The following is a 103,979-nucleotide window of genomic DNA, read 5'->3' as shown; positions in this document are numbered from 1 at the left end:
AACTTCAAGGATGCTGCTTTAGTTTATTATACTATCTCCAAATTTGGAAAAAAAAGATCTTGAGCTTATGGGATGTCAATAGTTTAGGCTGCTCTGGATCCTGCAGGCAGCTAATCAGAGAAGCCAGAGCAGATACTGGGATATTCACCAGGCTGCAGGCTGCTCTCCATGCAGGATGCAGCTCTGGGTGTCTCTTACAGCAGTTATCTAGTTATCTTGAGTTATAAATCAAATGTTACCCCAGCTTGACTCCCTCCCACCCACCCACAAAATTCTCTAACTCAAGGTTAGGGGTGCTTGGAGCTCAAGCAGGCTGGCCCATCCAGGCGTGTGGGTTAAAGCCCCAGTTATGCTGATGCTGGAGCTAGTAATGTCGTGGGGATGCAACAGCTCCAGTTACAACTGCTCAGCAGCAGCCAACCCCGTTGCTCTGGGCTACTCCTAACACCAGGGTAGGTCTACACAGTGAAAAAACTCCACAGCAGCAAACCCCAGAGCCTGGACCCCCAGCCGGAGCCCTCATCGCCCTGCCCCGACCCCCACCCCCTTCCCCGTCCTGGTGAAAATGAGCGAGTGAGGAAGTGGGCTGGGGTTTTCGGTTTTGTGCGATCAGAAAGTTGGCAACCCTGGGGGAACGGGGGACGCCACCAAGCCGGACAGCCCAGGGGACGGGGAGTGAGCCCGCGGGGGCCCCGGATAGCCCGGGGGTCGGGGCGGGCGGGGAGTGAGGCGGGGGGGTGGACAGCCGGGGGGGGGGCGGGGGCGGGGAGTGAGGCCGGGGGGGGGCCCGGACAGCTCGCAGGAGCGGGGAGTGAGGCGGGGGGCGCCGGACAGCCCCGGCGGGGGCGGGGAGTGAGGCGGGGGGGGCCGGACAGCCCCGGGGGGGGGTGGGGAGTGAGGCGGGGGGGGGCGGACAGCCCCGGGGGGGGTGGGGAGTGAGGCGGGGGGCGCCGGACAGCCCCGGGGGGGGTGGGGAGTGAGGCGGGGGGGCCGGGGAGCCCCGGTGGGGGCGGGGAGCCCCGGGGGGGCGGGGAGTGAGGCGGGGGGGGCGGACAGCCCCGGGGGGGCGGGGAGTGAGGCGGGGGGGGCGGGGGCGGGGAGTGAGGCCGGGGGGGGGCGGACAGCCCCGGGGGGGCGGGGAGTGAGGCCGGGGGGGGCGGACAGCCCCGGGGGGGCGGGGAGTGAGGCCGGGGGGGGGGCGGACAGCCCCGGGGGGGCGGGGGCGGGGAGTGAGGCCGGGGGGGGCGGACAGCCCCGGGGGGGCGGGGGCGGGGAGTGAGGCCGGGAGCCCGCCCAGCCGAACAGCCCGCCGGGCGCAGCGGTCCCAGGCCGGCCCTGCCCACACCCGGGGCGCGGCCGGCGAGCGGCTGGATCACGTGGTTCAGGCTCGCCCCAGCCCTGGGGGGCGGAGCCGGGAGCCGTCCTCAGGCACCGCCCCCCGGCCGCCGCCACGAGCGGACCCCACCTCGCCACCACCACGTCCGAATCCGGTCACGTGACACCCCGCCCACCGGCCCCTTCCGGGCGTCTCTCGCCTGGACCGACACGTCACTGCTCGCGCCTCAACCAAACTCCCCCGCTCTCCAGACCCCGCCCCTCCTCTCACTTTTCCACCAGCCACAATTCAGTCCTGAAGCGCCAGTCCTGCCCACCCCCGCGCTGAGTGACAGGCTTGGCATCCAGTCAGCTCAGGCGCCGCCCGCGGCGCGATGAGGGACAGCGGTCTGTGCCAATGGGGTGTGCCCAGGAGCGAGGGGCGGGGAGGAGGCGCGAGCCGGGGTGGGTGCGCCGAGCAGATGGCTGGCTGAGGGAGCGGGGCGGAGAGCGGCGCCCAGGTGAGGGGGTGAGGGCCCGGGCCGGCCTGCGGGGCCTCCGCGCGTGCAGCGTCGGGTCGCCGGGGGCAGCGTCCGCCTTGGCGGGCGGGCTCGTTCTCACTGCCCCGGCCCCTCCCCCCCGCCCCCCGGCCCCTGCGGCTGGGGGAGCTCCCCGCCCTCCTTGGCCCCCAGGCCGCTCGGCTCCGGGGCCCCTGCCCGCCGGGCTCTCGCTCTGGGCGTCAGGCCAGGGGCTCCTGGGGGCAGGGCCTGTCTCTTGTGTCGGTGTGTACAGCGCCTAGCACGGGGGGGGGCGGTCCCAGTCTAGGACTGGGGCTCCCGGGCGTTACGGCGACGCTGTCACGCACGACGGCGGGGTGCGGGTGCCCGCGGCAGCGGGGGCGCCGGACCTGCTGAGGGACCGGCCCCGGGGGGCAGCCGGGTGTGGGTCTAGCGCTGAACACGCCGAGGCCTGTGGCCACGTCGCTTTTGTGGCAGCGGGTCCCGTAGTCCCGGCCAGTGGGCCTCCAACTTTTTTCTTTTTTTCTGCAGACGCCTGGGAAATGGCCGAGGGTCTTAGCGGACCACTTAATAATCTTTCCGAACTCTGTTCGGAGCCTTCGCTAACCGTTGTAAAAGCCCTTTGGATAAAAGCGCTATATAAAAAAAATTAATAATAATTAACGGTTTTTTGCTCTACAAATAAAAGCACACAACTCATATTTTAATATCCGTAGTCTTACCTTTCAAATGTGATGGATGTGCCCCCTCTTCTCCTGCCACGGCAGCCCCCGAGCTGGGGCTGGGAAGGAGCGGGAGTCTCTCCCCAGCAGCTGCAGCCCTGGAGCTGGGGAAAGTCGCCTGTTTCTCTGGCCGCTGCAGCCTTGCACATCCCAAATTCCCCCCACCCCCTCTTCTCACCCCACTGCCCTCTCCCGCCTACCCCCTATTCCCCCCCAAGCCGCCACCTCACCTTACATGTGCGACTTCTCCAGGGTCCAGGCACCTAATCAGTGGCTCCACTAATTAGGTGGGTGGCCCTTCATTCTCTTGTGTGCGACCGCCCAGGCGTGCACCTTAGAGAGAACTATCCGCGGACCACCTGAATGGAGCTTGTGGACCACTGGCGGTCCACGGACTACGGTTTTAGACTCTCTGGTCTAAAGTCAGCTCTCATGAAATTTCTGTCTTCTGCACTAAGGAGCCTTTCCCTGCAGATTGACAGTTGCATAGCCTCGGTGGAAGGTAGCAATTGTGAGAGGCCATGCTCGAGGTGGGGGTACCGAGGGTCAGTCCCAGGGCGGGCTATTGGGCTAGAGACTTTGAACTGGACTGTTCATTGGTGAGAAGTGCAGAGGGTGGAGACCTGTGATGAGTGACTTATGGTGCTAAGCTGATGGGCTGCTGTGTTTTGTACCAGCTGAAGCTTTTTCGGGGCATGTGGCCTCTTTCCTCAATATGAGTTGCAATAATCAAACCCCAGAGGCCATGAATGACATTTATTATATTGATCACCACGAGGAGCTCTGTATCTGATAAGAGATGTGCAATCACCTGGCCAGTCATAGATGGCAGTGGGCACTTTTTTTACATCATGATCATTTGGGTACCCAGTGCCATGGAGGAAGTTAAAACGGACCCCAAGGTTACTGACTGCCCTGCCCTCACTAGTAGGGAGTGCTGTAGAGGAGCCAAATTCCTTGAAGGACTTTCCCTCATCCTACAAGCATCACCTTCATCTTGCCTGAGTTCAGCTTTAGGGAGCTGGTCTTCATCCAGGTGCTGATTTTGGCTGGACATTGAGAAAGCTAGGAGATAATGCTGGCACTTTCACCTGTGTTAACTCTGTAGCTCTCCCAAAGGTATCAGAGAGCTGTTGAATGATATGGGGCAGAAGATTGAGTCTTCGGGGACTGCAGAAGAGGGAACAGTTGACTGTAATGACTCTCTGTTCAGTCTGAGAGGAAGGAGGGGATATGATGTCTCGGTGGTATCCGTTCCACAGTTGTTCCATGGCCCTGAGCTCTACCCTTTTGCTTATTCCTCTTACTGAGGGCAGTTACTGTACAGGAATTGCAGGTTGCCCCATCTGGATGACAAAGCCATGGCTGGACAATGTTCCTTAGAGCCAGCTTTGCCAGTTAGTAGAGTGACCTGTGAGGCAGACTGACTTACTGTGTGTGTCACCTTCTGGAATCCAGACAATCTATAGGCAGCAACTCCAGCACCATATCCTTTGTTGCCCTGAAGTTCCTGGGGCTGCTGCCAAGCTCAGAGCTAGATTATCCGTTATCTAGAAAATCTCCAGAGCCAGTGCCAGATTCTCTTGCCCTAATGCTCCATGGGCATTTGCATTCCGTTACCTTTGAGTAGAATAATAATGATCTTTCTGTGTCCCCCGAAATTGGGAAACTATTAAAAATGTAGCATCAGTGATTCGGTCTTGACTATTATTTTTGCCAAGTTTGTAACTTTTCTGATAGGTAAAGCAGATCTGGAAGTGTTTCTGCACGTATCTTTATTTTATTTACAAATCCCAGGATTGTCAAGTCTGGTCTCCCCTGGCTTAATTGAAAGGCTCATTGGGTGTCTCAGACATATGGATATGGAGCTTTCTTTGTCCTTGAAGGGTTAGGGAGTCTAAATCAATAACAAAGAGAACTTATTTCCCAAATGTATTTGTTAAAGAAGTGAGGTGTCAACAAAATCAAAGAGACTGATGTATTCTGAATTAAAATCCCTTCTCTTTTTAATCAGGTTTCACTTCCCTCTTGTCTGATATCATAATCCTATTGGTTTTGTATTTATAGTGTCTTTGGGCTTGTCACGATTAGAAAAGTTTCACCGGTTGATTTTAAATTGATTGATTTAAACTGGTGCAATTTTACTACCCTATCCTGGTCCACAGTAGAAAAGTCCTGAATTTCTAGTGTAAACAAATCGGGAGGTGGGGGGAGATCCTTTCAGGCCCTCTTCATGTATCAAATGGGAGTAAAAAAGGGCACAAACTCTATGTGTACTGTTTTGTTTGGGATTTTTTTGGCCTTTGCAGGTCACTTTAAAAGTTGAAGGGAGGGTTTTAGGCCAGGGAATGCTTTTGAAGTATTACTTTTTGAAGTATTACTTATTGTTAATTGCTTATAAAACTTACATTTACATGGCACTTTACACACACAGAAACAGACACATCCTCTGCCCCAAAGAACTTGCAGTCTAAGGCAAGACAAACACAGACAAGACTGAGGACAGCTGATCAGGTGAGGGGGTTACTGGTGAAGAGGGATTGCTTGAAGAGGTGTGTTTCAAAGATGAATTTGAAGGGGAAAAGGACATCTGGCAGATGAGGGCAGGGAGAGTGTCCCAGTCTTAGGGGGAGTATAGTAGAAGATGCTGAGAGCGAAAGGAAGTGAGGAATGGCAAAGTAAGGGGAGGAGGGACTGAGATCAGAGATCTAAGTAGGGCTGGGATTAGTGAGAAGTTTGAATCAGATTCCATAAGAGACAGAAAGCCAGTGAAAGTATCCAGAGCGGGTGACACAGTCAGAATGACAGGAGGGGAGACTGCCTTTTGGGGCAGAAATGGAGTGTGTTGAGGCATGGGGACGGTCCCATTCAAGGGAATATGGATCTGTTAATTCCTTATTTAGAGAGCTTCTGAATAAACGTCCTAACAGGAATCCAAAATGCTGCTCTTGGGCTGCGGGCTGCCTTGCTCTTGGCTCATCCCTTCTGTCCTGTTCCCTTTCAGGTGTTCAGGCATCATCCATCGCAGCCTTTGATGTGAAAATGACCAAGTTAGGGTTTCTCCGCCTGTCCTATGAAAAACAGGACACGCTGCTCAAGCTTCTCATCCTGTCGATGGCAGCTGTGCTATGTAAGTCTGAGCCTTGGTAATTTAACTATGAACATCCTCAAAAGGCAACTTCCAGAATTTTGCTAGCTCAGCTCCATGTTCTGCATTTCTTAGGGTAACGGAACTCAGCTATTTTTAGCATTGCTTTTAAAAAAAACCCTTTCCATTATTTTTAATATATTGAAAATAACATCTCTCCACCCCAACTCCCTCAAGGGGTCAGTTCGAGCCAGTCCTGGATATCAGGCCAAACGCACCTTCTCCGATGACCCCACCACTTTTCACAGGTTTTAAGCTTTCATCGAACAGAGACATTGAGCTAAATCAAGTTTCCCTTGCTGTGTGAATGCTGTGCGTTGATTCTCCCTTCTGCCTATGTTTTGCAGCTTTCTCCACTAGACTCTTCTCTGTGTTAAGATTTGAAAGTGTCATCCATGAATTTGACCCGTAAGTATCATTCTTGTGGGCTCTGGTTAGTCTTTTTCCTTGTGAGAATGCAGAAATGGTGCTGTGTTTGTCAGGGTCACATTACCCTTCTGCAATGTCATGCGCGAGGGTGCTGAGCAAATTGCTCTCCGTTAAAGATGGGGGATTGAAAACGTACCCTTCATCACAGACCTTTAGGTTGCCCTCCCCCAAAAGCTGGCACTCCCCTGTTGCCAGTGATTCTTGCTGGAGTGTGGAGCTGGCTTAGATGGAGTTAACTTGAACAGGTTCCCTGGTAGCTTTGGTATAAGTATGTTGCTGCCAGGGCGTGCCCTCTGGACCTGGTGGGGATGAATGCAGGACCCCCAAAAAGTAAGAGTACAATAAAGTACGCTTAGGTAGCAAAGCTCTGAGTGCCCCTTGCAGGTTTGAGCTCATATTGGGTTAATCTACTAGAATTTGGACCTTTGTGGTCACCTTTGAAACCAGTAGGAAGTAGCGCAGAGGTGGAGACGGACAGGGCACCTTCACTACAGAGGTTCAGGATGGTTTAGCGAAGCTGGAGTGAAGTAGTGAACAGTTTTGTGACATGCTTGCTGGGAGGATGGGGGATCGAATTGGCTCTGCAAGTGATCTCTTCTGGCCCTGCTTTTACTGAGGCTGTCCCAGTAAAAACACAATGCAACTATCTTGCAAAATGTTAGGCAGCCTAGATATGCAGAGGTCTGAGCTGCATTCTTTCTCTCTTCAGAAAATATACTGCCAACTGGGGTAGCTTTGTATTCTGTATCGTTAGTCATAAACGTCTACAGCTGGAGAGAGGTCCAGCTGATCACATTGCTACCTGCTAAAACTCAGAATGCATAGTGAAGAAATGGCCAGAGCTCCTTGTATCTAATACTTGGTGTGTTTGCACATGGATCTCCTAAGGATTTTATTTCAAGACTGTGTACTGCTCAGCACTTGGGCTGGCACTCACGTGTCATAAATAGTGGCACTTCCTCGTGCATTGATTAGTTAAAGGCTGAGATTGGAACCTGAGGAGCGGTAAACAGCGTTTCCCGTGTCCACGCTGCAGACACACTCAACATCTCATGCTATTGCAGGTATTTTAACTACCGCACGACCCGCTTCCTGGCAGAGGAGGGCTTCTATAAATTCCACAACTGGTTTGACGACAGAGCCTGGTACCCCCTGGGGAGGATCATTGGTGGAACCATTTATCCAGGTAAAGCCAGGGTGTTTCTTTTGCACTAAACCTCACTTTAAAGTACAAGAAGTTCAGATGGTGCAGATTCCAAGCCCTTATCTTGGTTCAAGAGACTTATCCCTTCATCTTGTCTCTCCTGTTCCCTAGCTCCGATATTTTTGTGGCCGGGCAATCAAACTTGATTTTCCTCTCTCACTTTACATCAGCGTCATGAAACATTAGAATTGTTCTTATCAGTTGCGTAGCTGAAATGGTACCTAAGAAATAATTTTGGATAAACAAATTGACTAGTAATGTGGCAGCCCACTGGGCTAGCATCTGACAGTGGTAGTTCAGATAGTCCTTGCTAGGATTTAAGGATTATTCATCTAAGACAGTGTGAGCGGCACATGGGTGTGTCTTTCCTCCTCCTTCCCCCTCCCCCCCCCGGTTTGAGTTTTGGACAGTAGCTGGCTGGCGTGAACTATACTGTTGATTCTGCTTGCACCATGGTACCTGATTGACAGAGAGGTGGAATTCTCGGAGTTCACACATGTTGCGTCCCATGAAGTGAGCCGTAGCTCACGAAAGCTTATGCTCAAATAAATGGGTTAGTTTCTAAGGTGCCACCAGTCCCCCTGTTCTTTTTACACATGATCTGGGCATTCATAATTCTAATACAGCCCTCAAGATAACAGACTTCACTTAAATGTAGTCCAGTTTTGTCCTGCAGGGTTGCACTTTGTTGCAGATTCTCCAAAGGTAGAACATAGTTCAAAGCTGCTGTCTGGTTTACTCAAGGCCAACTGTGGGAGGAAGTCTGCACTTTATCCCATGTTCAGAGCCCAGTTAAGACAGATGCCAGATGTCTTTAAAAGGGTCTGGAGTATTTTGATGGCTGTCCCTTTAAATCTGACCAGCATTCTCTTGGATCAGAGGCACTGGCCAGACATCCCTGTTTCATATCCTCTCCCCACCAAGCCTCTAATTTAGGAAGGTTTGGGGGTCCCTGAGACCTTCAGATAATAGTGTTAAGGGCAATATAAGTACCTAGATGGTCATAATTTACATAAAGAATTAGTGTAAATGCTTTAATCTGACTGTGTCCTTTAAATTCTCTTTACAGCAGCTAAATTATCCCTTTCTTAACTTAAAACAGCATCTCAGTTGCCTTCTGTGCTAAATGAAGTATAGCTCATGTATTGCTGGTGAATCAATGACCCCTTGCTAACAAGATTCTCTGTCACTCAGGTTTGATGATCACATCAGCAGCGATTTACCATGTTCTGCACTTCTTCCACATTACCATTGACATCCGAAATGTTTGTGTATTCCTGGCTCCCCTCTTCTCTTCCTTCACCACCATAGTAACTTATCACCTCACCAAAGAACTCAAGGTAAAGAGTGATAAAGAGTAGATCTGTGCATAGCTTCTGAGTTTTGTAGCTTTCTGTAGAGGGCATGAGATTTGCTGTCTGGTGTACCTATATGACAGAGCAGAAGCACTGAGAATTGTGGGGGGCGTGAGATTATGGTCCTTAATACTTCTGTTACACTGTTGTCTATTGATTATTTGCTGTTTGAGAGCCAGATTCATCAGGTAGTTCAGTTTATTCATCTGGTCTTGAAAAATCCCCCAAACTATTTGGGAGGCCTGTATATTCTTGACTGGGTTTTTTATTGACTCCTACCCAATGGGATCTTTTCCGTGCTCTATTTCATTTTGCACTGACCTCTGAGTGCTTGGCGCTGACTGGCTTTGATGGGAGGCCAGCAGGTTAGCAACCATGCTGGGGTCTTACAGACTAGGAAAAAATAGCAGCTCTCCCCTTCAGTCATGTTTAGGTCCTGTGTCTCACACATGGCTCTGTGAGTGCTACAAATCCCACAATGCCTGGGGGTTTGTAAATGGCAATAGTTGGCCTAGGATTCCAGCTTGAGTCCTGTTTCCTTGCTCCTTGTCATGTTAAATGTGGTAGGGAGAATGGGAGTAGGAGGGGCTGGGGCTTAAATGTATTGCCTCAGCTTGACCCAAAGGCAGCTCTGAGAGTTGCTTCAGGATCTCTACTTGTTTGAGGCATCTGGGCCACAGTTTATTTTGTGCCCTTTAAAATTCTCTGCTGCCTGGAGATGCCTTTTGAATGACCTGCAAGGCTTGTAATTGCACAGGAATGTGTGTCCAGAGCCTCCGCCGTGTCACGTTCATCTGCACGAGCAACGCAATTTGGTCCCAAGTGCCTGGGCTTTATTTTCCCACCAGAGCTGCTTTGCACAGCGATAGTGCAAAGTCATTCATGTTTGCTTAGTTCTGCCCACTGGCTTTTAAAAAGATGTTTGAGCTGGAGAGGGTGACCTTGGGCTACTGCCCAAAGATCCTTCCGCATTCAGTCTCATATGTTCGTGTTCCCCATGAAACTGGGAGTTTCAGCCTTACTGTCAGCATTTTGTAGCCATAATGAAGGTAGTTTCAGGATTCTGTTTAGATACAGCTCTGTGAGTTCCTTCCTTCTGCCAGCTTTCTGTCAGGGTGGTACATGCAGTAATCAGGTTTGACTCTCTGGTCTGTGTTTCAGTCTCTGTATTGATCCCCCTCTAGCAGACAAGAGCCCCTCTTATGGGCCCCAAAGGGGATCCTCCTCCAGCTCTCCTCAGCTGAAGGCAGGCTCTGATACAGGTCTCAGAGGGAGTGGGGTATGGCAAATCTTCTCTAGGGCCCCTTGGGCTGGGAGAATTGATTATTTTACCAAGTCACTAAGCAGGAACTGTGCCTTGGGTTAGTTTGCTTTTGCCAGCCATGCTTGTTTGTAAATCTCTCTTTAAAGACTGAAGTTGAATCTCTTTCCCTCTGACCATATGTGGTTCCCAGGATGCAGGGGCAGGTCTCCTAGCTGCTGCCATGATTGCCGTGGTGCCTGGTTACATCTCTCGTTCTGTGGCTGGCTCCTATGACAATGAAGGTGAGATCGGTGGGACTCCAAAATGGGGTTATGTAGAGACAGAAGGTAACCCCTAAAGAACCACTACGTGCTGAAAACTGACTGTAAAAATAGCATTGTGTGATTCCTCCTGTATTTGCTCCCAGAGACACACAGCCGGGTCATTCCTAAGCAATAATGATCCACCAGACAAAATCTTCACTGCATTGAGATGTGGCTTTTCTCCTGCCCATCCAGCATGTTTTGCCTGTCCAGTTGAGGCAGCTGACCTCTCAGGACAGAAAGCATCTTTTCTCTTTTGTACAGAAATGAGCATGCTAATCATACTCTAATAGGAATATCGTCAGTTTCATGTCACCAAGCAATTCTACCAGCTCCATAAACTCTACTACGCTTGCCATGTTTCTTCTTCCCCTTACCTCGCTGCCAGTAACAACAATTCTGCAGCTGAAATGGAGACAAGTTCGCTCTTGGTACCTAAAACAGAACAGAATCCAGCTTGCTCTTCTGTAGCTGTGTTGGTACTGCTGGGGCTACCAAGAAGCAACTTGTCAGCAAAGTTAGCAGATGTGACTTGGAGGGGCACCAGAAGCAAATTTGTAGAGTCAGAAGGAACCATGTTTACCTTTTTTAAACCTTGAATTGTGCTTTAAATTGTAATTTAATTTACATATACATTCACATACGGGGTAGATGTTTCTTCCAGGGGCCCAAGGCAACATAGACAGTGACGTGTTAAGTTGTCCGTGTAACAGACAGTAATTTTGTAGGCCTCTGCTCCTTGCGATAAGGATTTCTGGCGTTCGCTCTGTGAAGGGTGCACACAGCGTGTAATATATTGAAATCTAGGTAGGCACTGCCACTGCACGTGTGGTTCCCAAACCAGTGGGGGGTTTTTCAGGAGCTGGACAGTGTGTGCTGTGCCCTAGTCCCATGGCTGAACTTTGAGGGAAGGACATTTTGACATAGGGCAGTAACTTTCATAGGAGATCACATTGCCAGTGATGCAATGGCTATTACTACTGTGAGGAAATTTTGTCTCCTTGGACAACATGGTGGACCTAGGGTCAGGTTTACCAAGGTTTTTAGGTGCCTAAAGATGCAGATGTTGTCTAGTGAGATTTACAAAAGCGCCTAAGTAAGTTAGGCACCTAATCCCCATTGAATTAAAGGGCTTGTCCTTTTTGCCACGGTGAGGTTGTCCTGGGCCCTTCAGGGCAGATATTTGTTTTTGTGTCCATAGTTTTTCCAGGCTGATTTCTGTACATTATTTTGCTCAGGTATTGCAATATTCTGTATGTTGCTAACTTACTACATGTGGATCAAAGCAGTGAAGACTGGCTCCATCTACTGGGCAGCCATGTGTGCCCTTGCCTACTTCTACATGGTAAGTGTCTGTTTCTGTTCATAATGTTTAGGAATCTCCAACAAGCCAGTGACCACTTCAGCTGTGGGAGTTGACCAGAAGTAACCAAAATACAGCCTGGGTGTCAAATGTGTCCTGCAGCTGTCTGTCTCTGTTTCAGCATTCAATCTTCCATCCTGTGTTCCTTGATGATTCCTATATGTAGGGTGTATCCTCCCTGCGGCACACCTGGGTATTGAAGTTGCGGGTGACTATATTTTGTATCATTTTATGCCAGTTACATGTATCTGCCTAGTTCCTACCAGGTTGCTGATGGGGCCAGTGGTTGGGAGCCCTTGGATTGACTCCCTGCTGATTGAGCTTTATTATCCATTGACCCTTTTTATTATAGGGGGTGATGTTGCAGAGTCCAGGTATCAAAGGCCTTGTCCTCATTAGGAGAAAAGGTGGTTTTTTTTAACACATTAGCTGATCAAAGTAAAGCCTAGGGTTTCCATATACAGACTGACATGTTAAAACTACAACTTGCCTTGCCTACATTAGGATTTTAACATGTTTTGGCCTTCACCTCTTTTCCTAGTGTAGACATGGTCAAAGCAAATAGTAAGCAGAGCTGCCTAGCATGCTGTCTGGTGTTCGAGGACTCCAGAGCAGCCCAGCAGAGATGCTCTGTTAGCAACTCCAGTGTAAAGAAAATTTATCTGAGGCGTAAAAAAACTAGAATTTGATTTCAAAGCCAGAAGGACATGTTTCCCCCCTCCTGTGGAACATTCATCCTGATATGTTGAAATGAAGTGAGGGGCAAAGCTTTCACTCCTCCTGTTTCCTGTGTAGTGGGTTTCATTTTGTCCAGTGATCTAAGCTGCCTAGATGCTGTCATTAAGACCCAGTGGTCTCTGTATATTCTCAGATGCTATTTTCTGTTGCTTTTTCTTTATTTGGCTTTTTTGAGTGGAGCAAGTAGGGTCAATGCTCCGTTCAGCTTTTATGAATACTGTATCAGATTAACTGCTAATGATTCCCAGTGTTACATGCCATATTGTTTGTGCATAGTAGTAGCATTGGCGAGTCTGGGTAAGCGTCACATAAGACTATATTCATAATACAGCAGATAATGCAAGATCTGAGATGAGCCATTCTGAAATTCTTCCATGTGGCTACAAAGATAATTCTCTTTCTTTGGGTGCATTTTCCTGTCAGGTCAGTGCTGGAGAGCTCATCTAAACTAGCAGAGAAAAGGCAGATTTTTAAAGAAGAGTCACTTACTTAAAAGGAAAGATGTTTGGAATTGGGGCAGCACCATGACTTTTACATGTTCTCTTCCCTCTAGTGGGATGTACTAAATGTACAAACAACAGTAACATTTGCCCAAGTCTGCTGAGAGAAACAGTGAACTAAGTGTTAGAAAAGCCAAAGAGGGACGTTAACTCTGCATTGTTTGAAGCCATCACAAGAAGGCTGCTATATACGGACAGTGTTAATTCTGAAGAACGTTTTGAATTGGTAACTGTTTAAAAACGACTGGAGTGTGATCAAGAGTCCCACGTATGTGGCATTGGCTACTGTGAGAAATTCCAGTTTTCACATGGGTGTTGATGGGAATTTGTTTCCTTTTAAAGGGAATTTTGAAAGTATTAGTTTGCTTAAGAATCAGACTATTCCTGAGTGAAAATGGTCCTGTTTTTGAGCAAAAGCCCATGATACTTTGTGGGTATCTTGTAAAATTGGACCAGTTGTCCTATGTGGCCTACATGGCAGATGAGGGTAGCTGTAGTCTGTCTTACACAACCTATGAGCATACCATGCATTTCTGTGAAGTTGGCAAGCATGGGCCTGTATTGGATAGAGTTTGGATGCCCTGTAGTGAAAGATGCACAGCTCAGCTTAGCTTGTCTTCCTTAATATATTTTACTTAAATATTGATGGTATTTGATCTGCTGCATGTTTGTTGCTTCCCTGGCATATTCACTGAGTGCGCAGTCTTTCGTCCACTCTGCAGTTACTCTCCCAGTCACGTTAGCCATGATTTGTATAAAAGGAAGAATGGCTTTTCAGCATTGTAGGATTCTGGGCCCAGTTGTCTCCCTGTCAAAAGGAGTAAGGGAATGGGAGATGGCCTGTAGCATATTAACCTCTTTTCCATCCCCACAGTGCAACTGACTCTGAGCATAGAATTGTTTTTTTTTCTTTTCTTACCCAGGTCTCCTCGTGGGGTGGCTACGTATTTCTGATTAACCTGATCCCCCTGCATGTCCTTGTGCTGATGCTGACAGGACGCTTCTCCCACAGGATCTATGTAGCCTACTGCACCGTGTACTGCTTAGGAACCATCTTGTCTATGCAGATTTCCTTTGTTGGCTTCCAGGTAAGGGAATTAAATGAAGCAGTGAGATGGAGTATGGTCTAGCGGTTAGAGAAGGGGAACTGTAGGTTGATGTTTGAGTTCTGTTCCTGGCTCTGCCACTAACTTATTGAGTGACCTTAGGGGAGATGCTTCACCTCTCTGTCCCTCAGTTCATATGTAAGAGAGGGATGATATGACTGAATTTCCTCCCAGAAGTGTGCAGGGCTTCATGAACTTCGGTAATGCTCTTTGCACTGTTCGTCAGAGGGCTGCAGACTGTTATCAGTGCTAGCAAATATCCTGACCTGCTGTGTTCTGGATATTTTAAGTTATTATAAAACCCATTATTATAAAATAGCTGTAAGTTCCAAATCACTTGGGTTTGCCTGTTCTTAAAACCACTTGGTCTTCACGGACTTACTCAATGCCATTGTGATTAAGGTCATTGTTTCTTATTATGGCTTTTCTAGTCCCAGTGCTAATTATGGAAGGCCGGGTTGTCCAGTGGGGGATGGGTTCTACTTCCAGCTTTGCCATACTGACTTTTCTGGGGCCTTGGGCAAGTCACTTAACCTCGCTGTGCCTCTGTTTCCAGCTCCGTGAAATGGGGAGAAAGCTGCTTTACAGCCTTTGTCAAATGTTACATGTTTACAACTTAGCCTGGGTGTGGTTGTAAGGCTGGGTAACTTCTACAGCAGTAGGCTGGTACTAGATTATTCACTGTGTCTTTGTTGTTACCTTTTTATTAAAATACCCCTATTTTCTCATAAACGAATGAGCCAGCTGAAACCATCTTGAGCTGCAGTTATGTGGTCTTTCTGAGCTCCTGCTTAGATACTCAGGAGACTTAATCTGAGCTACTACCATATGCTAAATGTTATGGTATCAGTTCAGGTCAGCATCTTTGTTTTAACAAGTTCTCAGGGAGAGAGTATGTGGAAAAAGGGATTGGTATGATCAGGGCTCTCATTGTGGCTCCTGGATTTAATTTTCTTTCTGGCTTCCTAAGAGCTTTAATTTGTGTGAGAAAATGACTCTTCCTGGCCGAGTGGTGCACCCTCTGCCCAGAGGGGAAGGCTTCATGTGACTCAGTGAGAATGCTGCTGGAAAGCAGATTGAAATATCTGCTGTCGTTCTCCTTCGCATCTGATCCTGCTCTTTCTCCTCACAGCCTGTCCTGTCATCTGAGCACATGGCTGCCTTGGGGGTCTTTGGCCTGTGTCAGATCCATGCCTTTGTGGATTACCTGCGCAGCAAGCTGAACCCCCAGCAATTTGAAATTCTCTTCAGAAGTGTGATCTCCCTGGTTGGATTTGTTCTTCTCACTATAGGAGCTGTGCTGATGCTGACAGGTAGATTGAGATATGTGACAAAAGCTGTGATCGTGTTGGTGATGGAACACATGAATTTTCTGCTTCACTTTCCTGCTATTGCTTTGAAAAGTGGCATAATGGTTAATTTTAATTCATTCCTTCAATGAAATAGGAAAGAGCCCTTATCTTGGCTGAGAAGTTGTACTAGCTCTTGTACCAAAATCTGCATGCAAAGTGTAGCTCTACGCTGATAAGTAGAAATAGCTCCTTCTTCCTCAAACCTGATCCCCTGTGTGTGTCCAGAGTCATAATCTTCTTATTTCAGCGTAGCAGCCGTGTTAGTCTGTATTCGCAAAAAGAAAAGGAGGACTTGTGGCACCTTAGAGACTAACCCATTTATTTGAGCATAAGCTTTCGTGAGCCACAGCTCACTTCATCGGATGCATTTAGTGGAAAAAAAATGCATCCGATGAAGTGAGCTGTAGCTCACGAAAGCTTATGCTCAAATAAATGGGTTAGTCTAAGGTGCCACAAGTACTCATAATCTTCTTATGTTATTCACTAAAAGCATGTTTTTAGTATTTTTGTTAGCCCAACAGAGCCAGCACAACTCTGGGAGCTGGAGCTGGGGTATATTCTGGTTCATGCTTCATCTTCAGAACAGTTAACTAATCTCCAGCAGCAGAATCTGTATAGAAGTGTCAGAAAGGACTCTTGGATCCCATACTGAGTTTGCTGAGCTAGAGGTTACACAACTGCTGCTTGACTTGGAATCTGAACAGATTTGACCTGGAGTCAAGGAGAGACTATTACAAATGGCACTGTGGAGCTCCATGCTGAGAGTGCCTTTCAGAGGAGAGCTGCACTTTACAGCTATTTTAAAACCTAGTAATTCTGAGGAGTAATAAATTCAGTATATTAATAGTGTTGCATGTGATCAATATTTGTGAGATACAATTACAGCTCTACATATTCGTCCTCTGTAAAAGAACTTTCTGGTGTAAACTGACCTGTGACTCCAGTACATAAATGTGGATTTCTCTCCTCACTGCCAGGGAAAATCTCTCCTTGGACTGGCCGTTTCTACTCTCTGCTGGATCCTTCCTATGCAAAGAATAACATTCCCATCATTGCTTCAGTCTCTGAGCACCAGCCCACCACTTGGTCCTCCTATTACTTTGACCTGCAGCTTCTTGTTTTCATGTTCCCAGGTGAGTTCAGTGCACTTGTTTATGGAATGTGCTCACACCAATCCGATTCCGATGAAGAAAAAAATTGCTGCAGAAATTCTAATGACAGGCCCCTGCCCACAGCAAGTGGCCAAAGCCCTAGAGTGGAGGAGCTTTATACCAAAAGCCAAAACCCTTGTCCAACAGAAGATCAGTGGGAAATTGCATTGCAATGTACAGCTGGTTAGGCCTACATTTTAGGGCCACTTAAAAGCTTCAGCTAGTGCACCATGGAGCTGCCCCCGGCTTAGCATTGTCAGCCATGCGTTTCATACTACATCCACTCTGAAACCTGCACTTTTACTTCTGGATGCAGTCCAGAGTGTTGACCTTATGGCATGGCCTGTGTGGCTTGGGTCCCAACTGCCATGAAAGAGCATTATATAGCAGAGAGAACATTGGAATGGGAGTTAGGACTTCTGGGTTCTGTTGCTTTCTTTGCTACAGTGTGATCCTGAGCAAGTCATTCCATTCTCTGTAAAATGGGATGATAATGCTTAAACTGCCTTGTAAAATACTTTCAGATCTATGGATGGAAAGCTATAAACACAATAGGTGCTGGATATTATTACCACTGGAGAGACAGCCTATCCCTGCCATGAACTGTTGTCACTGCTGAGATTACCCCATGGCCTTCTGCCCTCAGTCTTTAGATCTGAGCATTTGGGGTTAATTGGTGCTAATATTTTGAATTACACCCAGATATGAATAAGAAGCAAGTGCAGTCTGCAGAGCATTGGTTGGTTAGTGAGGGTACTACAGCCTTGTATGCTTTGTACACAAAAACCCACTAAATCAGCTGAATCATTCGTTGCTGTGCCAATAAAATGTCCTGCTCATTGTCTTAATGCTGTAGCACACCACATACTTATGGGTCCCTTGTTATGCACAGTAAGCCCAGCATTTGCTCTGTCTTCTAACCCTCAACCCCATGTTGACAAGCTAATTCATCACAAGACAGCCTTACAATACCTGACCAGCACTGCCCCATCCCTGGTGTTAATGCATTGTAACCTTGCATTCTCCTTGGACAGCCTAATGCTGCATGTAACTGATTTCATTGTTGGCAACAGGTGATGCATTCTAAAATCAGGTGATTCATAACATTCTGTTTTGGTCCTGCATTGTTTAATACAATGCGTTTTAACTCTTGGCCTGGAAGGAAATTGCCAAGCTGGCTGCTGACCTGTCTCTCCTTCTCTTACAGTTGGTCTGTATTACTGTTTCAGTAATCTGTCGGACGCCCGCATTTTTATCATCATGTACGGCGTAACCAGCATGTATTTCTCTGCAGTCATGGTGAGAGCTGCCACGTGCTGAGGATTGAATGTGCGAAGTCACGGGATTGACCATCCTGGGGATGGAAAAATGGGTAGAAAGAGGAAATGAGTAAAGTGGAGAACTAGGATGGCTCCTAGTCCGTCTGTTACTGACTCACTAGTGGCCTTAGAGTAATTTCTCCTCCCTATGTCTGAACTTTTTCAATTGTCAAACAGAGCTAATGTTACCCACAGAGTTAGTTAAAACAGTCATGACATTTTTCTGTTTTTCAATCACACATGGTTGTGAGGTTTTGTTAGGGAATGCGCCCTTGCGAGATTTTTGAAGCGGCAATGAAATATCATTAGTCTCTCTCTTGCCATCGCCGTGGGTGAGTAGATTTTTGGGAGGGATTAGTGAATGTTCTTTCTAGTTTTTCACAGCTGAGTTGTAAAGCCCATCAAGCTTCTAGGTGGTAGGCTCTGGATTTCATTATTAAAGCTGAGTGGCTGATGGTGAGCTAGTAGTTCAGGATTTTGGTTTAGCACATTGTGCCCCAGGTGAGAGTTGACCTCTGTGCATGGAAGCATCCGTTAATTCTTGGTTACGGTACAACAGTATTAGAGGTTGTAGAAGTGATGTTAAATTAAGATCCCTCCTGCACATGGCTGGTGGCCATCCCTGAGAAATTCAAAGACCCCATGGCACTAGGCATGTTGCCTTGCATTCCCCTTGGACAGCCTAATGCTGCATGTAACTGATTTCATTGTTGGCATTAGGTGATGCATTCTAAAATCAGGTGATGCATAACATTCTGTTTTGGTCCTGAATGCCAGTGTGTTCAACATAATGATGGTCCACTGGAAAACAGTCTTATGTCCCAGGCTGGGATGGTTATTGCGAAGTACAGTATGGCTGTTTGCCTGTACAGTCACTGCATCCGTGGGGAGGAGCTATATACACCCACTGTCTGTATTTCATTTCTGTGCTCATTGTGCATTTTGCTAGGAGCTCATCATTCTGTGGCCAGGTACTAAATGTCCTGTTGTCTTCAACAGGTGCGTCTCATGCTGGTTCTGGCCCCAGTTATGTGCATTCTATCTGGCATTGGGGTTTCTCAGGTGCTCTCCACTTACATGAAGAACCTGGATATCAGCCGACCAGACAAGAAAACCAAAAAGCAACAGGACTCTACCTACCCTATTAAAAACGAAGTGGGTTTTCATGCATGATTATAATCCAGGTTTCAAGGGGAAGCCATGTGGGCACTGATCTGGGGGAAGTGCTCCAAATCTCTATGGGGGAATGTAATTAAAGGAGGTGGGGGAAGGAGATTGCGGGGTGCGGGGAAGTGACATGGGGATGTTCTCTAGCCCTCCTTTTGAGTAGCTCAGAGAGGATCAGTGGTAGAGTCTCTTTTCTAAGCATAGAGTAGACCAATTGTCGCTTGTGATCCCTGCACTTTGGTTGAGCACAGCTCTGTGATATGAGGTTGAGCTCTCTTTCAAAATGAGTGAACCTTCTGACATGCTTTTGATACTGTCTGTTGCTTCCCTAGGTTGCCAGTGGCATGATCCTGGTCATGGCTTTCTTCTTGATCACCTACACTTTTCATTCGACTTGGGTAACCAGTGAGGCCTACTCCTCCCCCTCCATAGTGCTATCTGCTCGTGGGGGGGATGGCAGTAGGATCATCTTCGATGACTTCAGAGAGGCGTATTACTGGCTGCGTCACAATACGCCAGAGGTAAACTGCCACAGGGTCTCTGCACAAACAAAGTGATCCTAGGGCTTGGTTTCAGGTGGAGCAGGGAGACTTGAATCCTGACAGCTTACAGGGCTGTTGCACCTTCTGTCGCTGGGGAGACAATGGCAACAATTTGGACTTAAATGCCAGAATATTTGGCTAAATTAGATTTATTCCGAGTAAGAGGAGGAGGCACGGATCAGGTTTTTATTTAAATGTGCTAAATCAAAACTAAAACAGAATTAAATCTGTTTCTGACGAGCAGGGTTTTATGTTTATTTTCTCTGCTGCTGTACCTATCCACGGTGCACAACTGGGAGTCTGGACTCCTGGGTTCTAATTCCCCATGGTGTGTGATGGTGGGAGGTCACTTATCCGATATGTGCCTCAACTATTCCATCTGTAAAATGGAGATAATAGTTGCATAGCTCCCTTCTAGGAGAGTGAAGAGGCCTAACTAATTAATTACTGTTTGTAAAGGGCTCTGATAGCCTGGTATGAAAGGTACTACTTGAGTGAATATTATTACACTGAGTAAGCATGGGGTTACATTTGTAACCCATCCCTAGGTCCCAAGCTTCCTGGCAGGGGCCACAAGGCCCTATTTGCAAGATACTAATATTCAGCATGATGGCATCACACGGTAATGGAAAACTGGAAAAGTAAGTTAGCTGCTTTTAGTGTGTCTGTACAGGAAGGGCCCTGATAAATTGCCCTTCATCACTTGCAGAATGACTTGCTTTTACACTGTTAATTCCTTGGGGAAGTGAAGGTTCTTTGCCATACTGTCTGTTGCACGTCCGCTGGTTTGTTTTCTGTAGAGCTGCATGAGGCACATGGATCTACTGTTCACAGTGCTGGGCCGCTGGCCTAGACTTGTGGGAAGCAAACAGTTTTGACACATTTGTTTCATTTGTGGGAGGTTATGAAAGTGTAGGTTAGGTGTTGCTCTAACTTTACCATTATGTCCCTTTGGACTGGCACTGGGGAGTACAGCTCACCTCTGCAGAGGGGTTGCCTATGAGGATGAACCTCAGACTTCCGAACACATTGGGAATGGAGGTTTTTCGTAACTCTGAAATGTTTGTAACTCAGAACAAAACATTACGGTTGTTCTTTCAAAAGTTTACAACAGAGCATTGACTTAATGCAGCTTTGAAACTTTACTGTGCAGAAGAAAAATGCTGCATTTAACCATCTTAATGTAAATGAAACAAGCACAGAAACCGTTTCCTTACCTTGTCAACTCTTCTTTTTGTTTAAACTTTCCCTTTATATTTTTAGTAGTTTAACACAGTACTGTACTATATTTGCTTTCCCCTCTCCCCCCTCCCCGCTGCTGCCTGATTGCATATTTTTGCTTCCACCTGTGGTGTGTGGTTGACCGGTCAGTTCATAATTCTGGTGTTGTTAACTCCAAGATGGTACTGTGTGTCTCTGACTTGGCCTCCAAGACCCAGTGTGTCACTTTAAATTTAAAACTGTCCGGTGCAGTGAGTAGTTCTGTCACACACAACGTAGGTTTGGAAATTATCTCAGTCCCTGGGTCTCTGGAGCAATTGGTTGTATTGCAAGACTATCAGTCTCCAGAAGCTAACATATTAGTGACTCGCTATACAACTAACGCATGGAGCAGTTCCTGTGTTGGGCCCATCTAGCCATGAAAATCAACCGTTTTAGAAGGTTGCAGTGTAAGACAGTTTGATCCTACCTATGTAGACTAGAACAAACTGCATCACAACTCCACATTCTAGCATTATAGTCTGGGTCATTGCACAACTGTAACACAATCTAAAGGGGTTGTAATACACCTTAATTCAGTCTGTGAGCAAGAATGCTGTCCACTGATATGGTCAGTTTGGCTGTGTAAATAGGTCTTTGGCCTCAGATTTCAGACTCAAAGAAAGGGATAAAATGGCGAGGTGAGGGTTCCTCTGGATACAGCCTGAGCTAGAGGCGACCTGTATGTTGAAATGGTTGCGGGGAATATTGGCAGGCACAGCATCTTTGAGCCCCTTCTCCATTTTAACAAAGCCTTTCTTGGCAGCTTTCAAGGAATTCCCTGTTGCAGTCTTGCTCTCTGTGTATTTTGTAGCTGGGAAATGAGATCGCAGATAGTTCTTTTCCAGATGTCTTTATTTGCAGAGATGGCCCAGTTTGCTGCAGAGCTCAGCTGTTTGAGCAAGCTTTTAATGCTCTTGCGCGCCCCGCCCCGCCTGCTTTGTCTCTGAACCTTTGGCATACATGGCTCTATGGCTGCCCAACTTTTTTCCATCACAGACTAGTTCAACTTCAATGAACACTGTAGTGTCCTATAATAATGTTTATTCCTAAGCAACCCTAGAGCCAAAGGACTTTGGGAACCTCATGCAAATGTTTAAGCTTCTCAGAGCAAATCACTCAGGCCTGCGACTTAAGTGTGGTGTAGTGGGAATAGGACAGCGCCCTTTCTGAATTTTGGTTGAAAGCAGGTGACTAATTGGTTCTTTCGTATTTGAATGCAGGATGCAAAGGTCATGTCCTGGTGGGACTATGGGTATCAGATAACAGCCATGGCGAATCGGACGATTCTTGTAGACAACAACACCTGGAATAACACACACATCTCCCGAGTTGGTCAGGTAGGTGCAGTGACTCCTTGAACGCAGGACCTCTCTTCTTAGTGTACCAGGAAAAACCTCCCATGGATGAAGATGAATTCTTCTTGGGTGCTGCACTGAATGGAGGTTCTAGCTCTCATTTGAGTGACCCGTGCTCTTATTTATTGATGGAGACGATTCCATGATGCAGCTTGTACTCCCGTGTGATGGGGTTACTGTGGATTTCATGGCTATGGCTTGACTCTGGCTTTGTTTTTCTCCAAGGCAATGGCATCCACCGAAGAGAAGGCCTATGAGATTATGAGGGAGCTGGATGTCAGTTATGTGCTGGTAATATTTGGAGGCCTCACTGGATATTCCTCAGATGGTAACATATGTCACTCTAAAACCCTTTTCTTACAGCTCTGCAGTGCAAACTCCTGCATGCTAACTCATCCCTCTAGCCCAGTTGCCCACACTCCCTTCTTGCATGAATAACCCTGATTTCTGTGCTGTGATGCTCTCATCTCCTGCCTGCACAATGCACAGTAGCAGGTTGTGCATTCAGCTGCTGCACCATGTGACCACTGAAGAGCTGGCTGGAGCTACACTGCACAAGCAGCAGGGGAAGGAAAGACCTAGCCCATGGTTACTCTTAAATTGGGAGGGTTTGTTATTGGTGTGTGTTTTTTTTTAATCTAATGTAAATTAATCCCAACACACAGACTAGAATAGACAGGTAGGCTGGAGGTTCTGTTAGACTTCGGGGATGGATAATCAGTGTAGGGATGAGCAGGTGCGTGGCAAGGCCAGAATGATTCATGTCGCTGCTCCATCTTGCTGGTGAATGCCTGGATTTGTTTGTACGATACTGTTTGATCAAAGGGTGTCTAGGGGGCTTGCTAATCGAATTGGATGGCATCTTCTGAGCCTTCAGGCTGGGTATTAGAGAAACACAAAACCAATTCTCTGCCAGGAACAAGAACAATCCTGCAATTCAATTGCAGGTACCCTCTGGAACGTACAATAGCTTGTTATGCAGTAATTTTGCAAAGTATGTAAGCTCCTGTGAGCCTCCTTACCGAGGCAGTGGCTAAGTGCCTTATGATTACTGATGTTTGAGGGAAGGTTGCAGTTTGGGTAGCAGGTGGAGTATATGTTCTGTGTTCCTGGGCAAAGTCACTTACATTCTCTGCCTTCCTTTCCCTGTCAGTAAACTGGAGACAATTCCCTACCTCCTGGTGGGTATTGAGGGTTCATGAATTCATGTTTCCACTTGAGAAGAATGTAGATGGGGCACCTTTTACCTATTTGCTCACTGAGCTCCTAGCTTGTGCGATTCGGGGAGACTACAGAGTTCAAAGCAGCTTCATCTACCTTGTTTCTTCACTCAGAGCCACATATACAGTTTCAGCCTGAAGTGAGGCTCTCCAGGAGGTCCAGCTGCTACTGACGTTTCTGAATATAGGGACTGAGGGCACCTGCCTTTCAGCCTTGTGCCTCCAGATGGGCAGTTGTCTCAATAACCACATGCCCTGTGTGTGCTCCTTCACATGGGTCACCTAACTGGTGGAGGCCTGAAGTCTGAAAGTTGACCCCGCTGAGTGCCATTCTTAGCTGCTTAGACTGTTTGCTTGAAGTACGTGTGATGTGTAAAAACACTTTGACCTCTCTTTCCTACCTCTGTTAGATATAAACAAGTTTCTGTGGATGGTGCGAATTGGTGGAAGCACAGACACCGGGAAGCACATAAAGGAGCACGATTACTACACGCCAACAGGAGAGTTCCGTGTGGATAGGGAAGGTTCCCCTGTGTTGCTCAACTGCCTTATGTATAAGATGTGCTACTACCGCTTCGGGCAGGTCTACACAGAAGCCAGTATGTAGTAATGGTCCTTGTGTTGGTATTGCAGAAGAGTATCAGGAATACTGTCTAGGCATTAGAGCAGGGAACATGGGTACCCAGATCCTGAGGTTCTGTTCCCAACTCTGATGCTAACTTGCTGTGTGAACTTGAGCAAGTCCCTTCCTTTTTCTGTCTCTACTCTGTAAATGGAGAGGATGTTGCCCTACCTCCTGGGGGTGGGGAAGGAGGGCTTCTATTGGCAGGACTGTCATTCCAGCACCACACACCAGTGCAAAGTTTTGTTCTGGAATATAAAGTGCATTGCCAGGCTCTGGGCTTTCTTTGAAGGCATTGGCAGCTCTGAGCCTGCTGTGCTGATGTTGGCGCATGACTGCCTTTCATGAGAACATCTTGATACCTGACACCCAAAAGTTAAGGATGCATTTGGAAAGGAATACAGCTGAAAGGAATACAAAAAATAACACCTCCCACTTACCTTGTTTCCCTGCTCTGGCTTGCCCCGAGGAGGCTTGTACTGCAGCCCTTCAGAACATAAAGAGATGAAAATCTGACTTTATATAGGGGGCACAGACTGTGTTAGAACTCACAGGAGGCTGTACGTTCAGAATTGAGTCATCTGGGGAAAGAGAAGAGCCTGGCCAGCTCCATGTTTTGAATGCATTGTCTGCCCACCGGGTTTTGAGAGGCCTTGGGAAAGGGTTTTCATTTGGGTTGGAAGGACCTGTATTATTTTTGGCAGAAATGTGGACTCTGAAGCTGTTGGTCATTTTCCCCACTCCCATTCTTTCTAGAGCGTCCCCCAGGTTATGACAGAGTGAGAAACGCTGAGATTGGAAACAAAGACTTTGAACTCGATGTGCTGGAGGAGGCATATACCACAGAGCACTGGCTAGTTCGAATATACAAAGTAAGCAGGCAGTGGGTGCTATCGTCTCTCTACAGAGGAGCGGGGGGAAATTGTGAACAGTCTGGGTATCTGGGGTTTGCCTGTGCTGGGATATGACAGCCTTTTTGGAAGTGAGACTTTGGGAATTTTTTTCTTTTAAACAAAGGATGGAGTCCAGCTTTCTAGGCAAGTTTAGGCTACTGATATGGGCTACAAGTCCTGGGAAGCTGCCAGGAATGCCGTAATAACTGGACTGCTAAATTTACAAAGGAGTCAAGCTTTAAACCAGGTCTGATGCTGCCTTTCCTTCAGGGCTCTTTGTTTCTTTAGTTGGCATTTTCTATATTGTTGTACCGGAAATGCCCCATTTTGATTAGGATTCTTGAACATTCCTTGCATGCCCAAACAAGTGTCAGAGGATGTATTTTGTTAGCTATGCTGCAGGGGAATTGGGAAGCGTAGGCCACCAGATGGCTGTGAAGGTGATCCTCCATAGATTAGATCACAGATCTTATTTCTGCTATACTAAAGTAAACAAATAATGAATGCAGACTGTGCCACAGGTCTTCAGTTCCCCTGTACTGATGCCATTTGTTTGGTCTTTATATGCGATCACATCATACCTTCTCTGAAACAGCTAATACCGTTTTTGCCTTTCCATTAAATACTCAAAGGCAGCATGGGTCCAGTGAGCAGGGCACAAGACTAGGAGTAAGTAGAAATAGGTTTTAGTCCCACTTCTGCCACAGATTTGCTCTGTGACCTTGAACAAGTCTGTTCACCTCTCTGCATCTATTTCTCCATCTGTAAAATGGGGTTGATGATGATAGTTAGTCCATCAATAGCTATTAGCCAAGATGGTCAGGGATGCAACCCCATGCTCTGGGTGTCCCTAAACTTCCAGCTACCAGGAAATGGGACTGGACAACAGGGGATGGGATCACTCTGAAGCATTTGACATCGGCCACTGGCAGAAGACTGGATACTGGGCTAGATGGACCTTTGGTCTGATCTAGAGTGGTCTTTCTTAGGATCTTATCTTAGTTACCAAGTGCTGTCAAAATCCACATATGGCTCCCATCACCATGGTACCTAAGCACTATAGAAGTACAAAGTGGTATTCTGTTACTGTGTTTGAAAGTGGATTATATCTGGATAGTAATGTGCAGCCAGCAGTCTAAAGAATTTGGGCTGAACATTTTGTTAAACTTTAAACACTGAAATTTAAAATTATCCTGTGGCTACTACAGCTAAGAATTGGAACCGATGGAGCATGTGTGTGGAATATAACGTTACAGACAAGTGAAATGATCCTAGATGTTTCTCCCCTCACTTAGTTGGATAGCTTGTGAAAAGGTAGAGAAACTGTATAAGTGAAATGACTTGCCCTTTTGGTGTTTAGAAGTGCATGAGCTACAGACAGCAAAGTACTTGTGAACAGGAGTAAAAAGAATGTAACTTTGAATGTTGAGTTGCCAATACAAAGTGGACAAGTCAGTACGAATAATTTATGATTTCTCCTAAACATGTGCTGGAGTCAGTACGCAGTAGAGTAGTTCCCTGTGTTAATGGAACTATGGAAAGCTGCAAAGATTATTTGTGTCTTGCAGGTAAAGGACTTGGATAATCGTGGATTGTCAAGAACATAAATTTGCCTTCAGCTTTAACGCAAACTGCACTGACCGAGCCTTTGCCTGTGAAGCAGAATTTTTTTATACAGTTTGTAAGTGCAGAAAGGAGTTGGATTTAACTGCCCGTGAAGTCCCATCCTCATGCGTTCAGTCTGTATTTGATGGAATGATTTTTTATAAATATGAACCGGTTACCAAATCAGAAATAATGGCTTTACGGTGGGTTGATTAAAGGGGGAACGAAAAAGAGTATGTTTCTTCTTTCCCTTCCACTGATGATGCCAGATGCAGCAATCCAGATGTCTGCACTTCCCCTGATAAACAGGAAACGCATTTTGGCCGCTGTCGATCAACACTCAGCAGTCTATAAAACAGCAGTCCTTGTCCATTTAGAATTTCAGATCAAGTCTATGAAACCTCTCCTCCTATCTAAACAAGCAGTAAACTTCCTTGTGGTTTCCTATACTGGAGGGCACTGAACATATTGCCTACTATGAAGTGGCAGCTCCTGCTCCCCTGACATATAAAACCAAGCCTCTCCCTTCCAGCCTGTATCTCCTCCAGCCTGTGTCATTGTAGGCAGCCTCTACCTGACTGAGCCACCTTGTTCCAGACTTCCCTCTGTCATGCATCAGTGGTATGGTTCAGTGTTAACAGCCTCTTCTTGAACCCTCCAGTTTGCTTTCTCCTGGCAAGGTCAGTCCATACACCTGATTAGCATCACCCAAAAGGTGATTGACTTAGTACCATGTGACATTTTGATTAAAAGGCTAGAATGATATAAAATTAATGTGGCACACATTACATGGGTTAAAACCTGGGTCACTGCTTGGTCTCAAAATGTAACTGTAAATGGGGAATAGTTAGCAGGTAGGTGTATTTCCAGTAGGGTCCCCTAGGTATCTGTTCTTGACCCTATGCCATTTAGTATTTGTATCAATGACAGACAAAAACAATCACTGATAAAGTTTGCAGATGATGCAAATTGGTGGTAAACACTGCAGAAGACAGGTGATTGTTTGAGAGTGATCTGGTTCCCTTGGTAAAGTGGGCACAAGTAAGTAATATATGCCTAAATGGTGTGCAGCTAGGAATAAAGGATATAGGGCTTGCTTATAGCATGGGGGACTCTATGCTAGGAGGCAGTGACTTTGAAAAAGATTTGGGGGTCATGGTGGCTAAGCTCCTACTGTGATGCTATAGCCAAAAGTGCTAATATGATCCTGGGATCCATAAACAGGAATCTCAAGTAAGGAGGGTATTTTCTCTATATATTTGGCACTGGTGGGACTGCTGCTGCTGTCCATAGCTGGTGACCAGTTCTGTTGTCCATAGTTTAGGAAGGCTGTTGATAAATTGGAGATGGTTCAGAGAAGAGCCATAAGAATGACTACAGGATTAGAAAGCATGCATTCTGGTAACTCAGCTCTTTCTCTTTGTTAAGCTAAAAAGAGAGGCAAAGTTAAGAGGTGACTTGAATACAGTTTAATAGGGGTGGCCAAACTTGCTGGCCTTCCGAGCTGCGTACAACACTCTTCAGAAGTTTGACAGCCAGGGCATACCTGCCGGGAGCCAGGGTTCAGGGCTTCAGCTCCACTCCTGTTGAAGCGCCAAGCCCCAGCAGCCGGAAGCACCAAGATCCCCCTCCCTGCTGGACAGAAGCCCTTCCACCACCGCACTGCAAGGCAGAGGTCCTGAGCTCTCTCCCCCCAGTAGGTGGAGAATGGGGGCATGTGGGCGGCTTGCAAGCTGCACTTTTAACGGTAAAAGAGCTGCATGTGGCTTGCATGCCACAGTTGGCTACCCCGGTCTATTAAGTTTCTAGATGGGGAACACATTTAAGAATAGGCTCTTCAGTTTAGCAGAGAAAGATATAATATGATCCAATGGCTGAAAGTTGAAGCTAGACCAATTCAGACTAGAAATAAGGTGTAAATTTTTAATGGTGAGAGTAATTAACCATTAGAACAATTTACCAAGGGTGGTGGTGGATTCTCCATCGTTGACCATTTTTAAATCAAAATTGGATGGTTTTCTGAAAGATCTTGAGCAATTATTTTGGGTGATTTCTATGACCTGTTCTACAGGAGGTGAGGCTAGATGATCACAGTGGTCCCTTCTAGCCTTGGAGTCTCTGAAAATGAGACTGAACTAATGTTACTGCACCAATCTAGAGCATTTCTCAATGACCAGTCTGTGGGCCAGTGGTGGTCCCTGAGATCTCCCTGACATAGTTTAGGAAGGCAGCAAGCTGATCCCTGGTATCAAGAAGGTTGAAAAAAACTGCTTTAGAGCATACAGCAGCCAAATGGGTGTACAACAACTGATGGCCACCTTGGATCCTCAGGCCAACTGAGAAAATCGAGTTAATATCTAAATCTGACCGCAGCTAAAAACCAGGAAATAACATGGGATATCTTTATCCTGGTGGGAAGTGGCTTTATTTGTAGTGAATGGTGAAACATCTAATAATTTTTTACTGTATTGAAATTTATCTAATTTTTTCTAAACATGAGTAATGCTCTGTAGAAGTCTTGTTGATGTTAGGGGAAGCTGTGGTAAAGTCACATCTGCTTTTTAGGTAGCTGAGATACTCTAAATCAGAAGATCTAGGGTGGTTGTGACACAAGATTCATCAATGAAACCTATTTTGCAAAACAAAAATAATGAGAAACTAACCGCCCACTATGGATACTGAGCTGGATCTTTAGCCTAATTTTCACTGATAAGCTGGACAGGTGTTGTGTAACTAGTAGGGAAGGATGGCACCTGCATGTTGTTGAAGGCACAGCAGGTAATGGTGTGATCAGGAAATTCCTGATCTCTTCAATGTTCTACGTATAGGATGCAATTCGTGCTCCTTTACCCACTGGTTGCTAAAATGGGTTTCTAATCTTAATATATATTAACTGAAAAAAACCCCAAACCTTCTCCAGTAATGATCCCAACCCCTCCCATAACACCAATCTGTTGTGTTTAGGGCCTCTAGTATATTTATAAGGGGACAACAGATAAAACAACGTACATAAGGCACTAATTTCGGAGTACTCTTTAAAAACCACATGCTGAAAGAATGTAAGACTGATTTGCATTTTATCTGTCCAATGCCTTTAAGAGGAAAAGTTGTAATAGGGAGGCTAATGAAGACAAATGTGAGTCAAGGAAAATTCTTTCACCACAGGCCCAAGATAAAATTGGGCAGTAGAATGAACCTCTCAATAACTGGGGAGATCCTGTATCTGCCAAATTAATGTAACGAAATAAACGGGACAGGAGGCAAGGGAGTAAACACAGCCGGGCGGTTTCTAATTGACACCACTATAAATCCAAAATAAATGAGGTGGTGGGGCTGAAGCCTGGGATTGTGCAATGTAAGGAGCTTTCTCAAAATTATTTCACTTCTTTCAGTGAAAATCACAGCTTCCATTCAAATAGAAATGTTATTTCCAGCCACTCCTGTTGCAGAGATTCCTTCAGCCCTGTCCCTTGCCTTAGAAAGTTATCACTAAACAAAGGACAGCAGTAAGACTTTCCTTTGTTAACACTGCTTAAACTCTCTTCCTCCCTCCCCAGCCATCCCTTAGTTAGGGGTCAGGTTGTTGCATGATGAAGTATGGGCTTGTCTACACTTGAAATGCTACATGGGCACAGCTGCAATCTGCACCACTGTAGTGCTTCAGTGTGGCCTATACGTATGCCAACAGCAGGAGTTCGCCAGTTGGGGTAGGCGATCCACTCCTCGAGAGTGATGGAAGAACTCTATTGCCTAAACTCTGTCTACACTGGGGTTTAGGTTGGCTTTACTTCGCTCAGGTGTGTGGATTTTTCATACCCCCTGAATGACATAGCAGGGTTGACCTAACTTTTTAGTGTAGACCAGGCCACGGTGTTTGTGACGTTCTGCTAGAGACACGGCACTTTCTCTCTGCCTTTTGCATTTAACCTTTCTCTGCCTCTGTGCATCAAGGACTTTTTTCTCCACAGCAAGACCTCTGGCTTTCAGAGATCTTACCTGCCCGCCTATCCTTGATGTTTCTTTCTAGTTCCTGTACTCTTTTCTGTAGCGGTATCAATGTGGGGCCTCAACTGCTGTCTAGGACATGGGTATAGCAGAGTTAGCTATCTGTTAGCATGGGGTGCCGTGGGAGGACAATAGGAAGTTTTCAGAGCTCATTACTATACACAGTCTCTTAGCCAATGTAACTAGACTTTCAAGTTCACTCTCTTCCAGCCTGTTTTTTCCCTGTCTTCTTACCTTTACTCACTTCTGACCTGTCTTCTTGGATATGTGTGACAGTGATGCCCAAAACCCATCTGTCTTATCCAGAGTCCAGCAAGGAGATGGGGGACCTGCTACCCCCATGATGCAGCTGCCTTAAAGGAAGGCGGGTAGAGTATGGCAGAGAGGGAAGCAGGACTGGGTTGGGGAGGAGGGAGTATGCCTGTTGCCATCTGACAGATGGAGCAGGCTTGTGCACACCCTGGGCTGGGAGTTACCTCAAAGCCAGTAGATGGAGTTGGACACTAGTGTTCCAGGGACCGAGGGAGGTGGTCTGAGGAGGGCATAGCCAAGAGAAGTGAAGCAGGTTAGGGTAGCATATATCCCACCAGTGAAGTTTATGGTTTCCCACAAGGTCCATCTATGAGGTAGTACAAGGCGGGAGTGTCCAGAGGCCTAAGCAGCTAGTGAGGAGTCTCAAGGGGAAAGGTCTTGCCTCCTGCCTGATCAGAGTCAGACCGTGAGATGGTAGTTTTCTTGAAATATGAACTGATAGTTGGTGTGCACGGGTGGGTGGGTGGAATCTCCTACAGCAGGGGTTCTCAACCTTTTCCTTTCTGAACCCCCCCCCCCCACTACAAAAACGCCATGCTCCAAAACTGCTCCTTTTCTGCATGTAAAGCCCAGGGCTGGTGTTAGGGGGTAGCAAGCAGGGCAATTACCTCTGCAATTGCCCCACTGTCCCAGGGGGTTCCACAAAGCGAAGTTGCTCAGGCTTTGGCTTCAGCCGTGGGTGGCAGGGCTCGGGGCTTCAGCTTTCTGCCCTAGGCCCCAGGGAGTCTAACACTGGCTCGGCTTGATGAACCCCCTGAAACCTGCTCGTGGCCCTCCAGGGGACCCTGAACACCTGATTGAGAACTGCTGTCCTAGGGCTGTTGCAGAACACCTTCCCAGAGGATTACTGTGCCCTGTGTTCCCTTAACAGGGAACCTTGATGAAAGGAAGAACAGGAAGTTCCACGAGCAAGGGGATCCTTTAGTCCCATTGCTCCCCCATCCTGCCCCTCCCCTCAAGTGCACCATCAGACAGGAAGCCTGTGCAATGCTGCGCCCTGTGCCAGGCATGGGAATGAGCACTGCGGCCTGGTCTCTGCATATTTATGTAGCAGAATGGCATAAGTTCGGTTGACAGGATGCTTCTGTTTGGAGGTCACCAGATTTACGCTCAGGAGAGCTGGCTTCTACCTAGAGTGGCATCCAGACAAGTACCTGGTACATTTTTCCCTTCCACAAATTAACTTGTGTCCACTGAAGCATGTGCTGGGTTAGAGCTTCTGTGCTTTGCCTCCCAATGGCCGGACAGGCTGAAGGAAGCTGCTTCCATCTCGCTCACCAGAGGCATCTCCTGCTTCCCACCTAAGCACTTTCTGTCCCAGCCTCTGCCAAGATCCAGTGCCTCTCTGCCAGCAGCTCCAAGCTCCAGCCTCCTCCTCCAAGGTGCTTCACAGACACGGATGAGTTCAGCCCCTGGCCATGGGCGTCAGCATCACTTTGTAAACAGGGACCCGGGGATGGGGGCAGAGAGGTGAGTTAGAGGCAGAGTGAGGAAAGAACCCAGGAGTCCTGCCCCCCACCCCCAGGCCTCGCTCCCCTGGCGGGGAAAGAACCCAGGAGTCCTGCCCCCCCACCCCCAGGCCTCGCTCCCCTGGGGGGGAAGAACCCAGGAGCCCTGCCCCCCACCCCCAGGCCTCGCTCCCCTGGGGGGGAAAGAACCCAGGAGTCCTGCCCCCCACCCCCAGGCCTCGCTCCCCTGCGGGAGAAAGAACCCAGGAGTCCTGCCCCCCACCCCCAGGCCTCGCTCCCCTGGGGGGGAAAGAACCCAGGAGTCCTGCCCCCCACCCCCAGGCCTCGCTCCCCTGGGGGGCAAAGAACCCAGGAGTCCTGGCCCCCACCCCCAGGGCTTGCTCCCCTGCGGGGCAAAGAACCCAGGAGTCCTGCCCCCCACCCCCAGGCCTCGCTCCCCTGGGGGGGAAAGAACCCAGGAGTCCTGGCCCCCACCCCCAGGCCTCGCTCCCCTGGGGGGGAAAGAACCCAGGAGTCCTGGCCCCCACCCCCAGGCCTCGCTCCCCTGGGGGGGAAAGAACCCAGGAGTCCTGGCCCCCCCACCCCCAGGCCTCGCTCCCCTGGCGGGGAAAGAACCCAGGAGTCCTGCCCCCCACCCCCAGGCCTCGCTCCCCTGGCGGGGAAAGAACCCAGGAGTCCTGCCCCCCACCCCCAGGCCTCGCTCCCCTGGGGGGGAAAGAACCCAGGAGTCCTGCCCCCCACCTCCGCTCTCGGCCCAGGGTCACTCACAGGCCGACGGGGAGACCCCGGCGGTGACGGGCAGGGGCGGGGCCGATCCCCGGGGCGGGGCGGGGCGGGGCGAGCGGCTCCTAGGCCCCGCCCCTGCCCTGCGCCCGGCCCGTGCCGCGCGCGGGGGCGGCGCGCGGCGCTGGGCGGGAAAGTCGCGGCGGCTGAGGCGCGGGGCCGGCAGCAGGTGAGCGGCTCGGGCCGGGTCGCCTCACGCCCCCCCCCCCCCGCCCGGCTCCGCCGCGCCCAGCCCCGCCGCTGACCCCGCTCTCTCCCGGCTGCAGGGCCCGCGGACCGCCATGGCCGTGCCCTTCGTGGAGGACTGGGACCTGGTGCAGACCCTGGGCGAGGGCGCCTACGGAGAGTGAGTACGGCGGGGCTCGGGCGCCCTGCCGCGAGCCTGGGCTCGCCCCCGGCGGGCGGAGGCCGAGGGGCCCCGCGGGGGCGTGGCCGGCCCTGCTCCGCCGCCGCTCGGCAGCCTGCCTGGCCGGAAAAGCTGCCCCAGAGCGGGGCGCGCCCCGGCAGCAGTGGGTCCAATAAAAGACATCGCGTCGCCCCCTGGCCCCCATTGCCTGACCCCCCCCCCTCACCTCACCCCATCGCCCCGCCCCCATCGCCTCGCCCCATTGCCCTCATTGCCCCGCCCCCCTCGCCTGACCCCCATCGCCTCGCCCGACCCCCATCACCCTCATCACCCTCACCCCCATCGCCCGACCCCCTCGCCTCGCCTCATTGCCCCGCCCCCCTCGCCCGACCCCCCCATCGCCTGGCCCAATGGCCCCCCTCGCCCGACCCCCATCATCTCCCTCGCCCGACTCCCCCCATCGCCTGACCCCCTCACCCCCATCGCCTGACCCCCTCACCCCCATCGCCTCGCCCCCCTCGCCCAATCCCCATCACCCTCGCCCCCCTCACCCCCATCGCCCGACCCTCCCCCTCGCCCGACCCCCATCACCTCCCTCGCCCGACTCCCCCCATCGCCTGGCCCTCGTCGCCCCCACCCCATCGTCTCACCCCATCACCCACATCGCCTCACCCTTGTCACTCCCATATGTACATCTGAAGGGGGGGGGTATAGTTGCCCCCTCCACCCCTGTGTTCGCCCCAGGGCCACTTCTGACCAATAAGGGCCTGCAAGGCTGCGGAAGGCAGACGCTTGCTGAAGCCGGTGTTGCTGGCACAGCGGTGCCAGGTTTCAGCCTAAGTGAGAGTTGACATTTTTATCTGACGTTAACTTGATGTCCAGATGTAACATATAACTGTCAGAAGGGAAAAAATGACTGAGCTGCAAGGGTTGTGCAGACCTTTATAGGTAGCATCTGCCAGAAATTACAACCAGTCTTCAGGACTCTTCCGAGTAATGTCCAGGGTCCTGCCCCTGATAGGAGTCTTGGAGGTAGAACTGACTTTCCAAACTATTTTGCTGTCAACAGTGGTAACCCACAGTTGTCTTTCACGTCAGGTCCATCACATCATGTCAACTTGTGCTTCCCTGTACAGAGAGGTGCTTTAACCAAAGGACTGGGAGCCCCTTTCTAGCTCTGGGCAAGTCACTTAATCTGCCTTTTTTTTGGTTGTGAAGTGCTTTGACTGTTTAATATTGTAGCAGTTTGGTGGTGGTGTTACTCTGTTAGGACATGTACTGATGGTAAGGATACATTCTCCTTCAACTTAACTCCCAAGACATCTTGAGACACACTGTATTATATTCTGATATTACCATTATATTCTGTGTATGTACGGTATGTTGTATCCACCATGTACTGTGGCATACAATACGTTTATGATGCAACCTGAGTTAATTAATGTCACTACTAATCTTGTTTTCTCTTGCTTTTATATAAGTCATAATTAGGGATATGCTGCAACTTCTTAAACAAATGTCAGAATTAATGTAAATATTATGACTTTTGTGATCATTGACAATTTCAAAACTAGCTTTATGTGGATATTTTTAAAGCTCAGGCATGACACTTGGGTGAAACTCATAGATGTAAGCGCATGCAACTCTATTGAACTCCATATAGCTGCATCCATTTACACCAGAGCTGGAATTTCCTCCATATAATTTATGGAGACCACAAATTTCAAATGCTTATCAGAATTTTTACAACTTGAACAGCTGTAAGCCTTCTATGTGTCCAGGCATGTAATTAGTTGTTTTGGAACATGGACATGTGGGTCTGTTGAGCCTGGTTTTTGGCACTTTTCATCTGTCAGGCTATTTTTAAACAACATATCGAGATAGGGGTATGTAAATTCAGACTGGGGGTAGACCTCACACTAACACCTGATCGATAGAGCTGCCCACACTCGCTATGCTTTGACAGGGAGTAGGGTGAAACTCTTATGTAAATAAAGGATGGGGCATCCTAAGCTTCAGGCTAGACCACTACATATCTATATTGGAGATTTCTCTCTAGCACCCATCACCATAGTGTCTCAAGCCCTGGTCCTTAAAGATGTTAGGTGCCTAACTCCCATTGATTTAAGTGGGAATTGGGTGCCTAACTTCCATTGAGTATATGGATCATAGTGTTAAACATGCGAACTAGCTGTGCATTCCAAGGTTCATAGTGCACTACCTGCTTCATCCCTTGTTACCTTGCTTTTCCCCTTCTTCTCTTCAGAGTTCAGCTTGCTGTGAACAGACGCACAGAAGAAGCTGTTGCAGTAAAAATAGTTGACATGAAACGTGCTGTGGACTGTCCAGAGAACATAAAAAAAGAGATCTGCATTAATAAGATGTTAAATCATGAGAACATTGTGAAGTTCTATGGACATCGTAGAGAAGGCAGTATTCAGTACCTCTTCCTCGAGTACTGCAGCGGGGGAGAGCTCTTTGACCGAATAGGTACAGAATTCTTGGGGCAGGGGAGGGTCTGAGGGCAACTCCAGTGGTGGTTGCACAGACTCATTAGAACACCATAGTTGTCTTATAAGACCGGAGGGATTCCTTACTCTACTCTTCCAGTGCCACTGATCTTAGAGGGAAAGTGTCTAGGAGAGGCTGGCTTTGCGGGTGGCTGTCCTTCTGCACACTGTGAGTCAGTGATTAAGCCATGGCTAGAAGTAGAGTTCCCACGTTTCAAACCTATGCTTAGCTCACTATACCACCTTGCTTCACTTTGCATGGTCCTAACAATTCAGAAATTCTACATATTTAATGCTATAGGTTAAATAAAAGTTAGGGGGAAAAACTGATTGGAGAGCAAACATGATAAATGGGCTGGAAAATTTAATGCGTACAGACTTGCATTCCAGTGGTTACCAGACTGAAAATAAATATGTAATATATTCCCCTTCCAGTGTACAGTTCTATTTAGTGCTAATGGGAGATGCATGCACCCTGAGAAGGTAGCCATTGAAATCTGCAGGAGTTTCTGCTCATGACTGTCTTTATGCTCACTATTGATAGCGTAATCCTGGTAGAACTTCTGTTACAAGACTATTGACAGCCATCGTTTTTCACAAGTAAGGATAATTTAATTTAAACAAATAAAATAACTTGCTGTGAGGAGCTTGAGAAATCCAAGGAAGGAAGTTTTCCCAGGCCAATGCTTTCAATTTCTGCGGACTCTAAGCTTTCATTAAAAAAAATAAATAAATAAAAATCTCACTCTCATGGCTACAAAACTCATTTTCTGAACATGAGCCTTGGGGACTGAGGCAGTGGTATTTTTCAAAGTCTGTAGCCAGAGCTCTGCTGCTGTTTGCAGGTTTATCAAGCTGAAGCAGAGTAAAAACTGACTAGTTTTGTCAGTTTTAACTGCTGCTATTCAGACCTTAGGGTGCAGCTGTGAAGCTGAAAAGAAAGGTCAGTTTCACTCTGCTGCTGGTTGGGAAAACTCTGAGCAGTATGTAGGTAACAAATATTGGTATTGCTAAGGAGAACACAAAAGCATCATAAACATGAGAAGTGTTGGCGGCCACTCCTCATGTCAGCAAGGAAGTTGGGGAAGTGGAAGTGTGCCAATGGGGGCTGGTTTCTCACTTGTGTGCCCTTGCACACTGGGATCCTCCAGCTTTCTTATACGGCTGTGGCTAGAAGACTTGATTCTGTGGCACTTAGATGAAACTTACCCTGAGGACAATGTAAGAAGAGATGTCTTATAGGAAAAGAGAGAAAATGGAATGAAGTCAGGAATTAAAGAAGGTATAATAAATGCAAAAGATCTAGGGAGTTACTTTATTTTAAAAAGCTATTAAATATCATAGTACACAACTGTTTTATTCCTTAAAATGGCCGGGGAAGTGGCAGCACAGCTATTGTTCACCGTGGCTGGTAGGCTTAGACCTTGGGCTAGCGTGTGTTGGGCAAACTTTACAAGCCCTGGTCTGGTGTTCAGGCTCTTTCATCTTGCCAAAGTCCTCCAGAAAAATGAGGATAGTCAGACCAGGATATTTCTAATATAGATAACACTTTTTAAAAGAGAGTATTTTGATGTAATCTTTATAATCATAATGGAGCAGTGAAAAGCACAAAATCCTTAAAATTTTTTCTTTGCATTTGATTTTGTAAAAATCGCTTGCCTACAAGTCATGTGACACAGTTTTTATTGCAAAAGATAATAAATCTTTTAACCAATGTCTTCTGGATTTAATGTAATTGGGAAGATGTTTTATATTTCAGAATCATTTAACTTCAGAGATTATGTGCTGTTTTAAGTGTGATTTAGAGAATGTTTATCTTGTAAATCACTAACCAAGTAGAGAAGAAAAGCTGGAGTATTGGAGACTCAAATTGCACAGATCAAATAGATTAATCTGTGCAACAAAAAATCCTTTTGAAGCTTTTTTTAAAACAAAATGTTTGGGCCATAAGTAGATATCTGTCTCTTGGAAGTTTTAATCAGTATTTCCAACCACAAAAGCAATTTGGTATGTAAGATATATCTTCCATTTTTCTTTAATCTGTTTTTTTTTCTACCATTGGAATGTGAAACTGCTTCTGAAGTAGAGCTGTGCAAGGAACGTTCTGATACAAGTTTTAACAGTACATATTGTGCAGTAGTAACGATCTGCAATAATATACAGGAATTTTCAGTTTTTATGTAGAGAAGCCTTTCTTCTAACATCATAAACTCCTGGTTCTTTTTTCAGTGTGCATCTTAATATTAAACTAGCCTCATTTTATTAGCTTTTTAAGTGGAGAAGCGGTTGGCATTACTGAAGAGGACTGGAGTAGAGCCCTGTTGGAACTATTCTTAACTTCGCTCCCAACCACTCTTGCTATTATGGCAGCGGGTCTTGTGGGACCTGCGGGATCCTGGTCCCGCTGCAGGGCTTTACACTAGTCCCACCCAGGGCTCTAGACTGGAGTTTTGAGGCAATGAATTTGCCCCTAGAAAGTGGAAAATAGACTACAGTGGGACTATATATGGGCACAAGGGGTCTGTTGGTGTAGAGCAGCTTGCAGGATCTGGGCCCTAGTGTTTTGATGGTATAAGATTTAAAGAGAACCTTTAGCATTTTCCCCCATGGTGCTTTGGGAAGATACAAAAAAAGTAGCATCTCAGTTTAGATTAAATAGATGCAGACTCTGCAGTGTAACTCAATAACCTTTCATGACACTTTTGCATTGCCTGTAGTTACTGTTTCAAGGCAGGTGAAAAATAAGTGTTGTGCAGAGTATCCAGGAAACTTTGTAAAATAGTTACAAAAACATAGTGTAGAGTCTCCGTTCCATAGTTTGTTTATGATGGAAGAAAAGTATTTTGGTATGTAGATTCTGAATTACTTTTTACAGAGCCTGATATAGGAATGCCTGAACCAGATGCACAGAAGTTTTTCCATCAGCTTATGGCTGGCGTGGTACGTGTTGGGCTTTATGCATTTATTTCAAGCTCCTTTTTTCCAGTTAAATTAAACAGAACATGGTATTAAAGCCTTTTATTTATTTGTTCAGGTATATCTTCACAGTATAGGAATAACTCACAGGGATATTAAGCCTGAGAATCTACTACTAGATGAAAGAGGTAAGTATAAAAACTTTTGACTTCATATTCTCTTAAATTCTTGGTCATCAAGAATATAGGGGAGAAAAGAAACACCATCACTCAATGAGTCTGAAAATACTCCTAGAGCTTCTGTGGCATCCTGCTACATTAAGAATAACCAAATGCAGTAAGCAGATTTGTGCTGTCAGGGCTTGTATTCATTCCCTTATCCTGTGTAAATAGACTAATCAGTGTATTCTAAAGCAAGTTATTCTGGGTCTCTGCACAGTGGCCTTTAAAGGAACACACTTGAATAAAGCTTAAGTTTTGTTAAACCTTGTTCTTACAAAATTTAAAGACCAATACAAATGTTTCTATGTCTGCTGAACAAGCTTTTTATTTGAACTTTTGTAAAACGGTGTTCAGAACCAAAATATTACAGCATGGTACTAGTGCATGAGAATCCGAAACAGACTAGTGAAATGGATTGATTTTGTTAAAGCTGAGAGGAAAACCAAAACACTAAATAATCGGGGTATGGTGAAAAGTAATCTAGATTTTTAAAACTTTCAGTTTAATAATCAAAGGCAGTGTTAGTAATAAAAACGTATTTTTTAAATGGTTTCTAACGTGACTATTCTTTAAGGAGAGAATAACTCTTCACAAACTGTCTTAGAGGTTTTTCTGTACCCTGAATCTCTCTTTGAATCAAACTCATGTGCTCCTTGAATCAAAGTCAGGTTCAAACTTCAGATCAATTGTATAAATGCCTATGATCAGAAACGAGAGAAAAGTCATAAGGGCCTGATTTTCACTTTTATTAAGGCCCCTTTATGCTGCACTGGCAATGTAAAGGGGACCTTAGAGTGAGTGTAAATGTGCTTATCTCTGGTTTTATCTAGCTTTAACGTAATATAATAGTCTTCTAGCCGAGAAGATGAACATACCTTGTTACACAATATACTTAATGACTTTTTTCTTTTGTTTGCTTAGATAATCTCAAAATCTCTGACTTTGGTTTAGCGACTGTATTTAAACACAATGGTCGTGAGCGTCTGTTAAACAAGATGTGTGGCACTCTCCCATATGTTGCCCCAGAACTGTTAAAGAGAAAAGAATTCCATGCAGAGCCAGTTGACGTTTGGTCATGTGGGATAGTACTTACTGCTATGTTGGCAGGAGGTAGGAGTTGGTCAATTTCTTCTCACTATTTTATAACATGCATATTTACTGCAGCTTCAGTGATTTAGATTTGCAGTACAAATGCTCATAACCTACCTAGATTTAAAGAGTTGATCCCAAATCATGGAGGTGGTCTTGGTGGGGAAAGTAAATGTTGTATTTTAAATATTTTCTCAAACTTCCATATTGTGGTCAGCTTTTTTATAGATTCTCATAGGGGTCATCTGCCATGGACCATCTTGTTCTGTAGCAGCTCTAGTATATGGCATTTAGTATTTACCATTGTGGGCTGCATATGTAGCTCTCTTTTATTATATATGTTTTATATGAGCTGCATCCACACAATATATGTAGTACCTGTATGGCCCTGAGGATGTCACCTGGGCTGCAGCTGTGTGCTGATTGGGCTGCAAGCAGGCTACAGATTGAGAACCGCTAGTATATGTAAGGGAGGGAATGGTCCCTCTATTGTGGAGAACTTTTCTGGCTTATAAATTACCCTGGTGAAATGGGCTAGCAAAAGGATCTGAGTCCTCATTCCCGCTTCCTTTACCCAGAGGCCTGCCTGACCTCAAGGGCTCTCCTTCTATTTTCCTGTGTGGCAGAGTCCTTGTAATCCCGATAAGGCTGGGTCCAGGATTTCTGGGTGGCTTGACTCCCAACCTTGTCGTGGTCAGTTAGGGCAGGGGCTAGGGTGCCTCAACGCTGGGGTGCTCTCCCCACACTGGATGCTTCCCTGACCCACTGATCATTACATATAGTTCAAAGCAAATACAGTTTATTAAACCGCTTTTTTGACAAGGGATATAGAAATATCCAGTCATGTTGTTGAGCAGGGAGCGCCTCTCACCACTGCAAGGAGGCAGTGAGTGTTGTAGTGATCCTTCTGAAGGCGTTAGCCAGAACCTTGCCATGCTTTGCTAATGCACATTGTACAGGATTAGTGCTGTTAGCCAAGTGTGCCTCCTCACTAACCTTGCTGTTAGAGAAGAATTTACCAAGGTTTGGTGTTGCTCAGAGGTTCTCTGTTCACTGTAGAGCCACTGACTCACCAGTTTGAGGTCAGGATATTTTCTAAACAGATGATGTCATTACATATGTAACTAGTTTGGAGCAATGCAATGACTTTTAGCTTTAACCTGGCACTTCTATAACTTGTAACCACAATCAGGATGGACCATTTTTTTCCCTTTTCCACACATTGAAATCCATTTAGTTTCATGGCAGTGCTCTTTACATGTCTTTCACTCTTTCCCTAGCCATCCTAAATTTTTAATCCTTAAACTTGTGTTCAGAGGCATAAAAATGATTTGGTACCTGGCTTTTTTACTTGCAGAATTGCCATGGGACCAGCCTAGCGACAGTTGTCAAGAATACTGTGACTGGAAGGAAAAGAAAACATACCTTCCACCTTGGAAGAAGATTGATTCTGCACCATTAGGTAAGTTGTCAGTGGAATGGCTGGCTGATTTTTATGTATTTGAGTAGGACAGTGATGTGTCTAGGGGAATAAAGTGCTGGAGTTATGCATGTCTGTGTTCAAAAATCATTCTGTCTAAAGGCTGGATTCTACTATGGACTCACGATGTCACATGAACTGTCACTTGTAAAACACCTTTAGGGAGCTACCTGAAAATTGGGTTGGGGGGAGGGTGGGTGTTCTTAAGCAAGACTGGTGGGAGACATCTGGTTGACATAGCAGCGATGGCAACAGGAAGAGACTATTCAGACAGACTTCTAAAGATATGGGGCCTGCCTCCTCCTTGCTTGTGCAGTCACTTAGCTGTGCAAAGCACATGCAAAGATCTGTCATTCTGATCTGGTACTATTTCACACCTACTTTGCACAGCTATAATGACTTCACAAGCTAGTAAAGAATTGGGGCCCGAGATCTGTTGGACAGGAAATTATTTCCCAAGGGAATGGGCAGAAGTCCTGTTGATGAAGATGTGTACAACTAGGCTATGTTTTATTATTTTTGAGTAATGAGCTTAAGGACACTTGGTAGGTCTGAGCCGATTAAATTTAACCCCCACGCCGGGCTCTTTGGTCACTACATTTCTTCCTGACCCTGGAAAGTCTGAGGGTTGAAGTGTTGCTAATATTTCTTTCTTTGCTGAGTGACCTAAAACCCAGGGTACTAGATTTGTTTGGTGTACTCTCCTACGCTGTTCTTGCCCAAGATGATTCTTGTAAGTAAACAGGCCTATAGAAATCTGCTAGAAAGCCTTCATGAAGGTGGAAGGTGGAACACGGTGGACTTTGGTACACAGTCACAAATCTATACAAAACTTGGGTTTTATTTTAGGCCTCCCAGATATGAGTTTACCTTAACTTGGTGTTAATTTATGAGTGATCAAAATGTGGATTTGATCTGGTTAGGATTGATAAACTCTAGGATTTGGGGATGGAATTGAAGTATCATTTTGAAATGTAATGACCTGTGGAAAACATGATATATAGAGATCTAGGAATCAGGATATATGGCAGTTAATTCATTGTTGTTTCTTCCTATGAATGTAATGTTTCTCTCTAGCTTTGCTCCACAAAATACTAACTGAGAGCCCCACGGCAAGGGTTACCATTGCAGACATTAAAAAGGACAGATGGTACAACAAACCTATGAAAAAAGGTAAATGCCTTTAAGTGCTTTGTCAGCATAGACAAATAGCTTAAGTAAAGGTTGAGAGCATATGTTGGGGTAAAATCCTTGGAACGCTATAGTTAGCAGAAACTACTCTAAAGGCAAGAAATTCAGAGTTAAGGTTAAACTTACAAGAAATTCAAACAACTTAAATCCTGGAAATTCACAGTTGAAGTGTGCAGACTACCTTAATTCATCCTCTGGATATATGTCTCCTTCCCAACTTCTCTGCTCTGTGAGTGAAGTTTCAAAAATGTACACTGCAGAGTATTGGTTTTAAGACTTTCATAAGTATGTTTGATATCAAGTGTGATATTTTTGTTACCTCATTAACCTTGGGTCTTCTCATATAAGTGTTAAAATGTCATCATCTGGCCTGGGAGACTTACATATGTGGGCATGTTAGCTCTGTCTCATGATGCTCTTATAACTGGTTGTCACACAATATCATAGGAGACGGTGCTGAGTGCTATCAGCACCCCATGGAAGGGGTCTGCTCTTAACGAAGAGTGGGGGAACAGTTGTCTTCAGGATGAGATCTTGGGAATTTGCAAAGCATTTTTTTCCCTGTGGACACAACCATAAAGAAAGAAGGATCAGCGCAACCAGCATAGGCTTAAGGCATTATAGTTCCTGTCTTTTCTAGTGAGATGTTACTCTTTTGGATGAAAAAAATAGTTATTTCTCATTTTTTCTCACGGTATTCCTATAAGGGCAGGATTTTTCTGCCCCTTAAGTGACGTTTTTGAAAACGATAATGTATTAAGGATTTTTACCCTTGTGGCTATGCTAGTTGTTCAGCTATTGAGATTGCTGTTCAGTGATGTTTGGCATCATAGTTTCAAACATTGCAGCTCCTGGAACACAAATGGAAAAAATAAACAAAGACAGTGATCTGTGTGACAATTCAAAGACCAACCTATGCGAGAGCTATGTATTTTTAATGGGGGAGCTCCGCCTAATTCCAAATGCTTTAAACCCCTGGTGACCCTTAGGATGATTTTTCTGACCCCTGATTGTGTGATCTATCTTCTTCTGTTAGGTGTAAAGCGGGCTCGTGTCTCCTCAGGGGGCCTTTCAGACTCACCAGGTGGCTTTTCTAAGCACATTCGGTCTGATATGGACTTTTCGCCGATGAAAAGTGCACACAGGTCAGAATGCTATATGCTTGTGTTTTTTGTTGTTTTCAGTGACTAATACACAATGGACTCCAGCCTGATATCACCTTTTGTTTCTAGATGCCTGTTTTTTACACCACAGTGCTATTCAGATGGGGATATGTATAATTACATTCTTCTCCGCTACCTGTGATTCAGGGTTCCCTTCCCCGCGATACCTTAAAAGATGATTATAGCCTCACTTTCTAACCCCACACACTTCTTTACCTGAAAGCCTTTACTTGAAAACCTATAACTTAGTTAAGCTGGCTTCAGAATTATACCCTTCCTGTTGTATTTTATCCAAATTTCCCTCTTATGTGAAAACAGGTTGTAATCTGACAGCTCTTCTCCCCATACTCTGTATTCATAGATTCAAAGGCCAGAAGGGCTTTTGTCTAATCTCCCGTATACCACAGCACATAGAACTTCCCCCAAATTCCTAGAGTATATTAAAACATCATGGGGAGGGGGATCCTTAATAGTTTCCACCCGATGAATGTTCCATGAATTAGCGCAAACATACTCAGTATTCAGATCTGTCCGCACCCATTAAGACTGTGGAGGTGGCTAAACCTTGTAAAGTGGGTCTTTTAATATAAGTTCTGTAATGCAAATTACTGTTGTTTTTAAATATATGTGTATGTAGTCCAGCAGTTCCCGAACTGTGGGCCATCAGCAGATGGGGTAGAGCCTGTGAGGTTATGCCATCTGACCACAGATGTATCCAGACTGTGCCAGTATGGTGTGTACAAGGTCATGTTGTGTGGAGGCCACCATTTTGTACATCAAAACGGCATTTGTGGAGCAGGCCCGGACACATTGGCCATGCGGATGGCAGTTTGGCCATTTGCACCGTCCAGCTGTGCAAGCATCCAGCTGAGGGACTTGAATTTAGAAGATCCTTATCTGTGGGCAGCAGCGTTATCAACAAAACATCCTCTCTGCATGAGCTAGAAGGATCCTGTGCTAGCCTCTTCTGAGATGAGAATTTGCAGTGGCTTATAAGCGCCTTAAGGGCCCATATCTTTTTTGAGTACCCTGTTGGCACTCAGTAAAGATTCATTGTAAGTCCCTGTCTCTGTGCTGCCCTACTATCACCACACAGGGATTTCTTCCATCCTGGGCTCATTTGCTTAACAGTGACTTCCTCTTTCTGATTTGTGATAAAAGGCACAGTGGACTCTGTGCTTCAACCTCCAGCAGTGAGTCAAGTGATGCAGTAATGAACGAAAAACAAGAGTTCAAGAAATGTACTTGCAAATATGATGAGGTTTGCTTTGATTATGGCTTCACCAGTGTTTTGGTCAAGAACGAAGAAAGGCTAAATGTCTGCTATGTCACACAGTGTTGTTAAGTGGAAGCATGATCCCTAATAAACCTAAACAATGCTTGGAAACATTTTGCAAAGAACACAGGGAAAACCAAGGTCATTTTTCCAGTGTTGGAAAAAAGAACTTTTGCATCAATCATTGCTATTGAGGGGAGTCAAGTCCATATCTGACCAAGCTCAAAAGTCGTCATTTTGAAGTTAGTGACCGCACTGCACAGGCCAAGAAACCTCACAATTGGAGAGACTTTGATTTTGCCAGCTGCAGTCAATACGGTGAATATAATGTGTGGGGAAACTGAGGCCATGTCTTCACTAGCACTTATGTCGGCAAAATTTTGGTGTTGAGGGGTGTGAAAAAAACACAGCCCTGAATGACATAAGTTTTGCTGGCGTAAGCGCTCGTGTGCACAACGCTGTGTGGGCAGGAGACACTCTCCCTCCAACATAGCTACTGCCGCTCATAGATCGAGTTTTATTATGTTGACAGTAGAGTTCCCTCCTGTCGGCATAACATGGCTACGGGAGCGATCTTACAGCAACGCAGCTGTAGTACAACTGTGCTGCTGTAAGCTTGTAAGTGTAGACATGGCCTGAGGCAAACTCAAAGCCATCTCACTCTCCAACAACATGGTGAAGCAAAGGATTGAAGCATTAGGATCAGATAAGGAAAACATGTTAGTGGAGCAGCTGAAAAACACAGCTGCTTTTGCTCTGCAAGTTGATGAGAGAACTGAGGGTTGTGATGCACATGTCTTGACTTTTGTGAAATACACATGGGAGGCTGTGGTTCTCGAAGACATTCTGTTCTTTCTCTCGGACACGACGCAGCCACGTAGCACATTGAACATTCCTTGTGCTACATGCAAGACAAAATGTACTGTGATATCACAATGGTGAGGTTTTGCACAGATGGAGCGTTGTCTGACAGGCCACAAAGCAAGTCTGTGTACCAATGTAAAGGAAGTTGCTCAGTCTCCTGTGTGGACTCACTGCATGGTTCACAGAGAGCAGCTGGCATCTAAAGGTCTGTGTCCAGAGCTAGGTGACATTTTGCAGCAGGTCTCATCTATTGTGATCTACATCAAGACCCAGCCTCTCTGTGCACATCTATTTGCAAAACTGCGAAGAAATCTGATCATGTGTTGGTCCACACTGAAGCTTGTTGGCATTTGAGAACAAAAGTACTAGAACAATTCTGTTAACTGAGATGAGTTGAATGATTTGCACGCCCATGTAATGGTCTGCGAAAAGTGAATTTATTGTTTTTTTTTCCTTTGTGGCTAAAGGAAGATGTGCCTTCTTGCCTATGTCACAGACATATTTGGGAATCTGAATGAATTGAATACAGATCTGCAAGGAAAGAACTCCCACGTCCTTCAGCTGAGTGATTGAATCACAGGATTCATTCATGAAGAAAATTGTTTTCTGGAAGAATAATCTATAAAAGATGAACTAAGAATCCTTTCTGAAGCTTTGCAAATTCCTGGCTGACCAGCTATTCAGCCTCCAGTGCAGGTGATGGCTGAGCATCTTAGTTGGCTGGAGGAATAGTTTCCATCCTTTTTCCCTGACTTGGACATGACAAAGTATGATTGGGTGCAAAACCCCTTTCAGTGCAAGCCTGATGCCATGGATTTGCCAGCAACTGAAATCGAACAGGTCATCAAAATTTCCTGCAGTCGATTCTTGCAAGGAACCTTCTTGCTCAGATAAATTTGTTAGTCTCTAAGGTGCCACAAGTACTTCTTTTTTTTTTTTTGCGAATACAGACTAACACGGCTGCTACTCTGAAACCTGCCAGAGTTGTGGTTCATTGTCCAGAATGAATATCCTGCACTCTCAACACTTGCCTTGAAGTTGATGGTGCCATTCACAAGCACATACTTGTGCGAAGTTGTATTCAGCACACTTGTGTCCATCAAGTCTCTGCAATATTGAGCTACTGTTGGTGTCATTAGATGTGCAATTTCTACCATGCCACCAGACTTTGAGGAGCTGTCACAACATGCAAGCCCATGTATCACACGAGAGCACTAAAGGATACTTAATGTGTAAATTCTTTGGATTCCTTGGTTGCTATATTGTTGTCTGGGGTCACAGAAAACAGTCTCAAAATTGTGGTCACTCAGCCAAAAAGTTTGGGAACCCCTGGTTTAGTCTGTAAAAGTCAGCAGAGAAATGTAACATTACTATGATGCACTTTATTATTAACATAACTAATTGTGTTTTCATGTTTCAGTGAGGAAAAAGTGAGCTACTCCACTTCTCAGCCAGAACCTCGCACTGGCATTTCCTTGTGGGACAGCAGTCCAACCAATATCAACAAACTAGTGCAAGGGATCAGCTTCTCCCAGCCAGCATGCCCTGAGCACATGCTAGTTAACAGTCAGTTACTTGGCACCCCAGGCTCATCACAGGTAATATCTGGAAATGCTATGTTCGTTCATCTTTGTTCACAGCAGCTTGGCAATTTGTTCTTTGGCTGCTAGACTGTAAAGATGCAGTTTGCACCAATTCAGATACATTATCCTAATTTTAAAGCCAAGTAAATTGGGTGGGGGGAGGTGGTATCCAAACGTTCAGCCCCGAAAAGTAGTTGGTTATCTGTGGAATCCACATCTCTAATCTGCAGAACCCATGGCAACGCTTAGTGAAGAGGATGACCCGTTTCTTTACAAAGCTGGATGCTGACCGCTCCTATAATAGTTTGAAGGAGGTTTGTGAGAAGATGGGCTATGTCTGGAAGAAAAGCTGCACAAACCAGGTACAGTCCATGGAAATAAACAAATTAAAGCTTCTGATTCCATTTGGCAAATCTATAAAAATATCTTTTAGTCAGATGTAGCATTTTCTGAACCAACACAAGACCTGTAAATGAGATCTCTAGTCAGTCAGACTCCCTTAGTGTAGTTTCTAGTATACTGTGAATATAGTGCTAGGAGCATGTGAAATCTGCCCTTCTCATAAAAATGTTCTCCCATTTGCCTTCAAGGTCACTATATCAACTACTGACAGAAGGAATAATAAACTGATTTTCAAGGTGAACCTGGTAGAAATGGAGGACAAGATTTTGGTGGATTTCCGCCTGTCTAAGGTATGCAAAATAAGCCAACAGACTTTAGCGTTAGAGAGAGGGGTGGGTGTTAGAAGCAAACTGGACCAGCTTTCATATGATAAAGCTACATGTGCAAGTGGGATAAGATGACAAGCCTGGGGAGAAGGGGTTTTTGCATGGGCATGTTGTGTCTAACTGAAGAGAGAACCTACAAAATGGGAGCTGGAAACATTACTTTTTCACTGGTGCCTGAAACAAGGGCTGTGGTACTGAATGCCCCATGCAGTGCAAAAGCTATTAACTCTCACTGTCTGGAAATCCCTCCTTCCAGTTAATAAGTGTGGCGAGCTAGTGAGAGAGCAAGCTCCTGGAGTGCCCAAATACTATGGGAGAAGAAATTGTAATTATCTAAAGCATAATGACTTCTAGGCACTGGGGCAGCATGCTGGGCTAGCCTGATCCTGCTTTCGTGGAAATCAGTGGGGAAATAGAGTTATGAACTCCAGTGGAAGCAGGATCAAGCCCTTAAAGGTGTAGTTAGCCTTATTCTATCTCCCCATTCAGCTCTGCTGATACCTACTGTAGTGGGGAAGAAAGCATGCCCACACTCAGACAGCCTCTCTTGGAGTTTGGCAGCCACTAGCTGGACTGTCTGCCAACACTGCAACTGTATTATGGCTGTTGGTGTGCATGGGGTTCCCTGTGTCTTGTCCCTAGCGTAGTATGCAGGGGCTGCATAAATTTGGCCCACAGTATCAAGCTAAGAGAGATCTGAATGTAATGGACCATAATAGCTTTCTGGGAAAAGGTTAAGCATTCTGTCTTGAGTGCAGGGGACTGGACTAGATGACCTCTTGAGGTAGTTCCAGTTCTACACGTCTGTGATTCTGTGAAACGGGGGCCCTACCTAATATTAAAGGTGCTCTTCATCTCTAGGCAGATGGTGCAGAATAGTCTGCTGCAGGTGAGACAGAGAACTCCAGCTTCTGCCTCTGCCAGTGACAATTAACAGTAATAGGCTGATTTGCTTGCTGTGTTAAAGATCCCTGACAGTTTTGTTTCTATAGAGAACACTTGTCAATGTATTTGGAGGGAGAGTCTATTATAAATGTGTGCATGAAAAATAAGGCTCTGAAATGGATTAGGTCATGGTCGGGCCAAGCTGTTAAGAGCATAATAGTAGAGGTGGGGACTCTTCTTGCCATGTCATATATTTCCCTTCTTGAAAGATTAAGTCTTAAAAATATTTTAATTTTATTTAACATGGGTTCAGGGGAATTTCTGCTGCACCCTAAGTGGAGAAAATCCACAACTACTGTCTCAAAGGGGCAAATGGAAGAGACACTTTTGTAAAAGGTTATAAAAGTAATACCATGCATATAACGATAGAGGAGGTGGCAGCGTTTCTTGAGAACTAATTATAAACAATGAACACAAAACTTGGAAAAAATAAAATCTCTATAATAGGTCCCAGTGTCCCTCAGATAGGCAGGCGTTAAAGCGTTCCCATTCCTTTCTTGTCTGTCTATTTGCACATGCATGCAGTCCCCAAAGTAGTTTTGTTTTTATTACCTAGGGTGATGGGTTGGAGTTCAAGAGGCACTTCCTGAAGATTAAAGGGAAACTGAATGATATTGTCAGCACCCAGAAAGTATGGCTTCCTGCCACATGATCCAGCTGCCGTTGGGAGGTGGAGTGAATTGGATGCTGCTACACTGATCTAATTTTTTTTATTCCGCATCAACAAATACTTGTGGGTGCCAGTATCTGAGAGTCACTTGCGATGGAAACCCATTTGTTTAGGGATCCATCTTGACACCAGGACATTTCCTCAGAGGACAGACTTAGTAAATACATGTCCAGATGAATTTGGGTTAATGATCATGAAAGTGTTCCTGACTGTAGTAAGTTAGCTGGTGGCATGCCTTCCTATTGCTAGCTACTGGCATGAGGATTTTTTTCTTCTGCTCAGTCAGAAAACCCTGTCATTGGGATGCTTTGTGCTTCTGTGGGAGCCAACCTGACTGTTCCACTGATTTATGGAGCATATGCCTCCTGTCCCAAGGTTGTTGCAGCCACTGACTGATGCAGACTTAGGGTTGGGGGTGTGGGGAGGGGAAGAGCCTATACCTAATAAAAAAAATTGTTTCAGCCCCCTTACTGCATTGCTGTATCTTCTGATTTTAAATCTATTTGAGCTATAACTTGTCTGTTACCCTTTCATTTAAAATTTGATGACATGGGTGCAGAGGCTTAGAGACAATGTGGGTCTTAGTCATGTAATTTTGTTAAATTTATTATATCTTTTTGGCCTTTCCTTTTATTAAGTAAAGTGGTTGGGTCCAAAGCACTAGTTCTAGTGTGTTGTTCACCTGTAGTTTTACACATTGCAGGCTAAGAGGTCTGCAGCAGAATAGATGCTGTATTAACATTTTATGTACCATTTATCTTGTTTTTAACTATCTTTTCCGCTTGTTCAGTGTTTTGCAGTTTTCCCTACATTGGAAGGTAAAGTCAAACCTATTATATACAACAGCTTATATTGGGAATTTGCTGGAGGGTAGCAGGGCCCCATGGAAATAAGAAATGCCCCTTTCTCTTACCCCTTTCTTGGTACCTAAAATTCAGACTTAGTTGGACAGTTATTTCTTTTAATGGTACATAGTTTATTTGTATTAACAAGGACCACTTGCTTCTGACCAGTCACAGTCAAATGTACAATGATGGGAAGATAAACACGATCTGTGTAAACTTTTGTAAATTTTACAAAATAAAGTATAATCTCAATTTGAAAGAAAGCAAATGGCTGCCCCAGGGTGTTCTGAACAGAATTTCATTTCAGAAAAGTTTGCCCCTTCTAGGGATCTCAACTTATTAACAAAGCAAAGGATCCAGACAAGCCGGTGTCTCATTCCCACAACACCACCTCCCAGCATCTAGCAGTGCCCCCTTTCTGTTCTATTTCAGTAGGAAGGTAGGGAGTCTTTTCATGTCTTCCACATTGGGCAGGGAGGGGGTTCCAGTTTTGGCTCAGGATTCAGCTTTCTGCTATGCCTCTGAGTCCTTCAATCAGTCAGGCTTGCTTCTCCAGCAGGCCTGGCAGTATAGGAGCAGTTCAAAGCTCACTCCCATAATGACTGAAGTCAGGTATGACACTGCCAGTTTTCAAGCAGTGGTTTAGCAACACGTTTTGTATTGTGACCTCTTCTTTCCTAGCTTTAGTCATAAACTTGAAAGGAAAGGTTTACATATTCCTGATACAGGCCTCCGGGCCATTTGATGTAGCTTCCCAAAACAGAGGTCAAACTGGGACTGTGGTTTAAATTAATAGACTATATCTGGCCAAGAGTGTTGTAGGGTTTTTTGGCATGAAAATGCTTAGGAGAGATCAGAAGGCTGCCTGGCTTATGCAAGGGGAACCCCTGATACAAATCAGAACTGCTGAGATTTCAATTTAGTAATAATGAGGTTTATAGACCAGGAAACAAAGTAGAGAAATCCAAACGAAGCAAAGTTCACAGTTCAGCAGCGCAATATCATAGGCGAACGGATACATGCTCAGTACACCAGCAATATTTCAGAGACCACTGAAATGTTGCACCAGCTGCTGGCTCTGGATATGTGAAGATTGCTTGAAAGTCAGTCTCCCTTGCATAGGCGCTCTTATTTCAGTTTTGAGTGCTTTTACCAACCAACTGAAGTTGATTCCTTATCAGCTAAATCGATTCAAGACCTAAATTGGTGTAGGTAAGCTGGTGCAAGCCCCTAATGTAGATGCACTTAAACCAGTTTAACTTGCATCTTTTTAGCTTCCCTCAGTGGTTACTGATGCAAGTTAAAGTGATTTCAGTGACAGTTTCACTGGTTTAAATATATGGATGTTAAAGGTTGCATTAGTTTTAAATAGATTTTAAATTGATTTGGGCAAACTAGTGCAAATCTCCTAGCATAAACAAGGCGTAAGACGTGCAAAGGTGAAGGGACCTGCCCTAGAATACAGCTAGTAGAGCTGGAACTGGAACTCCAGAGTTCCTAGCCTGTGCTCTCTCCACTAGCCCACATTACTATCCTTTGCCTGAGGGAATGGTGAAATGGGATAATCAGCGAGGCAGGGGTGTGGGTGTGAATGCAGCTAACTGGGATCTCTGCTGAGTAAGGCAGAGGTATATGAGCTCCCAGCTGTGAGGACCTCGATTGTGGCTGAGTCAGTCTGGCAGCGAGTCTGTTAGTGCCATGTATGGCAAGAGTTTTCAGAGTTAGGATCGTTTTGGAAATGTCAAATTAGCACCATAAAGGCAGCGAGGTCCTAGGTGGTGGTCTTGGATTGTGGAGGCATCTTGAAGCCCGAGATGGGGGATGAGAGAAGGGCTTGGGATCCCTATAGCATGGAGGAGGCAGGCCCCGCAATTCCATGAGGTGGAGATCCACATTGGTGCTGTTGGTAGTTCTAATTGTTGCAGAAATCAGTGTTGCAGCAGGAAATTTGGTGGTGGCCAGACTTCGTTGGCTCCATGATGTTGCATCTGTCACCTTGCATAGCACAATCTGCTTGAGAAGAAAATTGGATGCCTGCTGTGTAGGGAGGAAAAACACATCAGGACAATGCACCCAGGAATGAGGGCTCCTTCCAAGATTCTCACAAGTGCCCGCTCAGTTCAACTCAGTGGCAAAGGTGGAGTGTCTAACCAGAAATAGTTTATGTACTCATTTCCTCTCTCCGCTCACAGGGCTAGACTAACATTTAGGCTAACAAGACATGTGGGCCAAGAGAGATGAGAGTGCTGACCCTCGAAAGAACATGGAGGTAAAGAACTGCTCTTGCTGCCCAGCTCTACTGTGTGAACACATATGGATCATGACAGATCAGGACTCATGGGGTTATCCACATAACTCAGTGCTGGGGCAAATGGCTAACTTCTGCTGGGGCAGACTAGAGCTTGATTTAAAGTCTTCTCCAAAGGACCACTTCCAGCAATAGCACAGCAACCAACCAACATTCTTCAGTCCTACTTTGTGAGCTCAGTGTTTGGGTACACACTGGAGATGGGGACAAAAAGCTAAGCCAGCTACTTAATGCTGGGATCCATGCTGAACCCCCAAAGTAGGTCACGTCAAGATTAAGATGTACTGCGCTCCCAGGTTCCCTCTGATAGGAAGAAGGGAGTAAACGCTGGTGTCCCAGCCACACACAACCTTTGGGTGCACTGTTCCTAATGTCGTTTCACTGGGCTACAGGATTCTTCATTTCCTGCCCTAAAGTGCTGTCCCTGGTTAAACAGCTGCCACGTTCCCCAAGGTGACTGCCTTTCAGAATTGGGTGATGTGCCCCATATAGTCTCACCTATCCCAGCGGCATGTTGTGGTTTCCATTCGTTGATTTCACCGTTTGAGCTCCTTGGATGGGGGAGGTGCTAAAGAAGTGGCCAGTACTAGTCTGTGTCCTCTGCCCGGGCAGCTCCCCTAGTTTGCCAGTGCAGCGCAGCCACTATGGCACTGCATGGTCTGCAGCTGGGCTGGGACTTGTGAATAAGGCCCCCTTTGGCCATGGGTCCAGTGTCTCCATTGACCCTCATGGGTCCTGCTGGCCCTGTTCGCATGCAGTTAAGCCGCCTTCCCAAAGCCAGTCCTCTTCCCGTCTTGGCCCTAAGATGGACCCTCCTTGGAGAGAGGGAAGTAGCTTTTCATAACCCATTACTGTCACTTCAAGCTCCTTACCCTACAGCTCTGCAAGCAGGGGTTAAATAGAATGCTGCGTAGGTAACTCCGACAGCCCTTGCCTGGACACCCAGCCAGAAGGCAAGACTCATCGCATTTCTTGGCCACAAGGGGTCACTAAGGGTACAGCATGCCTTTTCTCCCTGTCCTGTCTCATTTGGGGCCCAACTGAGAGAGAGGCAGCCTGAGCTGATATAAACCACCCCATGGGGAGTGCCCATTTTGGTACATACTGGTATAGACTCTGATGAGTTTGCAGGGCAGCCCTGGCGGAAGGTGGCAAATGCCCTGTCCTTTGATGCAGCCGAAGATGGGAATCTTGTTTTGGCAAACAATAAATCGAAGGACTTCAGCTGCAGGAAAAAGGAGGGAAAACCCACACAGAGCCAGACAGGAAGCAGTTAGCAGAGAAGGCCACAGAATTCCCCATGCACCTGCCATGGAGAGTGTGTCATGTGATGACAAAGACCACCCGCAGATGGAGCCAAAGAAGAGGCCTGTGGAGAAGCAAGCCAGGCAAGAGTCTGCTCGTGATAAAGGTAAATTCCCTGGGCTGGCAGTAGCACATGCCAATGTCCCTCCACTAGGGGGAAGCAAACGTGTTAGAGGGTATTACACAGGAGGCAGGGCTGGGCAATAGTTGGTTCCCAATCCCTAAGGACAGAGGCAGGTAACACAAAGACAAGTGGGGACTGTTCTCCCCGCGACTGCTAAGCAGTCTCTCCAGTGCCCAGAGGAAGCCAGTTGCCAGTTTCTGACAGGGTTTGGTTACACAGGAGACAAATGCTGTTAGTCACCATCTAGCAGTGAAATGCAGGAACTGTGCACGCGACACGAGGACAATCACCGCTGGACCGCTTTGTTAGCTGTGCTCCATGTCTCCAGTGGCTCTCCACAGGCAGCTTGGATATGCTGCATGGAATGGACTAGCACAGTGGGGGTGTTGGTGCTGTGATCTGCTGCTCGCAGACCTTGGAAAGATCCGGTTCATCGAGGCTAGATTACAAAACCAGAAGGGACCATAGATCATCTAGTCAGACCTCCTGTATAGCACAGGCCAGATAATTTCACCTAGTTACTCCTATTCCCTGGGCCCCCCAGGAATTCTGCCACTGCAGCCCAGGCACTTATCTTTCCAGCGCCCCCATTTTGCTTCAGGGACTCACCTGGGACACAGCAGAGCAGGGCAGAGAAGCCCAGAGCCAAGAGCTTGTTCATCTTTAGCTTCGTCTCCGTAAAGCCGCAGTCATGTGGGGTGAGTGGGGATCCTGAGACTGCAAACCTCGCTCAGTGGCTGCTGGGCAGGGCAGAACTGAATTGATATCCCCAGGGCAAAGGCGAGTCCTGGGAGGAACCAACATGCACCCCCGGGATCTTACTCGTTGGACTCTTGTCGTATGGCAGACCGGGGGCAAGACGCTCCCTGCCCAGATGAGCGGCTGCTGCTCCATAAACATGCTAATGCAGGGGTCGGCAACCTTTCAGAAGTGGTGTGCCAAGTCTTCCTTTATTCACTCTAATTTTAACGTTTTTAGAAGGTCTCTTTCTATAAGTCTTTAATATATAACTAAACTATTGTTGTATGTAAAGTAAATAAGGTTTTTAAAAATGTTTAAGAAGCTTCATTTAAAATTAAATTACAATGCAGAGTCCCCCGGACCTGTGGCCAGGACCTGGGCAGTGTGAGTGTCACTGAAAATCCGCTCGTGTGCTGCAGGTTGCCTACCCCTGTGCTAATCAGAGACTAAATTTGGCTGAAGGCCCAAGGGATGGAGGAGGCAAACTGGCTGAAGGGCCCTGCACTGTGGTGCTGGCCGGGGGAAGGGTATGATGGGAGGGCTGGTGTAACTGAGGGAGAGGAGAGAATGTGGGATCTGATCCCAAGTTACTTGGTGGGCCAGATCCTGAGCTCAGGTACACCTGTGTGAGCCCAGAGTCCCTCCCCATCGACCCGGTGTCCCAGGGCTCAGCACCTGGCCCACTGAGGTGAAGTTAGTTTATTTTAAGGTTGTTTGTACAGCAAGTTCCCATTACCGGCCATGGCCCTGTGTGACAGGGACACACGGCGTCCCTGTGAGGAGGCCCCTCGGGAGGGCGGGGAGTGTTATGGAAAAGAACGAGACTTTCAGTGCCAGCCTTGTCAGGGAGTGCTACCAGTAGGGCAGCTTTCAGAGTAACAGCCATGTTAGTCTGTATTCGCAAAAAGAAAAGGACTTGTGGCACCTTAGAGACTAACCAATTTATTTGAGCATAAGCTTTCGTGAGCTCCAGCTCACTTCATCGGATGCATTCCCATCCGATGAAGTGAGCTGGAGCTCACGAAAGCTTATGCTCAAATAAATTGGTTGGCCTCGAAGGTGCCCCAAGTCCTCCTCTTCTTTTTTTTTTTTTTTTTTTTTTTTTTTTTTTAGTAGTGCATGGAGCATCTGGCAGGATTGGGCTCTATGGGACCCGCTCGTGTGGCCCTTCCCCCCCCCCCCCCGACTTGGGTACGACACTGCAGGAACACGGGGGCCCACATCCCTGCAGAAGTTTGCAGGATTAGGACAGTTCAGGGGGAAAGGGTGGGGGAGGGGATGAAATGGGGTTCAGCTGCGGTTCACCCAGGAACTGTTTTCCAGTAGCATCCTGATAGGTTAGCAGTAGCTGTGGGTGCATGAGCTGAGAAGGAGAGACAGGGTTAAGTGCCACACTGGCAGCTAAGCCCATGGCCTCTCATGCTCTCTCCCAGCCATTGAAGACAAGCAGGGATAGGAGGGATCCCTGTGAGACCCACAGTGGGGCCTTTGGAGAGGGGCCGTTACCCACCGCCCTTCTGAGTTCTGATGCAGAAGGCTGATTGGAGCCATTGAAGCAGCTCCTGCTGGGATCTGTGTCAGCAGGTAGCAGGACTTTATGGTGCACTGTGTCAAAGGCTGCGGAGAGGTCCAGCAACAGGGGCATAGAGAGCTGACCTGCGTCCACGGCCACGAGGCTGTCGTCTCTGCTGTGCCCTGGTATGAACCCTGCTGCAAGGCAGCCCCATGTTGTTGGGCCAGCGTGGTTATGACCGTCTCAGTTGTTATAGGAGGTTGGAGACAGGGCAGCTGTTGGAAAGATCTACTGGGTTGGGGTTTGGGTGGTGAGAACTGGTCAAGCACTTGACTTTTTTAAAGGGTTTGGTAGCTGTGTCTCTCTGGAGGAGGCATTGACTAGTTCCTGATGACTCTCCTCTAATGAGATGGGATGGTCTAAGTACTATGAACCCCGAAACATACAAATGGGACAGAGTCCCCCTCACACAGAGTGGGGAGGCAAAACACCCTTTCTCCCCCTCCCCCAAACATCTGGCCAGCCCACGCTCAGCTCAGGTCTGCTCTCATGCAACCCCAGGGAGCAGAATGCTATGCTCTGGATCCACCCACCTGAGCCCGTCGAGCCTGGCTGGAAGTGAGGCAGTGGGGGGTTGTGCTGGGAGCATGGATGACAGCTGGTGGGAGTATGTTTAGCCCTGTGGAGGGGATAGCACCGGATCAGATGGAGCTGATTTGTTTGGGGACAGAGACTGTGGCTTGGCACGTCCCAAGGTCACTCTGAACCCAGAACACTGAGGAGCCCACTTTGTGTCAGGTGCTGTACGCGCAAATCATGCCGAAGCATCAACGCACTAATGTCCTAAGTGGGGCCAAAGGGGAAACAAATCTGACTGGTGCTGTCTGTGTCGCTACCTTGCTAAACTCACCCATGTGGGTAGGGACCGAATGGCTAGGCAGCAGTTCTGCAGAAAAGGACCTAGGGGTGACAGTGGACGAGAAGCTGGATATGAGTCAGCAGTGTGCCCTTGTTGCCAAGAAAGCCAATGGCATTTTGGGATGTATAAGTAGGGGCATAGCGAGCAGATCGAGGGACATGATCATTCCCCTCTATTTGACATTGGTGAGGCCTCATCTGGAGTACTGTGTCCAGTTTTGGGCCCCACACTTCAAGAAGGATGTGGATAAATTGGAGAGAGTCCAGCGAAGGGCAACAAAAATGATTAGGGGACTGGAACACATGAGTTATGAGGAGAGGCTGAGGGAGCTGGGATTGTTTAGTCTGCAGAAGAGAAGAATGAGGGGGGATTTGATAGCTGCTTTCAACTACCTGAAAGGGGGTTCCAAAGAGGATGGCTCTAGACTGTTCTCAATGGTAGCAGATGACAGAACGAGGAGTAATGGTCTCAAGTTGCAGTGGGGGAGGTTTAGATTGGATATTAGGAAAAACTTTTTCACTAAGAGGGTGGTAAAACACTGGAATGTGTTACCTAGGGAGGTGGTAGAATCTCCTTCCTTAGAGGTTTTTAAGGTCAGGCTTGACAAAGCCCTGGCTGGGATGATTTAACTGGGAATTGGTCCTGCTTTGAGCAGGGGGTTGGACTAGATGACCTTCTGGGGTCCCTTCCAACCCTGATATTCTATGATTCTATGTGTCTTGTGCTAAGGAAGTGCCTTTAAAATCTCAGTGCACCCAGCACATCACAGACTGTGCTAACAGACCCTGGCCCCCATACAGCACCCTTCCCCCTGCCAGCACAGATGGGGATGCACTGCATGCTGCAGCCTGTGCGAATGCAAACCTGTACCCCTTTTGGTCCAAGTAGTTAGCCAGTATTCGGGGCTCTGTGGGTCATTTCCATTAGGAGGAGAGACTGATGAGAGAGTCAGGTATTTCTTTGGTGCAATCCTGTTTAGTCAAAAGACTGGCCACAAAGTCCTATTTCCCTAAACAAAGCAGAACCAAACAGCAGGCAGTTTCTTTGCCCAGAAACCCAAGTCTGCGTTTCCAGCCAGCACTGTGCCCAAACAGAAGCCCTGTCTCTCAGCTTCCTGTCAGGGCCATGCTCACCCCTGCTTGTCTTGCCTGCTGATGCTGGTGCACACAGGTAGCTGCAAGCAATCAATCCCCTAGCCCCTGTGTTTTACAGTCAGTCTCAGGGAAACCTCTTAGCCCCACATAGAATCACAGAAGTGTAGGGATGAGAGGAACCTTGAGAGGTCACCAAGTCCAGCCCCCAGCCCTGAGGCAGGACCAAGTGAGCCTGAACCATCCCTGACAGGTGTTTGTCTAACCTGTTCTTAAAAACTTCCAATGAGGGGGATTCCACAGCCTCCCTTGGAAGCCTGTTCCAGAGCTACCTTTATGTCTAACTTCCCCTGGTCTTGTTCTCAGGAACAGCTGGACCGTTTTGGCTGAAACTTCCCAAGAAAATTCAGCCAGAGGCAGACACCGGTCATGGAAAATGTCAGTCTAACTAGCTAAAGTTTGGCAAAGGTATCAGCAACTGAAAACAGGGCCCTATAATGAGATGTCTTGGGCAACCGTAATAACAAGTGGGGCTAACAGCCCCTTCACCGAAGGCTGGACTATGCAGCCACCTCTTGGGCCCAGCCCAGGTTTAGGACAGGACTGGTGGATGGATCCCCTGTCCAGTTGAAACTGCCAGGGGAGGGGGTGTTTCAGGAGGTGGAATGTCATTGCTTGAGTTGGACGCCTTGGCTAATGCCAGTGAGGTCCCTCTGGGGCCTGGGCATTGGCCTCCAGCAGCCAGGGTGACAACACTAAATAGCGTGTGGCTGAGATGGTCCAAACGACTCCATAAAGGGGGCTTAGAGTGACCCTGGGACGGGCCGAGCCGCAGACTCTGTCCCGAAGCGAATTGGATCCCTCTGATCCTGCACTGCCTCCGCTGCTGGGCTAAAAATACTGATGGAAATCTGCCACCCACGTTCCCAGCATGTTCCCTCTCTGTCCTTTGCAGTGGTCAGGCTCTGGTGGGCAGATCCCCAGGGGCTCTGTTCCCTGGGCATGAGGGGGCACACACAGCGGTTGGAGGAGTTTGCACCTTTCCCAGCGCATGAGCTGAGGGGGGTGCTGCAGCTCTCCCCTCCCACGGCCACTGGGGGCTGCAGGTTTGTTTGTGAGGTTCCTGTCCTGCTCGCCCATGCCCACCATCCCACCATAATCCTGATCCCCCATCCCAGCTCCCAGTTGCCCTGCTGGTAACTGGGGACACATGCTGCCTCTTTCTCCATAACAGCTGGTGGGACTCTCTGCCTGTGGCCAGGGCGTTCTCTGTTGGAGCCACTAGCTCTGCTGCCCTCCACGTCCCAGCAGGGAGACTTTCAAGGGGGTGTCAGTCTGCTGTGGCCAACTCTACTGCAGCTGGCTCCCCTCTCCCCGGGAGTGGGTGTGTGTCTCAGCCAGGCAGACTCAGCAGCCAGCTGTGCATCGGGCCCGGTTGGAAGGTTTTATTCACAATAACGGGGCAAGAAGTTTAATGCTTAAAAAGGACCATTTATGTTCTGTGGGCATTGGGCGGGACCCTATGGGAGCCCTGGGCGACGGGCACCAGTGCAGTCCAACCCCAGCCTTTGGGGAGGGTGGGCAGCTGCCTGCCCAGAGCTGGTCACCTGAGCAGGAATCGCTCTGCTCCTGGGCTGACCATCCGATCCGATCTGGGGATATGACTGTTAATCAACAGAAACTCATGGGTGTTTCCCGCAGGATGGGCCCTGACTGGCTGCTGCCCGGCCCCACCAGGGGTAATATAAATCCGGCTGGTGTTTGAGTTGTGCCGTACTCCGCCCACTGCCCTGCACCACTGCCTGGGCTCTCACTTGCCCAGCACACCGTGCTGCTTTCCACTCCGCTTGAAGGAGAGAAAACGAAGGATGAGCAAGATGCTGGTTCCTATTTTCACAGCCCTGCTGTACTTCTCAACGGGTAAGTCCCCAAACAAAACCGACCTATTCACTCCCAAAGGGGCCAGATCCTCGGCTCCATCGGGGAGCTGGCCCTTCGACGTCAGTGGAGCTAGCTAGGATGATGTACACCAGCAGAGGAGCTGGCCTTTGTTGGTTAGGGAGAGGGATTCACATACTGTAGCGGAAGAGCAGGCTGTGCTCTGCATTAGGGACAGACGCCTTGGCAAAGCCAGGCTGGCCTAGGGAGGGCCCTGCGAGGGGACAGATAACATCAGCGTGTTCTGAAGTCAATTCAGGGAAATGGATGGGTTCACAAGACTGAGACAGGGCTGTTGAGTTGTGCAAACCAGCGACATGCTTCCCAAATTTGCCCAAATACAGCAGGGCCATGAGCTTGTTAGAAGCGTCTCTGGCAGTCGCAAAGTCCAGTTGGGCTGGATCCAGGCAGTTGGTAGAGAGAGATCTAGCCTCTTTGTGTAACTAGCAAGGGGGATTTTGAGGTGACCTGTGCAGTGAACATTACCAGTCCCTTTTCTCCAAGACAAAGAACTGGACAACGTGTGTTGCAAAATGGTGAGCGGCAGCCAGTGCCAATCACTTCCGTGGGTCACTTTGTGGTTTTCACATTATTTTAAATTCTTAATAAAATTACAGGGGCAGGAAAAGTTCTATGCTGCCACAGGGATAGTGGAATAGAGAGATCTGACTGGCTGCTGACATGCTGCACAGTGTTTTTTCCCCAGGCTCTTTAAAATACTCACTGACTCTTTCATAAGCAGTACAGAAAAACTGGAATGGGCCTTCAGATTGATTTGATTCACTCTCCACATAGAAATCACAGTCTCTGAAATATTTTGAACTAAGAGAATAAAAGCTCATTGTAACTGCAAGGACCAGAGAGAAAGGTATTTTTCCCATTCCCCCCCCACCCACCCACACTCCCCGGTTTACTTTGTTAGCATATCGCGGCCCTCTGTTTAGTCAGTTTCCGAGGCAGAGCTAGTGTGTGTATGCTGACAAGCTTCTATTTCATGAGCTTGGCTGGGCCAGTTCCCTAGGCCGATCCACACTCAGCCTTTCTTATGACAGAGGGAAGTGAGCGCTCCCTGTCACCCAGCCACGCTCCTGATCAGATGGGTGACTCTGTTTCCCCGCCCATCTCCAGTGGCCCTCTGTGCCTGGCGAGTTGTCATTCTCTTCTCTCTCCTGTCACGCAGCGGGAGCCCTGCTATGCCACATGTGTGTCAGACTGCAGCCAAACAAGATGTGCACAGGATGGAAATCGTGCAAGGCGGATCAGGAGGAATCCTGCTTCGTCCACACACACTCATTAGGTAGGTGCATGTGGCATGCACGCACCCCGCTCTCATTCCTGCTGTTTTCAGTCACCACGAGATGCCCCATCTCTGGGGCTCACGGTGCTGCCCCTGGCAGGGTGAGAACTAGGACGGTCTCTGCTAGGTCTAGAGCGAGCCCTGGTTGCCAGACTGGCAGGAGCACTGGGGAACTCCAGAGGGAGCTATGTTCAGCCCTTAGTTCAGAAAGGTGGCTGTGACACGAGGCCGTAGGGAAGAGCAGGAGGATGAGGGGTAGGGGTGTGGGAATCTCCTGAGGGCAGAGGGAGGGACCGGCAGGTGTCTTCCCCTGGAGCAATGGGAAAGGAATGGCAGGGCATGACAACGGAGCCCTGGTTCCTGGGCGTCAACAAAGGGAAAGGCATCTCAGCTGGGGATGCTCTGGCTATGGGGCTGGACCAGATGCTGGATTCCTCTGGCACAGTCCCAGGGAGGAGGCGTCTGTCCCTGTCGCCCAGGCTCTCTCTCTCTCTCTCCAGGGAACAACTTCGTCTTTGCAAAGATGGGCTGCGTCAGCAATTGCCAGGACTACGTCGTAGGCCCATACAACTGGCACATCTTCCACTGCTGCACCAAAGACTTCTGCAACGCCTAGGGGCCATGGACACCCCCTCACTTCCCACTCACGTGGGAGCAGCTGCACTTCTGGAAGAAGTCCATGTTCTCCCCTCCCCCCACATCCCTCCTGGTTTCTCTCCAGTCTGATTAAAAACCCACCAGAATCCAAGATCTGCTGTAGCTCATGCCTGCCCTCTCCTGTCCTCTGGCCTCCCCCTTCCCATGGCCCCCTCCCCTTTGACCCCTCTCCTGCCTGCTCACCCCCTGTCTGTGTCTCGCTGGCCCACTATGACTCCCTTGGATATTGGGTTTGCTGTGGTGCCGTGGGTTAAGGTGACCCATGCGCCCCCCCCGCCCAGCTGTCATTCAGAGCCCCCCTCCTCCCCAAGAGCATTAAGGGGCCCCTCTCCCTGGCAGCGCTCTGAACAGGGTGGGCAGTTTGCCAGTGGGGAAGGCTCCAGTGCCCTCCCTTGACGTTTGAGGGACGGGGACACCGTGCCTGCCACCCAGCCAGCCCTGCTCAATCCCCCCTCCATCCGCCAGGCTCCCCCGAATGCCCGGGGCCAGCCCTGAGCCTGGGGCCCGTGTAACCCATACCCCGCAGGGCAGTGCTCCCTGTTCCTCTGGCGGTAGCTGGGTGTCAGACAGAGGCTGAGGAGCCTGCCACAGCCGTGGCTAACGGAGCTGGCTGGGTCTGTCAGCTGAGGCGGTCCCGGCTCATGCGTTAAGGACCCCACCGCCAACGGCCCAGCCAGGGCCAACATATCGTCCGCCATTCCCAAAGGCCAGGAGGAACGAGGGTGGGACTGTCGTTAAGATACTTTGTGGGGTGGGAATCTTACCTCCTTAGAATTTGTTAATTACTGATTTCCCCAAATTTGTTCTGTTGTCTGCCCTACCCCCCTTTCCCCTCCCCTAATAAAGTTCTCTTTGTTTTAACCCCTGGACTCGGTCCCACCAAGGGTGCTCAGGGTGGGGTACATAGTTTCATTCATTTCTGGGGAGGGGATCAAGTCGGTGTCAGCTAAGGAGGGCACCCCGAGAACACTGAACGCAGCCCTTTTGCTGCCAACACAGGGTTACACTTAGACCCGCCCTCCCAATGGGAAGAACTTGGTTGTAATGCCACAGGGCCAGGCACTCTGCTTTACCCACCAGAGGGAGATGTCCTAGCAGAACCTCTGCCATCTTTGGACACGGAGGGGTGGTGAGAGAAGCTACTGTCCCAAATGTGGGTCTGAAAATACAGTGTCCCCTGACCGTGTATGAAGAAACGAAGGCCCTGAGAGCTCCGTGAGAATCAGAGGGTTTATTGCACAAGGAAACAAAAGAGCAAAATACCACAAAGAGGGAGATAAGTGCAGTCATTTCATCAGCGAAATCTCAGCTGCAAATACAGCAAGCCAGGATCACACCTGTCCCTGGGCACAGCGGGGAGGCGGCGTTTCAGAGACAGCCGTAACCGTTACATCGCCAATGGCGGGATGTGATCAGTAGAGAGTGACCCCATTCCAGGATCACTCAGAGACCAGGGACTGCCCCAGGCACAGTGGGGGTTGGAGCACGGCAGGGAGACGGGCAGGACTCATTTCCGAGGGCAGGGGGGCTCTGGGGGATCAGCCAGGCAGGGAGCTGGGCACGCTGCGGAGGAGGAAATCCCTGCGCGCTCTGTTCTCCGGGTTCCTGTCCCAGGCGTGGCTCTGCCAGCCTGTTGCCTGGGGGAGAACCTGGTAGCGACCCTCTTACAGCCCGTCTGGAGCAGAGACCTGTGGGTTGTGCTGTGTTCACTCTGTCTCAGGGGTCTGCGCTGAGCAGACACCAGGCTCAGGGCGTCTCTGGGGCCCAGTGTACGGGGAAGCACGGAGGGAGAATTGAGTGGGTCCCACTGGTTGGCAGGTTAGGTGTCCCCTCTGCACTGCAGCCTCCTGAGCTGGCAAACTGCCCACCCTGCACAGAGCGATGTCTGGGGAAATGGGGGGGGTCCCCCTTAACATTCTCACGGGGCAGCAGCGACTCTGAAGTGACAGCTGTGGGGGAGGGTGTGTCGCCCCGATTCGGGCACCTTTAACTATGGAACAGCAGCAAAGCTCCAGAGTTTGGGTGCTGGGCCTGGGGCAGCAAGATGGGAGGAGGGCAGCCAGGCACGGGGAGGGGCCAAGGGGAAGCGGGACGTGGCCAGGGGGAGTGGGGCGGGGCCGGAGGGTAGAGCTCAGTTCCTAATTTAAACATCGTTTGTAGCCGACAGGAGTGGGGAATTGAGGATGACACCAGGGGATGGTCTTGGGTCCTGCTGGGTTTTACATGCGGCGAGGGGCGGGAGAGACTAACCTAGAGCCGGGGGGTGGGGTGAAGGGAGACCATGGCGTTCCTGCCAGGCCGGACTGCCAGCCTCCCGCTAGGCATAATCGGAGAATTTGGGGAAGGGGTTGTGGATGTTGCAGAAGTCCTCGTCTGTGCAGCACTGGGTGGTGTCCTTGTAGTAGTCGCCAGTGATCTCCGTATCCTCGCAGATGGATGTGCAGCCCCGCTCCACACGCCTGATAAAGCCCGCTGCAGAGGGAAAGAGAGTCCAGAGCCAGGTGCCAGGGACAGGCCCCTCCTGCCAGCTGAGCTGCCCGCCCCTCTGTCCAGGGCTCCTCTGTCTCCCCTTGCCACTTCCTTCGCACTGCTCCCGGGGAGGACACTTGCTGGCCCCTCTCTCTGTCCTCAGAGGACATCCGCCCCAGCGTCACAGGGTCTGTCTACGCGGCAGTCAGAGCCGTGACTGAAGCCCTGTAGACAGGCCGGAGCCAGCTCCGGTGACAACAGCAGGGCAACCACGGCAGCACTGGGCAGACGAGCCCACCCGGGCCTCTGGGTGCATCCGCCAGCAGCTAGCTGTGCGGTCACCCCTGATGCCCCAGCCTCCCGGCTCGTGCTCGCCACGCGAGCTGGGCCACCCCTAGCTCTGGCCGTCCCCGTACTCACCGGCCTAGATTTAGGGACGAATGTGGCGGCCACCGAGCGAGCAGCAGCACATCTCAGAGCCAGGTCGACAGAACACCAGGACACTGTGGCCCTAAAAACAGCCATGTAGCTGCCCCGTAGCAGGGCTGTGAGGCCCTCCCCAGCTTCCCTCCTCAGTACTGCGGCCAGCTTGGCCACAAGGGGTCACTCTAGAGCAGGGGTGGGCAAACTTTTTGGCCCGAGGGCCACATCGGGGTTGCGAAACGGTATGGAGGCCCGGGTAGGGAAGGCTGGGCCTCCGCAAACAGCCTGGCCCCTGGCCCCTATCAGCCCCCTTGCACTTCCCGCCCCCTGGCTGCCCCCCTCAGGACCCCCAACCCATCCAACCCCCCCCTGCTCCTTGTCCCCTGACAGCCCCCTTCTGGGACCCCCACCCCTAACCGCCCCCCCCGGACCCCACCCCCTATCCAACCCCCCCCGCTCCCTGTCTCCTGATTCCCCCGATGCCTATGCACACCCCCACCCCTGACAGGCCCCCTGGGACCCCCGACACATCCCTCCCTCCCCCACTCCTTGTCCTCTGACCACCCCCTCCCAGGACCCCTGTCCTGGGAGTGCCCCCCAGGACTCCACCCCCATCCAACCCCCCGCTCCCTGTCTCCTGACCGCCCTCCCGAACCTCCACCCCATCCAACCGCCCCCTGTCCCCTGACTGCCACCCAGCCAACCTCCCCCTCCTCCCGCCCCCTTACCAGGCTGCTCAGAGCAGCAGGACAGGCTTAGTGGAAAGCCTGGGAGGTGGGCGGGCACAAGCCACATTGCCCCTGCGGTGACGTGGCTGCAGGGGAGGGGGCATAGCAGGGGAGGGGATGGGGACTAGACTCCACAGCCGGCAGCTCAGGGGCTGGGCAGGACGGTCCCGTGGGCCAGATGTGGCCTGCAGGCCGTAGTTTGCCCACCTCTGGTCTAGAGTAAGGTGTTCTGCCCTCACACCCCGGCAGCTCCTAAATGGCATTTCGAGGGGCCCTTGGCTGCCCAGACTCACCTATAGTGATTTTCCGAGTAAAGCAGGATTCCCCCCGAGCCGCTGTGCAGGTGTGTTTGCCGAGCATACAGCTGCCGTCCTGTAACAGCATGAAACAGCTGTTGCACTGGAGAGCTGCAGCTGTGGGAGAGGACAGAGAAGGGAGAGTAGGAAACAAGCAGCCAGACCCAGACTGGTGACCGGACACAGACACCAAAACAGCTTCCCAGCCGCATGGAACCAGCCATTCCCCTCCCGCATATTGATGTCCTGCTCTGGTTCATTTCATCCCTCCGTGGGCAGGTCACCGCTGGGCCAGCCTGACTTTTCAGGGGCGGCTCTGTCCCTCTGCCAGGGCACGGGCTGCCCTTTAGGTAGGATACTTGGTTGTAATTGAAATGCTCTCGCTAAAGAACACAGGCCAGACCTCAGCTGATTGGACTGGCACCAGCTGAAGCTCTGCCCCACCACGGGTGGAAATCTCCCCTCTTTGGGTTTTGTTTCGGGACTTACCTGTAACTAAATAGAGCAGGGCTGGCAAACCCAGAGCCAGGATCTTGTTCATCTTTAGTTTTCTCTCTGCCAAGAGAAGGGGGCAACTGTGCGATTGTGTCAGGTACGTGAGGAGCTGAGCCAGGGCTGCAAACCTGGTGCACTGGCTCCCGGGGGAGGACAGAGATGGATTTATACCCCCGGGGACTGGGATAATTACTAATTACAATCTAATGGTCACTGTGCAGCTCAGAGCAGAACATTCCCTGCCCAGGTGAGTGGCTCTGGCAGGTGACTCCCCAGCCCTGCCTCCCCCACAGGGACGTTTTGCCAAATGTGCAAGTGGGAGGAAAAGTGGCAAAATGCCACAGCAGCTGGGAATGAGGGGTGAGACCTGTTCCTGTGTCACTGTGGAGCTGTCGGTTGGCCTGTTGGGTTCTATTTTATTAAGAAAAAAAATCAGATCAGTTATTACAATGATAAAAGTATGCACTGGGGTGAAGCATGCACTTGTCACAAATAACCAGCTCTTTTCCAGGCAGCTGCTTACAGGTAAGTGAGAAGATGCAATTGGTGAAGGACACAGAAACTTTATGAGCTTGAGATGGTACAGACAAATATACCTGAAGTAATAGAAAAATCAATGTACATAAGTTCCTGCTTTGTTCAAACTTACAGTATTTCATTGTGTGGACTTATAACCTCATGGACCATTGGAAACAAAGTGTAAGTGGAGCTCACCCTAGGAGAAGGGCACAGGGCCAGGCTTTCCATCCATTGTATAAGGCCCCAGAACCCAGGTCCATAGAGCTGATAGGTAGGTAGCAGCTCCAGCCTGCCACCCAGTAGTCACTGTGACCAGTTTGCTCTCTACTTCCCATGATCTGCTATGGACGCAGATCAATGGAAAGATCCATCTCAAGCGTTTGACAGGCAGCAGCCTCAAGGCTTCTGATTGGCTGTCTACTCTATATAAACCCAAGGGGCGGTCCTCCAGCTGCCATGATGGTTCCTGCTCTTTGCTCCTGAAGTTCAGGCTTTGACCTCGGTTTGATTTGGATTCTGCCTCCTGACTTGGACTGACCCTGGCTGTGAACTCCTCTGCTACTTCCAACCTCAGGTTTGCCCCTGCTCTGATCTTTGGCCCTGACTGCCCTTGTTGGGATCCTGACAGGCTGTCTCATGTCATCCCCTGGTGCCCCAACAGCAGGCTGGATAATCACATTTTCCTATTTTACCCTCTCATGTCTGGGTCCATCTTTGATAAGGATTCAGCCTGGTAGTACCACAGTTAAACTTCCAACCACCGATGCAAGCACTTGCATCAATTAATGTCCCCATAGTTTTGATATGTCAATGCAGACAGCTCCATTGTTAACTCATTGCAAAAGTACGCATCTGCTTGTTTGTGGTTTACGCATATATCACAAAATGCATTGCTGACCTATCACAAGATGCATATTGCTAAACTTCATAATCTTCGCTTAAGCACATAATACTTATTCCAATGAGACCTCACTCTAAGCCCTTAGTGCTTAAACCGAAGCCAATTTTTAATATGTGCGTTTTGGTTCTTCTACTGGCTGTTACAGTTGCAATAATAACCTTCATTGTTATTTCTATATGCATACTTAACAAATAGATTGTGTTTTACTCAAAACCAAGATCAGGTCAGGGTCAATGATCAACAGATGCAATTCTGTGAAGCAAATAACTATATTCCCAAACGTGCTGCCTGCCCGTCCAGCCATCCGCACGCACAGAGCCATGGCCAATAGAAGAGAGACCTTTATCATAGAATATCAGGGTTGGAAGAGACCTCAGGAGGTCATCTAGTCCAACCCCCTGCTCAAAGCAGGACCAACACCCACCAAATCATCCCAGCCAGGGCTTTGTCAAGATGGGCCTTAAAAACCTCTAAGGATGGAGGTTCCACCACCTCCCTAGATAACCCATTCCAGTGCTTCACCACCCTCCTAGTGAAAGTCTTTCCTAATATCCAATCTAGACCTCCCCCACTGCCACTTGAGACCATTACTCCTTGTTCTGTCATCTGCCACCACTGAGAACAGCTTAGCTCCATCCTCTTTGGAACCCCCCTTCAGGTATCAAATCCCCCCTCAACTCTTCTCTTCTGCAGACTAAACAAGCCCAGTTCCCTTGGCCTTTCCTTGTAAGGCATGTGCCCCAGACCCCTGATCATCCACCCTCCAGCCAACTCATCTCTCCACAAGGTTATCCTGGCATCCTCCTTTTGGGGGTTAGGAGGAAAGAAGTTGCAGCACATAAACATTACCGATGGAAGCAGAGAAGAACCAGATAGGGGAATCCTAACTCCATGCCCCAAGGGGTCTCCTAAACGGAGGATGCCAGGATAACCCTGTGGAGAGATGAGTTGGCCAGAGTGCAGTGTGCAGCTAAAGATGGAGAACAAGGGTCTGGCCATTGCAAGCTCCAGTTGGCACCTGATGATGGAATGGGGGAGAGCGCAAGGGTGGCTGCCGGTGCCCAAGAGCAGCCAGCCACCCTTGAGGACTGGGGAGCTCTGCACAATGGATCCACCCCTGGGCTCCAAGGCCAGGGATGGGCTGGTGGGTGTGAGCCCTAGTCCGAATAGCCTACATAGATAATCAGCTCAACATGAGCTCCCAGTGTGATGCTGTGGCCAGAAGAGCTAATGCAATCCTGGGATGCATAAACAGGAGACCCTTGAGTGGGAGTAGAGATTATTCTACCTCTGTAATTGGCACTGGTGCACCACTGCTGGAATCCTGTATCCAATTCTGGTGCCCACTACTCAAGAGGGATGTTGATGAATTGGCGAGGGTTCAGCGAAGAGCCATGAGAATGGTCAAAGGAAACATGCCTTATAGTGGTTGACTGAGCTCCTTGAGTCAATTTAGCTTACCAAAGAGAAGCTTAAGGGGTGACTTAAGTACAGTCGATAAGTGTCTACATGGGGAACAGTTGTTTAACAATGGGCTCTTCAGTCTAGCAGGGAGAGGTATAATACAGTCCAGTGGCTGGGAGTTGAAGCTAGACAAATTCAGACTGGAAATAAGGTGTACATTTTTAATGGTGAGAGGAATTAACTGTTGGAAGAATTTACCAAGGCTCAGGGTAAATTCTTCATAACTAACAAGTTTTGAATCCAGATTGGAAATGTTTCTGGAAGCTCTGCTCTAGGCATTATTTCGGGGCAGATCTCTGGCCTGTTCTACAGGAGGTCAGACTGGATGATCGCAGTGGTCCCTTCTGGCCTTGGAATTGATGAACTCCTGCCCCAGTTGCTTGTGGCCCACTCTCCTGCTGCAGGTGGCGGAGAGCCAGCTCAGGGCTGGGAAACAGCCCCAGAGCCAGCACCGGGCTGCAAATGAGGATCAGCCAGAGCCTGGAGCGAAGGAAGCTCTTGATTGGTTTCCGAGGGGTTGAATGGGGCGGATGAGTGGTGCCCTTTGTATTTCACATGGGGGTTTCGGGGGGAGGAAAGGGGCAGCAGAGGGTTGTATGCTGCTGTGGCTGTGAGAGAGAGCAGGGCGCAGAACAGCCTGAACTCAACTCGGGGACCAGACCCAGGGGCAGCCGAGACCCAGCAGAGACGTCTGGGCCAGCACCAGGACCGTAGCAGAGACCTGGAACCAGAGCTCTGAGCTTGCACCGTAGAGAGACTGTGGCCAAGTGCTTTAGACTCTGGCTCCATCTGTCGCTGATGAAGGGGACTGTTGCTGATAGAGCTGAGTGTTTGTATGGATAACAGCAGTGGGAGGGGTCTGCACCCCAAAGCAAGGCTGGAACCTACTGCTGGCAAGGGCATCCTCCACTGTACTCCTGAAGGATCCAGCTGAGTGATGTGCGGTCTATGGCCGTACCACCTCGTGCTGTTAGCTCTTGCAGGCCAGGCAGGATGGGGCTGGATGCTCCAAGGAATGCTTAGCTGCTGCAAGTGGGGGTGACGCAGAAGGTACTGCTGTTTCTTCTGGACCCGTCCCTTGACACGAGGGGCTAGCAGTGGGCCCGTAGTTCCAGCTTTGCCTGGTGAGTGGACTTAAAGGGTTGGCTGGTCGACTCCTTTGTTTCTCCCAGGAAATGAACAGCAGGTCAGAGTGGGAGCTGGTTAATGCTGAAGCTAGCTCTCAATTCAGAGATTGGGAATGAGCAATGGCTAGTCAGGACCCGACAGCTTATAATGAAATGTGAGTCTAGCTTGTCGTTTCTCATTTGCTGGAGTTGAATGATTACAGGGGAATCTCGCTTTTTTTTAAAAACCAAAACTCAAAAAATGAAAGGCGAGTTTATAGCCCTTGTGGTTGCGGAGAAAAGCTTGAAAGTAAACCTGAGTGTAATGTACAGGGTCAGAAACAAAGAGGCAGAATAATGGAATGGCTGATATGGGACTTGATGCAGAAAGAATTCAATGACCATCAACATGGATTTATGGAAAATAGATCTTGACCTTTTTTGATGTTAGAGTGGATTTATAAAAGCAATCGTGTTGATGTAATAGACTTTAGTGAGGCATTTACTTGGTGCCAAGTGGCATTTTGATTAAGAAGCAACCACAGTACAAAATCAACAGAGCACATATTACATGGGTTAAAAACTGGCTAAATGCTAGGTCTCTAAATGTAACTTGTAAATGGGGACTCCTCGTCGAATGGGTGTGGTTTTGGTGAGGTCCTGCAGGTTCTGGTCCTTGGCCCTACTACACTATGTCACACTTTTGTCAGTGTCCTGGAAGAAAATATGAAATCATTCCTGATGAAGTTTGCAGATGATCCAAAAGCTGGAGGAGTGGTAAGCAATGAAGAGGCCAGATGGCTGGTGCAGAGCAATCTGGAGCACGTGCATTATGGTTACCAGGCAAACTGCACCGTAGACCCCTTTTTGTCCCTCTTGAGTGCACCCCTCAGGTAACAGGCCTGGCTTCCCCTCTGGGCATAACATCTGGATCCAACCACTCTTAGGCTGGGTCTTTGGGCTACATCCCTCCTTTTTTTACCAACCATATTAAATCAACAAGGTGGGTGAGGTAAGATCTTTTATTGGACCAACTTCTGTTGGTGAAAGAGGCGAGTAATTGAAAATATTGAAGCAAGTTCTCTCGGGGTATTTGGGTGGTTCCACTGATTACTCCTGAGGGCATTCTGCACCAAAAAAAAAAAATTCTGTAAGTTTTATTTGTCAATAAATAAATGCAGCGGGTCCAGCATGGCAGTGGGGAGCACAGGCCACTGGCTGCACGAAGGGGTCTGGGTGCCGGGGTTCTCCAGATGCAGGGGTTGAGGTTCAGTGGGGTGGGGTTTGGTTATGGAGGGCTAGGGGGGTTCTGGATGTACCGGCTTGGCAGGGGTGTCCAGGTATGGGGGGTCCGGATGCATGGGGGTTGGGTGGAAGGGGGAGCAAGACACCCTCCCCACAGCTCTGTCTGTACAGTGCCTGGTACAGTGACCCCTCCCACCACAGCTGAAGAGCGATGTGGGGAGGATGCTGAGCTTCCTGCAGCTGCGGGAGGTTTCTGGGGGTGGGTCTGACACCGCCCCAGCCACCACTTGCGGGGGAAGAGGAAGTCCTGTCCTCTCCTGCCTCCAGCCCAGCCAGGATCCTGGCTCAGGGTAGGAGCCACTGGCTGGGGTGTCCCCAGCCCTGCAGCGATTTATCTCTCTGCTGGCTGCTCCCAGTGCCTGAAAAGATGTACCAGCGCAGCTAGGGAGTGATGCGTGACTGCTCTTGCACCTTCTCTTTCCTTCCCTGCCAGAAAGTCATTTTTCTGCGGGGCAGCAAAGAAATCTGCGGGGGACACAGTGAGACTGTGCAGTGGCACAGAATTCCCCCAGGAGTACCTGATGTACTGCTTTGGGGGGTCCTTGTTCAGCAAAGGCAGTTTTTAGTGTGTATCCTGGACTTTCTCCTCCTTTCTACCATCTTTTGTGGTATCTGAGTGCCTGGCAGTAGATCAGATTTCTTGGTGTGTTTGGGGTGATTATTGGATCTGTGAAAGTATGTGTGGTGATCTGTGGGTTTCTTGTACATAGTTGTGTCTGTAGGACACCACATCCGCTTGAGCAATTGAATCCAGGAAGCTGATACTGGTGCAGGAGTGCTCTAGAGAGAGTTTGATGGATGGGTGGTGGTGGTTGAAGGTGTAGTGGAAATATATGAGAAAGTTTAGGTCACCTGTCCAGAGGATGAAAAGATCATGATGTGTCTCAGGTAGATCATTGGTTTCATGGTGCATTTGTCCAGTGATATACCTGTTTATAAGACTTACTACAACAATCTGTAATCTACTAACTCCATCTTTTATCTTGTGACTGCAGGGGCGTTAATGGGTGTCTTCACCATCAATGGTCCCTTAGAAAATGTTAACTACTTACGCTAAGTTTCAGAGTAGCAGCCGTATTAGTCTGTATCTGTAAAAAGAAAAGGAGGACTTGTGGCATCTTAGAGACGAACAAAGTTACTAGAGCATAAGCTTTTGTAAGCTACAGCTCACTTCATCAGATGCATCTGATGAAGTGAGCTGTAGCTCACGAAAGCTTATGCTCTGATAAATTTGTTAATCTCTAAGGTGCACAAGTCCCCCTTTTCTTTTTACTTATGCTAAACAATCTGTTCCACCTTGTATTTAGCTGGGATGTTCTGTGAACCTTTCCCAGACCCGAAGAACTCTGTGTAGCTTGAAAGCTTGTCTGTCACCACCAGAGTCCCTCGCTCACTGTGTCTCTTTGCAATCATTTGTAAGTTCCCGTCAACCCAGCTATCCCTCTCCTCTGGCGGCGAGAAGGCGGCTGTCCTGCTGGCAGCATGCTCTGTCTGTCTTTCTGTGTGTCTCACTTGGATTGGGTATCCGTCTTAAGGCTTGTCTACAGTTGTCAGGTGTCTGTGCTGAGCAGACACCAGGCTTAGGGTGTTGCTGGGGCCTAGTGTACAGGGACGCATGGAGGACGGAGTGGGAATTGAGTGGTTCCACTGGTTGGCAAGCTCCATGCCCCCTCTGCACTGTAGCCTCCAAAGCTGGAAAACTGCCCACCCTGCATAGAGTGATGTCTGGGGAGAGGGGCCTCCCTTAACAGGGCCCTAGACTAAATGGCACCCAAGGCGAAGAACCTCTTCAGCGCTCCCCTCCCTTTGTTAAACTTTTGAGTCCCTTGTTTTTTATTGCATTTATAGCCCATTTCATGACTTTGATGCATGATTTATCCCTGGCATAGAAGACGATAAATTTGCACCCTAGGTTATGTATTTATTCATGTCCTATATAAGCAAATAAAAAAATTAGTTTGCTCTAAGAATATAGAAACTTTTTAATTTTAAGAATAACTGAAATGTACTGACATCAAGAAATGGAACTGTGCACCAACACTGGGTGGTCCAGTATTAAATAGTGTTAACATCCTAAGGCTGTAACCCTAGTCCTTTGGTTCAGATTTGCCCCTTGCTGTAAACTAGATTGTAACTGAGCCTTTCGCTTCCTGTACTGAGCTCCTGAAGGCTTCTTTGGGGGCATCTTTTATTTTCTAGGGGGGAAAACAGACAGTATTGGGAAGAGCAAAAGTCTGTTCCGCAGTCTTAGAAAGTCATCAAACATTACATGTTAAGCATGGCAAAAGAAATAACCGTATTTCTTTTATTCTGTTGCGTAGATAGGGGTTCGATAGATATCTCTGGCGTCTCGTTAAATATGTCCTTTATTAGTCGCTACTTACACTCAAGTCTTAAAACACAAGTATGCTTTCACAATTGAAAGTGGCTGAAAGGGGGTTCCAAAGAGGATGGATCTAGACTGTTCTCAGTGGTAGTAGATGACAGAACGAGGAGTAATGGTCTCAAGTTGCAGTGGGGGAAGTTTAGGTTGGATATTAGGAAAAACTTTTTCACTAGGAGGGTGATGAAGCACTGGAATAGGTTACCTAGGGAGGTGGTGGAATTGCCTTCCTTTGACATTTTTAAGGTCAGGCTTGACAAAACCCTGGCTGGGATGATTTAGTTGGGGATTGGTCCTGCTTTGAGCAGGGGGTTGGACTAGATGACCTCCTGAGGTTCCCTCCAACCTTGATATGCTATGATTCTATGAATTACACAACAAAGCAAGATGGGCTCTTGCTTCATTTTAGTTTGTTCTTATATCTCACTGCCTGGCAATGCCCCTCCCCTTATATACCCGCGAGGGCGTGGCTGACCACATTCTAGGAGGGTCGAGGAGATTGTCGTTTTCAGGAAGTCTGCAAAGTTCCATGAGATTCTACAAAGGTCCAGAAAATTCTAGGACAGTGGTTTATCAACCTGCATCCCCCAGGCTGCTTGCGGTCCGATCAGCACAGAGCTGCGGCCCATGTGACATCCTCAGAGCCATACAGGTAATATTGGATGCAGCCCACGTAACGAGGATACGGCCCACAATAGGTTGAGAACCACTGTTCTAGGAGGCTAATGCAAAATGAATCTCCTCAGGAATACCTGAAACATGTCACTTCAAACATTCGACTTTCCCTTTTGTTGCTAACCATAAAAACAGCCCCCCGAGCCTGGTGACCCCAAAGCCTGGCACCGCAGGCGGTCCCCTGGGACACTTGCCCCTAAATCCAGCCCTGCCCCTTAATACTCTCATGGGTCAGCAGCGGAGGCTCTGAAATGACAGCTGCGGGGGAGTGTGTCACCTTTAACTATAGAACAGCAGCAAAGCACAAGAGAGTTTGGGTGCTGAGCCTGGGGCAGCAAGATGGGAGGAGGGCAGCAAGGCAGGGGAGGGGCCGGGGCGAAGCAGGGCAGGGCCAGTGGGCAGAGCTCATTCCCTAATTTAATTATAGTTAATTGATGGCAGGAGTGTGTGATTGAGGGTGACGCCAGGGGACGGTCTTGGGTCCTGACGGGTTTTAAATCAGGAGAGGAGAGTTGGGGAATAACCCAGAGCCAGGCCTGGGGCGAAGGGTGAATGTAGCTTTCTTGCTGCCCCAGAACCCCGCCCTCCCCTTAATCCTACTTGGGGATTTGGGGCCAGGGGTTGTGGACATTGCAGAAGGGTCTGTCCGTGCAGCACTGGGTGGTCTCCTTGTAGTCGTAGTAGTTGAACACTAGGTCGTCGCAGATTGCAGTGCAGCCCCGCTCCACCCGCAGGATCTGGCTCTCTACAGAGGGAAAGAGACCTGAGCCCCCAGGGCTGGGTGCCAGGGACAGACCCCTCTTCCCAGTGCCAGGGGAATCCACCAAGTGAGCTGCCCTCCCATTTGTTGACTCTCAGGAGCCGGGGCTCCTCTGTCACCCTCTTCCCGCGGCTCAGGACCCTTCTCTGTCCTTAGAGGCCTCCCCCACCCCTCTCCTCTGCCCCAGTGTCCCAGTCACCGTCATGGACGAAGGGTGGAACTTCCAGCCTGGGGGAACATTCCCCGAGCGCCGAACCAGCGAGCATACAGGGTAGCCGCAGCAGGGCGAGCAGCGGGAGAGGCCAGCCCCCCTGAGTAAGTGCCCACCCAAGACGCTAGCCATGTAGACTTGGTGGGGCCTAGCCCCTCATGTCTCACTGTGCGCGCTCAGTCAGAGCTAGCCTGGGGACCTCTCCCCCGACCCGTGACTTCCCGCCCCCGACCCACTCGTAGGGCAGACATACCCTAAAGGATGAACACGGTTCCCCACTGCCACAGCCGGCATGGCCACAAGAGGTCACTCGAGGGTAAGGCGATCACTTCTCCCCTCCCAGCGCTAACCGCCCCAGAGATGGGGCATCTTTTGCTCACTGGGCTGCACAGAAACGCGGGGACTGTCTGCACTCGTGTCTGGCGCCGTGGGCAGGATCGGACTGGGGCAGCTGGCCCCTCCCGCCGCTCGCTCCGGCTACGCGTCTGCTGTCCGTGTGCTAGCTGGAGCAGACCTATGGGTGTATCTCCTTGAGCTGGACATTTCCCCTCCTAGGATGACCAGATGTCCTGATTTTATAGGGACAGTCCTGATATTCGGGGCTTTCTCTTATATAGGCTCCTATTACCCCCCTACCCCCTGTCCCGATTTTTCGTGCTTGCTGTCTGGTCACCCCTATCTCCTCCAGCCCCAGCCTCGATGTACCCTCAGTCACTCACTCACCAGAAGTGATTTTGCGGGTGAAGCAGGATTCGCCCGGAGCTGCCGTGCAGGTGTATTGGCTTATCTTACAGGTGCCGTCCTGTAACAGCTTGAAACAGCCGTTGCACTGGAGAGGATCAGCTGTTAAGAGGCGAGAAAACGGAGAGTAGGCAACGAGCAGCCGGAGCAGTGACTGGACGCAGCCATGGACTGGCCACACTCAGTGCACAGGTGCGTTCCCAGTCTCCTGGAACCATCCAACCCCCATTGTTGTCCTGCTCCGGTTCATTTCATCCCCCTGTGGGCAGGTCACCGCTGGGCCAGCCTGGCTTTTCAGGGGCGGCTCTGTCCCTCCGCCAGGGCACGGGCTGCCCTTTAGGTAGGATACTTGGTTGTAATTGAAATGCCCTCGCTAAAGAACACAGGCCAGACCTCAGCTGATTGGACTGGCACCAGCTGAAGCTCTGCCCCACCACGGGTGGAAATCTCCCCTCTTTGAGTTTCGTTTCGGGACTTACCCGTAGCTAAGCAGAGCAGGGCTGGCAAACCCAGAGCCAGGATCTTGTTCATCTTTAGTTTTCTCTCTGCCAACCCGAGGGAGGAGCTGTGTGGTCGTGTCAGGCGAGTGAGGAGCTGAGCCTGGGCTGCAAAGCTGGTGCTCTGGCTCCCGGGGGAGGACAGAGCCATATTTATACCGCCAGGGGCTGGGGGAATTACTAATTAGAATCTAATGGTCACTGTGCAGCCCAGAGCAGAACATTCCCTGCCCAGGTGAGTGGCTCTGGCAGGTGACTCCCCAGCCCTGCCTCCCCCAAAGGCACAAGCGGGAGGGAAGTGGCAAAATGCCACGGCTGCTGGGAAAGAGGGACGAGACCTGTTCCTGTGTCATTGTGGAGCTCTCAGCTGGCCTGTTCGTTCGCTTTGTGTGTGTGTGATTCTGTGCAGCTAGTAAACGTGTTCCCAAAACTGCATGCTCACAGGCTCTCACATGTCTGCATCCATGAGTGTTTGGCTTCACCAGCCCCATTGCTCACCCAAAGGCACAGAGCCATGCCCTGTACCAAAGGGACTTCTATGGGAGTTAGGAGGCAAGAAATTGCCGCCCCTAACATTACAGATGGAAACAGAGAAGAACCAGAGAGGGGACCCCCTAACTCGATGGCACAAAGGGCCTTCTGAAAGGAAGATGCCAGGATGACCCTGTCCAGCTGGTATTCACAAAACATGGCCGTAAGAGCAGCTCCTGACCTTCATGATGCTCCTTCCCTGGGTAGCTCTCCTCTGGGCGCACATGCCCCCCAGACCAGCCACAGTCCGTTTCTCATGTGACGCTCTGGCATTTGGCAGGTGCGCCGTGGGGCTCATGGGGAGTAGACTAGGGATTTGCCAGTCTTTGCACTGGGCTCTATAGTGAGGCTTGTGTGCTTGTGCTTCACACTACCGGGCCATGAGTGCGAGTCCCAGCAAGTCCCCTAAGTGCTCTTAATGTTTCTCTGCCCCTGTCCCCGACCTCATCTAGAAATCACACCTACCTGGCTCCATTTCTGTAGTGTCTGAGTGCCTGACAGGTTTTAATGTATTTATCCTGAGTGTCCCCCTGTGAACTAACACAGAGCTCTTAGCCCCATTTTGTGGGGTAGGGAACTGAGTCACAGAGAGCCTAAATGAGCACCCAGGTGCACATAGGACATCTGTGGCAGACCAGAGAATAAAACCCAGCTCTTTCACGTCCTCGGGTAGTGCCCTGCTCAGCCTTCTGAACTAGCAGAATAAACTATGGTTTCCCTCATTTGATAGCGTATGTAATGGAGAAGCTGCACGAGGTCTTTCGATGCAAAGCTAGGACAGGAATTCCATCCTTAGAAAGGCCCAGCTTGACAAAGCCCTGGCTGGGATGATTTAATCATAGAATATCAGGGTTGGAAGGGACCTCAGGAGGTCATCTAGTCCAACCCCCTGCTCAAAGCACGAGCAATCCCCAATTTTTGCCACAGATCCCTAAATGGCCCCCTCAAGGATTGAACTCTCAACCCTGGGTTTAACAAGCCAATGCTCAAACCACTGAGCTATCCCTCCCCGCAATTAGTTGGTGTTGGTCCTGGTCCTGCTTTGAGCAGAGGGTGGGACTAGATGGCCTCCTGAGGTCTCTTCCAACCCTGATATTCTACGAATCCAGGCTTCTAATGCAGCAGACCAAAGCTGCGTTCTCATTGGCTGTCAGGCACCCTATTAGCTCGTTATGTCATTTCCCAGCGACGCTGCATATTGAGCCTGTGATGAATGTGGGAATTCTCAGTAGCGTTTTGATGAACTAGAGATAGGGCTCAGTACCAACCCCCTTGGCATGGCTACTCCGTGGGTGCAGAAGGGCTAAAGTGCTGGTCCCGGGGTGGGAGAGCAGAGATTTTGCCTGAACCCTGGACACCTAACGATGGAAATTCCAGTAGGTGGGCCAACAGTGTGAACCCAGCATGGCTTTACTGGAGGAGAGGTGACAGGCGTCCAGCCCTCACCTGAAACTGACACACAGTCAAAGCGAGCCAGGATGGATTCTACAGCACCTTGGCTGGATGGAGCCCTGGCATTGGCCAGTATGGGCTGTCTGTGTTAGCCTAAGGATTTCCTGTTGACGAATAAACCTACTGTGTTTGGAAAAGACTGAAATACTTGCTGAGGTGCACTGATCCCTAGAGAGGCTGACCAGGCGTCTACCTCCATTGGACTTGTTGGGCAGAGCTCAGAGTGAGAAGCAGGCAGGCTCGAGCCCAGAGGCTCGGTCTTGGAGGGGTTGAAGCCATGTGGCCGACCGTTGAGGAAGAGTGGACCCCTTGGGGGTCTGGCATGCTGAAGGGACTGGTTAAAGGCTGGGGCATAGCACAGCTCCGGTGGATCCGTGACAGAGCCACACAAAAGTTGGCAGCTCTGGTTTCTGAGAGTCTGGCTCCAGGCACCTCTGGTTTATGGGTGCAATAAACAGAGGCCATGTACCATAGATTACCAAGTCATCAGTGGGGATCCAGAACTCCTGTACTGAACACACAACCCCAGCTCACGGGGGGCTCTCTAGCAGTGAGTCCATAGCAAGCTCTCATTAAACCTAGAAAGCTAAGCTGGTATAAGCAGGAAGGGTCTCTAGGCAGAGATGCCTGCGTGAGCGGCACGCAGAGAACAGATGCTGTCACCCGCACTTGTGGGGCTCTGCGGACTCCATGTAGCGTGGTGCTGGCCTGGCTGGAACAGGCACCCACGTTCCCTCTGCAGCGCGTAATGACAGATGCGGGTGGGTGGATGCCAGCGCTCGTTGTCCTGGTCTGGGAGGCGGCTGTTAAGCTTCCCCCGTGTACCTTTCACCATTCCCACCCCTAACCCGGGCCTGTGCTCCTGGCAGACAGCGACGTTGCCGAGCTTGGCACCGAGAGTTCACGTTAGCGTGGTCTGCAGGCTGTCTGTGCTGGCAGGGGGAGGGACGCTGCATGGGGGCCAGGCCCAGCTGTGCACCCACCAAGGGATTTCAAAGGTTCGTGTGGGTGGGTTTGGCACTTCAGCAACACAGACAGGATCAGGCAGATTCATTTCCCGCTGTTGGCTCCACTCGGCGCTTCGGAGCTTTGATGCTTCGACATGATTTGCACGTGCCAAGCTGCAGTCTCTAGCTCCGAAGAAATCGGCTCCGTCTGATCGGGCGCTGTCCCTGCCGCAGGGCTGAACCTACTCCTACCAGCCGTCACCCACACTCCCAGCACATCCCCCTGCTGTGTTGCTTCCAGCTGGGTGCGACGGGCTCGGGTGGGTGGATCCAGAGCGCCGTGTTCTGTCTCCTGGGGCAGGGAGGAGAGCCGAGCTGAGCGTGGGCTGGGCAGAGGTTGGGGGTTGCGGCTCTTTGCTCCGTGTGCGAGGGGCTCGGTCCCATTGGCAGGTTTCAGGGTTCATAATGCATAGATGATGTCTGTCCCTTAGAGGCAATTTGGCAGGTTCACGCTGGAGCCTTGTGATCTGCTCAGGAGCCTACGCTCTGACTCTTGTGATGGATTTGCTAAGTAGGGGACTAAAACTCCCATCAGCCTCCTCCCCTGGTGCATCCCCTTCCTCACGGCCAGGTAGGGGGAAAGGTCCTGGACCAGGCAGGGTCCCACTGGGCTCTGTTGGGAAGTTGTGGCCGCATGGCGAGCCAGGAGCTGCAGAGAAAACGGATGCAGAGTGGAAGGTCAGGAATTGTGCCCAGTGCTTCAAGTGGAACAGGTGGGGACTGCCAGTCATTACAGCTGGGTGCAGGTCTGTGTTGGGCTTATGGGGAGCGGCAACGGCTGGGCTGGGCACCAGTGCAGGGGAACCCCAGCGAGAGACACTGACTCAACCTGGCCTGGGAACCTACAAGCTCCTATTTGTTGGAATAGAGACTGGACTGGAGAGGGCACCCCTGGCACTGGGTCTGATGATCCCTGACTCAATAGGACTGCCCCAGGGGCCTTAACAGGAACCACCATCGCTCACTTTGAACTGTGACTATCTACACCTCTGTACCCCGCCTTCCCCTTTCCTGCCAGCTGCAGGGAAACCCTTTCCCTTAGCCAAGTGTCTGAGTGGTTACCAGACGGGGCCAGGAGGGCATGCATCCCCAGGTACAGCTGAGGTGCCTTCAGGTACAGCGGCCATACTACTGCACCTTAGGGGTTTGGTGTTCTCTCTCCCTGAGCAACCCAATATTACACGCTGGCTGCCTCCTAGCATAGCAGTAGGAGTAAAGGGAGCCCGTCAGGAGATGTGCCATGTATTGACCACATGGTTCATACCAGCTTCAAGTCTTCTCCTGCCTTGGCTTTTGCAAATACAAGCCCTAGGGAGCGTTCAAAAGAGGCTGATAGTTTGTGGCATTTAATAATCATTCCACAGACCTGATCTCCGTGCAATCCCCTGAAAATTCTGTCTTCCTGCCTGGAGGATCTACCATGCAGTGGTGTTGTTTTCTAAGGGATATGGTCGAAGACTATTGCTTGGGTCGAGAGTTGCTCAAAGAGCTAAAGAAAACCAGCTTCACAAGTAAAAGCAGGGCCTCTGATCGGTGAGGCCATGTTCTGACGTGTACCCAGGCAACTCCTGGGCCTCTGTGAAAGTGTTGGTGAATCCTGAAAACGTTGCAGATTTTGACACTCTTGATGCTTTCATTGAAAATTCATAGCAGAAAGAGCATTATAACTATTTGTTCTCCAGTTGCTCATCTAATCAGAGATCAGAAACAAGACCATGTGACTTAGTTGACCAGTCACCCAGTGAGAACAATGACTAGGAAGCAGTGGAAGTTGTGGCCTGGGGTACCTGGGGGCCCTCACTGAAAATGCCAAGGTCAGGACAGTCTGCAAAAAGGAGAGCAGATACTCCCAAAACTGGTGGTTAACACTGAAGTTAAATTTACCAACCAGTCATAAGCTGTGCTTCTGATCCCCCACACTGGTTATCAAGAAGCTGAAAAAAGAAATCACCCAGCTCACTTTATTGTATTCCAGGTCTCTGGCTCCCAATCAGCATCTAGGTCCAGTACAGTGAGAAGTTATTTAAAAACTCTGTTTACATGCACAAAATGTTCTTCTGACCCCAGAGGTTCAGCCACATTACCAGATCAGTATAGGCTTGGATCTTACCCAAAATACCACAGTGCCAGTCAATCCTTTAGTGTCTAATACTAAAGTTTATTATAAAGAATAAAAACCAAGAAGAGTTATTAAATGGTAAAGCAATCGGATACATACAGAGACTTCAAAGTCCATATATCAGGTTCTAAGCAGTACTGGTGAGCTGCTGGCTTGAAAGTCCCTCTGGACAACATCCACAGCTTGGATGGGTCATTCAGTCCTTTGTTCAGAGCTTCGTTTGTAGAGAAGTCGCTCCAGAGGTAAGAAGCAGGATGAAGACAAAATGGAGAAGTTGCAGCTGCCTTTTATAGTCTTCTGCCATGTGGCTCGTACTTCCTATGTCCCAAACACAAGCTTCACAGCACATGGCATGGAAAAGCCTTGGAGTTCTCTGTCCACAGGCATGCCCCATGCCTTGCTGACTCATAAGGTGTATCCGCTGGCTCCCTTCCATGGGTTCATTATACTGCTGATGACCATTGATGGGCCATCGAACAGGCTAGGCGGTGCTGATGCCAGTCTGTGTGGGGGTGTCACCCAGAAACACAGCACAAGTTTGGAAATACAGATAAACCCTACATATCTCTAAATCACAATACAAAGGGGATACAAACATATAAACAAGATTATCCTACTTGGCAACTTACAACGTTTCCACAGGTACCTTACACAGCATATCTGGTCAGATTCGCTGCAATTTTCTAGTATTGGTATCAGTGACACTATAAAGTGTTCCTCTTATTCCATACAGTGTCCCAGAAGTGAACAGTGTCCGAGCAGCTTGCAGCCTGAAAATTATTCAACTCAGATATAAGCGGCAAATACTTAGGAGTAGCAAACACATTCAAAGAGATCAGTATCAATATGCAAATGCTTATGGAGTTAAAAGGCAACATTCTTAATTGCTATGTAAGCGGGTGCCTCTCCCAACCTGTTCCACAAAAACACCCGCATGGGATATAAAATCCAACCCCCTTCCTGAGCTTCGGCTTTATTAGAAACCAAAACAATCAAGAGCAGCTCAAACTTTCTCCCCAGGTTGAGCTACTCTTAGGGCTCCTCCCTCAGGCCTGCTCAGCCAACACCCTAGGTCCTCTCTCCTCAGAGAGTCCCTCCCTTTGAAGTGGGATACCTGCTACAGGGAGTCAGGGTTAAGTGGATTCTGCTATTCAGCAGCATCAGCAGCTGCTAACAGAGTGGGGTGTTTCAGGCAAACTCTGCCAGCAGTTACCATGGCCAATGAGCACTGCGGGGGCGGTGCCTGAGGGCTGAGGCAGCACATGGAGCTAGGAGCTGAGGGAGGGGAGTTCCTGTCACCCTTCTGGGGAGCCCCCCCCCAGGTAAGCACTACTCTGCACCCCAGCCCTGAGCCCCCCCACACCCAAACTCCTGCTTCTGGAGGGCGAAGGGGAGCTGCTCGGGTGGCCCCTGGGCCAGGCACACCAGCCGCTGCAGAAGTCACGGAGGTCACGGAAAGTCATGGAATCTGTAACTTCCATGACCTCCGTGACAAACATGGAGCCTTAGTCCTAATGAATAGTTTGACCAGTGCTACTGGGACTATTTAAAGCTAGACAAGCCAAAGCATGCCATAGACTGTAGAGGACAATCTTGCACTGGCTACGGGGAGATGGTCTGAGAAGACTTTGCACTGGGACCATGGGAAAGTGATTGCACAAATGAGGTGAGAATTTGATGTGTGACAGAGGGGGAGGGATCTCTGTCCAGAATCCCTAATGGGAGCATAAAGAGAGATCTGAGTTTTAAGCCATCTGTGTTTTTAAAAATCCATTTGAAAGCTCTAGTTTTAGGCGACTCGTGGTTCTGTTCACGAAGCCGCCTGCCTTGCACCCCACTCTGCATGTTCTCGAGATTGCTCCCCAGGTAAACCGAAGCCACAATAACACAAGATCAGGCCTGGGATCAAATTGGAAAGCAAGTCCTTTCCAAGGGACAGTCCTCTCTTGATGAGTGGAATGACGGGCCAATCTCCCAAGAGTTATGCAGCACATCACCGTGCTCAGCTGTCTCCAGTCAAACCGTTTTCGTTCCACAACCCCAACGTCCCTTAATGTTCTAGAATGAAGTTTATTTCTTCTCTCTGCTGCTTTAGACTTCAAAGTGCCGGGCGATCCACTGCTGCAAGCTTTTTGGAAGATTTCTTAGTGGAGAGAATACCAATGAGGTTTTCATTATCTCTTGCGAAAGGGGAACCCAGCTGAATGCGATGTTATGGCCCGGGGGCAGGACTGTGGTCACTAAATAAATCCTAAATATTATTTTTAGAGCTTTCATATGGGTTTTAGTCATTACCCAGTTTCAGGCCTTGGGAATGACACAGGAGTCTATTAACAGGGAACCTTTCCAGCGAGGATCTGGCTCTTTCTCACCAGCAGATGGCAGACTTGATCCAAGCTTGACCTTGGAAGAACCCAGTCATCTAGTGCTGAGTCTCATCAAAGCTCCCATTGAGAGAGACATGGGGGTGAGGATTTCCCACTAACGGGGAGATGTGACTCATCTTCAATCCTGTTGTCTATGGTCTATGGCCATTTTGAGGCAAACTACACAAGTAGGGTAAATTGGGGGGTGGGAACCAGGGGCAAGACCCTCCTGTTTCTTTGGGGGATATTTCTTCAAGTCACCTGAGGGCCCCACTCTTGCAATCAAACCCACGTGGCCGGCCCCCGGCCCCTATCTGGAGCTAGTGGCGTTTGGCACCCGCACAGGTCTGACTGCAGGAGTGAGGCCCAGGATTGTGAGAGAATTTTCAAACAAAGGCTTAAAAGATAATGCTGTGGAGACCTTTCCCTCTTCTATGGCAGTCTGGATGGAGAGTGCCAGCCCACCTTGCTTGGCATTCTGGGAGGATAAACTTCTGGAGTAGCAGGCTCTAGAGAGAAAGGATGGGCAGGACTGGAGCACGGATGCAACCCCTGCTGGAATCCTGTGCCCACAATTCAAGAAGGATGTTGATAAACTGGAGAGGTTCAGAGAAGAGCCATGCGAATGATTAAAAGACGAGAGCCTCCCTTGTAGTGGTAGACTCAAAGAACTCAATCAGTGTAACTTAAAAAAGAGAAGGTTAAGGGGTGACTTGATTGCAGTCTGTAAGTACCTAAGGGGCTCTTCAATCTAGCAGCGAAAGGCATAACACAATCCAGTGGGTGGAAGCTGAAGCTAGACAAATTCAGGCTGGAAATGAGATGTAAATTTCTCATGGTGAGAGTAATTAACCATTGGAACAATTTACCAAAGGTTACCTCCCCCTCCATCACCAACAATTTTTAAATCAAGGTTGTATGTTTTTCTAAAAGCTCTGCTCTCGGTGTTGTCTGGGGGCAGTTCTTTGGCCTTTACTATCCAGGAGGTCAGACTAGATGATCACAAGGGTCCCTTCTGGTCTTGGAACCCGTGAATGCTGGAGATGAGCTGTGTGGTGCTATGGGCTCTCTGTTCCAGGACAGGGGAAGATGTCGTGTGAGATGATGCTAGAACAGGCTGTGTTAGTCTGGGAGCCAGCAGGAACCACAGGATCTGTCCATATTCAGCAGCCTTAAGAACTCACTAGTGGGGTGACCAGAGAGCAAGTGTGAAAAATCAGGACGAGATGGGGGGCAATAGGCGCCTATATAAGACAAAGCCCCGAATATTGGGACTGTCCCTATAAAATTGGGACATCTCACCCTACTGCTAGTACCCTGGCACGTCCCCTCCCCATGGCCTTGGCTGGGAAGCGCGTGCCCTAGGCAGACCCTGAGTGCTACCCAGACAGAGGAACCGCAGCACCAAATGGAAAACCAGGGGCTGTTCTGAACGTCCAGCTCATGAGATCCGAGGGTGCACGTTCCCGTCCCTGGCAGCTCCCAATTACCCATTTGGGGTTATTTTAAAGGATGCTTTTCATGAACTCCAAGCAGGCCCTAAGAACCAGGGAGGAAAATCCACCCTATAAAGCTAACCGAGGTATTTAATTTAGCGCTGTGGCTTAGCCACCTGCCCGGTAATGGCCCCGTTTCCAAGCCGAAACATGCCAGGCCGGAGAGCGCAGGGGACTAGTGGGGGCAGCTGTGCTGAGCTCGTAAACTTGCACTCGGGCCAGCGAGTGGCCCTGGGAGAGGCTGGCTCCAGCCCAGGAGACGCCAGGACTGGCTTAGTGCAAGATCCATTGTGCTGTTGTTAAAGGGTCCCCGGGCCCTTGTCGTGGGGAGAGCCTGCAGCTGCGTAGGAGCGGGACACGGCAGCCTCTCCGCAGAGGAGCCGCCTGCTCCCCGCCGCCTCCAGACTGCTGTAGCCACCTGCCCCCCTCATCGTGGTATTGGGGGATCTGCCTTTAAGGGCTGAGCTTCCCAGGAAGAGAATTTGGGTGGGGCACTGTGAAGCTCTGGCTGTTACGCTGCACAGCCCAGCTAGTTGGGACCAGACACCCAGCAAGGTGGAGCTCCCTAAACGCTAGGTGATCCCCGAACACCTCACACATCTCCTCCCAGCTTCTCAGAAATCTGCACTGGCTAACTGCAGCGAGGGTTCCCAGCTGCCTAATCACACAACACAAACCCAAACACCCTTGCCCTGCCCCACTCACTCCATTCCCCACCCCCGTCGCTCGCTCTCCCCCACCCTCACTCACTTTCACCGGGCTGGGGCAGGGGGTTGGGGTGCAGGAGGGGGGGAGTACAGGCTCTGGGCTGGGGCCGAGAGGTCCCGAGTGTGGGAGGGGGCTCCGGGCTGAGTCTGGGGCAGGGGGTTGGGGTGCAGGAGCGGGTGCAGGGTGTGAGCTCTGGGAGGGAGTTTGGGTGCGAGAGGGGGCTCAGGGATGGGGCAGAGGGTTGGGGTATGTGAGGGGTGAGGGCTCTGGCTAGGTGGCGCTTACCTTGGGCGGCTCCCGGGCGGTGGCACAGTGGGGCTAAGGCAGGCTCCCAGCCTGCCCTGGCCCTGCGCCACTCCCAGGAGCGGCCAGCACACCCCTGGGGGGCAGAGGGCTCTACGCATTGCCACTGCCTGCAGGCATCGCCCTTGCAGCTCCTTTGGCCACAGTTCCCGGCCAATGGGAGCTACGGAGTCGGCGCTTGGGGCGGGGGCAGCACATGGAGACCCCCTGCGTGCTCCCCCCCCCAGGGGCTGCAGGAACGGGCTGGCTGCTTCAGGAGCAGCACGGGGGCAGGACAGGTAGGGAGTCTGCCTTAGCCCTGCTGCGCCACCGGACTTTTAGCGGCCTAAAATCTCCTGGATTGGCTTGAGTAGCCTCCGGGAGATAGAGCCCAGTTCTGGGAGACTCCCGGTGGAATTGGGAGGGTTGGCAACCCTAACTGCAGCAAATCCGCCTTCCAGTGTCCCACTCTGCTTATGTAACCCTCCCATCAGAGTGCATTTGGCTGCTCCCTAGGGCTGGTATCCTCACATGTCTGACTCAAGCTGTAAGGGCTCATGCTCTTTAGGGTTATTACACATGCATCCTACCTCGGCTCTTCTTTCCCCTTAGCTCTTGGGTTTAACCCAAATAATAGACCTTCTTAACGAGCACCTATTTAGCTCTGTGCCAGGGGACCCAGATCTAACTCCACATCCAAAGTAAGTGTCTTTTTCCTTAAAATAAGAGTGTGTTGGAATACAACCTGTAAAAGGGAAAAATGAACTCAGGATAGCGCAGTCCTTTGCAATATCTCTCCAAGGTGGAGTCACCCACAGCGCAGCCTGGCATAGAACCCAGGAGTCCTGACTGCCAGTTCTATGCTCTGACCACTAGGCGAAAATACTGCATGCCTAGGTTCAGCATGTAGGGCGGGGGTGGGCAAACGTTTTGGCCTGAGGGCCACATCTGGGTATGGAAATTGTATGGCGGGCCATGAATGCTCACGAAATTGGGGTTTGGGCTCCAGCTGGCCGTGTGGGCTCCGGCTAATGGGAGCTGCGGGGGCAGCATGCAGAGCCCCCTGGCTGCCTCTACCCGTAGGAGCTGGTGGGGGGAAATGCTGCTGCTTCGGGAGCTGCACGGAGCAAGGCAAGCCCTGGACCCTGCTCCCTGGCGAGAGCTCAAGGGCCGGATTGAAACACCTGGAGGGCCGGATGTGGCCCCCAGGCCGTAGTTTGCCCACCCCTGATGTACAGCATATGTATGGTGACAGTCTGCTGGGCCCCAGGGCATGCAGCGAGTTGGGAATTAGCTCAGGAGTCCCGAGTCCCAGCTACAGTGGTTCCCTGATGTAGGCACGCTCCCTCCCTCTGCTTTTGAAGGGCTACAGCAGCTCCCCTGTACCTGCCTAATCCCTGCTATTAGAAGCGCTGAGATGGGTTTCTCTGCTGGTAAACTTTCCTGTCTATTCGTGCTCTTCAGCACCAGTGAAATGTGGAACCAGCTGGAAGACGCTGAACCATGCAGGAGGCTTCCCTCCTGAGCTTCCCTCTTTGCACCTACCCCTCCTAGGGGTTTGCTCTGCTCCCCGCCCCCCAGTTTTGATGCTTTTCTATAAAGATTCCCCTCCAGAGGGTCTTTAATTCTGCAAAGAATGAGGGTGTTGCCATGAAGACTTGCCATGGGAACGGCAATGTTTGGAAACTCGAATCCTCCCCCCCCCCATTCCCTCTTCCCACTAGCCCCCTCCTCCTACTCTGGAAATGCTCCGACTTGGCCATTTGACATGGGGTCACGCCCCACTCACTCTCCCGTTGCTTCGACTCCATGGTGCAGGGAATGGAAATATTTGTGTGCTGGTGACCTGGGAAACCGGATCCGGGTTTGCATGCTTAGACCCGAGCTCAGCTCCCTGGCACTGCAAAGAGCGAACTGGCAGCCAGCTTGCCGGACAGCATCCAAGGTGGATCCATGGTTCAGTGCTCCCCGGTCTGTTTGCTATTAAATCAGCGCTGAGCCTGGTGAAGACTGAGTTTCTTTACTGCTGCTCCAAACCCCAGCCGCTGCCAGAGAATGTGAAAGCAACCTTTGTGCGTAGCCCAATCCTGCGGGGGTGCTGAGCCTCTCGTGGACTTGAAGCCCGATCCTACGCTATGGAAATAACTGGCAAAACTCCCCTTGTCGAAGGACCTGAGTCAATGTGTCTCAGCGCCTTGCGAGATTCCCCATCGTGGCTGGTGTCTTGCAGAGACATTTCTAAACAAGGCCACGTTTGCAATGGGTGAGAGACAGGGCTGCCCCCGTTCATGTATCTGGCAGATCCAGTGGTATGATTGCCTGCAGGGGAATGGGATACTTGGGGACTGTGTCCTCTCTCCCTGAATTCCCTCTGCTGGATACCGAGTTCCTCTTTGCTTCCTGTCCTACTGCTGGGTTGCAATATTTAATCTTCCTTGCTGGGCACCATGATTTGATGCTCCGCTCATCAGCCCCTTTCTGCACTGGATGTGCCCTCGTCTAGTGGCAGTAGCCCCCTTCAGTGAGGCAGACAGAGAGACCGCTCAGTTAGACATGCTCCCCTCCCAGGGAAATGGACTTTGAAAGGCCCTGCAGAAGAGAAATGTGGCTACAGCCCAGCACAGACTGGAGCTGCTTGGCAGGGCCCAGGGATGGTTGAGGACAGGGACCAGCTGCTCTGGATGGAGCCCGGTTCCCCGCCCAAAAGCAGCAAGTGGGTTTGAAGGATCCGGCTGCCATGAACAGCACTGACTCCCTAAGCACAATCCCAGCGGATGGCAACATGTGGGCTCTTCTGCCACGGGGTCGGTGGTGTCCACCGGGGCGGGGCTGGAAGAAGCTGGACTCTGCGGAGAGGCTCAGCCGTGGCTTGGCCTGGGAGCTGCAGGGACTGGGCCATTCCCTGACCTGCCCCACCAAGGGGACGATGCGACACGTATTCAGAGGCGGGATCATAGAATCACAGGGTTGGAAGGGAGCTCAGGAGGTCATGTAGTCCAACTCCCTGCTCAAAGCAGGACCAGTCCCCAATTAAATAATTGGGCTGAAAGGTGCCGTGTAAACAGCGGAGCAGTGTCACTCCAAACACCCAGGGAGGCAGCAGAACCTTTGTTTCGCCTCCTGTGCAAGTGGGCGTGGTCGCTCCACGAAGGCCTGTGGGCGAGAGGGGAGAACGTGAGCCCTAGAGCCCTGGATTCTAGTCCTGCCTCTGACTGGCTGTGTGACCTCAGGCAAGGCCCGGGGAGTCTGCTTCCCAATCTGTAAAATGGGGCTAATAAAAGTTCCCCACCTCGTGCCTGGGGGTTTAATTCATGGAGACGCTTGGATCAAAGGGGAAAGTAATCTCATTCCACCTGTTTTCGTTTAGGGTACCCGGGACCTGGACAGCTCAGAAATTCTCGCCTCCGACTCCCCAAATTTGCGAATATTTCAGCCGTGGGGGGTGGCTTTGGGGAGGTGGCGAATTGAGCGTGGACGCTCAGGAATTCTCTTGGGGGCTGGCCATGCTCTCTCTGTGGGGTGTGCGCAGGTGTCAGGTCAGCTCAGGGCCTCTCTGCTCAGAAGCAGGTAGCCCCACAGGGCGAATCCTGCCCCCTGGCTCAGTGCTTTCCCAGGGAAGGCTCCCAAGGCAGTCTCTGATAGTCTGCTGAAGTGTGCTTGAACCCAGGCAGGGTACTAGCTACCGGCTTCAGGAGGTGGCCCCTGATCAGCAGAGATGGGTTTGAACCAGAACCTCAAATGGCAGCAGCCCTGAACTTTGGAGTTTGGAATCTGCTGCACCCCTAACAAGAACGGAAGGTCCCCACTCGCCCCAGGGCAGCATATTGACCTGCTGGGGCTGTGTGATGGCTCTCGGGCTGGGGATGGGGGGGCGCTGCACCACCCCAGTAGGGCCGTGCCTGGGACGGCTGCCAGACTGGGGGTTGGACTGCAGCCCTCCACAGCTCGTAGCACGAGCTCCTATAGCTTGGGCTAAAGCTCCCGGGCTGGGATAGCATCCTCTGGTGATAGGCAGAGTGGGCCACACTCCCCAAGGCACTACACGCCCACTGCTGCACCCCTTCAAGGGGTCCTGCCTCCTCTCCTGTCCCTACCCTTGCGGGGGGAGGCTAGCCCTGCAGCGTGGGACTACTGTAGGGGAAGCTGCTGGTGCCCTCCTGGCCCTTGCAGATAACAGGCCCAAGCTTTGGGAATCCTAGGAAATGCCTCGCTCTGGCATGGAGGAAGCGTCTCTGCCATGGTGGCAGCTCCGGGGCCGAGCGAGGGAATGAGGCACGGGAATGGTGCAAGCCCGCGGAAGGGAGTGAATTGTCCCCACCGGGGCGGCTCAGGAGCTCTCTCCTCTGAGTGGGGCTCTCCCCGCTCGCCTCAGCCGTGGGGGGGAATTCCTCCCCCAGCCCCAAGGCCTGCATCACATTTCATCACTCAGGGTTATTGAGCCTCATTTGTCCGTCAGCGGGGCCCCCGCGCGCGGTGAGGGGTTGGATTCCCCACTTTGATCTAAATCGCGGAGGTCAGGCGGGGAGCAGCCGTGAGGGGGGAGAGCGATGGCAGGCTGATCTCTGCTCTATCTCTAGCTGTCAGTGTATTCTTCTTGGGCCCCTTTATCTCCTCCATCCTCCCACTCTCTTCCAGCCAACGCTGGCCTCTTTCCAGCAGGGCTCTGCTGGGCCCAGAGGGTGGGGAAGTAGCCAGTGTCCATCATCCCGATGATAGAAGAGGGTCTGGGCACCAGACACTGGCCAGACTGTCTCCATGCTCAGCTTCCTACCAGCTCCATGTCTCTCTTGCCAATGGCCTTCCCCAGCTGGCTCTCGAGCTGTGCCCTGGTGTCTGACTGCATCGGCCTATACCGATATGTGCCATGCAGTGCCGCTGAGGGAATGCTGCTCATGACTCCTCCGGGTTGATGGAGCAGCCATCCTGCTCCTAATCCCCTATATTTGTCTGCCTGCACTTCCGCCTGCCATAAGGCCAACTCTGAATGGCTTTCAAAAGCCGTCGGGTCTGTCCCAACCCCTGCCTGGCACGGCAGCTCCCGACGGGGTCCGTCCCTCGCACATGGCGACTCTCCTAGAGCAGAGCCAGGCTGGGCCGGGAAGTGTTCCCCAAAGCAAGAGACCGTCCCGTGTGCTTGCCTTGACTCGCACGTCCCAGGGCTTAAATCGTGCCCACTTTGTGAAGTTGCCTCACATGGCGCAGCAGTGAGCGCCCGCCCAGGCCCCGCGTCTGGTCCGTGCAGAGGCAGAATGGCCTAGTGGACTGAGGAGGGGACTGGGAGCCAGGAATTTACGATGTCTAAGCCAGGCTCAGGCGCGATTCACAACGTGATCTGGGCTTGGTCACTGCAGTACTCGATCCCGCACGCCTCGCGTCGGCCGAGGTGCAGCTCCTCGGGTCACGTCCCTCTTAACCTCGGTGGGATTAGCCGCTGTGAGTCAAAGTGCCAGGATCGGGCCCTTGGTGAGCAGCCCCTGCAGACTGCAACGTGCCTCCTCCCAGGAGCGAGGATTGCAGGCCTGGGGCAGGGCTGCGGGCCTGGTCCTTAGGATCGCTGTGCCTCAGTGTTCCCCTCTGTATGAGACCAGCACTGAGCCCTTCCCTGGCGTTGGTGGAGGCCTGGAGTTTGTGCTCCTACCGCATTCTGCAGCTCCAGGGATAGATTCTGCTCCCGCAGCATGGGTGTAAACCAAGGGTCACTGCATTAGCTTCCGTGGCCCTGGTACTGCCTAGCCCTGAAATGGGGCACAGGGGTCCTTCCCCCAGCAACCCCCACAGCTCACAGCAAGCCCCACACGCCGGGCTCCCTACCCACCCCCTGTGGGCTGGCACACTGCCCCACGTCGGTGAAGGGGCAGCAGGGCCATATGCCCATTGCATCAGCCTGCAGAGTAGGACCGGTGCAGTGGGGTCCTTAACCCACCCGCTGCCCTATAAATGGGTGTGGCAGCATGTGGGGAGTTCAGAGAGGAATCCTGCCTCCCAGTGCTGCCCGTGGGGCAGTGTGGGACTTTGCCTTCCCCCTCAGTGCCTAGAAGGCAGGATCTCCGCCGACTCTTCCAAATGACACCAATGTATGCGGGACTAGGCGAGTTATCACAAGAATGCAGGAATTGTTGCTTTTCTTCACCAGCGCCCAGGGTACCAGGCTGGAGCAGCTGCAGGCAAGATTCTCCACTGTCTCTCGGGGCCCGAGGCAGAGGGTCAGAGTGCACTTGTGCTGAATGTAGCTATTATTCGTTAGGCACTAAAATCAGAGTCAGGCAGGGTGTCTAATTGCCATCGAGCCGTCGGTAAGGGAATGGAGCTGGAGGTTTCCTTTCCCTGGGCTGGACTGGTCGTCTTGCATTAAATTTCCGGATTTGCCTTTGCACTCGAGCGCGCTCCCTGCGGGTTTCCGTTCCCCTGGGCAGAAGCGATGCTTGTGCAGCTGCCATTGGAGTGCTGATCGGAGCTGGCTGAACCAGTTCGGAGCTCTGATGGGTCCAGGCTGGGAAGTGCCAGGTCAGAGCCACCAGCCCCAGCTCGGCACCCGAGTACGAACTGAGCTGAACGTCTGCCCAAATCTGGGACCGAAGCCCAAACCTTGCAGCGGATTAGGAAACAGGGAGATCGCTGGGTTCGCTGCTATCCTTTCCCTCTGAACCCCCAGGTCCCAGCAAGGACCAGGCCTCAAAGTACTGGAATGTCATGCAAGAGGCTGTTCTCAGGCCCAGCCAAAGCAGGAAATAGCAGCGATCTCACCGGAAAGGGTTTCCCAGGAGATTTCCAACCACGGGGCTGATTCTTGGCTGTGCTACACCAGTTCTGGGCCAATGTCTCCCCTGGGGTGAGCAGGATTACACCAGAGTTAACGTGGTGTAACAGGCTGGAGTGATCAGAAATCTAATTTTCCAAACCAAATTGGTTTGGCGAAGTCTCCTAACCAAGCCTTTTGAGAATCAGCCATTGGTTATACTGCCATGCACCAGGGGCCTTTGGTAACACTGCCATTTTAGTATTAGTTGCCCTGATATAAATCCAGAGTAACTTCACTGGAACTATTCTGAATTTACACTGCTGGAGCTGAGAACCAAATCTGGCTCATGTCCCCAAAATTTCTGCTGGAATGTGACAGCCTGAATTCAGAACAGTGTTTATAGTGAAATGAGCTTCTCATCCTGTCCTGGCTGGGCTGAGAGAGGCTGGGCCAATGGGAGCGGGAGCAGCTTGTCAGGGAATGTCTACACTGTGTTTTCAAACCAGCGAGTCTCAGAGCTGGGTCTACAGCCTCGGGGCTGGTCCTGCAGCGCTAAAACCAGCATCTAAACAGCCTGTTTTAGAGCCGCAGCGTGAGGCTGAGTCTGCAGAGCTGGGGTGTGAGATTTGCAGCCACCGGTTTTAAAACGCAGTGTAGACGTACCCTCACTGGCTCTGGGGGATGCAGGCGCTGCTCTGTCAAGGTTCTGAATGAATGAAAAGTTTGAGGCCTCACCTCATTCCTGCAGAAGTCTCAGATGCTGGAAGACTTTTTGCCCTTCTATCTGAGGATCTCAAAGCACTTTTCAAATTAAGCCTCCTATTCCCCTTGGTCAGATAGGGAAGAAAGGCATGAAGAGGTGAAGTGATTTGCCCAAGGTTGCATCAGCAGCGGAGTCAGGAACAGAATCCAGATGTGTGCCTTGGCCAGAAGGCGTTCCTTTCCCTCCTGAGCAGCATCAACGACGACTTTATCTGCTGTGGAGACAGGAACTGGGTCGCACAACGCTTCACCGAGTTAATTAATACAGAGCAATCAGAGGAGGAACCTAAGAGCAACAGACAAGAGGGAAGGATGTGTGTTCAGACGAGATGTGAAAGGTCCAAAGGGACTAGAGCTAAAAAGAATGACCCATGGCTTGAGAAACAGACATGTTTGACAGAATAAAATGGGTGATCACCTTGTGCTGCTTATTCCAGATCTGAAGGAGGAAAATTAAAACCATATTTCTCAGCATTGCACTGCTCAAGCCAGGAGCCTGCAGAGGAAATTGATGAATGCTTCGGTCCCAGGGGTCGGATTGCCTCTTATTGATGGCGGATGCCTGTGGCTATTACCAGCATCAGCAAGAGAAGGCTGGCACTAGACAATGGCTAGCAGTTAACCTGAGTCCCCCGCTCTGTTTACACTGCCTTGCAGAGAGAAAAATCCAAGCCGAGGGCCTCAAGCACATTGCAATGGGGAAACATCACCACAGTCAGCGTGCTCTTGGGTGGATTTCAGCTCCAGTTTGTCAGCGTCACTCACGGCTGTGGGCTATTTGCTATCCTTGATGGACGTGAAGAGTGCTATGCTCTGATCCTTGTTCCCACGGCCTTTTATCGACAGCAGAGGATTGGGAGCTCAATCAATGGAAAACAGAGCTCCGGTATCCGAAGTGTGTTCTTGGAAAGAGGTTCCATTGGGGGGAGCCCAGCTAAGCAACTGCCAGAACTCCTTCCACCCATATTTTATCTGATGATGTCTAAGTTGAACTTGTCCTTGCTTCTCCCCAGATGTGGGGCAGGGGACTTGTCCAAAGCCGGAGCACAGCCAGGGAGAGCCAGAGACAAGGTGTGGCTTGTTTGTCTGTCTTGGTTCAAGTTTTCCATAACCTCACTGCCCTGATTCAACATTTCTGATGGCAACAACTTACAGTCACAGGGCCAGATCCTCCCGGGGGTGAAATGGGAGCAGCTCCATTGACTTCAATGGATTTCTATCCATTTACATCCATCTGCAGCAGGGTGGGGCAGAGGGGAATTTGGGACATCCCTGGGAGGCAGGGGAAGTGCAGAGCTGGACTGTGTGCATGTCCCAGCAGGGTAGAGGAGATGACTCCAGAGGAAGAGCATCTGGTGTGACTCTGGTTTGTTTTCATTTTCAATTCCTTTGTAATACAACCAAGTGTGTGAGGCTTAGGAAGAGGCCCTGGGGAAAGACAGTCCAGCTCCGTTGTCCTTCAATGAAAGAGGATCAACGCAGGGAGGAATCCTCACCCACTCTATGGCATCTTGATAGAAAGAGATGGAACAAAGCTAGAGCCGAGAGGAAATCATCCTGGGTCTGTCTGCAAACTGACCCTAGATCAGAACGCATTTTCTGGGAATATACGCTAATGCACAGAATGCGAAGAGAGTGGGGAAGGGCCAGGAACCCAATACCAGCTGCTGCCGTGTTTTAATCAAACGAGCATTTGGGGATGCTGATCCAACTGAGCGTGACCTGGTGTCCTTGGGCCCAAGCCATCAAGGGGTGATTCCGGCTCAGAGCTGGTGCTTTGCTGGTGTAAAGCCAGAGCGATGTGGTGGGAATCCAGATCTCCATCCGTAGAGATCAGAATGCTTCAGTGGGGGGTGTGCAGTGTAATCCCTGTTTCAGAAATCATGCCTTCCGGCGTGGCCCCCGTATGCAGCTCTGAGGGCTTACAGCAGAGAGTACCACCAGTGTCAGGTGGTGCAGGCTCTGCAGAACAGGCCTCTTCGCAGCCATGGATGCAGCGGCTTCCTGGGGTGTGGCTTTGGCCATGGTAGCTGGGCTGCCTCCTGGCTGTGGAGAAAGCCATTGCCGGCATGGTGAGCTGGGCTCTGGGAGACATTCCTGAGTTAGCTTTGATCTAGCTACCTCCAAGAAGAGCTGCTCGGAAGCCATGGGCAGCCTCGGTGGTGGCATGGGTTAGCCTTGCCCACCTGGGACCCAGAGTACAGGCTTGAGCGGCCCCGGCCCCTGATGCTGCGGCTTCACCTCTACTGTTACCCAAGCTAGCTTCCAGTGAGCTTGAGTATGTCTCCAACTGCTGCAGTCACGCCTCCCGACGGCAGGGCAGACACGCCCTTGGGAGGGCAGCCCGTGGGCAACCCCAGTGCTGCATACCCAGCTCTGCTGTCTACACCCGGGGCTGCACGGAGCTCCTTTCAGCCGAGGATCCGGGCCAGGGTAACTGACCTGAACAGAAGTGAAGTGAGCTGCCCAAGGTTTATTCCATGGCAGTAGCAGAGCTGGGAAAAGAACTCCGTTCTCCTGCCTCCTGGATTCAGCCACGGGCCCTTGCTGCTTCTCGGGTTACCTTTGCGGAATTCTTTATGCATGACGGCCAACAAGAGCAAACTGGCCCCTGAATCCCTACGTCTATTTCTGAAGCTGCTCCGGCCCATGGGCCACCTCCAGCAAAGTGCTCCCGACCCGCAACTGCTAACACAACTCAGTGCATCGCCCTCCTTAGTGCCGGCCTTCGAGGTGTTAATGGCATGAGCCCTGCAGCCCCTAAAACAAAATAACGACAAACCCTATTTCTAATCCCCGGAAACACGATTGTTTAAGACAAGCGACCGTGTGCAGGGAGCTCTGCCTGGCGCGGTGCTGAGTGCCAACAGCTGTGGGACTTGGTCGCCAAGAAGGGCAGCTCTGTAGCGTGGGCGTGGAGAAGGCTGGCTGGATCGCACCTTTCATGCTGCCGCTGAGTTCAGGGGCAGCTGGAGCTTATGTCGTTTGTGTAACTACCCCATAACTAGCTCTAATAAGCTAAGGGAGAAAAAGCCCCCTGGCTGGAGACTGGGTGGGACTTTCCCCCTTCCCCCCGCTCCCTGGCATGGACCAGAGAGCTGCATTTTTCCCACTTAAGCAGCAGGGCCCCTCTGAACTCACTGCTGAACTGGTGCCAAGTCAGTGCAGCTCTGAGTCTGGCCTTTTTCCTGTCTAAAATGATGGAACTTTCCAGAAGGTTTTTCTCCCCCTCCTGCCCCGAAACCCAGATCCCCCCCCCCCCAAGCAATGGAAAAGCAAAGCCAGCGTCGCTCTGGAGGGGCCATGTGGAATTTCCTTTCACGGACAATTGAGCATTTCCCCTGTATTAGCCCCACCTTATCTCAGCTGATTTACTGGTTAGCAAACGTGTGTGTGTGTGTGTGTGTATAACAACGCACAGCAAACCATTTCATGCAACCGGGGTGGCTGTTAATCCCGAACAACGGCTCACAAAGGGCAGGAAGTAGAGATGGGAGGGGAAGGGGCGTCTGAAGAAATGGACCCTGGCGGATTTCTTGGGGCTCCTCGGACGGGATGGGGTCATTGAAAGGGATGGGAGAGAAAATGGAAAGGGTCTGTCCCGAGAAGGCAGCAATTGCAGTGCCAAGAGAGGGCGGGCTCTAGGGCGGCCCTGGCATTACCTTAGCTGCCAGCACATCACCCGCTACGTGTGATGCTACGCCACGCTTCGTGATTTAGCGGGTGTTGGTCCTGCTTTGAGCAGGGGGTTGGACTAGATGACCTCCTGGGGTCCCTTCCAACCCTGAGATTCTACGATTCTATGATAGGTCATACGTGCCCCAGACTCCAAGGCGGAAAATAGAAAGGGGAAAACAGGGGCTCTGCCCCCTGTCCCGGGAGCACACCAAACGGCTCATTTAGAGCCGATTTGTGACGACAAGGGTGAGCTGCTGCTGGAGAGCCAGACTAGGAGAATGGGGCCAGCACTGGGCTAGTTTTTCTGTTCTAGAAGGCCCTACTTCAGCTGTCCGGCCCTGCTCTCCAAAGCACTCCAGCATGAGACCCATTGGAGTCAGTGGGATTTAAGCATACGCATCAAAGCTCTGCTGGATGGAGGCTCCAGGTTGCCCAGCAGCTGGTGGGTTTGCACCATCTAAGATGCTGTGTTTTATGTCCCTTATGGGGCAGGTCACACCCTCCTGGCAGGTCTGTATGGCAGCCAGCTCTCCCCCGGGTGCATTCAGCAGGTTTGTTACTGTTACACAGACACACCTTGTGACCTGGGGCTAATTTAGGCCTGAGCTGAGCTCAGTGGATGAACCAAGAGAATGGGGCAAAGGTGCCTCAATCCCATGTTTCTGCCTCCCCTATCCTGGGGCTGGCCGGGGACTGCCCCCTACGTTATGCCTGGCTGCCTCCACCCTGTAGGCTTGCTCAGCAGCTGGGAACAGCCCATGCATTAGGAAAATCCTGGCCCTGCTCCCATCCCCTGGCATGCTCAAAGCATGCCCTGTTTGCACTGGAGGCATCAGTGAGTGATGAGGAAGAGCCAGCTATGGCCACTAACCATCTGCAGTGGACTCCCTGCTCTGTCGGAGCAATTCCCTGGGCGGCACTATGGCTATGGAGCTAGTGTAGCGTGGCCATGAGGCAAACCTGAGTCAGGCCCACAACAGCTCGGTGCCTCAGTTTCCCTATCTCTGTAAATGTGGGATACTCACACGTCCCTGCCTCTCAAGGGGCTGTGAGGCTGCATTTATTATTCATATCACGGAGTCCAGGGTTTTTCAGTGGGAATAGCAACACACACTCTCTGGATAAAAGTGACCTTTTCCAAACCCCTTCCTCCTGGCTCTGGGGCATTTGCCCTTTTCGTACATGGATCACGGGGGCCTTCAGCTCTAAGGAGCTGCCTCAAAGGGAACCCTCTGAAAGGTAGGGAAGAATTTCACAGTCCTCTGCGTGTCACTCAGCTGCCATGTGTTACAGCTTGGTGTGAATGTGCCTAGTAGAACCAACTCACTCTGTTCGGGCAAGGGGTGAAATTTGCTCATCGGCCCATGTCCAATATGAAGAGTTCATAGGTTCGCGGCACCAAACGTAGTGTTCACGCAGGCAAAAGGCTCCCGATGCGGTTGTGACGGGATCATGCTATCAGCGCTTCTCGGGGCAGGAGCTAGAGATTGCCCAGCACCTTGATTCTGGGGATTCAGCAGAGCTGCCCCTAAACTGCCGATCTCCGACACGCCTGTTGCTCAGAGATGCTCGCTTTGAGCTGGCTTGTCACTCAGCTCAGCAGTTACAGGACTGGCTTGGAATGGATGGAGTGAAGAAGGGGCAGATTGAAAAGATCCGGTGGAAAAATGAGGATGAAAAAAAGCAGATTAAGAAAAAAGTAGAGAGAACAAGCATAAAAGAGAAGGGGTGAGACAAGCTCCCGTGAAGAAATCAATACCAGAGCAGAGAGCTCACTTAGTCTCCTCTGTCCTGGACCCAGGACCAGGTGCTCAGAGAGCATGGCATTTTTTAAATGGAATCATGCTTGGAAAAAAACCCCAAGGGTTTAAATCAAGATTCACCAACTCCTATTAGCTATGTAAAGCCCTCACTATTGCAAGAGCCTTGTTAAGCCTTTGGCTCCAGGACAGCTGCTCCTCCTGCCTGATTTCCACGAATCATACTCTGAACGTCTGGGGGCACTTTCAGCTCAGTATCTGTCCACCTAGGAGCCGAGTCCTGGTGCCCAGCTAGGCAGGTGCAGCCCCCAGTCACATCGGCCCTGGGGATCTCAAAGTGCACTGCTGATGTTCATTATGATTGTTTATTTGTATTACCAGAGTGCCGAAGTCCTTTGGGGCAAGGACTGTCTTTCTGTTCTGTGTTTGTACAGCGCCTAGCACTGTGACTGGGGCTCCTAGGTGCCAAGGTCAGACAATAAATAATAACTGATAGGAGCCCTAGCCATGGGCCAGAACCCCAATGAGTTCGTCCTCCCACCAACCCCTGCTGTGTGGTATGTCATTATGCCCTGTTGTACAGATAGGGAAACAGAGGCACAGAGAGATCACATGACTTGCCCACGTTCAGGCACCAATTCTGGGACCCAGCCAGATTGCCAGGCCTGATCCAATGCCCATTGAGGTCCCCATGGGAGTCTTCCCATTAACTTCGGTATGCTGCAGATCAGTCCTGGGTGTTTCCCTTTAGTACAAAGACCAGCCTTCCCCTCATTCGTTTGCTACCAGTTGAAAGGAAAACACTGGGTGAAAGCCACAGCCGGCGTGAATCAGTGCAATGCCACGGACTTCAACTGGCCATGGTCTCCAGCTCGTTCTCTGTTGTTTTTCACATACAAATCCTCGTCCGTCAGCTCACAATCTCTTTACAGATCTGCAGCCTGCTTCTCTGTGCTGCAGCCGGACACCAGGCGTGCAGGGCAACGTCTGCTTCTGGCCCCCTGCAGCAGGAAACCCAGGACCACAGTGGCTGCGTTTAACAGAGAAAGGACAGAGGAGGTTTGTTCGGCTGAGCAGGGGGGAGGCATTACTGGGGCATGGGAGGGTTGACCATGCACAGCCAGGTGTCTGTCTGCAGCTGCTAATTGTTCTCATTCCTGATGGGCCAACGCAGCTGCGGGACGGTTGTTTTAAATCCGCTCCCCCCGTGCCCGGGCTACGAGGTGCAAAGTGAAGCCTGATCCTTTCCAAGAGGAAGGAGAGGGCCCAGATTGCATTCTGGAGGCATTGCTCAGGGTGCCAGGTGGGCAGCTGCTATGGGCTATTGCTCCTGCCACGTTGTCAGAGCAAGTTACCTGCACTTTGCCATTGACTTCAGCCTGGGGAGATCCCCGATGGTTTAAAGGGAGGGCAGAGGGAATAATAATGGGCCCAAGCTTCACCCCAGACTGACAGCGAAGCCAGAACTGATAAGCCCCATTAATTGCCTCTACGCTGGTGTCTCTTCATCTCCTGGCTGCAGACGGGACCAGAAGTAGGGTTACGGGGAGAAGGTCCATACTGCTGGCCTTTCCCATCCAGGCCAAGACAGCAGGTGCTAAGGATCTCACGGGAGAGCCTGTTCTTGCTAGATCTCCTCCCTGGTGGGAGGTTCTGCGGGGACGGGACTGGAACCTGGGTCTGGAAGGCCGAGGTCTCCACAGCGCTACCCAGCAGCCATGCTAAGGCTGCGGGCATTGCCACATGGACGCTGTGGAGATAAATACGACAGGAAGTACTGCCTTCGCAGGGTAGACGGACAGCTGCCCTCATTGCCCCTGATTGGTCCCGGTGCCCTATTTAACCCCAGGAGGAGGCCCAGGAAGCATCTGATGGATTCCCTTGCCAGCTGTAGTGATGGACCTGCCTCGTGGCTCCCTCCTGGACTCCTGCCAGTTCAGGGGCTTTGGGGGATGTGCACCCCTGGCCTAGGCTAGCTAGCTTCCATCCCTGCTGCTATGGCCCTGCTGGTACTTTGCAGAGGTGCTGAATTCCTAGGACTACCCCAGCAATCATAGAATCTCAGGGTGGGAAGGGACCTCAGGAGGTCATCTCGTCCAACCCCCTGCTCAAAGCAGGACCGATCCCCAATTTTATTTTTATTTTTATGCCCCAGATCCCTAAATGGCCCCCTCAAGGATTGAACTCACAACCCTGGGTTTAGCAGGCCAATGCTCAAACCCCTGAGCTATCCCGCCCCCCCAGTGTCTCCTCCCACCCTGGTCCATGGTCCCCCTCCTCTCGCCTGATCCCTCCTCACCCCAACCAGAACCGTGCAGGGTGGCACAGAACCAGTGTAGCCAGCTGTGTGGCAGGTGCAGGGGCCCCTGGTGCTGGGAATATTCCCTGAGTCGTGGGGGGAGGGGGGGGGTTTACACCTAGCCGGTGGCCCCTCTGTGCAGCATTGTATGGGCCCCAAGGGTTCAATTGGAACCCACTGGCCAGGTGCACTGAGGACTTCAGCCATTCCCAATCAAAGGCAACAGGAGCTGAAGTGAAGCATTTCAGTCACAGCTGGCTAGTTCTCTGGGCAGCCTTTACGGAGCACCCAGGCATGTCTGTCGGGTGTGCTGAGCCCTGGAGAGGTCCCAGATAAAAGTGTGAGGCCATCCGTCATGGGGAATCAGGTGGTGGGAACATCTCCACAATGTGCGTAACCGCCGAATTTTGAGCACACCCCAAGTTGCTCTGCACAAGCCCCACTGTACAGTACGGGGGAATAGATCCACATGGCCGGGACTCAGCTGCTGCCCTGTGTTGGCCTGGGCCTGCTTTGGCTGTTCAGGGGTGCAGGAGCTGCTCCCTGGCACTCCTTAGCGTGTGCTTCTGTGAGGACTAACTCCTGGAGCGGCCCTTGTGCGGCCTGGGCACGCTGGAAAAATGGGTGAGTGCTCCTCTTGGAGCGCAGACCTCGGGCACCAGCAACCGCCACCTCTGAAAACTGTTGGGTGCCCAGCTGCCACGTGTGGCCCTATCTGGGTGCCCATGGAGGCTTGGAAATTAGGGTATGAGCTTAATGGTCACAAACACAGCAGGGAGGTCAGGCTCATCCTCACTGCATTAGAGTAGCACCTAGAGACCCCAGTCGGGAGCAGGACACCGATATGCTAGGTGCTGTAGAGAGACAGATTGTATAGACACAGTCCCTGCCCTGGAGAGTTTGCCAATAGCCAAGGGTGGGAGTGGCTCTGGGGCAACAGCCACAGAGAGGGGGAGGGACTTGCCCAAGGTTACCCAGTAGGTCAGATCCCTAGTCTCCTGACTCCCAGTCTGGTGTCCTAGCCACTGACCCATGTCACCTCTTTACAGAATCATAGCAATGTCCA

At 50.1% G+C, this 103,979-nt stretch overlaps 4 protein-coding genes across 5 annotated transcripts; 3 read left to right on the top strand and 1 right to left on the bottom strand.

The window, feature by feature from the left end:
* Positions 1-1,738: 1,738 nt before the first annotated feature.
* STT3A (STT3 oligosaccharyltransferase complex catalytic subunit A) lies at positions 1,739-26,685 on the top strand. The gene is made up of 19 exons (XM_084611862.1): positions 1,739-1,835; positions 4,989-5,068; positions 5,559-5,684; positions 6,050-6,110; positions 7,196-7,317; positions 8,530-8,675; positions 10,145-10,235; positions 11,495-11,601; positions 13,781-13,945; positions 15,096-15,276; positions 16,293-16,448; positions 17,674-17,765; positions 18,785-18,940; positions 19,285-19,473; positions 21,978-22,094; positions 22,338-22,440; positions 23,743-23,931; positions 24,711-24,826; positions 26,416-26,685. The coding sequence occupies exons 3-19, from the start codon at positions 5,597-5,599 to the stop codon at positions 26,452-26,454; spliced, it is 2,118 nt and encodes a 705-aa protein (XP_084467988.1). The 5' UTR covers positions 1,739-1,835; positions 4,989-5,068; positions 5,559-5,596; the 3' UTR covers positions 26,455-26,685.
* Positions 26,686-33,098: 6,413 nt separating this feature from the next.
* Positions 33,099-51,108, top strand: CHEK1 (checkpoint kinase 1). 2 transcript variants are annotated; one of them, XM_084611622.1, is made up of 13 exons: positions 33,099-33,190; positions 33,288-33,367; positions 35,634-35,857; positions 38,753-38,817; positions 38,912-38,981; positions 39,936-40,124; positions 41,461-41,565; positions 42,661-42,756; positions 43,811-43,919; positions 47,498-47,675; positions 47,891-48,022; positions 48,251-48,352; positions 49,890-51,108. In XM_084611622.1, exons 2-13 carry the CDS (start codon positions 33,303-33,305, stop codon positions 49,983-49,985), a joined length of 1,431 nt encoding a protein of 476 aa, XP_084467748.1. In that variant the 5' UTR covers positions 33,099-33,190; positions 33,288-33,302; the 3' UTR covers positions 49,986-51,108. The 2 variants fall into 2 exon arrangements, with proteins under 2 accessions (XP_084467748.1, XP_084467749.1); XM_084611623.1 differs by lacking the exon at positions 33,099-33,190 and adding an exon at positions 34,466-34,548 and having other exon boundaries at positions 33,228-33,367.
* A 7,328-nt stretch (positions 51,109-58,436) lies between these two features.
* On the top strand, positions 58,437-63,528 carry LOC311511376 (prostate and testis expressed protein 4-like). The gene is made up of 3 exons (XM_084611924.1): positions 58,437-60,769; positions 61,968-62,084; positions 62,585-63,528. The coding sequence occupies exons 1-3, from the start codon at positions 60,718-60,720 to the stop codon at positions 62,698-62,700; spliced, it is 285 nt and encodes a 94-aa protein (XP_084468050.1). The 5' UTR covers positions 58,437-60,717; the 3' UTR covers positions 62,701-63,528.
* A 12,573-nt stretch (positions 63,529-76,101) lies between these two features.
* On the bottom strand, positions 76,102-77,748 carry ACRV1 (acrosomal vesicle protein 1; the record flags this gene model as incomplete). Its single annotated transcript, XM_084611646.1, has 3 exons — positions 76,102-76,250; positions 77,200-77,319; positions 77,697-77,748. 3 exons carry the CDS (start codon positions 77,746-77,748, stop codon positions 76,102-76,104), a joined length of 321 nt encoding a protein of 106 aa, XP_084467772.1.
* Positions 77,749-103,979: the final 26,231 nt, after the last annotated feature.

Source organism: Lepidochelys olivacea, assembly GCF_965140295.1.
Source record: "Lepidochelys olivacea isolate rLepOli2 genome assembly, chromosome: 22".
NCBI classification, from domain to species: Eukaryota; Metazoa; Chordata; order Testudines; family Cheloniidae; genus Lepidochelys; species Lepidochelys olivacea.
This window is presented reverse-complemented; position numbering and strand designations above follow the sequence as displayed.

Coding starts and splice junctions, on each gene's coding strand:
- STT3A (XM_084611862.1), top strand. CDS start 5,597: ATGACCAAGTTAGGGTTTCTCCGCCTGTCCTATGAAAAACAGGACACG. Junction 6,111..7,195: donor GTCATCCATGAATTTGACCC/GTAAGTATCATT, acceptor ATGCTATTGCAG/GTATTTTAACTACCGCACGA. Junction 10,236..11,494: donor TGGCTCCTATGACAATGAAG/GTGAGATCGGTG, acceptor TATTTTGCTCAG/GTATTGCAATATTCTGTATG.
- CHEK1 (XM_084611622.1), top strand. CDS start 33,303: ATGGCCGTGCCCTTCGTGGAGGACTGGGACCTGGTGCAGACCCTGGGC. Junction 35,858..38,752: donor AGAGCTCTTTGACCGAATAG/GTACAGAATTCT, acceptor TACTTTTTACAG/AGCCTGATATAGGAATGCCT. Junction 38,982..39,935: donor TCTACTACTAGATGAAAGAG/GTAAGTATAAAA, acceptor TTGTTTGCTTAG/ATAATCTCAAAATCTCTGAC.
- LOC311511376 (XM_084611924.1), top strand. CDS start 60,718: ATGAGCAAGATGCTGGTTCCTATTTTCACAGCCCTGCTGTACTTCTCA. Junction 60,770..61,967: donor CCTGCTGTACTTCTCAACGG/GTAAGTCCCCAA, acceptor CCTGTCACGCAG/CGGGAGCCCTGCTATGCCAC. Junction 62,085..62,584: donor CGTCCACACACACTCATTAG/GTAGGTGCATGT, acceptor CTCTCTCTCCAG/GGAACAACTTCGTCTTTGCA.